The sequence below is a fragment of the Antechinus flavipes genome, chromosome X (assembly GCF_016432865.1).
Source record: "Antechinus flavipes isolate AdamAnt ecotype Samford, QLD, Australia chromosome X, AdamAnt_v2, whole genome shotgun sequence".
Lineage (NCBI taxonomy): Eukaryota > Metazoa > Chordata > Mammalia > Dasyuromorphia > Dasyuridae > Antechinus > Antechinus flavipes.
Window position 1 is genome coordinate 16,153,102 of NC_067404.1, and position 144,179 is coordinate 16,297,280.

Consider the following 144,179-nt stretch of genomic DNA (forward strand, 5'->3'; position numbering starts at 1 on the left):
ATCAGACAGAGATCTCCAATTGAATAAAATCACTTAACTGGGAGTTTGAAGCCTTTTCCCAGAGTCTGGGAACTCCCTGAAGGGGATCTGGGCCATTTCCAAAAGATCTCAGTTTCAATGGAGGTTGATTTGACCAAGGTCTCCAATTGAATGAAATCATTTAACTTGGGAATGGCTTGTCTGGGAAAGGTATGCTTTTTCCAGGGTTTGGGAGTCTCCCCAAAGGGGATACAGTTTACATCCACACCCCCTCCAGAGGTTACATCATTTTTTCCCAAAAAGATCTCAGTTTACATCAGCCTGCTTGGGGGAGGTAGAAGAGATGAAAAGGGAATAAAAGAATAAAGTAAAAAGTACATAATAGAGAACAAAGAAATAACTTACAAGGAAGCAAAGATGGACAATTTTAAATACAATGTGTTCTATTATTATATATGCTTTCTTGAAATGGAAATTTACTATTACATATTTTGAATCCTCTCTGATATTCTGCTGGGCACATGACAATGTTTTGTTTTATTTATTTTCCTGTTCTGTCATTCTTTTTTTATTTTGTTTTTTCTTTTCTTGGATAAAAAATTATTTAAAAAAAGGATATGGAAACTGAGAGCTGGAAAGGTTAAGTGACTTCTCTTTCATCATACAATTAGTAAATCTCAGAACTTCTGGGCCAGGAAGACCTCAAAGGGAACCTTTACTCACTTAGTTTACACACTCAGCAAGTGGTCATCCTGCTTCTGCTTGAAGATCTCCAATGAGGAGGCTCCGCCCACCCACCAATGGAGGCAGTAAATTGTCCCAACAGCTTTCACTTCTGGCAGTCGAGTGACCAGTGGAAATGACGCAGGTGAACTGTGTAAAAATTGTGTAAAATAATTTTGATCTGCAAAAGAAGAGAGATTGGGGTCTCCCAGACTCCAAAGAGTCTAGGAGTCAACTTTCCAGGCTGGGCTTTTATTAAGACAAATATTCTTCCCCTCCACCCCCTGCCATTGATCTTATTGGGAAATCAGATCCCGCATTCAGGCTGAAAAATCCTTCAAAGTGATTTTCATTCAGTTGGGAGATCTAGACCTGATATTAAGTATCTAGGCCTGGGGGCACTGCCTTTCTTTTCAACTGGAAACTTCGTCTCAGATTTCCTATTAAAGGGCAATTTTAAACTCGTTTCTTTTCAGAATGTCCAAAGCAGGACTATGCCTTGTCAAGGAACCTCTCTGGCAGGACTCTTGCCCGCTGTGGAGACATTCTCTTCTCAGTGTTAACACCTCTGTTTACTTCTCTTCCAGGACTTTGCCACTGAGGAAGTCAGTCTCCTAGCAAAGCTAACTTCTGCAGTGCCAATAAAACTTCATTTTTGCCATTCAAACTTTTCAGGTTTGATTCACGTTGAACCTGTGCTGACCAGAAGGAAATTCTCACACCTCAACTCGCTACACTGCCACTAAAATAGCATCAGAAAGACCAGTACATTTAAAGTCAGAGGGCCTAGGGTTTAATCTTGGCTCTGCTGCTTACTGGACAAGTCACTTCCCTTCTCTGAGTCTCAGTTTCCTTCTCTGTAAAATGAGGGAGTTGGATTCCATGGCCATTGGAATTCCATCCAACTCTAGATCTAAGGTATTAAATAGTAATACCTTAAGTAATAGTAATACTATAAGTAATACATAGGTATTGCTGAATCAAAATGTAAGCACAGTTTTAGAGCTCTTTGGGCCTAGTTCCAAATTATTCTCCAAAATGGTTGGACCAGTTCATTATTCCATCAAAAATTCATTAATATACTTATTTTCCTTTCATCCCCTTCAGGCTTTGTCATTTCCAGTAAGCATGATATGGTACCTCAAAGTTGTTTTAATTTACATTTCTTTACTCAATAGTGATTTAGAGCATTTTTTCCTATGGCTATAGATAGCTTAGATTTCTTCTTCTGAAAACTGCCTGTTCATATCCTTTGATCACTTATCAATTGGAGAATAATTTTGACTCAGTTCTAGACTCAATAAATATCCAAGAAATAAAGCTTTTATCAGAAAATGTCTGAGAAACAAAGCCTTTATCAGAGGAACTTACTATAAAACTTTTTTACATTACTTCATTGTTTATGGCACCTTTTAGCAAAATGTAGTTTCTCTAATTATCTTTTAATTAGGTCTGTTTTTGCTTTTGGGCAGCTAGGTGGTACAGTGAATGGCGTGCCAGGCCTAGAGTCAGGAAGACTCATCTTCCTGAGTTCAAATTCAGCTTTGAACATTTACTAGCTATGTGACTCTGGGCAAGACCCTTCACCCTCTTTTTCTCGGTTTCCTCGTTTGTAAAAGGAACTAGAAAAAGAAATAGCAAACCACTCCAGTGTCTTTGCCAAGAAAACTTCAAATGGGGTCACAAAGAGTCAGACATGACTGAACATTTTTGCTTTCTCTTTGTCTGAGATCATGGTTGCTATCCAAGCCTTTTTTTACTTCAGGTGAAGCATATTAGATTCTGATCCAGTCTTTTAAAAAAAACTGCGTGTGTGTCTTTTTATTTCAAGTGTGTTTCTTTTAAACAACATGTAGTTGGATTCTGGTTACTAATCCATTCTGTTATCTGCTTCCATTTTATGGGTGAATTCATCCTATTCACAATTACAATTTATGATCAGTAACTGCATTTCCCTCTATCCCATTATCTTCTCTCTGTCTCTTGTCTCTCTGTTGTGTATGTCTCTCTGTCTGTCTCTCTCCCCCTCTTCCTTCCTTTCTTTCTATCTTCTCCCTTTTATGATTCCCTTTCCCTTTCTCTTATTGTCCTTTACCTCCTCAATCCTTACTGGGTAAATGTCATTTCTATTCATGACTTTGTTTATGTGTGTGGGTGTATGAAACCTTCCTTCTTTGAACCAATTCCAATGAGAGTGAGGTTCAAGCATTGTCTGCCACCCCCTCCAATTTCCTTTCCATTGAAAAAGTTCTTTCCCACCTCTTTTATGTGATCAAATTTAGTCCATTCTAGCTCTCCCTTCCCTTTTTTCCCAGTGCCTCCCTCTTTTTCATTCAATCTTTTTTGGGAGATCATTCCTCACAGCTCACAGCCATGACTTACATACATCATCTTCTCATGTAGGAATGTAAGTCTAATTGTATTGAGACTTTATCATCACTCTTTCTTGTTCACTTTTTTTATGCTTCTCTTGAGTCTTGTGTGGGAATGTCCAGTTTTTTATTCAACTCTGGGCTTTTCATGAGCAATGCTTGAAAGTTCTCGATTTCATTATTGGAGAAGCTCTCTTTAATTGTAATCCTAGCTCCTTTGTCCTACAGAATCTTACATTCCAAGCCCTTCAGTCCTCTAAGGTCTATTGACCTTGGGCTGGGGAGGTACTGTGCCAAGCTTCAGGCTTTTTCATGCTACTGTTTCAGAGGTAGTTCTAAGGGTCTGCAAGTTTTGGGTGGTTTCCAAAGTGGTGGGATCTGAAAAAAGGCTTGTTCACTGATCTTTACCAAGGAAAAATCCCTGGTCTCTCGCAGCACTGACATTCTTCTTGTAGCATCCCTTCTCTTGTAGCATCTCTTAATGCTACTCTAAACTAGTAGCATCCCCTTAGAGCTACTCTAATTGCCCACCCGTCGATGCCCCAGCTCTTCTTCAGTTCCTTTCTTTTCCCAAATGTAACTTAATTTAAAAAGAACACAGACCATCCCCTTTTTTGTCCTGCGCTTCCTTCAGCTAAATCCACCCATTCTGAGCTTTAGTACTTTTGATCCTGTTTTTACAGGACCACTGCATGTTCTTATATTGATCTTCTGTTACCTGGCCTTGCTTCTAGCTTCTGTACTTCTCTTTCAAATATAAGTTGTCTGGGAAGTTCCCTGCACATCCACATCAACCTCTGCAAGTAACTCCTATTTTTCTTCCTTGTTGGAAATGATTCCTTTTGAGTCTTCAGAATGCTTTGAAATTTGTTTTCCCCAAATCTAGGGTACACATGCCCAACTTTCCTCTTCTTTATCAAAAATTCAAGGAGGAAGTACTCATTTTTCCTCTCTACCCTCCAATATTCCCATCATTTCATGCCAGCAACCAGTTTCTCCATATTAGTAAGAATCAGACTCAGGATAGAATTTCCTTATGTGTAGCAAAGTATGTGCCTGATACATAGGAAATTATTAACTAGTGCTGTTGATTTAATTTGTCTTTTCACTTTTAAAGGATGAAATTAGCAGGAAGGCAAATCAAGACGTTATTAGGTGGCATTCTTTTAACAGAAGCAGTGATCTTTAGCAGATGTCAATTATAATTCATTCATGTATATGTGCATACATGCATTAGAGTATCATATATACACAAATTCATTTAGGCATGTATTTAAGTATCCATATAAGCATTGATACATCCATACACCCTGGCATGTAGCCCCAGGTCCCACCTGAGTTGCCTAAAAAGTCATATTTGGTGCCCAGGGAGGCCCTCTGTCCCTTCTCCCTTTCCAGAGCCCACCTTGACCTTCCTGCAAATGTTTCCTTCCCTGTTTCCTCTCTTGGCAAAACAGTGAGCCTTTATCCAGAGAGAACCCATAATTCCTTTCCCATTCTCACCTCACCCTTCAGCTCTCTCCCCAGCTTCCCAGTGATAGTGAGTCCTTTCCTAGAGACAGTCACTCTCAGGTCTTGCCTTTTGCCCAGTAGCTTAACTCTATATCCCAAGCACTTAGGACGATGCCTAATACATAGTAATAAGTGTTTTTTTCCCATTCATTCATCATTCCAGTATTTATGTTTTCAGGTAAACAAGCAGGCAAGCAAATAATCAAGAATGCACCCATGAATGATACCAAGCATTCTTGGATTCAACCATTTATCTATGCATGCAATCAACTGTGCAGTACTACCAGTTCCAATATACATTCATTCAAGCATTTGTGTTTTCGTTCAGTAATTCATTTGGGTTTTCTTGTATTAACTCATCTATTCATACATGAATAGCCAATTCCTATCTTGGCATAAAAGGATTTCAAATTGGAAGAGGTTTCAGGGGTAGTCTAGTCCAAGATGAATCCCTCAGTAGGAAGCTATTCCCAGCATATACAGAGAAGTAGTAGTCTAGCCTTTGTGTAAATGCTTTCAATAAAAGGAATACCTCTCTCCCCCAAATCAACCCATTCCACCCTTGGATAGGTTCTATTATCTGATATTCCTGCCAAGTCAAAGAAATTCAGTCGACTAAATTTGCCTTTTTGAAGCTTGAATCAAATGCTTCTTATTCTGGCCTCTAGTTCCAAGCTATCATTTCACCTCTGAGTTTCAGTTTTTTCCTTTGTTAAATGAAGAGTTGGACTAAATAACTCTAAGGTTCCTTTAAGTTCCAAATATACGCTCCTTAATTTTAATCTCTCTCATGGGACAGCCCTTCAAATGCTCGAAGACAGATGTCATGTTCCTCCATCCACCCCACTCCCAACTGAGTTGTGTCTTCTTCACATAAAATATCTGTTTTTCAACTGATTCTCATATATCAAGGCTCAAAGCCCTTTGACTTCCTTGCTTTCTCTTTACACATTCTCTTTTCCCCTTTATTCCTAGATGCCATGCTTCTTTTCATGCAGTCCAAGATTGCTATGAGTTTTTTGACTTGCACAAGAAGTCTTGCCATAGTAAAATTGTAGTTCACCAAAATCCTCAGATTCCTCTCCCCAACCTCAATAAACTGCAACTAGGCTTTCACCATTTTAATTTTTTGAACCCAAGTCTAAAACTTTGCATTTATTCCTATTACATTTCAATTTATGAAATCTGACCCAAAATTCTAGCCTGACTCTGTCATCTAACCTGTTGTTCATTTTACCCAAGTTAGTACCCTTTGGAAATTTGGTAATCATGCCAACTATGCCTTTTTCCAAATCATCAGGAAAAATGTCAATCAGTTCCAGGACAAGCCAACAATCTGTTGGAGAGCTCCTTTCAATTTGATATTGAACCATTAGAACTATTAATGATGACAACTCTTTGGGTTGTCCATTCAGTCCATTTTCACAATTTTTTCCACAATTATACTAAGGGAGTCTTTATGAAAAGCTTTCCTAAGAGGATTGGGAAGATGGTGAAGTATGTTGGTAAATTTCAAGCTCTCCCAATTTCCCCCCACAAACAGAATAAATTTGTGCCTAAGGGCAAACAAAGATTCATGAAAATCCACCAATCATTATTCCAAAGTGATCCTTTGTGGAAAACACATAGGAACATTATTGCCAAATTTTGAAACTCCCAGGTCAAAGAGAACATTTTGCAAGAAACAAGAAACAACCGATTTAAATACACTGGAGCTACAATTAAAACTGTACAGAACTTATCAGCAGCCACAATAAAAGACCCCAAGTCCTGGAATCATATCTACCAACAATCAAAGAACTAAGTTTGTAGCCAAAAATATCATATCCAGCAATATTATCTATAATATTGAATAAGAAGAATGGATATTCAATGAACTTGCAGATCTTCAGGACTTTCTATCAACCAAACCTGAACTTAATAGAAAATGTAACACGTAAGAGCCAATATTAGAGATCAATTTCAAGGAACTCAACATGGATAAGTTGTGTTTTTTTAACATGGGAAATTTATAGTATATTTTTAAGATTGACATTAACAGTCTGAGAGCTCAAAAGAAAGACTGAGGCAGAGTTAAGGTAAAAATAGTAATTATGTCATACAAATGAAGTGCAGGATAAGAATAGACAGAGGGGCATTAGAGTGGGGAGGAGGGCTCATAGTTCTGAAAACCTATTCATATCGGGAATGGATCAAATAAGCAACACTACATATATATTATTAAGTATATAGAACCCTCCAAAATCTATAAAGAAATAAGGGGGGAGGAATGGGTGGAAAGGGAAACAAAGGGTGAGGGAAGAAGACAAGGGAAGGCTCCATTGGTGGGAGGAGATTAAGTAATAGCGAGGCAAGTTAGGAGCAGAATTAAAACAAAGAGTAAACAGGGATAGGAAAGATAGGTATGTGTGTATGTGGTGTGTGTATGTGTATATATCTTTTTTTTTAATTTAATTTTCTTTAATAATAACTTTATATTGACAGAATCCATGCCAGGGTAATTTTTTACAACATTATCCCTTGCACTCGCTTCTGTTTCGATTTTTCCCCTCCCTCCCTCCACCCCCTCCCCTAGATGGCAAGCAGTCCTATATATGTTAGATATGTTGCAGTATATCCTAGATACAATATATGTTTGCAGAACCAAACAGTTCTCTTGTTGCACAGGGAGAATTGGATTCAGAAGGTAAAAATAACTCGGGAAGAAAATCAAAAATGCAAATAGTTCATATTCGTTTCCCAGTGTTCTTTCTTTGGGTGTAGCTGCTTCTGTCCATCATTAATCCATTGAAATTCAGGTCTCTTTGTCAAAGAAATCCACTTCCATCAGAATACATCCTCATACAATATCGTTGTCGAAGTGTATAATGATCTCCTGGTTCTGCTCATCTCACTTAGCATCAGTTCATGTAGGTCTCTGCAGTCCTCTCTGTATTCATCCTGCTGGTCATTCCTTACAGAGCAATAATATTCCATAACATTCATATACCACAATTTACCCAGCCATTCTCCAATGGATGGGCATCCATTCATTTTCCAGTTTCTAGCCACTACAAACAGGGCTGCCGTATGTGTATATATTTACATGTATATATAAATATGTTTTTTAAACTATAGCCAGCTAGAGGGGATGAAAAGGGGAAAAAATAAAGTAAAAAAGGTGTGCAGCAGAGAATAAAAGAACAATTTACAAGGAAATAAAGAAAAGATGGACACTCATGAATATAATTTTTTTACTAATTGTATACATATTCTTACACTGGTATTTGTTGTCCCTGATCTTCTACTGGACACATGACAATGTTCTTTTTTGTTTTGTTTCATTTTGTTTTGTATTCTTTTTCTGTTTTTCTTTTTTCTTATTGTGTTTCTTTAAATAAAATAAATTTGAAAAAGAAAAGAAAGTTTTGCTAAAATCCAGATAAACTTGATCTACAGTATACCCTCCTCTACTAACTTAAACCTGTCCAAAAAGGAAATAAGATTAGTCTGAGACAACCTGTTCATGATAAAGCCAGGGCTGACTTTCTGTGATCACCATTTCCTTTTTGTTAGCCATGTCTTTAGTAATGTGCTCTAGAATTAGAATTTGGAACTGAAGTCAAACTCATTAACCTAGAGTCTGTGGCTGCTATCTTCCCTTCTTTGAAAGTCAGCATAACTTTTGCCCTTCTTTGCTTTCATTCTCCACGTTCTTTCAAATGTCACTGACAGCTGCTCCTCCGCCTTCCAAATTGGAAGCCATATCTAAAGGCCATATCCAGAAAGATTTAAGCTATTCAGCTTGGAAGTCCCTGAAACTATGCATCCTCATCTTCAACAGAACTATTGGTTCTCCTCTCCTCACTCTACCTTTCTACCTCTTACTCTGAAGATCAAATTCAAATGATCACTTAGAAGGGAGTGCCCAACAAGTGTATGTTACTGGACTGTCCCGTCCCCCTGGATCCCTTTGATTTCTTAGACCAAAATACCCTTCTCTGGACACCACATCCCTACATGTGCTGTCTTCTTCCCCTCATCTCCTTATTAAAATGGAAGCTCCTTGAGAAAAACACTGTCCCTCTTGTGTCCTTTTTCATTTGTGTTTCCCACCATTTTACGCAAAGTACTTTAAATACTTTTTCATTCAACTGTATCTGCACATTTTATCAATATGTGATGATGCAGTCTACCTGGACCTGTTAACTTGAATGCCTAGAGCAGGTAAGAACTCTCCTTATTTATTTATTTTTAAATTCCATATTAGTTTCTGTGGTGATTTTCTTCTTTTAAATAATATAATATAATAACATGATAATAGTTCTCTCTGGGAGCAGGCAGGTTTCTCAGGGAGCTTTTCTGGAGGCAGCCTTAGTTTCAGTTAAGAGTAATAATCACCCAAAACGCAGCCAGGTGATAAAAATTCAGATCTTTTATTGCCTCAAATATAGCCCAGTTAGCTTAGAGGTCTCTCTCTCTCTCCTTGGTTCTAAGAGCTCTTGCAGCTTTGTCCTTTGCTTCTGCCTCTGCCTCCAGCCGGCACCAAGGTAAAAGTTGTAATGAATCTTTCTTGCCTCCCAGAGAGGGATTCTGGCTCTCCCAGAGTGCTCTGTGTCTGGCTCAGAGTGCTCCTCTCCAATCTAATTCAGCTCAACTCTTTTGACTGGGCTCACTGAAGCTCTATTTATGCTCCTTCAAAAAAGAGGGATTGTGGGATATGAGAGAGAGGGATTATGGGTTTCTTTCCAGAGTGCTCTCTGGCCCTAAGAGCTTCAAGGGAGGTGTGAATTCACAAAGTTACACAATTAACTTTGTGAATCTCCCATATTTGTGAACTCCAATGTGCACTTAAATACTTCTTGCTTATATGAGCTCTCTAAAGGTGTGAACACAAGCATTATTGTCTATCAGTTCTACTTAGTACCTTGTTTCTTCTGGCCCATAACATCTCCTTATAGGATCAGATCAATCATACTGAACCATGCTAAATTAGATAATTACTGTCTCTATCAACTCTAATGATTTAACAGTTTATAAAGATTCCAACAAGTTTCTTCTATTTCGTCCTCTCCATTTCAACAGTCATTCTCCTTGGCAAGAAAATAGATACAAAATACTAATAGGGCAGCTCAGTCTTTTCACCATTAGCAATTAGCAGCATCCTATTGACCCTAAGCATCAGCCTCATCCTTCTTTTGTTCCCAATCACTTTAAACAACAACAACAATCCCACAACCCATGTTCTTACCTTTTATCCCAGTCAGTCATTAAGCTTTAGCACTGCTGATGTTGTACTTCCAGGACCATAATATGTTTTTATATTTATCCTATTGCCTGCCCTTGCTTTCTTTTAAAAATCCTTGGTAAGCTCTTTCCTTATTATCTTGACATCAAAATTGTTTCCCAGTCAAGCAATAAGTGCTTATTTTGCATCTGCTATAAAAAAAATGAAACAGATCCTTCCCTCAAAGAGCTTTCATTCTACAAGGTAGATGCAATACGGTCACAGACAAATACAAAATCCCTGCAAATGATCATGAATGTGAGGAAAAGAGAGTACTAACTAATGTAGTAATCAGGAAGAAGATAGCATTTCAGATGAGATTTGAAGGTAGTTATGGATTATAAAAGATGGTGATAAGGAGGGAAAGTATTCCAGGCATGGGAGAAAGCCTGGAAAATGGCCCATAAAAATCCAACTCGGATTCTACCAGACACCATGTAAGGGGAGGGGGATATTGGATGGGGACCTGAGCCACAGACATCTTATCTGGGACTCGAAGGAAGTTCAGGGAAATGAGGAGGGAAAGCATTTCAGGTTTGGAGGACAGATAGTTAAAGAAAATGCTCAAAGCTGGGAATTGAATACCCTGTGTGAGGAACAGGAAAGAGGCCCAAGTCACTGGATAATAGAATATGGTCTGGTGGGGCAGGGGGTCATAGGGTAAGTTATAAAAAGACTTGAAGGAAGGCAGACCATGAAGGCCTTTGAATGACGAACAGAAGGTTTTCTATTTGATTTTGGAAGTTAATAGGAAGTCATTGGAGTTCATTAAATAGGAAGGTGACATAGTCAGTCTTCTACTTTAGAAAGATCCCTTTGGTAGCTGAGGAAGAAGGACGTACCGGCAGTTATTAAAAGACTGAGGAGAGCCTTGTGGCAGGCAGGCCTACCAGCAGCTATTGCAATAGTTCAGGTGACGAGGACCTGCATCAGAGTAGGGGCAAGGTCTCCTTTGACTTTGGGAGCATATACCAGAGATGTTATAAAGGTAAAACCGACAATTCTTAACAACAGATTGGATGGGGCAAGAGGTAGTATAAGAATGAAAAATAGAGAATGAAAACTACAAACATGGGTGACTGAAAGGATGAGTGTGCCCTCACTGGTAATAGGGAAGTAAATCCTGAGTCCTTTTGTCACCTTTCCCCACCACCATGAGGGTAAAAGAGGGTTGTCCTAAATCCATGTCAGAAGGGATTGGCCACTGAACCAGGAAGACTCATCGAATCACTAGACTTTGAAAACTCTAGTCCAACTTCAGGCTCTTTTCTTCCTTCCTCTCTCTCTTTTGGACATGTGGCAGGTAACTTTCTGGGATGGCCATTGCCCACACATGGCAACTAGAACAGGAACTGGGTAGGTGAACTTAAGCCTCTGCCTTTGGCTACCTCTTCTGTTGTGTCTCTTTCTCTGATCATAGGTAACTGAACATTGATCATGAGATGGATGTTGCCAGCCTTAGAGGCAACCTTGGAAGTTCCTGGGCTCCTCATTCAGTGTCAGAAGCCCCCTATCTATACTATAATGCAGGGTATATAGAGCCCAAGAGTAAAAGAAAAAAGCTTGACCCTTCTCTCTAGAGGGCTGGTCATCCCACCCATCCTGTCAGAAAAGGTGAACCCCCAAGCTGAGGAAGCTCCTCGGTGAGAGAGGGAGAGTGCTTCAACCTCCTGGGCCCCAGAAGAGGTCCATTCTGATGTTCTATTTATTTAGTCTCCAACCTCCAAGGGCAGCCTCTGTTTCAAGTTGAGTTCCAGGGTTGTGTCTGTCTTTGTGTTTCCAATTTCATTCTTGAGACTCAGGGAGTGAGTAACCAATGATTAGACTAGTGATTCATAAAGAGGAAGGATATACTCATCGAAGGTTGGAGCTAGAAAGATCTTTAAAACATAAATTAAAACATAGATTGTCAAAGTAGAACCTTCAGGTGGTAGCACTGAATATTTTTTATGAATGGAGAAAACATAGGTTGAGAGGTAGATAGACAACAAGCATTTATTAAGCACTTACTATGTACCAGACATTATGTTAAGTGCCAAAGATACAAAAAGAAGGGAAAAGAAAGCACTTGTCCACAAGAAACTTACATTGTAATGGGAAAGACAATATATAAAAGGGGGAAAGGGGGAAACAAGAATTACCTGGGTACCCCAGGGTCATGTTTGGGCATGTTGGCAAAGACTTTAGAATCATAAACATAGCTTGGAGTGGGGTGAAGCATGATTTGTTTGATCCATTCCCCAAATGAAGGCCCCCAAAAGGACAAAGGGAGAAGTGATATAGCACGATGGAAAGATGTGAGAAAGTTGAAAAGGCTCTAGTTTCAGGGTGAAAGGGTAGTTGAGCCATAGTGGTAAAATTCTTAGAATTCACATATATGGTAAGGAAGGGAATGTTGGGAGTCTTCTCCCAAAATGGAGAAAAAGACTGACATGAAGGAAGGATATTGCAAGGTGTGAAGGTCTCAGATGCTGAGAGAAGTCTCAAGGAGAACAAAAAGGGTTCATGGGATCATAACGTTTATAACTAAAAAGACCTCAGAAAATATTTAATGGAATAAGTAGGCAGCAAACATCTTTAAGCACCTACATGGGAGGGATACTAGGGAAGGGAAAGAGAAAATATAACATGTTCATAGCTAAATAAATTTAAGATATATAGGAATTGAAGACAAAGTTATTTCAGTTAGTAATTGGGGGAATTGGGGCAGGCTTCTTTTTTGTTTGTTGGCTTTAATTTAGTAATTTACTTTTCTCAGTTCCATGTAAAAACAATTTTAAACATTTGTTTTTAAAACTTTGAGTTTCAGATTCTCTCCCTTCCCCCCTCCTGTCCCCCCACCCCCTACTGGCCATTAAGAAGGCAAGTGGTTTAATACAAGTTATACATGTGCCATCATGCAAAACATTTCCAAAAAAGTCATGTTGTTAAAAATATACGCCCCCCCCCCAAAAAGCTCAAGAAAAAATAAAGAAAATTTTTTAAAATATGCTTCAATCTGCATCCAGACACTATCACTTGTCTGGGGATGGACAGGCTTCTTGAAGGGAGTGATATTTGACTTGTACTTACTATGTACTTCTAAGTAAGTACAAGACTTGAAAGGAGCTGGGGAACTAGGAGGCAGAGATAAGGAGGGAGAGCATTCCAGGCCTGGGGATGGAGGTTCTTGTTTGAAGAACTGTCTCAGATGCTGATGAGGAAGGGTAGCGACACACAATTAGCCTGGAAAGGTAGACTGGAGACACTGTGTGAAGACCAAATTGAGTTGAGGTATTTTACCTCAGAGACAAGAGGGAATCATTGGAATTTCTTTTGTTTTGTTTCGAATCATCAGAACTTTTTGGTTTGTTTTCTTTTTAATCATTGGAACTTCTTTTGTTTATTGTTTGTTGTTTATTTTAATCAAAGGAACTTTTTTTAACCAATGAGAATTCTTGACAAGGGGAGCAACCCAGTGGGCTACATCCTTTGGCAATATCACAGGTGTGGGGCTGTCACCAGTCATCTTGACCTATTGTAATGGGCTGAGGCTTGAGTTGATGCACTGAGGTCCCAAGCACATGAGGCTAAATAGTAATTGGACCATACTCTATTAATATATAAGCTTGGAGAAAGAATGGCCCCCCACCCACTCTTTGTGCAAGTCCTGATGTGTTGTATAGGAAATGACGATTTTGGTGGGTGGAGGCAGGGGAGTGGAAAAGGAAGGGGAAGGAGAGACTTTTTGGGATTGCCATTGCGACCACCTTTCTGTTTGTTTCTCTTCTTCTTTTTGCTTTTGCTAAGGCAGTTGGGGTTAAGTGACTTGCCCGTGGTCACACAACCAGGAATTGTTAAGTGTCTGAGGCTGGATTTGAACTCAGGTCCTCCTGACTTCAGGGCTGGTGCTCTACCCACTGAGCCATCTCCTCCCCTTCCTTCTCCTTCCCCCTTTTAAAGATGGGGAGGAGTAGGCAGAGAGATAGGAGGGAACTCAGGAGAAAGTGGGATTATAAAAACCCAGAGAGGAGAGAATCTAGGTGGCAAGGTAGGCCACAGTGACAATACTAAACATCCCAGAGGAATTAAGAAGGATGAGGACTAAGAGAAAACTTTTGGGTTGAGCACTAAAGAGATGAGAGTGACAGTGCCTTAGGGACAGCATGTAGAGGGCTGAAACTCTGCAAAGGTGTACTTGAATCAGACAGCAGAGCACTTAAGGCTAATTACCTATTGGATGTGAGATAATAGTTCTATGTATTGTCACATTTCAGGCTCCGGACTCCAGAGTCCAGAATTGAGCTTTGGCAGCTTGCCTGCCTCCTTCACTGAAGACCAAGGACTTTGATTGATCCTGACTCTGATCCTGAGGCCCTCCAGAGAGCCAATCCGGACATTATAACAGCAGTTTCTACTGAGTGAGCTCCTTGAGGACACGGACTTGGCTTTTGCCTCTTTATATTCCCAGGGCTTAGGACATTGCCTAGTGCATAGTAGGTGCTTGCTCAATAAATGTTTATTGATTACTGATTGAGTGTTTTCCTGCAAGTCTTGCTGCAGGGACTTGAAAGGCTCTGGTTCCACTTCTGGTGGGCAGGTGGGCAGATGGAGGGGCTGAAGGCTAGATGGCAATATGCAGCCTTGGTCATTTACAGAAGAGGAAATAGTTTTAGTGTGGAAAAGTAACAGAATCAGTGAATCTTACAGTGGGAAGGTACTTCAGAAGGTCTTTAGTCCAACCCATAGGTGAACAAGAACCCTCTCGATAATATTCTACAAGTGGCCGTCCAGGCTCTTCTTGAATATCCCCAGTGGCAGGGAGCTCACTAGTAGAGCTTGATTGATCACTCTTAAAGAATTCTAAGCAGTGAAGGATTTCTTCATTTCTCTCAGGTAATACTCATGTAGCATAATGCTATTTGTTCTTGGTGGGTCCAGAGCACAATACCTCCTATCCACTGGAAGAAGCCGTTATTTCTCCAAGATGGAACACTTCCCATGTGCAAGTGCCATCGAGTCTGATTTATCTCATTCTGCGGATGAGGAAATTGAGACCCAGAGCTTGTCGTCTGCCCAGGGTCGGGGCAGCTGCTCTTACTGATTCCCGGGCAGCAGCACTCTGAGCTGCTCGCTTCCCCTCCCCCTGCCTCTGCCCTACATCTAGTAAATGTTAGCTGTCTCAAAGGTTCCCAGGCTCATCAGAAGCTGGGCTGTCTTCTTTTTCATCCTCTCCAGTGTGGCAGTCCCAGCATGCTAGAATGTGGACAAAGGCCTCTTGGGACCCGCCAAACTCCTCTTGGGCTGCCCTTGTGAACAGGGTTGTGGGGGGAGGGGTAATAGCAAGAGAGGCCACTCGGTGCAGGCCGGCCCAGCCCAGTTCCGGCTGTGCTGGCTCTGAGTTAGAATTCCAGGCCAGGTCTCCAGAAGTTGGACGTTGTTCTCTCTACTTTTACAATCGGTAGTGAACTTTCGCGCCCAACTCTTAGCGACGCACGGAGTCCCCGGGAGGCTGTGTTAAGTGTGGGTTGTTGTGGTGGCAGCTGTCGTTGCTCTGCCACTGCGAACTTAGCTTTGGGGAGTCCCCTTGCCTTTCCAGACCTCAGTTTCCTTTTCTGGAAAAGGAAAGGAATTGGACCAGAGGCCGGGTCAGGTTCTTATCCTTCCCTCGAGGAAGATTCTCGGGGTCCTAAGGATAGAGAGCAGATGTCCTGGGGTTGAGCTCCCCCTTCTCCCCCCCGCAGGGAGGCATGAGGGTGCGCATCTAAAGCTAGTCCCCAGGACGCGCCTTCGGGGGATCCCGGCTGGAGGCCGGCAGCCCGTAGCCACCGTGTAGGGAAGGCAGCGGGGCAGGCCAGGGAAGGGCGGCAGCAAAGAAAAAGGAAAAGGACGGACTGAAGGACGGACTGAAGGAGACAGCGGGCGCCGGCTCCAGGACGCGGCACACGCTGGGGAAGTGTTGAGGACCAGAGCAGACAGAGGGCGGGCCGGGAGGGAGGCGCCCGACGGGCCCCGAGGGGCAGGGCTGGGGAGGGATAGGAGGGGACAGGGGGAGGGGCCGGGGAGGGACGGGAGGGGAGGGAGGGAGGGGCCGGGACTGGGCGGGGCGGGCGACTCTGGGGCGGGCCGGGAGGAGGCCAGCTGCCCAGACACCTGGCTCCCTCCGCTAGACTTCCTCTGCAGACGTCAGTTCCTACTCCGTTGCTCCAAACTTGGGGAGCCAGGAGGCGAGGCTGCGGAGCACACAGAGGAAGTCCTTCTGTCCGAGCGTGGCGGGACCCAGGTGAGAGAAAGTCCGGAGCTTCCCCCTCTGTGTCCTGCGCTCCCTTCCCGGCGCCCACTGCTACCTGGGGGTCCCAAGGTGGGCACTGCGGGAGAGAGCCAGAGCCTCGGAGAGGTGCGCAGAGACTGAGAGACACTGAGAGAGGAGAGATGCGCACGTACTGCGCGCCCGCTCGGGGCCACTGAGCGTCTGTGGCTCCGGGACGGCGGGTGGGTCCGTTACTCCCTAGCTCAAGTTGCCGGGCGCGTGGCGCAGGCATCCTCCTACTCCACTTCCCTTCCTCCTCGTCCCAGTCTCCCTCGGCCCCGCCAGCCGCTCGGGTCTGCTCTCTCCTCCTTCCCCTCTGCTCCCCTCCATTCCCTTCACCTCCGCTCCTCTCCTCCTCGGGCAGTCCAGCTTCGAAGGCCTCTTTCAGTCCGAATTGTTTCCAAAGTGCCTCCCAGGCAGTCCCACGGCAGCTGAGGGTCCCGCTCAAGCCCCCACGCTCCCGACGTGACCCTTCCAGCTCCGGGGCGGCCTTCGCTCCCGGCATGCGCTCACTTCTGCCAGAATCCCTGCCGGCCTTCCACGCTCAGCTCAAATGCCACCTCCCCCCGAAAGCCTTCCTGGTCCCTCCGAGCTGCTCCCCTCCCTCCTTCCCTCCTATCACCTTCTTTATTTCTTTGAAAACAGGTCGCAATGTCTTTGCTTTTGAGAAATCCAGGTAAGAAGTCTATCTTGGCCAAGTTCTCTTGGAGAGAACGGCCCGGGGCCCTGAGAAGTGTTTCCGGTCCAGCTAAGCCAGTTTGGGCCAGAATCGGCCCACGGTTCGGAGTTTTTGATCCCCTGGCCCCCTTTGCCGCTCCTCACCTCGTGGCTACTTCGCGATTGTTCGCGTGGGTTTTCACAAGCTCTTTGAGCGCAGGAACCATTTCATTTTTTGTCTTGACTTCTAGCACCCACCTGGTAGAGATTCGCCATAAATGCTCGTTTCCTTGATTTCTTGATTATATCTAAGCTCCTTCCTCATTCTTGCATTCCACACTTGTGTATTCTAGACCTCCCCTAGTTCTGACATTCGGTGATTTAACATCCTCTCCAGTTCTAATGTTCTCTTGGTACTCCATGTTCTAAGCTCTTTTCCATTTCTGACATGACATGACCTTGTAGCTCAGACGTTCTGTGTTCTAATCTTCCCCCCAGCTCTCTAAGACCTTCCCCAGATCTAAAACAGTTTTAAAAATCCCTTTTCCATTTTGTCCCCTGTGTTCTAAGGTCCCCTCTAGTTCCTGCATTCATTTCTTCCCTCCTCTAAGAGCCAGCATGGTTTAGTGGAGAAAGAGCCTGCTTTCAAATCCACTTACCCTGGGTTCAAACACAGTGTGACCCCGGACAAGTTTTAACCTTACATAGTCCCATGCAACTCTCTGAGACTAGAAAACAGTTGCTCTGCTGAATCAGACTGGGGACTTCTTCCACCAGGTTAAATACAAAATGTTCTAAGCTCCCCTCTGCTCAAATGTTCTGCCTCTGGAGGTTCCTTCCAGCTCGGCCATTCTCTCTTCTAAGCTCCTGCTCTTCCCCATCTCGAAATTCCTATTGCCAGAGGATTGTAAATTTACAGCTGGAAGGAACCTTTGAGATGACTTAATCCAAGTCCCTCATTTTTCTGATGAATAAACTGAGTCTCAAAGAGGAAATGTAACTATTTCAAAATCAGATTAATAGCAAAAATGGAGATTAATAACAGAACTGGGCTTTCCAAATCCTGTACTTCCTGGTCGAATGCCCCTTCTAGCTTCTTTAGTCCATGTTTTTATGTTGACTCTATTTCCCCATGGCTTCCTTTTTTCTCCTCCTTCCTTTCTTCTCTCCTCCTCATTTCCTTCCATTCTCCTTCTCCACTCTTCTTTCTTCTCTCTGCAGCTTCCTTTTCTACACATCCATCCTCCTTCCCCCTCCCTTCTTCCCTCTCCTTCCATCCTCCATTTCCTTCCTTCCAACCCCACTCCATCCTGTCTCCTCACTTTAATCGTCCTTCCTTCCATTCGCTTGCTCCTCCTCCCCCCTCATCTTTTCTTCTTTCCCCTCTCTCTCCGAGACATCCCTCCCTCTTTGCCCCACCCCCCAAACCATTTCCCAGCCCCAATGCTATGTCCCTCCCAATTTGGTGATTTCTCTTCCCTATGACCCCTCTGGACTCTTTGTTCCTCACACTTCTTCATATACACATGAAAGAGTTCTTTCCCTCCTTTAGTTGGCCTCTTCCTTTACCCTCAGGATGTTATTCCCAAGCGTCTTCTGGTGGGGAGGGGATAGAAACTTTTGTGCCCACGTTTTCTGCCTTTTACTGAGGTACACTTAATTAACAATTTGACCTTTGGCCTTGAGGTCCCTGGAGTCACCCAACCGGAACTCGGATCCGTCCTTGAACTGAAAAGGCTTCAGATCACCTTGTTCCTGACCCTTTACCTATGGGAAAGCTGAAGCTTTAGAGAGCCCCCAGACAGGCTACCAAGTGGTAAAATTAGACCTAGAGCTCAAGCTTGCACACTAACTCGTACTGATTCCACCAGGATTTCTTGCTTATGGGAAGGATCACTGGTGTGGTTATCCTGCCAGCAGTCCCTTTGGCGTTTCGGGACTGGGAAGAGCAGGGTGTTGGGGGAGGGTACTGGGCCCCTTGGCTCTCCTTTGTGAAGCTTTGGTTAAAACTGCCTCCAATTTTGTGCTCCCTTAAACTTGCAGGGAAATAGCTCTTGTTTTCCACAACATCTGGCAAAAATTTTCAGGCTATCTTGAGCATCAGAAGGAAGGGGGACCATCTTAGGTTCTGCCATGGACCAGTTGCGTGATCCACCTCCAGTCACTGCCCCGTTGGCTTCAGTTTCCCCTCCCAGATTAGCTCTGAATGCCATGATACCATTATCTCTGAGCCTTTCCTCTAGAATGGAGGCTCCTGGGAAAATAGAGATCTAGAGCTCTGGACTTTCTCTTTCTCTTCCTGTTGAAAATGACAGGTAAATGTTAGACCCTTTCTTGGGGCTTTGCCTGTGGTTGATGAGTTTATTCTATCTCTCTGAAATGGGGTCTGGCAGCCAGTGGGAATGATGTCCAGCAAACCTGGGAAAAGGCCAAGAAAAGACCTTAGAAATTCACTAGACTAGAGGAGTCTTGTTCACTTTTTTGTGGGATCTGAATCCCTTTGGCAGTCTCCTGAAATTTATGGACCGCTTCTTAGAATCCTGTTTCTGAAGGCATAAAGTGAAATCCTGAGGATTACTAAGGAAATTAATTATATTGAAATTGTTATGAAGATCTCTTTACAAAATGTTCCTAGATTTCAGGTTTAGAACATCTGATTTAGTCCAAGCTCCTTATTTAAAGAGGGGGAAATTGAGAACAGAGAGAAGACATTGGCTCAGAGTCAAAAAGCAGAGACAGAGAGAAAAGCCACGCCAGGATCTGGTGCTGGGATTATGGAGCAGGGCATATAAAGTCAGGAGAAAAGGGGAAGGGAGAGATTTGTTGTTATTGCTGCTGCTCAGTCGGTTCAGTTGCGTCTAATTCTCTGTGATCTCGTTTGGGGTTTTCTTGGCAAAGCTACTGGAGTGATTTGTCATTTCCTTCTCTAGCTCATCGAACAGATGAGAAAATTGAAGCAGAGTAAAGTGACTTGTCCAGTGTCACATAACTACGGAAGTGTCCGAGGCTGGATTTGAACTCAGGAAGATGAAGCCCAGTGCTTTATCCACTGTGCCACCCAGCTGCCCCTTGAGGAGAGATAGGAAAGGCTTTCAGAGGAAAATGGCATGAGGGGCACCTTACTGCCAACTGGAGGATCAGAGATAGCTTCAGAAGAAGGTGGCTGGCACTTCGGGGCTGGCCTTTGAAGAAAGAGGGTTTTAATAGGTGTATCTAAAGAAGGAGCACGTTTTCAGGTTTAAGGGCCTTGGGGCAAACACAAGGAGGAGGAAAGGGGAACAGTCTCTAACCCAAGGTGGCTGGAGTGAGTGTCCAGTGCCAAAAGGAGCCATGTGATGGCAGACCAGAATGGTTGGGGGAGCCAGATCAAATGCCAGCCTCAAATACCATCCCGAGTTGGCACTTAATGGACAATGACGAGTCACTGATCATCTTGAGTGAATGGCACGGTCGGACCTGCTCTTCGGGAACTGTTATGCCAGCTGTATGAAGGTTGGTCTAGAGAGGCCAGAGGCAAGAGGCAGGAAGCCCAGTTAGCAAAATCAGTAAAAGGCCTGGGGGGCAAGATGGTACCCAAGTTGGGTCTTAAAGGCTATCATAAAGTTGTTTGGAGAGGCTGCTCTAGGCATGAGGGATGGCCTGGGCCAATGCATGGAGGTAGGAGAGGGCAGATGATGTTGTGGAAAACGTTAGCAGAATAGTATAGGTGAAATAGACAGGGAATGATGTAAAAGGAGTCTGGGAAGCTTGACTGGGCCAGGTTGTAAAAGACTGCCGTGCTCCATGGCTTACGTTTTGTTCTGTGGGTAATAGGAATCTCTTAAGAGATTTATAAGCAGAAGAGGGACTCGGAGGATGGGCTGAGCTGTAGTAGTGGAGATTGGAGTCAGGAAGACCAGTTAGGAAGTCGTGACAGTGATCCAGGTTATGGCCTTGGGAGAACAGGGAAGTGGGGGAGGGAAGGAGAATCCAGAACTGTTCTGGAAGAGAGGGAGACGGTTAAGTCTTTGGGGTCAGCGGCCTGGGTTTCACTGCTGGTTCTGCTTCTGGCACCTTTGGTGAAACATCCAAACCAGCCCTCGTTCTAAATCCTACCCCAACTGGTTCTTCTTCCCCATTTCTCTGTTTGTTTCTCTGACACCACCATCCATCCTTTTAGTTATCTGGCAGTTTGGACCTTGAGTTTATCCTTGATGCTTTCCTTTCCCCCAACCCCCATCCCCCCACCCCTTCCAGCCAATCCATTACTCAGCTTGTCAGCTCAGCATCCGTGACATCTGTTGTGTCCATCCCATTTCCTCCGAAAGCAGAGTTCAGCCCCCTATCACCTTTTAAATAAACTATCGCAGGAGTTCCCTTATTGGGCTCTTTGCTTCTAGTCCCCCTTCCTTCCAATCCATACTGCACACAGTTGTCAGCTTCTTATTCTGAAGATGCAAGACTGATTGCGTCATCCCTCTACTCAAAAATGGTCATTGAAATGAATTGAATTACTGTAGTCTTCATTTCCTCTTCTGTATAGTGAAAGGGCTCTGGATAAATGGTCTCCAAGATCCCCGTCAGCTCTGGGAATCCTACGATAGGCCCAAGAGTAGCTGAAAGGCCCCCTTCAATGCAGAAGTGCACAGAACATCTCTGAACCATAGAAATGAAGCTTACTGGGAGCCTAAATGTCTGTAGGGAATAAAGGGAAGCATATGGTCACTGGTTCCTTTCCCGCGGCAGCCGGACCAAAGGGATTTCTTTCTGATGGCCTTAACGACCATTAAAGTGGGCAGGAAGCAAGAAGGTTGGTGTCCATCTTTTTGACAATTAGCATAGAATTTTCAGAGGAGGCACATGTTTTTTGGGAGCACTGACTCAATGGACTATTTCGTCCTTTGTTCATCCCACCCACTTTCCTTATCCTTTCCTTTGTATCTGTTTCTAGGCTTTTGGTCTCACAAGTGCAGACCAGAGTCTCAGAGGGAGATGCTTGCAACCACTCATTAACCGTTGCCCCAGAGTCACTTGCTTGGAGAGTGGCGTGACTAGGATAGTAGATCGGGGTGGATCACGGACTCTCAGAATCAAAAACCAACGTTAGACCTAGGAGAGATCTAAAACATGGAAGCTAGACAGAGCTGGAAAGCAATCTGAGAGAGTGCTGGGAGCTACATGCAAACTTGGAGATCATATAATCATCATGGGATCGTATATCTTGGGCCAGAAAGAGAACTCTGAGGCAGGCAATTCACTTAGGGGTCTGCTCGAGTAGTGCTAGTAGTAAAATGCAGCTGGTGTGGCTGTGTGAGAGGAGATAAAGGGTACAAGAATGAGAGCTGTTGGGAGGGGCTGGGGAGAGGAGCCAAGGAGAAACCTGGGATGCCTTTTGGAGAAATGTGCCAAAAAGAATACAACTCATCCATGGTTAGCCCTGGAAAGAAGGGTCAGGAAAAGGCTCTTTCTCAATAGCCACTGGTCCAAAGCCAGTGCTGAGGGGCTTTCTGCAACAACTGGTCTTGGGGCAGCTAGGTAGTGCAGTGGATAGAGCACCAGCCCTGAAGTCAGGAGGACCTGAACTCAAATCTGGCCTCAGACACTTAATACTTCCTGGCTGTGTGATCTTGGGCAAGTCACTTAACCCCAATTGCCTCAGCAAAAAAAAAAAAAAAAAAAAAAAACAACCTGATCTCAAGGAATGGGAGTAGGGACATTGGTGGGGTGGGAGGGCAGAGAATTTTATTAGATTAGGTAATAAGTTCCTTGAGTGGACAAGGCTTAGATAGGCCAGTTTGGGAAGAGGGAGTGCTAAATGCAGATGGGTAAAGGATGTGGATTAGTTGTATTGGCAACAATTTGTAGCCTTCAATTTGTTCAGTTCAACACCCTTACTCTACAGAGAAAAAACTAAGGCCCAAAGTGGGATTTGAACCCATGTGCTGAGACTGTAAAAGCCGTGCTCTGTCCACCTGACTACATTTTCTGGAAACTAGCTAAGTCCAGGACTGTTTCTGCCACAGCAGTCACCCTCCCTCTCTGCTGGTGGCCAAGGCCGATGAACACCTCCCAAGTAAGGCTGGCTTTGGGATCCTGGGGGAGGAACACAGGGATCCTGGAGGTTAGTGACATTACTCCAAGTTGTCTAAAAGTCCCAGGCCTAGATAATTTATGTCTCCAACTTCCCATTATCTTTTAGATGCCTTTCTTGGGCATCCAATAGGAGGATATAGTCACAGCAGCTTAGCAAGCCAGCTGCCTCCCACTGAAACCTCCCTCCAGAGGCTGCCTTTCCCCAAGTCCCTTCTCCCACAGAAGCTCCCCTGACAGGGGTGAATGCCAGACTTTTGCCCCAGATCCCTCATGTAAACACCACAGGGGCCACGTAGAGCTGGGAGAGAGGAGCTTAAAGTCACATTCTGACTTTAAGCAAGTCAAGTTCCCATGGGCACTTGAGTTTCCCATGAAGACTAATCCTTTCTTCTTCATGCTTGAGTAAGAAAGCATTTTCCTTCCTTCCTTCCTTCCTTCCTTCCTTCCTTCCTTCCTTCCTTCCTTCCTTCCTTCCTTCCTTCCTTCCTTCCTTCCCTCCCTCCTTCTATCCTTGCTTCCTTCCTTCCCTCCCTCCATCCCTCCTTCCTTGATTCCTTCCCTCCATCCTTGCTTCCTTCCTTCCTTCCCTCCCTCCCTCCATCCTTGCTTCCTTCCTTCCCTCCCTCCATCCTTGCTTCCTTCCTTCCTTCCCTCCTTCCCTCCCTCCTTCCTTTCCTCCTTCCTTGATTCCTTCCCTCCCTTCTTTCCTCCCTCCCTTCCTCCCTTCCTTCCTTCCTTCCTTCCTTCCTTTTTCCTTCTTTCCTTCCTTCCTTCCCCCCCTCCCTCCCTTCCTTCTTTTTTCTTCCTTCCTTCCTTTCCTTCCTTCCTCCCAACTTTTAAAATAGATTTTTATTGATATTTTTTTATTTTCATATCATTTAGATTCCCCCCTCTATTCCTTCCTTTCCTGGTGCCTGAAAGCCATCCCATTTAATAGAGAATGATTTTTTTAGAAGAGAATTTTTTTTAGAAACCAATTAATATTAATAGTAACTAATTAATCTGTTAGGTAAAGATTGCATGTACTATGGCCCCCAGTAATCTTCTGTGCAAAGGAGTGAGGCAAGATATCAAAAAAGCATTTTCATAGTATTATAGATGTCAGTCCAGAAGAGACCTTCAACCTCTTCATTTTATAGAGGAGGCAACTGGACTCCAGGGAGAGGAAGGGACTTGACCAAGGTCACACAGAAGATCCTAGCTCTAGAGCTGGCAGGGCTCCCAGAAAGGAGCTAGAAATGATAAGTGTAGCTTAGAAAACCTCTATGATTCATTATTTAACAAAACTGGGTAAGTCACTATGGGAATGGAGAAAGTACTGGACAGAAGTTGAGGGAAGACCCAGTCCTTGACCTCACTGAGCTCTTGTGGGAGGGTGATATACAAACATAATAATGACCTTGTTAGTTGTGTTGAGGGATCAAAGCAAGGCATACATGTTGTATCCCCTCAATATAAAGTAAGCTGTTTGAGGGCAGAGACTATTTCATTTTCTCCTTTCATCACCAGGGCCTAGCATAAAGCCGGCCCCATGGTGGCCTTTAACAACTGGGGAATTCAGTTTAACTGTGATTGCCTCCTCTATAAAATGAAGAGGTTGAAGGTCTCTTCTAGACTGCCATCTGTAATACCATGAAAATGCTTTTTTGATGCCTCCCCTCACTCACAGAAGATTACTGGGGCCATAGTGCATATAGTAAAGGCTTAAACTTTATGCAATTACCTACTCTGCCACCTTAACAACCTTGTTCTTGAGGGAGGTAGAGATCGAATTAGGATATTGAGATGGTTTCATATGTTGGTTCTAGGGCTTATCAGGGATGTTGGCCCTATTTCTCTTGTCCTTTCGTACTGGGAGAAATAAACTTACAGTTAGAAACCTTTACCCAACAGATTAATTGGTTAGTATTAATATTAATTGGTTTATGGAATTTCTTCTCTTCTTCTTTTTTCTTCTAAAAAAAATTCTCTATTAAATGGGATGGATTTCAGGCACTAGGAAAGGAAGGAATAGGAGGGGGGAATCTAAGTGATGTGAAAATAAAAAATACCAATAAAAATCTATTTTAAATGTTGGGAAGAAGGAAGGAAAAAAGAAAAGAAGGAAGGAAGGAGAAAGAAGGAAGAAAGAGGAAGAAAGGAAGGAAGGAAAGTGTTTTCTTACTTAAGCATGAAGAAGAAAAGATTAGTCTTCATGGGAAACCTTCACTGTACATTGAAATTATTTTATATTCCCATGGGAATATTTCCCATATGAGACAAATAATTATTTTATATTTATGAAATAAATTTATATTTTATGTCCCATAGTCCCCTCAGAAGGCAAAGAGTATCATCAATGAATTGACCCCTCAGGAAGCCTACAAATTGGCTCCTTGAGGAGTTCACTAAGTCCCCAAGGAGGCTGGTTTGTCACGTTTTAATCTTTCTTATGTCTCAACATCCCGTCACCCAGGTTCTTCGGGGAATTTGTTAAGCTAGACTCCTTAATACTAGGGCAGCCCCCTGAACAGAGAACTGAGCTTAGAATCATGAAACAAGCCAGAAGGGACTTAAAATATGAAATGTCACCACTTTGGGGGGCATTAGAACAAAGACAGGCAGACCTGAGAGGAGTCTTAGAACACTGAATGTCAAAACTAAGAGTAGTCTTAGAACCAAGAATGTCAAATCTGAATGAAACCTTTGAAGGTGGAATGTTAGAACTGGACCAAGGATTTGGGAACTAGAAGAGAGTTTTGAACACAGCTCAAAACTGAGAGGGATCTTCAAACATGGAATGTCAGAGCCGGGAGGGACCTGAGACCCGAGAATATCACGGCTAGAAGGATCGTAGAACATAGGAGAGCAAATCTAGACGGGACCTTAGAATGGGAAATGTTAGGGCTGGGCGGGATCTTGGACGAGAGAACATCAGAGTTGTGGGGAAGGGGGGAGACTACAGAACATGGATCATAAGAGTTGGGAGAGACGTCCAGATATAAGATATTGAAGCTTAAAGGGACTCAAGAGCAGATATTGTGAACATTTGTAAGGTCCCTTTTTGCCACATGGGGGAACTGTGATTCAGAAAGTTGCAGTGACTTTGCTAAGGTCACAGCACTCATTAGCAAGTAAAGGCAAAATTGGAACCGAAGCCCTGGCCCCCAAACCCTGATCCTCAGACCCTGGTATTCCTTTTGTGGGATCATATTCCTTTGAAGCAGTGGGAAGAAGGTAGTGTGACCTCATTGGAGGATTCCTGACACTATTGACCTGGTAGAATGAAACCCTGAGTCCCAAATGGAGGAAGGTTCCCTTTGCAAGTGGCCCCAATCCCCTCATCCCCTGGACAAGTTCTTCCCCACAATATCATTCAGCCTTATGGGTGCCGAAAAGCTCCAGTGATCAATGCTTGGGACACATCAGTCCTCAGCCTCATTGCATTCGTTTATTCATTCAACAAACATTTATTTGTTTTGAGGGATAGCCAGCTTGGTGTCTTAAGATTGTTTTGGTGGCTTTGTCCACACTGACTTTCAGAGAGATCAAACTGATCTCCTCCTCTGGTTGGTCATTGTTTTCTCCAAGTTCTCAGTCTTTCAGAGGAATCTTTCCAGTATCATTGTTAAAAAGTAAAACTTTTTTACGCTTCTTTGGAAAACGTGGAGTTTCAGGTTCTCTCCCTTCCTCCTCATCCCACATTGAGAAGGCACATGCAAAGTTATGAAAACCATTTCTCCAAAAGCCATGTTGCAAAAGACGATATAGCTCCTCCCAAATATGAAAAAACCCTTAAGAAAAACCAAGTGAAAAAAAGCATTTTTCAGTCTGTATTCAGACACAACCAGTTCTTTCTCTGGGCATGGAGAGCACTTTTTTTCGGAAGTTCTTCAGAGTGTTCGTGGATCATTGTATTGCTGAGCATAGTCAAGTGATTCCCGGCTGAACATCCCACAATTTTGCTATTACTTTATACCTGATCCATATCACTTTGCGTGAGCTCAGTGAGGACTTTGCAGGTTTTTCTGAGAGTGTCCCATTCAACATTTCTTAGAGCGCAATCGGATTCCATTATAAACGCGTACCGCAATTTATTCGGCCATTCCCCAATTGACGGGCACTCCCTCGATTTCCAATTCTTTGCCCTGAGAAAAAGAACTGCTCTAAATATTTTCGTGCAGACGTCCTCCCCCTACCCCGATCGTGGAGTTCTTAGGTTTCTGTTGACTTCCCGATGAAGCCCCAAATTACAGCCCAGTTCACTTAGATCATTTAGACTTTAGGTTTTACTATAATCGGAATATGAGGGCAGTACCATCAGGGACGTTAGCATTTCATACCCGGGGAAATTTGGTTGTTTCCTCTCTTGACACAAACCCAGAATTCTGGGCCCGAATCTATGGATCTTACCCATGACATGGAGTTTCAGCCCCAATCACTGTCTTCCTTTTGATGCTTTTGAGAACTGGAAAAGGCAGAAATAGAACATTTCATGCAGCCATTGCATTATAACACATAGAAGCTATGAACAGTGGTCAGGCTCACACTCCTTGAACATATCTGTATGGCAGGGACATGTCATATAGTCTTGGGTTCAGTTAAAACTGGGTGAAGTCCGAAAACCCAAGTGTGTTGTCCAATGGATGCCTGCTACTTAGATTTGCTTTCGGTGGTTGAAAAGTTTGTGGATGGGTCATTACATCTCAAGTGTTGAGTGAGTCACAGAACTGTATGATTTTTTTGGCAAGATAATTGAAGTTAAGTGACTTGCGCAGGGTCACACAGCTAGTATGTGTTAAGCATCCGAGGTCACATTTGAACTCGGGTCCTCCCGACTCCAGGGCCGGTGCTCTGTCCACTGCAGCGCCACCTAGCTGCCCCAGCCCAGTAGGATTGACAGAACACGGATGGCCTGGGCCAGACAGGATCTTAGAACAGAGGAAGTCAGGGGTTGGGAGGATCTTCGATCTAGACCCTCTCCTAACACTGAGTCAGTGGCTTTTGCCTATCTTTTGTAGTGATTTCTAGATACGTTGGGCTGGTCACCTATTGGGACCATAGAGTGGCCCCTTGGCTAAAGTTGGACCTTGAGTCAGGAAGGCTCGAGTTCAAATCCTTCCTCAGATTTTTACTAGCCGGGCCACCTTGAGTGACTCTTCAACTCCTTCTACCTCAGTTTTCTCATCTTTAGTAAGGGATGAAACTAACAGTGACTACGTGGGTTTGTTGTGAAGATCAGATGAGATAACCTATGTGAAGTGCTTTGCAAAACTCAAAGCTGTAAGGAAGCATTACCTACCACAATTACTATTATCCTTAAAAAGAAAAAAAGTGCTTTGTCCATGCTTCTTTAACATTGCCGTCATTGGCTAATTTTCATCCCCAGTGGAACCCTCCCCTGGAACAGGGAAGCAAAAAAAGGCAACCTGTAGCCACATCTGATATCTAATATCTAATAATACTAATAGCTAACATTCATTAATGCCATTCATTAATTAATGCCATTAATTAATTCATTAATGTGCTAAGCCCTGAACAATAATTATCTCATTTGATCCTTACAATAACCTTGGGAGAGAGTTACTTGTACAGACCCAGTAATAGTACTATTATTATCCTCCCCATTTTACAGATGAGGAAACTGAAGCAGTAGAGGTTAAGTGACTTGTCCAAGGTCATACAACATTCAATAGGTGCCTGAAGTGAGACTTGAATTCAAGTCTTCCTGACTCCAAGCCAGCATTCTATATATCATACCAAAGCTTCTTAAATTGTGAATTACATAACTGAATATGGGAGTCCTGAAATTATGATGTATTAGCAGTAAATATTTGATTTGTATACCTATTTTATAGTCCTTTTTTCCCTTTTCTTATGTTTCTTCTTTTTTTTGGTGAGGCAATTAAGGTTAAGTGACTTGCCCGGGGTCATACAGCTAGTAAGGGTTAAGTGTCTGAGCCTGGATTTGAACATAGGTCCTCCTGCCCTCAGGGCTGGCGCTCTATCCACTGCAGCGCCACATAGCGGCCCCACTATTTTATATTCCTGTATATGTGGGGTGATGTAAAAAATTTCTCAGGTGAAAAGGGGTCTTGAGTGGAAAAAACTTAAAGAAGCTCTGCATTATACCACCTAGCTGTACAATGAGCTGGAGGAGGTAATGGCAAACCATTGAGTACCTTTGCCAAGAAAATCCCCAAAGGGTCACGACAAGTCAGCCAGGACTGAAGTGAGTGAACGACAACAACATGGGCCAGGCACTCTGCTAAGTGCTTTACAAATATTATCTTGTTTGATCCTCACAACAACCTTGAGAGATAGGTGCTCTTCTCCCAATTTTGCAGATGAGGAAACTGAGGTTAAGTGACTCGTTCAGGTTCACAAAACTAGGAAAATATCTAAGACTAGATTTGAACTCAGGCTCTTCCTTCTGTCTTCAGGCCCAGCATTCTAGGCACTGTCAGTGCCCCCCCCCACACACACACACATTTGAGGGGGGAAGACTTTTCACCGTCAGTTCTCTGGCATCCGTCTGGGTCATTGATATCGCACCAAACTTGTGTCTTTTGGGGTTTTCCTCTCCATTTCTGCATTCCCTGCAGAGTCTGATTTGGCATCCTCGCCAAGTTACCCCGAATCCCCCATAATCCTTCTTTTTGGAATGGTTGTATTTCATATACCATGAGCAATTGGGCACTTCCTGCTTTGTTTTCAGTTTTCTGCTCCTAACATGCTCCTATAATAATTTGGCACTGACTGGGCCATCCCAGGAGCTTCCAAGTGCCCTAAGACCATTGGGTCATTCCCTCTGGCTCCGATCTTCTTGGGCTCCACTCCTCACTCTCATTACGTATGACGAGCCCATCTCTTTGTCCGTTGTCCTTTGTGTCACCTGCTACCGTGGCTCTTCTGTTGATATCCATGGCGTTCCAATGATGTTCCGAGGCCATCGGCCATATACCAAGAATAGCTGACACTTATCGAGGCCTCTTAAGATTTGCAATCCCCTTCACACATGTTGTCTTGTTCAATGCTCGCACCAGTTCTGCTAGGTAGTACAGTGGTTAGAGCACCAGGCCTGGAGTCTTCCTGAGTTCATGTATGGCCTCAGACACTTACTAGCTAGCTGTGTATCTCTGAGCACCTATTCACCCTATTTGCCTCAGCTTCCTCAACTATAAAATGGGGATAATAATAGCTTGAAACCCCCCTTGTTGTCGTGAGGATCAAATGAGATGATTATAGAGCACTTAACACTGCTAGGCTCTTAATTGATCAAAGATGGACAGAAGCAGCTACACCCAGAGAAAGTACACTGAGATATGAATATAAACTGCTTGCATTTTTGTTTTTCTTCCCGGATTATTTCTACCTTCTGAATTCGATTCTCCCTGTGCAACAAGAAAACTGTTCGGTTCTGCACACGTATAGTATATCTAGGATATACTGTAACCTATTCAACATGTAAAGGACTCTTGCCATCTGGGGGAAGGGGTGGAGGGAGGGAGGGGAAAAATCGGAACAGAAGTGAATGCAAGAGATAATGCTGTAAAAAATTACTCTGGCAGCGTTCTATCAATAAAAAGCTATTAAAAAATTAAAAATTAAATTAAATTAAATTAAAAAATTAAAAAAAAAAACACTGCTAGGCTCAATGTAAATGGTATATAAATGTTAGCTATTGTTGGTGCTATTGTTTAATGTAATAGATAGAGAACTCACCACAAAGTGAACAAGACTTTCATTCAAAGTGTGTTCAAACACACTTAGGCAAGCCACTTATCTTCTTGGATTCAGGCAATTCTCCAAGTCAGCAAGCATTTAATAAGCACCTACTATATACCAGGTACTGCGTTAAGCACTGAGAGTACAAAGACAGACCCTGTCCTCCAGAAGTTCATGGTCTAGAGTCTCTAAGACTCTTTTACAAAGAAGGCACCAACCTTTTTGGCACAGAGGCAGGTGCTCTCTTCTTCCTTAGAAGAATTATCTGTATTTGACAAAGGAGGAAACTGAGTCACAGAGCGGTCACACAACTGCTAAGCCCTAGAGACAGTATTCAAAGCCAGGCTCTTCCCGCCTCCAAGCTTAAAGCTTACCATTCCAGCATCGCTGGGAGACTGCTGCCATTCAGAATGGCTCACTGTGCTGGCCTAAAGAAGGAAGAGAAAATGACACGAGATGAATCTCATGTCTGTGCCCAGTTTAGGAGAAAGCTGGCATTCTCGGGGTAGTCAGAAAGAAACTTGCCACAGTCACGCTAACAATTCCCCTGGACAAACGGGCTATTGTGCTTCTGGGAGAAGCAATGTCCCCAAGCCCCACGTGGGCTGAGGTTGACATTTCTACCGTTCCATTGAGATAGCTGTTCAAGGGCCCAGCTCTTTAGAATGCCTAAGTCTCTTCAAATTACTGACCTTCCTGAGGCCTCAGTTTCTTTCTTTGTAAAATGAGAGGAACAGAGTAGGGGACTAACCTCTAAAGGTCCCTTAAGAGCTCTGAATGGAGCTTTTTGCATGAGACATGGAAACAGAATCAAGGCCTGCTCCCTGGCATCAGGCGGAAAACAAGCATTCAAGGAATGCTTCTATATGCCTAGGCCTGGACTGACTGCGGGGAGAGGGGGAGGGAAGGGGAGGCAAAAGAACTTTGAGTAAGCTCTTTTGTGGCTCCCTTCTGATGTCTTGTTCATCACGATGCACCCCAAACTTTAAGAGAGCCCCGCCAGCCCTTCCAGGTAATTAGAGTTAAGTTACAAATGAGATAACTCACACAGAGAAAACCAAAATGGGGCTAATGTCAAGCAGTGAAAAGAGCAGGGTACTAAGAGCCGAGAAATCTGGGTTCAAATCATAGGAAGCTGCTATCGAACTGTGTAAATGTGGACAAGCCATTTATCTCTATGGGATCTTAGTTCTCTCCTTTACGGACTATAAGAGTTGGAATAAATGAATGAAAAATAAAAATAACATTAAAATCAAGAGTCAATCAACCAGCATTTATTAAGTACCTACTATGTGCTAGGCACTGTGCTAAGTGCAGGGATAGAAAAAAGGGGGCAAAAAAAGTTAAGTTCCTATTCTCTAGCAATGTACCGTCTAAAGGGAAGAGATAACATACAGAGGAGATCTGCACAGTGGGATCATGTCTGGAGGTGCGTACTAAGACTGAAGAGGGCTGGGAAAGGATTCTTCCAGAGGATGGGATTTTAGTTGAGACAGAAGGAAAGCCAAAAGCCAAAAGGATTAGGAGGGAGGGAATTTCTGGCATGAGGAATAGCCAGTGCAAATTTCCAGGCTGGACATGAGTGCTTAAAGAGCACCACTGAGGTCTGTGGCACAGAATTGCAGAGTACATGAAGAGGAGTAGAAAGGTAGAAAGGGAGGAGGGGGCCAGCTAGGTTAGAAAGAGATTTAAAAAGCTGCAAGCAGGGGATTGGGTCCAGGAAGCAAGAGGGAGCTACTAAATAGGGAGATGATATGATTGGACCTGTGCTTTAGGAAGATCCATTTGATAGTTGCATGTAGGATGGACTCCGGTGGGGAGAGACTTCTGACAGAAAGCCCCACTAGTAATCTCTCGAGTAAAACTTCTTAAACTGTGGGTCCCAACTCCATATGGGGTCTTGGTAACTTGCATGTGGGGGATGTGAAATTATGATTTATTATCAGTAAATGTATCATTTGTGCAGCTGTTTTATATATCTATATACTTGGGATCATGGAAAAATTTCTCAGGAGAAAAGGGATCTCGAGTGGAAAAAGTTTTAAGAAGCCGGAGGCTAGAGCGACAGTCTTGGAGGGAGGTGCTGAGAACTGAAGAGAAGGGGGCAGATATCAAGAGATGTTATTAAGGTAGAATCGCCAGACTTTGACAACAGATTAAATATATTGGGAGACAGTGATGAGGTGAGGATGAGAACTAGCTTGTGAACCTGGGTGAATGAGACAATGGTGATTACTTAGATAGCGATAGGAAGTTTGAAAGACAAGAGGGTGTCGGACAGAGAGGGGACGAGCGGGAGATGGAAAAATAGCAAGGTCACTTTTAGATGTGTTGAATTTAAAATGTCTATGGGTTATCCAGTTTGAGCTGGTCAATGAGCAATTGGAAATAAGACTAGAGATGAGCAGAAACAATAAGGCTGTATAAGTAGATCTGAGAATCTTCAGCAGAAAGATAATATGGGAATCCAGGGGTGCTAATGAGGTCACCAAGAGAAGCAGTTTAGAAAGAGAAGAGAAGAGAGTCTAGAATAGGCTCTCGTTGTATGAATTTAGGGTTAGCAAACATGACTGGTATGAAGATCCAACAAAGACTAAGAAGGAGCAGTCAGACAAAAGAACCAGGAAAGAGCAATGTCACAAAAAATCTAGAAAAGAAGAAAGTGTCAAGGAGGAGAAAGTGATGGATATTGTCAGGAACTACAGAGAGGTCAAGGGGAATGAGGATCAAGAAAAGGAGATTTGGCAATTCAGAAGTCATTGGAAAGAACCATTTAGGTGAAATGAAGCTTAGATTTAGAGAATTAAGAAGGTGAGAGGAAAGGGAGTAGAGGTACCTGTTATATGACCTATGACCTTTTCTTTCATATTATTATTATTATAGCATTTTATTTACAAGATATATGCATAGGTAATTTTTCAGCATTGACGCTTGCAAAACCTTCTGTTCCAACTTTTCCCCTCCTTTCCCCCACCCCCCCCCCTAGATAGCAGGTAGACACATACATGTTAATATGTTAAAGTATATGTTAAATACAATATATGTATACATATCCATAGTTATTTTGCTGCACAAGAAAAATCAGACTAAGACATAAGATAAAAATAACCTGAGAAGGAAATCAAAAATGCAAGTGGAAATGCTATGTTGTGGTTCATACTCATTTCCCATAGTTCTTTCTCTGAGTATAACTGATTCTCTTCATTATTGAACAAATGGAACTCATTTGGTTCATCTCATTGTTGAAGAGAGCCACGTCCGTCAGAATTGATCATCATATAGTATTGTTGTTGAAGTATAGAATGACCTCCTGGTTCTGCTCATTTTACTCAGCATCAGTTCATGAAAGTCTCTCCAGGCCTCTCTGAAATCATCCTGCTGGTCATTTCTTACAGAACAATAATATTCCATAACATTCATATACCACAACTTATAAAGCCATTCTTTAATTGATGGGCATCCATTCAATTTCTAGTTTCTGGCCACTACAAAGAGGGCTGCCACCAACATTTTGGCACATACAGGTCCCTTTCCCTTCTTTAATATCTCTTTAGGATATACACCCAGTAGTAACACTGCTGGATCAAAGGATATGTACAGTTTGATAACTTTTTGGGCATAATTCCAGATTGCTCTCCAGAATGGTTGGATTCATTCACAATTGCACCAACAATGCATCAGTGTCCCAGTTTTCCCACATCCCCTCCAACATTCAGTATTATCTTTTCCTGTCATCCTACCCAATCTGACAGGTGTGTGGTATCTCAGAGTTGTCTTAATTTGCATTTCTCTGATTAATAATGACTTGGAGCATCTTTTCATATGGCTAGAAATAGTTTCAATTTCTTCATCAGAAAACTGTCTGTTCATATACTTTGATCAATTGGAGAATGGCTTGATTTCTTATAAATGAGAGTCAATTCTCTATGTATTTTGGAAATGAGGCCTTTATCAGAACCTTTGATTGTAAAAAAATATTTTCACAGTTTTTTAATTCCCTTCTAATCTTGTCTGCATTCGATTTGTTTGAACAAAAGCTTTTTAATTTGATATAATCAAAGTTTTCTATTTTGTGATCAGTAATGATCTCTAGTTCTTCTTTGGTCACAAATTCCTTCCTCCTCCACAGGTCTGAGAGGTAAACTATCCTGTGTTCTTCTAATTTATTTATAATCTTATTCTTTATGCCTAGATCATGAAACCATTTTGACCTTATCTTGGTGTATGGTGTTAAGTGTGGGTCAATGGCTAGTTTCTGCCATACTAATTTCCAATTTTTCCAGCAGTTTTTGTCAAACAGTGAATTCTTATCCCCAAAATTGGGGTCTTTCGATTTATCAAACACTAGATTATTAAAGTTATTGACTATTTTGTCCTGTGAACCTAACCTATTCTACTGATCAACTAGTCTATTTCTTAACTAACATCAAATGGTTTTGGTGACCACTGCTTTATAATATAGTTTTAGACCAGAGACAGCTAGGCTACCTTCATTTGATTTTTTTTTCATTAGTTCTCTTAAAGGCTTGACCTTTTGTTCTTCCAGATGAACTTTGTTGTTATTTTTTCTAGGTCAGTAAAATAGTTTTTTGGGAGTCTGATTGGTATAGCACTAAATAAATAAATTAGTTTAGGTAGTATTGTCATCCTTATTATATTCGCTCGACTTATCCAAGAGCACTTAATATTTTTCCAGTTGTTTAGATCTGACTTTATTTGTGTGGAAAGTGTTTTGTAGTTTTGCTCATATAATTCCTGACTTTCCCTTGGCAGATGGATTCCCAAATATTTTATACTATTGGCAGTTACTTTAAAAAGAAATACTTTGTATCTCTTGCTGTTAGATTTTGTTTGATGTATAAAAATGCTGAGGATTTATGTGGATTTATTTTGTATCCTGCAACTTTGTTTAAAGGTGTGGATTATTTCTTATGGCTTTTTAGTAGAATCTCTGGAATAGCATAATATCATCTGCAAAGAATGATAATTTGGTTTCCTCATTACTTACTCTAATTCCTTTAACCTCTTTTTTATCTCTTATTGCCAAAGCATTTCTAATGCAATATTGAATAGTAATGGTGATAATGGGCAACCTTGTTTTACTCCTGACCTTATAGGGAATGGTTCCAGTTTATTCCCATTACATATGATGCTTACTGATAGTTTTAAATAGCTGCTACTGACTATTTTAAGGAAAAGGCCATTTATTCCTATACTCTCAAGTGTTTTTAATAGGAATGGATGTTGGATTTTATCAAATGCTTTTATTGCATCTATTGAGATGATCACATGGTTTTTGTTAATTTGGTTATTGATATAGTCAATTATACTAATAGTTTTCCTAATATTGAACCAGCCCTACATTCCTGGTATCAATTCTACTTAGTCATGGTGTATTATCCTGGGAATGATTTTCTGTAGTCTTTTTGCTAATATTTTATTTAAGATTTTTGCATCAATATTCATTAGGGAGATTGGTCTATAATTTTCTTTAACTGTTTTTGTCCTACCTGGTTTAGGTATCAGTACCATGTCTGTCATAAAAGGAATTTGGTAGGAGTCCTTCATTCCCTATTTTTTCAAATAGTTTATATAGCATTGGAGTTCATTGTTCTTTAAATGTTTGGTAGAATTCACATGTAAATCCATCTGGTCCTGGGGATTTTTAGTTAGGGAGTTGATTAATAGCTTGTTCTATTTCTTTTTCTGAAATGGGACTATTTAAGCAATTTACTTCCTCCTCTGTTAATCTGGGCAGCCTATAATTTTGAAGGTAGTCATCCATTTCACTTAGGTTATCAAATTTATTGGCATAAAGTTGGGCAAAGTAACTCGTAATTATTGGTCTAATTTCCTCTTCATTGGTGGAAAGTTCTCCCTTTCCATGTTTAAGACTAACAATTTGATTTTCCTCTTTCCTTTTTCTAATCAAATTTACCAAAGGTTTATCTATTTTGTTGGTTTTTTCATAAAACCAAATCTTAGTTTTATTTATTAATTCAGTAGTTTTTTTACTTTCGATTTTATTAATTTTAATTTTAGGATTTCAAGTTTAGTATTTGATGGGGGGGGGGTTAATTTGCTCTTTGTCTAGCTTTTTAAGTTGCAAGCCTAATTCATTGACCTCTTTGTCTATTTTATTCAAGTAAGCCTCTAGAGATATAAAATTTCCCCTTATTATCACTTGGCTGCATCCCACAAATTTTGGCATGTTGTCTCATTGTTGTCATTCTCTTGGGTGAAATTATTAATTGTGTCTGTCTATGATTTGCTGTTTCACCCATTCATTCGTTAGGATGAAATTATTTAGTTTCCAATTACTTTTTGGTCTATTTACCACTAGCTTTTTTAAATGCAGTTTTTATTGCATTGTGATCTGAAAAGAATGCATGTACTATTTTTGCCTTTCTGCATTTAATTTTGAGGTCTTTATATCCTAATATATGGTCAATTTTTGTAAAGGTTCCATGAACTGCTGAAAAGAAAGTATATTCCTTTCTGTCTTCATTTAGTTTTCTCCAAAGATCTATCATACCTAATTTTTCTAATATTCTATTTACTTCTTTAACTTCTTTCTTATTTGTTTTGTGGTTTGATTTATCTAATTCTGAGAGTACAAGGATCTCCCACTATTATAGTTTTGCTGTCTATTTTTTCTTACAACTCTCTTAACCTCTCCTATAGGAAGTTAGATGCTATACCACTAGATGCATATATGTTTAATATTGATATTGTTTCATTGTCTATGCTACCCTTTAGCAAGATATAGTTTCCTTCCTTATCTCTTTTAATCAGATCAATTTTGGCTTTTGCTTGATCTGAGATCAGGATGGCTACCACTGCTTTTTTGACTTCACCTGAAGCATAATAGATTCTGTTCCAGCCTTTTACCTTCACTCTGTATGTATCTCCCTGCTTTAAATGTGTTTCCTGTAAACAACATATTGTAGGGTTTTGACTTTTGATCCAGTCTGCTATCCACCTCCATTTTATAGGAGAGTTCATCCCATCACATTTATAGTTAAAACTACTAATTCTGTGTTTTCTGCCATCTTATTATCTCCAGATTATACTTTTCTTTTTCTTTCCTCCCTTACCTGCCTCCCCAGTCTTAAACTTATGGGCATCACTTGTCTCACGCAGCTCTCTCTCTTTAGAATCCCTCCCATCCCCTTTGAATCCCTTCCCCTTTCTTGTACCTTTCCCTTATTATTCTTTTCCTTTTCCCTTTTCCTCTCCCACTTTTTAATGAGGTGAGATAAGTTTCTCTGTAAACCAAGTATGTTTCTCTTTGAGCCAAATCTGATGAGAGTTAGATTCACACAATGTTCCTCCCCCTCCCTTAATTCCCTCAGATACGATATATTTCCTTTGCCTTTTCATGGGATGTAATTTCCCTCTTTTTATGTCCCCTTTTTCACTTTTTCCAGATATGATAACCTTTCCACTTCTACTTCCCTTTTTAAAATATTATAACAGTAAAACCAAATTATACATGCACTCTTTGTGTATGTCTGTAACAGAAATATAATTCTCAAGGGTTCTATTTATCTTTTATGCTTCTCTTGAATCCTATATTTGGAGGTCAAATTTTTTGTTTAGCTCTGGTTTTTTCATTAGGAATAAATGGAATTCACCTGTCTCACTGAATGTCCATCTTCTTCCCTGGAAGCACATGCTCGGCTTCACTAGGTAGTTTATTTTTGGCTGCATTCCAAGTTCTTTTGCCTTTCAGATTATCAGATTCCAGGCCCTTTGATGTGGAAGCAGCTAGATCCTTATTTTGGCTCCTCGGTATTTAAATTGTTTTTTTCTGGCTGCTTGTAATATTTTTCTTTGGTTTGATAGTTCTGAAATTTAGCTACAATATTTCTTGAAGTTTTTATTTTGGGATCTCTTTCAGAAGGTGTTCTATGAATTCTTTCAATGCCTATTTTACCTTCTGATTCTATTACATCTGGGCAGTTCTCTTTGATGATTTCTTGTAAAATAGTGTCTAGGCTCTTTTTTTCATCATAATTTTCAGGAAGTCCAATAATCCTCAGATTATCTCTCCTAGATCTGTTTTCCAGGTCTATTGTTTTTCCAAATAGATATTTAACATTTTTTTCTATTTTTTCATTTTTTTTGGTTTTGCTTGACTGATTCTTGATCTCTCAATGAATCGTTCATTTCTATTTGTTTAGTTCTTCATTAGCTTTTTTTTTTACTTTTTGTATATATCCAATTGAGTTTTTAAATGAGTTGTTTTGCTCTATGGAATTTTTTTCCATTTCACTAATTTTTTTACTGAGTTGTTTTCTTTTTCTAATTCACAAATTCTACTTTCTTGAAAGTTCTTTATCTTTTCCAATTCACAAATTCTTTTTCCCTGAAAGTTCTTTACCTTTTCCATTTCACATTTCAGGAAGTTGTTTTCTTTTTTCATTTTATCAAATTTTTCTTTTAGTGAGTTATGTGCCTTTTCCTTACTCTCTTGAAGAGCTTCTCTTTCCTTTCCCCATTTTTTTTCTAGGTCTCTTTTAAGATCTTTCCTAATTTCTTCTAGGAGAGCTTTGTGTGATGGGGACCAGGTTACAGCCCACTTTTGGAGTGTTGTCTCGAGACTGTCTGCTATTAGTCTCCTCAGGGTTGGAAATGTGCTCTCTTTCTGTATAGAAACTGTCAATAGTTAGAATTTTGGCTTTTTTACTTATTTTTTAAAAAACCCTTAGGGTCTGCCTTCAGGGCAACGAAGTTCTCAGCTTCCTCTATAGAGGAGGGATATATGGAGATTAGCTGTCCTGCGAACAGGCTGCAAAGAGTTGCCACACTGCTGCGGAAGTGTCACTGTCCTGGGCAGAACCCTCACTTTATGGAACAGTGGCTGCCCTGGGACAAGTGGCTGAGCAGGGGAAGTGTCTCTGCCCTAGCTAGAGCTCTGTGCTGCCATCTGCGGCTACACAACTGCACTGTGGTCCGTGCTGAGTCACTTCCGGTGCTGGGTGGGTGTGGCCAGCCCTTGTTAAGGTCTGGAGTTTTGGGGTACACTCTACCTTTGGCATTTGTGTAACTTCTCTGCTGATATGCTGCTTTGCAATGAAAGCCGAGCAGCCAACCCGTGATAGAGTCATCCCTGCAAATTCTCCACCTGCAGAGACCACACCCCACCTTGGTCCACTCAGCATGGGCTAGCCTCCGTGTTCTGCTTCCCTGCCTGTGCTGGCCTGCTCCCACCTAATCAGGGCAAACCTTTTCTGGCAATCTTCCAAATTACCTTCGGTTGGTAATTTGTTGTACTCCCAATATTCGTGGATTTTACCAGTCAAACACTATTTCTGAGGCTGAATTAGATAATTAGTAAGTGAGGGTAGAAGGGAGCTCAGAATGCAGCTTGGCTCTGCCTTTGTATGACCTATGACCTTTTCAACGAAGTTAGCCTTAAGATGCAAGAGAGGTAGAAGATGGTAGCTAGCAGAGATCTATGGATCAAGTTGGGGCTTTTTGAGGATTGAGATATGGGAATATTTGTAGGTAATAGGAAAGTAGCCAGTAGAAAGGGAACATTTGAAGATAAATGAGAGAATGGGATTAGAGGGGCAGAGCTACAGAAGATAGAATGGAATGGGATCATTGGTTCATGGAGAGAGGACTGTGTCTTGGCAAGGAAAAGAGCAGCCTCATTTTGAGACAAGATAAAGGAGGATATAGTAACAGAAGGCAACTGGGAGGTGTGAGATAGGAGTGAAGAAGGGAAGAAGAAGCAGCTCTTGAAGGACAGACTCAATTTCTTCAGCAAAATATGAAGCAAAGTTGGGGCAGTTATATGGCACAGCGGAGTACTAGCCCTGGAGTCAGGAGGACTTGAGTTCAGATCTGGCTTCAGACATTTAACCCTTACTAAGCTGTGTAAGTCACTTAACCCCAATTGCTTTGAAAAAAGAAAAAGAAAAAACATACATGACACAAAGTTCCCAGCTAAGAGAGTGGGGGGACAGGGAAGCTATGGAAGATCTGAGGATGGATGCAAAGGTTTGGAATAGCCACTGTGGTGAGTGGGAGACTGAGTTGATTAGGGAGATGTAGAAGGATTGTGTAGCAGCACTGAGGGTCCAGTTGAGATTATGTAAATAACTCTATAGTGCATTCATTCAATGTGAATTTATTATTTTTCTCTAGCTCTATACAGCAGCCTATGTGTGGGAGCAGCTAATAGTGAGGAGAGATCCAAAGCTGAGACTTGGCAGAGCAATATCAGTGATGTAATAGGTCAAGGACCTCAGGAGATGACCATTTCCCAGGAGTCAAGATGGGAAAGAGAGGAGAATATAGACAGTACAAAGATGATAACCTGGGAAACAAGTGAGAGGCTAAGGGATCGGAAATCACCATGAAGATGAAGAATGGGGTTTGATATAGCTGGAGAGAAAGAGAGAGAAATAGAGACAGAGACAGACAGATATAAAGACAGATACAAAGAGAGAGAGGAGAAAAGGAGGAAGGGAGGGAGGGAGAGAGAGAGAGAGATGAAATGACAATAAATTGTGATCAGAGAAGAAAATTTCAGAGCTCATGAACATGGAGATGTACATTTGTGGGTGATTACAAGATGGAGTCTTTTCTTGCAGGATAAGATAGATTTCTATACCCCTATTGAGTATGTATGTTTCCTCTTTGAGGAAATAATACTCTAATGAGAGTAAAGTTCACTCACTCACCCTCTCCTTTCCTTCTTCCCCTTCACTTTAAAAGGTTTTTCTTGCCTCTTTTTTATGGCAGATAATTTGCACCATTGCACTTCTCTTTTGATTATAAGCTTCTATTTCATTTCCATTTCCAAATAATTAGCTTCCATTTGCTCATTTCTATTTTTAAGGAATTACTTTCCTCAGTGAACTTTTGTACCTCCTTACCCAATTGGCCAATTTTGCTTTTTTAAAAGACATTCTTCTCATTAGCTTTTTGCATTTCCTCTTGTTACCCCTCTTAATTCTTTCCCTAATTTTTCTTCTCTCTTACTTGATTTTCAAAATCCCTCTTCAATATCTTCCATGATCTAAGCCCAGTTCTCATTTTTCTTGGAGGCTTTAGATGTAGGATCTCTGACTTTGTTGTTATCTTTTGAGTGTGTATGTTTTGATGTTCCTTGTCACCAAAATAACTTTCAGTGGTCAGAAACTTTTTTGTTGTCTGCTCATTTTCCAAGCCTATTACTTGGCTTTTAATTTTTTGTTAAAGTGGTGGTTCTGTGTTGGAGCTGTTAGGAGTGTCTCCACCCCTTGTTGTGGTAAGATCTAGCGTGCTAAATCAACAGAGTTCTGCTTTGCTAACAATCAAGGTTGGGACCAAGGCTGCTCTGGCCCTGTACTGGGACTGCACATTGAATTCCCACCCCCTTACTACAGGGCCTCTCCACTGACCTTCCAAGCCGTCCCTGATTTTCCCAGGGCCAAGAGGTCCAGAAGCTTCCAGCACTGCTGCTGATTCAAAAGTACTGCCTAACTGACATTGGAACTGCGGCTGGGGCTAGGTAGGGCTGCACTGGTGCAGCCTGTACTGGGATTATGCACTGGGCTCCATAGACTTTTCTGTTGACCTTCCATGTCCTCGTTAGTGTCTCTGGGCTGAGAAGTCTGGAAGCCTCCAGCACTGCCCGGAGTCAGAGGTCTGGCTAAGGCCGGATCTGGTCCAGGGCTGGGCCTGGAACTGGGGCTATGCTGGTGTGACTTGCACAGGATTTCATGCTGGACTCCCACTCGGTGTCACAGACCTTTTCTGCTGAGCTTTTAAGTTGCCTTCGGCTAGAAAAAGGTTTTACTCTGTCTTTTGGGGTGTTCTGTTGCTCTAAAATTTGTTTAGAGTCATTATTTAAAGGAATTTGGAGTGCTTTGGGGGAAGAGGTTTGGGTGAGTTCCTGCTTTTACTCTACAGCCTTGACTCTACCTCCAGGTATTTATTTATAGGTGTTAGATTTTGTCAAAAGAGTTTTTGCATCTATTGAGATAATCATTTGTGTTGTTTTTTATTGACATGGTCAATTATGCTGGTAGTTTTCCCAATAATGAACCAGCGCTGAATTCCTGATATGTCAGACACAATCATAGCATATGATCTTTGTAATACATTGCAGTCATCTTTTTGATAATAGTTTATTTACAATTGTGCATCAATATTCATTAGTGCAATTAGTCTTTAGTTTTCATTCTCTGTTTTTGCTCTCCATAGTTTAGATCACAAAACTATATTTGTTTCATAGAAGGGATTTAGTAGCATTCCTTCTTGGCCTATTTTTTCAAACAGTTTATCTAGTGGAACGGTTAATTGTTCTTTAAATGTGTGGTAGAATTCCCTTGTAAATCCATCTGGTCCTGGGATTTTTTTCCTGGTTTTTTTTTTGGGGGGGGGGTATTCTCTTTCCTTTTCTAATGATCTTATCTATTTGCAAACATAAGTTTCTTTTAGGTTGTCAGTTTTGTTGGAGCACAGTAAGACACAAAACTCCTGATAATTGTTTTTATTTAATCTTCATTGGTTGTGAATTGGCCCGTTTTCTTTTTGATACTATTAATTTAGTTTTGTCTTTCTTTTTAAAAAATCAAATTAACCAATAGTTTGCCTATTATTGTTTGTTTAATCAAACAGCTCCTGGTTTTATTTGTTAGTTCAATTTTTTAAACTTTAAATTTTATTTTATTTTTAGAATTTTTATTTTGGTATTTAATTGGAGATTTTAATTTATTGTTTATCTAGAGGTTGTTTTAGTTGCACACCCATTTCACTGACTTGATCTTTTTTTTTCTTTTATTTATATGTGTTTAGAGATATAAAAATTTCCCTAAATATTGCTTTGGCTTCACCCCATAAGTTATGGTGTATTATCCCATTGTTGTTATTTTTAATAACAGTATTGATTGTTTCTAGGATTGTTCTTTGGATCACTCATTCTTTAGGATTAAGTTATTTAGTTTCCAATTTTTTTTCTGATTCTAAGTCTAGAATGCTTTCTTTTTATAGCTTTTTATTTTCAAAATATGTACAAAATATTTTTCAACATTTACCCTTGCAAAACCTTGTGTTCTAAAATTTTCCTCCTACTTCCCCCTCCCTCCTCCCCTCAACAGCAAGTAATCCAATATAGGTTAAACATGTGCAATCTTCTAAACATATTTCCACCTTTATCATGCTGCACAAGAAAAATCAGATCAAAAAAGGAAAAAATGAAAAAGGGAAAAACAAGCAAAGAACAACAAAAAAGGTGAAAATACTATGCGGTGATCCAGTCAGTCTCCACAGTTCTCTTTCTGGACACAGATGGCTCTATCACAAATCTATTGGAATTGGCCTAAATCACCTCTTTGTTGAAAAGAGCCAAGTCCATCGGTGGATCATCACATAATTTTGTTGCTGTGTGCAATGTTCTCTTGGTTCTATAAATTTCACTTAGCATCATTTCATGGAAATCTCTCCTGGCCTCTCTGAAATCATCCTGCTGATCGTTTCTTATAGAACAATAATATTCTATAACATTCGTATACCATAAGTTATTCAGCCATTCCCCAACCAATGGGCATCCACTCCGTTTCCAGTTTCTTGCCACTATAAAAAGGGCTGTTACAAACATTTTTGCACACATGAGTCCTTTTTATCAATTGGAGAATGGCTTGTGTTCTAATAAATTTGAGTCAGTTCTTTATTTTAGAAATGTCCTTTATCAGAAACCTTGGATGTAAAAATTTTTCCCAGTTTTCTGCTTCCCTTCTAATCTTGTCTGCATTGGTTTGTTTGTACAAAACCTTTTTGATTTAATATAATCAAAATTATCCATTTTGCATTTCATAATGTTTTCTAACTGTTTTTGGCTATAAATTCCTTTCTTCTCCACAGATCTTAGAAGTAGACTATCCCTTGTTCTCCTAATTTGATTATAGCATTATCATTTATATCTAAATCATGAACCCATTTCGACCTTATCTTGGTATAGGCTGTTAGGTGTTGGTCGGTACCTAATTTCTGCCATATTATTTTCTAATTTTCCCAGCAATTTTTGTCACATAGTGAAGTCAATGACTGTTGTATCTTGTGAATCCAACCTGAATCAACTACTCTATTTCTTGGCCAGTACCAAATGGTTTTGATGACCGCTGCTTTATAATATTGTTTTAGGTCTGATAGAGCTAGACCACCTTTGTTTGCATTTTTTCTCATCAATTCCCTTGAAATTCTCTTTTGTCCTTCCAGATAAACTTTGATATTATTTTTCCAGCTCTGAAAAGTAATTTCTTGGCAGTTTGATTTGTATAGTACTGAATAAATAGATGAATTTAGGTAGAATTGTCATTTTTCTTATATTAACTTGCCCTACCTATGAACACTTGATATTCTTCCAATTGTTTAGGTCTAACTTTATTTGTGTGCAAAGTGTTTTGTAATTGTGTCCATATAGTTCCTGATTTTGTCTTGGTAGATAGACTTCCAAATCCAATTTATATTTAATCTTAACTTCATAGGCCTTTATTGAATGTAATTTTTATTGCATTGTAGTCAGAGATAGACGAATTGAATATTTCTGTGCTTTTGCATTTCTGAGGTTTTTAATGCCCTAATATATGGTCAGTTTTGTGAAGGCTCCATGCATCTAACCATAAGCTGTCATTGGACTACTTTCATTCTCATTTAAAGTTCTACAGAAGTTTTGTAGAGGGCCAAGTGTACTTGAAAGGAGTGATCTTACAACAAGGTGTTAACTCAGTGGAATTAAGATAAGGATTCTCTTAGTAGTTAGTATAGTTCTACAAGTTGACACCTATTCTACAAAATTGACACCTACAATGATGTACTTGGAATGTACTTGTAAGTATATAAGAGCTAAGAGATCTGGGAAGGAAGACAGACTCAGAGATAGAGAAGATAGAGGACTGGAGGCTGGAGCTCAGACTCAAAGACAAAGACCCTCCTAGTGGCTGTCTTGTCACCTTCACTTCTCCACTAAGACCAAGGCCCATCTGGAGGTCCCTAGAAAGCTAGCCCAGTCCCAGGTGAAGGAGACAGACTGTGAAGGAGACAATAAAGACTCTGGACTTTATTCCTGACTATTCTTGCGATTATTCTGCTGACACTAAGGCCCATTCAGAGGACCTCCAGAGAGCTAACTGGAACATTACCTTTTGAAAGCAGGTCACTGGACTCTACTATTAGAGTACATGTCTCCTTGGTTCTCTAAGGAAGAAAAATTAGAGCTAGATACATGGGAACTAGTGGCAGAGCAATTAATTGAACATTACGAAGCTATGGGTCCTGATTCAATTCCTGAAGAAACACCCCTTATGAAGAATATAATACAATTGGCTTTAAAGAATACCACAAGTTCTAACAAAGCAGCCGAAAAGCATGGAGAATTGGACAAGAACAGCGGTGATGAACTTCAGGGGGGCGGTGCTTCTCACTTTCACAGCTCTGTTACGCTGGAGCAGGAGCCTTTAGGGCATTCCGCAGCTCTGGACTGGCCTCCTTCAATTTGGCCCTCCTAGGTGGAGGTGATGCTGTTTGAGTGCTCTAGATTAGTGGCTATACGAGAGTTGTCAAGAATCCCCTTTAAATCTTCCACAGGTTTTGGGGGTGAAAGAATTCCTCATTCCCGAATATTAGTTACAAATGAAAGTTTATTGTTGGATAGAAATCAGTTTACCCAGAGATTGACTTCTAGAGCGGCAGATCTATGGGAAATGGAGTTTTGCACTGAGAATGCAGTTCTCAAGGGACAGAAGGTACCGGCAGCAAAGGGAGCTATCAAGGGCCATCTGCAAAAGACCTTAGTAGATAGAAGGTGTTATATTGGGTATCTCAGTGGGGTCTGGGACAGCCCGAGCAGGTCAGACACAGTGGGGGGGGCTGGCGCAAACGCAGTAGGGGGGCTGGAGCAGACGCAGTGGGAGGGCTTGGGCAGATGCAGTGGGGGGCTGGGCAGACGCAGTGGGGGGGCTGGCGTAGACACAGTGGGGCGGCTGGAGCAGACGCAGTGGGGGGGCTGGGGCAGACGCAGTGGGGGGCTGGGCAGATGCAGTGGGGGGCTGGGTAGACGCAGTGGGGGGGCTGGCGTAGACGCAGTGGGGCGGCTGGAGCAGACGCAGTGGGGGGGCTGGGGCAGACGCAGTGGGGGGCTGGGCAGACACAGTGGGGGGGCTGGGCAGACGCAGTGGGGGGCTGGAGTAGACTCAGTAGGGGGCTGGGCAGATGCAGTGGGGGGCTAGAGTAGACGCAGTGGGGGGGCTGGGGCAGACGCAATGGGGGGCTGGGGCAGACGCAATGGGGGGCATGGCAGATCCGGTGGGGGCTGGAATAATCCGGATCTCCTATTGGAATTAACCCCTTTGAGGGTGCGCTTTTTTCCACTTTTGATCATTTTTTTTATTATTATTATAACTTTTTATTGACAGAACCCATGCCTGGGTAATTTTTTACATTATCCCTTGCATTCACTTTTGTTCCGACTTTTCCCTTCCCTGCCTCCACCCCCTCCCCTAGATGGCAGGCAGTCTTAAACATGTTAAACATAAAGTATATCTTAAATACAATATATGTGTACAGATCTATACAGTTCTCTTGTTGCACAAGAAAAAATTGGATTCAGAAGATAACAATAACCTAGGAAGAAAAACAAAAATGCAAGTAGTCCACATTCATTTCCCAGTGTTCCTTCTCTGGGTGTAGCTGATTCTGTCATCATTGATCAATTGAAACTGAATTAGATCTTCTCTTTGTTGAAGAAATCCACTTCCATCAGAATACATCCTCAAACAGTATCCTAGTTGAGGTATATAATGACCTCCTGGTTCTGCTCATTTCACTCAGCATCAGTTCATGTAAGTCTCGCCAGTCCTCTCTGTATTCATCCTGCTGGTCATTCCTTACAGAACAATAATATTCCATAACATTCATATACCACAATTTACCCAGCCATTCTCCAATTGATGGGCATCCATTCATTTTCCAGCTTCTAGCCACTACAAATAGGGCTGCTACAAACATTTTGGCACATACGGGTCCCTTTCCCTTCTTTAGTATCTCTTTGGGGTATAAGCCCAGTCGTAGCACTGCCTGATCAAAGGACATGCACAATTAGATAATTTTTAAGCATAATTCCAGATTGCTCTCCAGAATGATAGGATTCATTCGCAATTCCACCAACAATGTATCAGTGTCCCAGTTTTCCCACGTCCCCTCCAACATTCACCATTATTTTTTCCTGTCATCTTAGCCTATCTGACAGGTGTGTAGTGGTATCTCAGCATTGTCTTAATTTGCATTTCTCTTATCAGTAATGATTTGGAACACCCTTTCATATGAGTGGAAATAGTTTCAATTTTGTCGTCTGAAAATTGTCTGTTCATATCCTTTGCCCATTTATCAATTGGAGAATGGCTTGATTTCTTATAAATTAGAGTCAATTCTCTATATATTTTGGAAATGAGGCCTTTATCAGAACCTTTGACTATAAAAATGTTTTCCCAGTTTATTGTTTCCCTTCTAATATTGTTTGCATTAGTTTTGTTTGTACAAAGGCTTTTTAATTTGATATAATCAAAATTTTCTATTTTGTGATCAATAATGATCTCTAGTTCTTCTTTGGTCACAAATTCCTTCCTCCTCCACAAGTCTGAGAGGTAAACTATCCTATGTTCCTCTGATTTATTTATAATCTCGTTCTTTATGCCTTAATCATGGACCCATTTTGATCTTATCTTGTTGTGCGGCCTTAAGTTTCTGCCTACTTAAGTTCATGCCTAGTTTCTGCCATACTAATTTCCAATTTTCCCAGCAGTTTTTGTCAAATAGTGAATTCTTATCCAAAAAGTTGGGATCTTTTGGTTTGTCAAATACAAGATTATTAAAGTTATTGACTATTTTGTCTTGTGAACCTAACCCATTCCACTGATCACCTAGTCTATTTCTTAGCCAAATGGTTTTGATGACCGCTGCTTTATAATATAGTTTTAAATCAGGTACAGCTAGGCCGCCTTCATTTGATTTTTTTTTCATTAATTCAAAGGGGTGCTTTTTGACCAGGATTTCTAATTGAATCAAAGGCTCTGGCATCCTGGAAAGATAAGTTATCTAGGGAGGATATGCCTTCTCCGGGAATGGTCGAGAATCTGAAAGGGATCACAGATCAATAGGAAATATAGTTTCTTAAAGGGATCATAATCCGCTTTCGGTGGGGGGGGAGGGCAGTGACACCATCAATACCACCCATGCAGCAGCTTTGTCCATCACCTATGACATGATTACAAAGGGCACTAATTGAAGCTAAAAATGAAGGACAGGATATATTTGATTTAAAAATAGAAGCATACCCTGTGATTGAAGAGTTTGACTCTTCAGTCAAAAAAAAAAAAAAAAAAGAAAATATACTCCATTTAATCTAGAAATTATCAAAGATCTGAAAAAGGCTTGCACTCTTTATGGGTCTACATCGTCTTATGTTAAGATGGTATTAGAGAATTTAGTTTATGAAATTTTAACCCTAATGATTGGAAATCTATAGCAAAGACATGTTTAGAACCTGGACAAAACTTATTGTGGCTTGCTGAGTATAATGAATTTTGTAGAACACAAAACCAATGAAATAGGCAAACTGGAGCTAATATACCAGTCACCTCTGATCAATTAGCAGGTATAGGTCCTTATGCAGACACTTTAGCACAGATTAGTTACTCCATAGCAGCATATGAGCAAATTGCTACTGGGGCTATCAAAGCATGGGGCACCCTCCCAGGAAGACCAAATAGAGGGGAAGCCTTCACAAAAATTGTGCAAGATCCAAATGAACCCTAAAATTGACCATGTATTAGAGCAAAGCTTATTTAACTGTAGGGTCCTGTCCTACATATGGTTGCATAACTGAATGTGGGGATTGTAAAATTATGATTTATTTTAAGTAAAAGTTTGATTTGTATACCTATATAACCCATGGTTACATAAAATTTTCTCTGGCAAAAAGATGTCATGAGTGAGAAAAGTTTAAGAAGCACTATATTAGAGCATAAAACCTCAAAAATAAATTGTAAAACCAGAAGTATTAAATGTCATTTACTGATTATAAGGCAAAAAGTTACAGTGAGATAACATATCAGAATTGTAGGATGCATGCAAAGCATTTCTTAGGTAAAATGTAAGTCTCTAAACTTTTCCATCAACAAAAGAGAAAAAATGAGATTAATGGATTGTTCATGCAACTAAAAAAAAACACTGAAAGACTAACAAATTTAAAATCCAATTAAATCCTAAATAGAATCAAAATAGAAATCCTGAAAATCAAAGAAGAGATTAATAAAATTGAAAGCAAAAGCAAAATGATAGATAAAACTAGAAGTTGTTTAAAAAACAATAAAGCAAAGAAGTCATCAGTTAATTTGATTTTTAAAAAGAAAACCAAATTACCAATATCAAAAATAAAAAAGAGAATTCCTCACATTGATATGGCCTTTAGGTGACTGGGCTAGTTTTCTAAGCTTCTATGGAAGAGTCCATACCAATCTGCATTGACCAATCATTAGGGAGTACTGTATTGTACCTCAATGAAATCACAGGTCAGGATTTTTTCTTTAATGGGAGCTTTTAGTTTTTATTATCATTTGTAACAAGTAGATGATAGTAATAACCGAGAATGATGAAGGTTATATTGAATTGTTAATGCCAGAGTTTGACTCGGAGAATGACAGAGGGGGAAGTGAAAATTAGTGGCAGAATAGGAAATAATCCTAATTCTGCTTCTATGTGAACTTGAACAAGTCATTTCCCTTCTCTGAGTCTCAGTTTTCATCTGTGAAATGAGAGAGTTGAACTAAGTAACCTTGAAGGTCCACTTGGCTCTACCATTCTATGAGCTATGATTCAATCTCAGGTCTTCCAGCTCCAGTGTTCTTTCAGCTCCCTATCCCAAAGTCACAGCCAGAGGAAGGCCTGGTGGAGATGACTCTTCTTTGGGCAGGGTAAGATGCCTCTCTGATGGTGAGACATCAGGGTGAAGTGATGACCAGCCTACTCAGAGCATGGAGGGATCCTCCCCCAGTAGGAACTCACTTCTGGGAAAGTGCCCAGCCCATTCCATTCCATTCCCTTAAGCTGCTGGAAGCCTTGCCTTGATGGCTAGGCAGTGGACTTTGGTAGTTTGGCAGACTCACTTCTGACTCAGAGGTAGACACCCAGTAGGTAGAGGCTGCCTGGTTCCCCAGCCTATTATTGATCTACACTGCTAAGGCAACCAGAGGAGAAGCTTATATGGTTCCTCCTCCTAGCTCAAGATCTAGAAATTCAAGTCATAATACCTTTGGCTAGGGTCAGGGATTTTTCCTAGCAGCTTATTCCTAAACTAAGGAGGCAGCTTCTTGACCTCAATGAAATGCCTAACAAGTCAGATGTACTTTATAAGCAATTGTTTGGTGGATTGATTAATTAAAGCCTTCTCTGGCTTCAGAAGTGTCCAATGCCTTCAAACTAGATTAAATTGTCATTGGTAAATGTTTAATAAAAGAAATAAAAATATAACACTGATAACGTTAATCTGTGGTTTTCAAAGTCAACATGCTGCCCCATTTCTGTTGGAGTTGCTTAGAAGGAGAAGGAATTCTTGTTCTTTTCTAACTTTTCTCCAATTCTTCCAGCAATTGATCCTACCATTTTATATTAAGGTCCCTCTGAGCTGCTCTGGGACCCCGTCCAGATCTTTGTACCCTAAGCTACTCTGGGCTTAGTTATGTGCTCTGCTGTTGTCTTCTTAGAGCTCTCAAGCGTTGCCATCCATTCTGCAGCCAAACTCTGCCATATGTATATGTTGGCTGCTCCATCTAGAGGGAGAGCTCATCAAAAGCACAGTCTGTCTCACTGTTCTATTTGTAGTGAAGTCCCAATTAGGGAGGCAAATGAATCCCCTAGGTAGTTGCATTATTTCAATTTGCATTAAATATTTCCATTGAGATGGAACCTGTTGTGATATTTTTCATAATTATAACTTTAAATAGTATAAATTTGCATATATATAAAACCACTTCTGGAGATTAATTGTTCACACTAATTGGGATCTGGCTGTATATGAACATTTAGTTCAAGTGTTTGATATTTAGTAAGTGATTAATCAATATTTTTGCATTTGTTCATTTATTCACCTAGCCAAGGGCTTCCTAAGCTTCTTCCACTCCTTTTTGCCCAAGAAAATTTTACATGACCCGAGTATATAGGTTTATAAAATAGATATACAAATCAAACATTTATTGATAACAAATCATAATTTTGCAACCCCCATATTCAGTTATTGTAATGCTGGAGAAACTGAGGCAAGCCAGAGATTGGTTTTTAATCATTTTAATGTGGAGAATTTAGACTAGCCTAAACTATCTGGCTGCATGGGACTCTTGTCTCAGAGCATTCAGCAGTGTGTAACAATGCAGGAGACTTTTATAGGGCTCCAGCTATAGGGGAAATAAAGGCAGGGGGGCAAGGATAGTGGGTGAGTGGACAAATCATAGTTCCAGGAAAGGATCATAACTTAGTCCTGACAGGATGGGGGTCAAGATAAGAGGGTTGAGGGCAGAAGATAGTGAGGTGAGGGGCAATACTCAAAAGGAGGGGAAATCCCAGCAAGCATTTGAGAGATAAGGCACTTGGAATTTTATGGCTCAATGGTATTTCAGGGCTTCCAGTCTTAATGGCAAGGAACAAAGGATGAGACTATATTAACTTTATTCAGGGCATAATAATTCAAGGAAACTGAGGCATTACATTATGACACCCGATATGGGATTGAAAACAGCAGTTTAAGAAGCTGGGGTCTAAATAATGTTAGAACGTTAAGAACCAACCACAGAATTTGGGGGAGGGAGGACATCATTCAGTTCAACATCTTTGTTTTTTGGAAGAAAAAACTAAGTCCCACTGGAAATGATTTATCATAGTCACACAACTAGTGTCTGGCTGAGCTGAGACTCAATCTCTAGGCTTCCTGATTTTGAGTCCACGGATTTTTAGTGTTCTTTTTCTGACTATGAGCACAGAAGGAGCATATAAAAAGAGGATTATTTATAAAACCGTGAATCTCCATTTCCTACTTTTTAAAAAAGACATAATTCCACAAGTGCCTTTCAAAATTGTTCTTATTTGTGCTTATTTTGTTTATCCTGTTTATCGCATCCTTCATATTTTATACCCTTCTATGCATTTTTCAATAGCCCTTTTTAAAGCCTCATTATTAGTGTCCTCCTTTTTTCCCCAGATTCCTCCCCCAATTAAAAATCAAGAGAAAGGAGAAAAAACATAACACAGAAACAAAGGGAAGCTAAAGAGCCCCCCTGCCAGGGACAGGATGGATATAAGGTACAAAAAAGACAGACATTTAGTAATATGACCATTGGAGACATGGCTGCTCCTTGCCTTGGTTAGAGTTCTGAAGTCTTTCAAAAGTGTTTTTCTTTGCAATGTTATTGTACTTATATAAATTATTTTCCTGATTCTAATCACTGCACTCTGCACCAGCTCATATCACCTTAAATTTTCTAAAGTCATCACTTTCATCAATTTATTCTTGTTGTTGTTGTTGAGTTATTTAAGCTTTGTAACTCCATTTTGAGGTTTTCTTGGTAAAGCTACTATAGTGGTTTGCCCTTTCCTTCTGCAGTTCATTTCACAGATGAAGAAACTGAGGCAAACAGGGTTAAGTGAGTTGTTCAAGCTCACATAGTAAGAATGTGAAGCAGGATTTGAATTTATAAAGATAGGTCTTTCTAGTTCCAAACCCAGTGCTCCAACCACTATACCACTTAGCTGCTTTCATCATTGTACAGCATAATAATATTGCATTTGGGCAGTTAGGTTACATAGTAGGTCTGGAGTCAGGAAGACCTGAGTTCAAATCAAGCCTCAGACATTTAGTAGCTATGTGAGCCCCGGGCAAGTCATTTTAGCCTCTTTGCTTCAGTTTCCTCATCTATAAAATGAGCATGAAAAGGAAATGTAAAACTACTCTGATATCTTTGCCAAGAAAACTTCAAAAGGGCTCACAAAAAATTTGACTTGCGTGAAAATGACTTAACAGCAACAATTCTCCATTACATTTGCATGTCATTATTTGTTCAATCAGTCCCCAACTGATGGACATAGGTTCTAGTTCTTTGCTTTTCTTTTTTTTCCCTCTTAATCCTCCATTTAAGGATTAGGCAATTCATTTTGTTGGCTATTTCTTCCACAGTATTATCCTCCCCACCACCAACCCTATTTGTTTCTCTGTTGGGTTCGACATAATTTAACCCCAGATTGTGTGTGTATTCAGCCTTCCTTTGTTCACTTCAGAAAAGGGTGAGAAGTTCATCTGATGCCCTCCTTCTCCATGGGCTGTATATGATGCAGTGTTAATATTCTAATAGAAAAATGCAAGTAATGTTTCAAGATTTTATGCTTTCAAAGGGATAAAAAGTTCTATTATGAAAATTTTGGGAGAAAACAAATACATATTAATGTAGAAGAGTGGAAGATGGGGTAGAATTTGCTATTTGTCACAGCTTCTATGCATGAGAAGAAAAGTATACAAACACTACCTAGTATCAAATTATTGTAGACATAAAGATTACAAATTAGAAGGAGCAAATAACTCAATAACAATTGTGCATCATCACAGGCAAAAAAAAATGGATTTTTCACAAGCCTACATGAATGCTTAGAAGAACTGAAACAAGATAGAAAATGAAATAAAAGTTTTAGAACAAAGAAGTATGAGAATAAATTGTTTAGAGTTTTTTTTTAATGAAGCAATTGGAGTTAAGTGACATGCCCAAAGTGACACAGCTAGTTACGTTCTAGGTATGTGAATCCAGATTTGAACTTAGGTCCTCTTAACTCCAGGGTTGGTGCTCTATCTACTGCACCATCTAATTGTCCCTAGAATGAATTGTTTAGAAGAAAAACTCCTAAATCTCACCCAATTAAGAAATATACCCTAAACATTGGAATAGACCAAGCAGAATTCAATTACTCCATAAAAAGTGCTAGAACATTTTTTTAAAATTGGAAAAAAAATTGTAAGGTGGCTAGTATTTAAAAAAAAAAACTAACTTGGGGAGACATTCAAGGAGAAAGAATTTAAGAATCATTGGATTTCTTGAAAACCATGATTTTTAAAAACCTTGTACCATGTATTTCAAATAATCTTAACTAAAAACTGGCAGCTTCTACTAGAAATGAGGGATCTTTAAATATGATATTCCAAAAGACAAAAGATATCAAAAAATGATAACTTACCCTATAAAGCAGAGCATAGTCATAAGGAGGGAAATTGATTTTTAATAAAATAGAGGATATACAAGCATTCCCAATGAAAAGACCAGAGGTGAGTAGGAACTTTAAAGTGCAAAATTAAGAGTCAAGAGAAACCTAGAAAGGTAAATGGAGTTGAGCAACTGGAGCACAGAATAAGTGTCTTTTTTTGTCTTTTTTTTAAAATTAAAGCTTTTTATTTACAAAACATATAAGTGGGTAATTTTTCAACATTGATCTTTGTAAAACTTTCTGTTCCAAATTTTCCCTCCTTCCTCCCACCCTCTCCCCTAGATGGCAGCTAGTCCAATAAATGTTAAATATGTTAAAATATATGTTAAATCAATAGATGTATACATACTTATACAGTTATTTTGCTGCACAAGAAAAATCAGATCTAGAAAGAAAAAAAAACTGAGAAGAAAAACAAAATGCAAGCAAACATCAACAGAGAGTGTGAAAATGCTATGTTGTGGTCTATACTCAGTTCCCACAGGCCTTTCTCTGGGTATATATGGTTTTCTTCATTACTGAATAATTGGAACTGGTTTGAATCATCTCATTGCTGAAGATAGCCACGTCCATCAGAATTGGTCCTCATATAGTATTGTTGTTGCTATGTATAATGATCTCCTGATTCTGCTCATTTCACTTAGCATCAGTTCCTGTCAGTCTCTCCTGGCCTTTCTGAAATCTTCCTGCTGCTCATTTCTTACAGAACAACAATATTTTATAACATTCATATACCATAATTTATTCAGCCATTCTCCAATTGAGGGGCATCCACTCAGTTTCCAATTTCTAGCCACTACAAAAAGGGCTGCCACAAACATTTTTGTATATGTGGGTCCCTTCTCTTTGAGATATAAGCCCAGTAGAAACACTTCTGGGTCAAAGGGTATGCACAGTTTGATAACTTTTTAAACATACTTCCAAATTGCTCTCCAGAATGGTTGGATCTGTTCACGGCTCCACCAACAATGTATCAGTGTCCACATTTTCCCATATCCTCTCCAACATTCATCATCATCTTTTCCTTTCATCTTAGCCAATCTGACAGGCGTGTAGTGGTATCTCAGAATTGTCTTAATTTACATTTCTCTAATCAATACTGATTTGGAGCGCTTTTTCATATATTTAGAAATAGTTTCAATTTCTTCATCTGGAAATTGTCTGTTCATATCCTTTGACCATTTATCAATTGGAGAATGGCTTGATTTCTTATAAATTATAGTCAATTCTCTATATATTTTGGAAATGGGGCTCGATGGTTTACAATTTGTCTTTTACAAAAGGCAAATCTGCCAGACCACCTGCTTGCAACTAAGACAGAGTGGCCTAAGGGACTCACAGAAGATTCCCATGTGCATGGAAGCTACAATGCTCTGATTCCCTGCTCCAGCTCCTTGCCCTGTCTCCCTGTGTTGTGGTTTTGGCTCGGCAGACTGGTTCCCTGCCCCGTTTGAAACAGATCTGTTCTGAAATTCTTCCAAGGTATCTTCTTCTAAAAATGTATTGTACTCCAAATATTTGTAGATTCTTTAACTTCAAAACCAGTTTAGACGCTTAATCTGCTATTGGTTTGAACGGTTAGAGGAGGTTACAGAGAATCATGTCTGCTCTCTGCCATCTTGGTTCTGCCCCTGGAAGTCATAGGTGTCTCTTCAGAACCTTAATATCCTAAGAGGAAATGAGTTCAAGAAGAACAGGATCCTGGTGACAGATTTTAGGCCCTCATCCTGTTATCCTCCCTTGCTCCGCCTCCCATGTCTTTGATATTTGATGGTCACAATGCTGGTTCTTTGGGGCCTTCTATGGAGTTTTTGGATCAGTATACACAGTGTACAGCGGATCCAGTGTAACAACCCTGGACCTAGTTGTTAATGGTTCTTTCTGGTCCAAGCTGTTTCCAAGCCTCTGACATCCCTGAGACTTGGGGAAAGAGAAGGGGTGGTACCATAAGAAAGCGAAACTTCATTCCTATTGCCTCTCCATGCTGAGCTTTTCAAAGCAAAGGATAGCATTTCTGACCAATCCTGAAGTTGAACATGGAGATTTGGGAAGGTTTTTTTTTTTTTTTTTTTTTTTTTTTTTGCCTGTACTACTGCTGAAGTTTCTGGTGGCCAGTACTTTTTCCTATTATCTATGGACTTTCAGAGACTTTTTATGCAATTCAAGGAGTTAGAATTCACTTACAGTAGTTTCTCTATGGATTTTTAAATGATTTCTTATTAGGTCTAGTGCAAATACTGGGTTTTTTCCTGGAGCAAGGGAAGTAGGGGACCTGGGCAGTCTGTCTCCTTTTCGGGCATCCACCTTGGCTGGAAGTCTGTCCACTGCTTTTCCCCCCATGCCAACTTCTTTCTCCCTTCCAGACTAAGCTCTATTTGGGCTGGGACTCATGTTCTCCATTTTTATTCTTCTCTACACTCCCCTGCAGCCTGGCCTGATCAACCTCTATTCATTTGTGTGCCTTCAGGGGATGAACCTGCACCTTGGATGCCAAGGAAATGGAGTCTGTACAAACAAGCCTTAACCTCATTACTAATTGAACAGTCACTCGCCACCAACAGCCATAATTATTTTTAATCCGTGTCCCAAAGGAATGAAATGAGTATGCCACATGTAGGCATTGGGCACCGCACCCAGATCAAAGGCTGTGCTAGCATGTCAGTGAACTTTTTTATAAGTGGCGTGTGCCAATAAAGGGAAACAAAGTAGAACTCGGTTGGTTTCTTTAAATAAGTCCCAGGCCCTGCTGCTATGGTATCATTATTTCATAAAAATGTTGAGCTGGAAGGAACTTTTGAGGGCATCTAGTCCAGTTCCCTGATTTTACAGAGGGAGAAACTAAGGAACACAGAGTTTGGAAAGGAGGCTGCCCAATAAAACTAATTAATGGCAAAGTCAATATTTGAATCTCCCTTTCTGGCACCACATCCAATTCTTTTTTTCTGCTGTGCAGTGCTACCTTTAAAAATCTGTAGCAGATGTCTTTAAGAAGATTTCCAGGGCTAAGCATTATTCATTAGGTATCTAAAGAATAGAGGAAAAGTCTCGGGACTTCCTAGTTGAGACTTACTCTTGCAGACATTATTAGAGACTTAACTGTAGGCCTGTCCCAAAATGTAGTTGATCTTGACCCTTAATCTGTGCTTGGTAGAAATGCCTTTAATCTGCCTTATTCCCTCTCATTTAGGGGGCCAAAATCTGAGGGACATGGTTATATCTTATAAAAATTGTACAGAACTCTGGAATTAATTGGGTTAAACTGGTTTAATAAACAAGAAAGTGAATATGAGCAGCAAGAGGTCTAGGTTTGAACCCTCAATTTGACCCTTGTTAGCTATTGTGAATATGGGCAAGTCTTAATTGGATGTCACTTTTCTTAGTTGTGAAATTGAGGAGGTAGTACTGGATCATCGAATCTAAAACAGGGAAGAGCTTCAGAGGTCATCCAGTTCAACCCTCTCATTATTTTACAGAGGAGAAAACTGAGTCCTAGAAAGGAGAAGGGACTTGGTCAAAGTCAAAACTTCTCAGTGTCCGAGATTGGGCTTGAAGCTCATTATTTGACTGAAAATGCTCTCTCCAAAATCAGTGTTCCCCTTCATGTCCAAACTTAATGATCTTTTCTCTGTCTTCATTCTTCTCGACCTTGCTGCATGCAGCCTTTGACACTGTTGATCACCTTCTCCTTGATATCCTCTTCTCTCTAGGTTTTTGGGACACTGCTCTCTCTTGGTTCTTTTACTACAATATATTAATTTTTCTTGGTCTTTGCTGCATCCTCCTCCAGTTCATGCCCTTGAACTATAAGTATCCCCCAGAGCTCTCCCCTATGTCCTCTTCTCTTCTCCCTCTATTCTACTTCACTCAGTGATCTTATCAATTTCCATCTGTATGATGATGATTCTCACATTTACTTATCCTGCCTTAACCTTCTGCTGATCTCCAATCTTGTATCTCCATCAGCCTTTCAGACACCTAGAATTAGTGGTCCAGTAGACATCTTAAATTCAGTGTGTCTAAAAGAGGACCCATTATTTTTTCCCCAAAACATTTTCTTCTTCTCATGTTTTCTATTACCATTGGAGACATCACCATCCTCCCAGTTACTTAGGCTCACAAACTCAGTGTTTTCTTCTTCTCCTCACTTACACTTATTCTGCATATTCAACTTGTTGTTGTGTCCTGTCATTCTCTGCTCTGACACTTCCATCACTTTGGTGCCATCCCCTCATCTTCTAACTTCTAGACTATTGCTATAGCCAACTGATTGGTTTGTCTGCCTTATTTCTCTCCCTACTCTAATCTATCCTCTTGTCAAAGTACTCTTCTTCAAGTGCAGGACTGATATGTCATCAATACCAACACCACATTCAGTTAACTGCTGTGACTCCCTATCACCTTCAGAATAAAATATAAATTCCTCTGTGTGATATTCAAATCTCTTCACAACATGCCCTCTCAATCACCTTTCTTTGTTTCCTTTTTGTTTTTCTTTTAACATAATGTAGTTACTTTGCTTATTTCTTTTCATTAAATCTATTTTAGCTTTAACTTTACCTGAAATCGTGATTGCTACCTTCATTTTTATTCATATCAGCTGACGCATAGTACATAGTATTCCAGTCCTTTATTTTTAGTGTTTCCATGTCTCTCATTTTAAAATGTTTCTCGGAAACAACACATTAAGTTCTGTTTTTGATCCATTCTGTTATCTGTTTGTATTTCATGGGTGAATTCATCTCATTCACATTCAAATTTATAATTATTAGTTATTTATTTCCTTCTATCCTATTTTTCTTTACTACTTCTCTCTCTTTTTGCCCTATCCCTCCTCAGAAATGTAATTTACTTCTGACCATTGCCTACTTAATCCACACAATTTTCTAAAAGTCTTTCCCTTATCCTATCCCTTTGCCCTCCTATATCTCTGTAAATTAAGAAGACTTTCATAGCCACCTAAATGTATATGTTTAAGCCTCTTTAACTCAGTTACAAAGAGAATAAGATACCAACAGTACCCACCTCCCATCTCCTCCTGCTCTTCACTATAACAGTTCTTCCATTTATACCTTGTTTATATGAGATAATTTGCTTTCTTTTATTTCTCCCTACCCAGTTTTACTTTTTAGGATCATTCCATCATATTCAATTCAACCCCAAGCCTTCTATTTATGTATGATCTTTCAAACTACCTTAGTAATGTTAACATTCTTAAGAATAACACGTGTCATTTTCCCATATTAAAAATAGTTTATCCTTATTAAATCCCTTATAGTTAGCCTTTTATCTTTATCTTATGTTTTTCTTGATTCTTGTAAGTTAAAATTTCAATTAAGTTCTAGTACTTTTCTCAAAAATTATTTAATATTTTAGAATACCCCAATATCTTTAGTTCATTAAACATCAACTTTTCCCTTTCAGGATTATACTCAGCTTTGCTGTGTAGGTGATTCTTGGTTGCAAACCCAGTTCTTTTACTCTTTGAAATATTATATTCTATGCCCTTCAGTCTTTTAATGTAGAAGTTACAAAATCTTAAGTTTAGGGTAAATTTCCTTGATAATTTCTTGAAATATAGAATCTAGACTTTTTTTCATTGTAACTTTTAAGTAATTCAACAATTCTTATATTGTCTCTTCTTGATCTGTTTTCCAGGTTGTTTTCCTAATGAAATATTACATATTCTCTCTTTTTTCATTCTTTTGGTTTTGATTTGTTATTTGCTGGTGCTTACCCAATTCTTTCTTTCTTTTTTTTTTGCTGAGGCAATTGGGGTTAAGTGACTTACCCAGGGTCACACAGCTAGGAAGTATTAAGTGTTGGAGCCAGATTTGAACTCAGATACTCCTGACTTCAGGGCTGGTGCTCTATCCACTGCACCATCCAACTGACCCCCCAATTCTAATTTTTAAGGAGTTATTTTCTTTTAGACATTTTTGAATCTCTTTTTCCAATTAATTGATTTTCTTTTCATGATTTTTTTAGATTACTCTCATTTCTTTCCCAAATTTTTCCTCAACCTCTCTTACTTGATTTTTAAAGTTTTTTTAAAATTCTTCCAAGAAATTTTTTGGGGTTTGTGATCATTATATATTTTTTGAAGCTTTACAAGAAGGTGTTTTATTTTCTGAGGTTGAAACCTGATCTCCTTTATCACCACAATAGCTCTGTATGATCTGTTGTTTATTCATTTTATTGTTGTTTTTAATGTTCTATTTCTTGACTGTTAACCTTAGGTCAGGACTGGACTCTGCTCCTGGTATGTGGGAGATGATGTCTCAGGCTTCAAGTTTTTCATGCTGTTGTTTTTTGAACTCTATCTGGGGACCTTTGACCTCTAGGCTCTTCCAGTGTTCTATAATACAAGGCCAGGTGTGGTCCTTGCTCCTCCATCTCAGGTCTTGATCTATAAATGCCCTCCAGTATTCTTCTCTTCCCTGAGTCCTGACCAGGGCCCCCATTGCCACCACAAAATGGATGCTTGGGTAGCTGCAAGCATCAGCTCATCCTCTATTCTGGATCCCAAACCAGGGATTCTGCTCTCCTTTGAGTTACCACAGCCAGTAGGGCCCTGTCCCTCTGTGACTCTGCATACTTAATGAATATGTAAAGAATAATTACTCTTCCTTGCCCACAACTAGGACTGTATCTGGTCAGCAAGACTGGACTCTGTGACCATTGCCAGCAGAGGAGGGCTCCCTTTAGCTTCCCCTGATCAGGTATCCAACTGTACTGCCTGTAGAGTGAAAGCTCCTGAAGTGAAGGCTGATGCCCAAGTTCTTTGCTTGTTGTTTGGGGGAGAGATGTGCATTTCAATCAGATGGACCACCACCCTGGGGCATCAGCTCTTTCCTAATGTCCTCCTAAGTCATCTTAGGTGGACACCTATTTTACCCCAACTTTTAATTATTTCTGCTGCTTGAAAGTTAACTTTGAGGCATTATTTTCAATTTTGCGGGGGAATTTGGGAGAGCCGGGTAATTTCCTGCCTTATTCCGGCACCTTCCCACAATTCCCTCCACCTTTCTAATCATCTTTCATTTTACTCTTTTGCATTTATAAAAGGAAAGAATGAGCACAGTGTAAAGACTATAGAGAGACCACCAGCTTAAAAGAGTCCTAAAAAATATTTTCCCCAGAATTTTTTGCTATTCTTTACTTCTGGATCATTTTAGGTACAGGAAGGTGATTTGGCTGACCTCTGGAAATTATAGTATGTGGAGAGGACTGGATATTCTATCATCTAAGGCTCACTTAAGGAAACTGGACATGTTTAGTTTGGAATAGAAAAAGCTCTAGAAAATCCCTAGATCTAGAACTGGAGGCCACTTCTAATTATTATTGTTGTTATTGATGATAATGATGAACATTATTATTATAATTATAGCTAGCATTTCTTTAGCCTAGAATCAAGACTCACCTCCCCAAATCCAACCTCAGATACTTACCTGTGATCCTGAATAAGCTACTTAATCCTATTTGTCTCAGTTTCCTAATCTGTAAAACAGGTGGGAGAAGGTAATTGTAAAACAAAAAAAAAGTCTTTTGACTCTTTGTATCCCTAAAGTTTTATAGAGTGCCTGGCACATAGTAGGTGCTTAATAAATGTTTATTGATTTATGGATGTTTAAATTGTTTTACTAGGGAGGCTTTAATAACTGCCTTTTGAAGAGATACATTTAAGAGGAATTAGACTTGTTCTGCTTGGTCTCAGAAGCCTAAGTGCCAAAGGAAGAAGTAGGAAGTCAGATTTGCATTTAATGTCAGAAAAAATACTGCTAAACCATTAGCAGTTTAGGTGTCACTGCAATGGATGAGAGTACCAGGTCTGGAGTCAGGAAGACTGAGTTCAAATTCAACCTCACACACTTCCTATCTGTGTGAACCTGGGCAAGCCACTTCACCCTCTTTTTCTCAGTTTATTCATCTGTAAAATGAAATAGCAAACCACTTCAGTCTCTCTGCCAAAAAAAAAAAAAAAACCCACCACCAAATGGGGTCACAAAGAGTTGTAAACCAATGAACAACACCAACAACAAACCATTAACACTCTTCCACAGTGAAATGGAGACAGTGGTAGAGTCCCTCTTACTAGAGTTTTTCAAATAGTTCCTGGATGACCACTTGCCCAGGATGCCCAGAGATTCCTGTTCAGGTATGAACTGCATGGTTCTAGGTTCTTTGTAAATGTGAGTATGAAAATAATGCTGGGAAATAGGCAAGCCCATGCTTTTGAAACCAACTTAAAAATACTCCTGGTTGGTGGTGGCCAGTGGAAAGAGCTAGAAGGCCAGGTTTGGAGCTAAATCTGCTACTGGCCACCCAAGTGACCTTGGCCAAGGTCAGACAAAATTCTTGGGAATGGCCCCTCTTATTCTAGAATCCAGTATTGAGGACAACAGACTGCTCTGCTCCTGGGTTGCTGATTCCTTGTTGTGGGCATTTAATCCAAGCAAATCCTCTCTGGTGAAAGCTGAAAGTCACAGACTACTGGGACCACTCACCTAACCATCCATTGTTCTTTGACCAACTTTGTGGGGCTGAGCTTTGTCTCCTCCCCTGGCCCCCTACTCTAGATTTAGCCTCAGTCTTCCTTAGGCTCTCCAAAGAACCAGCAGGGCATCCAAGGTAGGGTGGGTGCATATGGAAAAAAGTTGCTGAATTGAAGACCTCATAGGAACTGTTGTGACTTCAGCCTCTCTTTCCTGCCTGCCTTTGATTTTGTTTCGTGAGATGCTGCTTCTTTTTATTGCCAGTAAATACGCTTGCAATTGAACAGTCCATTTCCTCATAATGGAGCCTATCCCAGCCCAAATGAGGGATAATAAAAGACCCTTGATGTTTGGCTTTGATGTTTGCATTTGATTATGACTGTGTTCTTCTGGAAGTCTGTCCTAACCCAAGTTTCTTATTATTCTCTGAGTTTACCTTGAGGACAGTCGTGAAAGAGAAAAACACTCTTTTGGTAGTCAGGAGGCCCAGCTCAACCAACTTCAGACAAATTTCTTTCCCTCCCTGGGCCTCACCTTCTTTCTCTGTGAAACCAGAGGGGTGATCTCTAAGGATTCTGACAACTCTAACTTATAACACTACAGCTATATAACACTATATAACACTATAGCTTAAGAGTGGCCTGAGCACTCCCCTCCCCAACCCTTATGTTTCCATGGACAAGACCCTTCCCTGTTAAGGTTCTTCCCAACTCTAACACTCTGTGTTCCAAAGGCCTAATCAGCTCTGGCACTCTAAGGGGTCCTCATAGAAAATCTTTCAAGCTTACTTACTTACACTTACTGTTCCCAGATGTTTTGTGGTTCTTACATTCTCAGTTCTAAGGCATGTTCCAGCTCTAACATTCTATGTTCTAAAATTCCCTCCCACATCTAACATTATATATATTGGAATTCCTCCTTTTCTAATATTGTATTCCCCAAGAGCCCTTCCAGGTCTGCCATTTTATGTTCTAAACTTCTTTCCAGCTCAGAAATTCTCCATTCTAATTCTTTCTTTTTTATGTGCAATTCTTTTAAACATATTTCCATATTTGTCATGTTGTACAAGAAAAATCAGACCAGAAGGGAAAAAACCATGAGAGGAAAGAAACAAAGTTCTTTCTCTGGATGTTGATGGCATTTTCTATGCCACATCTAAGGTTTTTTCTAACTCTGAAAATTTTTAAGTTCTTCCAACTGATCTTTAAAAAAATTAATTTAAGAAACAAAACTTCTGGGACACCTTTTTAGCCTTCTTCCTCCTAGTGAATACATAGTTACCATGCAAGTCAAGAATACTTTGCTCATGGACACATTAGTAACAAACTTTTCCATAAAAGAAGAATGCAAGAGAATAACTCTCCACTAAGAGCTCAACAAGACATAAACTCTCCAACACATGATAGTTTTTTTACAAGTTAACTTATGGCTTACTTAAAATTTTTTATTATTTTAATAATATTTTATTGTTCCAAATACATGTAAAGATAGCTTTCAATATTCACCTTTGCAAAACCTTGTGTTCCAAATTTTCTCTCTCAAGTCCAACATAGCAAGCAATCTGATATACATTTCTTCTATATGCAATTCTTCTAAACATATTTCCCTATTTGTTATGCTGTGGAAGAAAAATCAGATCAAAAAAAACACGAGAAAGAAAAAATAAGCAAACAACCAAAAGGTGAAAATAACTATGCTTTGACCCACATTCAGTCTCCATAGTTCTCTCTCTGGAGGTGGATGGCATTTTCCATAACAAGTCTATTGGAATTGCCTTGAATCACCTCATTATTGAAAAGAGTCAAGTTATGGCTTACTTTTGATGATATCAAAGAAAGAGAACAGGGATAGCCACAGAACTCTTTGACCCCTCAGACCACCTCCCACACCACCACCTAGAAATCAGTGACATAGAAATAATCAATATGCTAATATTCTTGACCAACTTTTGAGTAGACTAAGTATGGCCCCTGCAATCTTAGTTACACTAAAAATTTGTTTTTCTCCTTTAAGATATAAAATTATCTAATTATCTAAATTATCTAATAATTAAAATATTATTGTCACTGTTTCAATTGATCCGTAATCTCCCAGGCACTGGCTCCTCTTTTCAACAATGAGATCTCAAGGCATCCCTGTCCCTGTACTCCTATAAATTACCCATGCTGAATCCACCTTCCACACTGGAGACCTTCTTGGGAATCTTTTTAATATTTCCTAGGTACCAGGGCATTATTATTCTGAATCAGTTTGTTCATCAAAGCATCCAGAATGCCATTCTCCTCATTTCCCTAGAAATGATGGCATAAAAGCTTGATAGCAGACCTGAAGCCTCTCTGTTTATCAGTAAAATGAAGGAACTGAATTAGATAACCCTGAGATTCTTACCTCTCTAAACCCTATGTAAAAGACTCCTCTGTTTTAGAGCCTGAAAAATATTGGAGCCAGCAAAACCTCTTTGGAAACCTCTGGTATCTCTCAAGGGAGCCTGATTTGAAGGTTCCAGACCTTGCCCAGAGCCACAAATGTCTGAATTTTGTGAGCCCAGTCACCAATTGTCATATATTAAAAACTGTACCAGTGTCCCCTGTACAGTAATTTGTCTAGATAAGATCATTCGATTGTAACCCATAAAGCATTCCTCTTTCTGTTCAATTTATAGCATTGACTTGGCTAATGTCAGAACGGGAAGGAAGAAAGGGAGGGAGGAAAGAAAGACAGGAAGCAAGGAAGTATGGGAAAGAGGAAGGAAGGATCAAAGGAAGGAGGAAAAGAAAGAAGAAAGGGAGGGAGAATTCATTAAATACCTACTATATGCCAGGCATATGTGATAAGAACATTACAAATGTCTCATTTGATCTTCACAACTACCCTGGAGGTAGATGTTGTTATCACCCTTATTTTACAGTTGAGGGAAGTGAAAAACACAGAGATTTGTGTGTTTTGTTTGACTTGGCCAGGCTCAGACCAGGCCAGTAAGTATCTGAGGTTCCATTTTTGCAAAGAAAAGAGAGCCATTGAAGCACTTTTCTTTGGGTCTTCCTGACTCCAGTGATCTATACATTGTGCCACCTAGCTGCTTTCAAACAGAAAGTCGAAGATACAAATGGCATTCGAAGCCACCAAGTCCAACAAAATCATCTTATACCTGAACAAGTTTGCTACAGTTAGAATAAACTTGACTCTCTTCTCTGTGGTCCATTTTCATTCACTCCTTAACTTTTGTGACTGAGAGATTTCATTCCTTACAGGAGTGTGTGTGTGTGTGTGTGTGTGTGTGTGTGTGTGTGTGTGTGTGTGTGTTTGTGCCTTTATGAAACCAAGAAGTCCCAGGAGGAGAGATTAATAGGATCCTAAATTTAAGAAACCTTATAGTCTAGTCACTCTCTCCTTAGTTTTAAAGTTGAGGAAACTGAGACCAAAAGTTTCTAAAATGTTACTCAATATTACAAATAGCAAGTAATAGGACTAGGAATGAAACAAAGGCTGGATTGGAGCCAAAGTGGCTGAATCATCTCAGAAGGACCTTGATGCAGATAGATTGACCCTTTCATTTTTTTCTATTTAGAACTCAACAAACATCAAATAAAATGAACCTTTCTATATACATAATAAAATAGAAAATAAAAGATGAGAGAAAACTGTGGTCTATTATGCACAGCTTGCTTTTCCTTTTAAAATAATACATTTGAATGTAATCAATTACACATGTACCATACAAGACTGAGCTACTTCTCTGTAGTGCTTTCTAGCCTTTTTTTTTCTATTCTCTTCTGTGCATTTTCTTTTTTAAAAAAGATGGTTCATTGCAATAGATTTGTTATGGAAAGTGCCATCCACATCCAGAGAGAGAACTATGAAGACTGAATATGGATCAAAGCACAGTATTTTCACTTTCTTGGTGTTATTTGTTTTTCTTTTTTTTTTCTCATGTTTTTCCCTCTTGATCAATTTTTTGGGCAGCATGACAAATATGGAAATGTATTTAGAATAATTGCACATGTTTAATTTATATAAGATTGCTTGCTGTCTTGGGGAAGAGGGATGGAGGAGGTGCGGGAGAAAAATTTGGAACACAAAGTTTTGTGAAGGTCACTGTTGAAAACTATCTTTGCATGCATGTATTTGGAAAGATAAAATACCATTGAAAAAATAAAAAGAAAGCTTAAATATCCCTCTTTTTTTCTTTTAAAAATTTGTTTCTTTATACCATTCTCCATTCTACTAACCCCTCCATTAAGGAAATAAAAAAGAAAAAGAGAAAAATAAAGCTCTTGTTGTTGATAAATGTAATCAAGCAAAAGAAATTACTTAATTGGTCATTTTTGAAAATGTATGTCTCCTTCTACATCTTGGGTAACATACTTCTTCAGTGGTCCCCTGGAATCAGGGTTGCTTACTATATTAATCAGGAATCTTCAATTTTTCAAAGTTATTTTGTCTTTTTAATGTTATTATTATTGTATAAATTATTCTTCTGATTCAACTCACTTCACTGTGCATAAAAAAGATTTTCTGGGTTTTTCTGAAAGCATCCATTTCATCACTTCCTATGACTCAATAATAATACTCCATTATATTAATTTGCCACAATTTGTTTAGTCATTCCCCAGCTTATTGATACTTTCTTAGTTTATGCCAATAAACTTTGTGATAACAAAACTATGACTTTTTAAACATGGGAGCCCCTTTTCAGCTCTGACATTCACTGTGTTCCAACAATTGGGTTGATGAGTTTGATTGTTAATAACAGTTATTGTGTCTGCTATGTGATAGGCACTCTCCTATTAAAGGCCATGAAGAGACAAAGATAAGAATGTACTACTAGTCTCTCCCCTCAACGAATTTACATTCTCATCAGGGTACCCATATAAGCATAAACAAAATGCCAGATACTCCAAAAGTCTTAGCTTCTGGACTTCTAAGGCTTCAGCAACTTAAAATCACACCAAGTCTTTGGGGGTATCCTATTTTGTGGGGTATCAAAATAAATATAGAGTAGAATTTGAAGGGGCAGTGTGGGAGAGAAAGGACTAGTAGTTGGACAGGGGATCAGGAATGGCTTCATGTAGGAAAAAGTATGTGAACTGAGCTAATTCTTTTACATTTAATTTTTATTTTATTTTTTCTCAATTATGTGTCAACAAAATTTTTTGATGTTCATTTTTCAAAATTTTGAGTTTCAAATTCTTTCCTTTCCACCCTCCTCTCCCTTCTCCTTGAGAAAGCAAGCAATTTTAGATAGATTTTACACTTATGTAGTCATATAAAGCATATTTCCATATTAGCCATGTTGCAAAAGAAAAAAAAATCAGACTAAAAATGAAAAAATAAGAAAGAATGGAAATCAAAGCAAGTACATTTCAATCTGCATTCAGAATCTATCAGTTTTTTTCTCTGGATGTGGATATCATTTTTCATCCTAAGTCCTTTGGAATGGTCTTGAATCACTGTATTGCTAAGAGTAGCTAAGTCATTTATATTTGGTCATCATACAATGTTGCTGTTACTGTATACAAAAATCTCCTGATTCTGCTCACTTCACTTTGCATCAGTTCATGTAAGTGTTCCCAAGTTTTTCTGAAATCATCCCCTTCATCATTTTTAGCACAATAGTATTCCATCACTATCTCCTACCACAACTTCCACAACTGTTCCTCAACTAATGAGCATTGCCTCAATTTCTGATTCTTTGCCACTATAAAAAATTTCTATAAATGTTTTGTACAAATTGGTCCTTTCCCTTTTCTTTGATCTCTTCGGGGTACAGTCCTAGCAGTGATATTGTTGGATCAAAGGGTATGCACAATTTTATAGTCATTTGGACATAGTTCCAAATTATTCTCCAGAATGTTTGGATAAGTTCACAACTTCGCTAACAGCCCATTAATGTCACAATTTTCCCACAACCCCTCCAACATTAATCATTTCTCTTTTTTTGTCATATTGGGCCATTTGATGGGTATGGGGTGGTATCTCAGAGTAGTTTTAATTTGCATTTCTCTAATTGATAGTGATTTAGAACATTTTTTTTCATATGACTAGAGATAACTTTGATTTCTTTATCTGAAAACTGCCTGGTTGGATCCTTTGCCCATTTATCAATTGGGGAATGATTAGTATTCTTATAAATTTGACATATATATATATGAGAAATGAGGTTTTTATGAAAGATACTTGCTGTAAATTTTTCTTTAGTTTCCTATTCAGTCTTGGCTACATTGGTTTTGTTTGTGCAAATATATTTTTAACTTAGGATGCAAAATGGGTAATTTTCATTTTGTTTTCTCGTGTTTCATCATAGACTTACAGCTATAGTTTTCTATGCTCCCCTAATTTGTTTATGGGATCATCCTTCATGTCTAGATCATGAATCCATTTTGTGTGAGATGTTGGTCTATACTTAGTTTCTGCTTTCCAGATTTCTCAGCAATTTTTGTTGGATCTTTGAATTTGTCAAACACCAAATTACTATAATAATTTCCTCCTGTGTGTATTGTGTACCTAATCTGTTCCACTGATCCATCACTCGATGATTACTGTTTTGTAATACAATTTGAGGTGTGGAACTGCTAAGTTACCTTCCACTGATTTTTTCCATTGAATTTTGTTACTATTTTTTCTAGTTCTTCAAAATAATTTTTGATAGTTTTATTAGTAAGAAACTAAGTAAATAAATAAATTAATTCAGGATCATTTTTATCATATTGTTTTGGCCTACCTACAAGCAATTAATAGCTCTCTACCTGTTTAGATCTTATTTATAGGAAGTGTTTTATAATTGTGTTCATATAGTTCCTGAGTTTTTCTTCGCAGGTAAACTACCAAGTATAGTCTACAATTATTTTATTTTATTATAGTTTTTTTTTTATTTACAAGATATATGCATGGCTAATTTTTCAACATTGACCCTTGCAAAATCTTTTGTTCCAATTTTTCCCCTCCTTCCTCCCACCCCTACCCCAGATGGCAGGTAGACCAATACATGTTAAATATGTTAAAGTATATGTTAAATACAATTTATATATACATGTCCATACAGTTATTTTGCTGCACAAGAAGAATCAGACTTTGAAATAATGTACAATTAACCTGTGAGGGAAATCAAAAATGCAGGTGGACAAAAATAGAGGGATTGGGAATTCTATGTAGTGGTCCACACTCATTCCCAGAGTTCTTTCAATGAGTGTAGCTGATTCTATTCATTACTGCATTATTGGAACTGATTTGGTTCATCTCATTGTTGAAGAGAGCCACTTCCATCAGAATACATCCTCATACAGTATTGTTGTTGAAGTATATAATGATCTCCTGGTCCTCTTCATTTCACTCAGCATCAGTTCATTTAAGTCTCTCCAGGCGTTTCTGAAATCATCCTGTTGGCCATTTCTTACAGAACAATAATATTCCATAACATTAATATACCACAACTTATTCAGCAATTCTCCAACTGATGGGTATCCACTCAGTTTTCAGTTTCTGGCCAACTATAAAAAGGGCTGCCACAAACATTTTTGCACATGTGAGTCCCTTTCCCTCCTTTAAGATCTCTTTGGGATACAAGCCCAGTAGTAACACTGCTAGATCAAAGGGTATGCAGAGTTTGATAACTTTTTGAGCATCTCTCCAGAGCTCTCCAGAATGGCTGGATGTATTCACAATTCTACTAACAATGCATCAGTGTCCCAGTTTTCCCACATCCCCTCCAACATTCCACATTATCTTTCCCTTTCATTCTAGCCAATCTGAGAGGTGTGTAATGGTATCACAGGGTTGTCTTAATTTGCATTTATCTGATTAATAATGACTTGGAGCATCTTTTCATATGGCTAGAAATAGTTTCTATTTCTTCATCTGAGAATTGTCTGTTCATAACTTTGACCATTTATCAATTGAAGAATGGCTTGATTTCTTATAAATTAGAATCAATTCTCTATATATTTTGGAAATGAGGCCTTTATCAGAACCTTTGACGGTAAAAATGTTTTCCCAGATTATTGCTTCCCTTCTAATCTTGTCTGCATTCGTTCTGTTTGTACAAAAACTTTTCAATTTGTTATAATCAAAATTTTCTATTTTGTGATTAATAATGATCTCTAGTTCTTTTTGGTCACAAATTCCTTTCTCCTCCACAGATCTGAGAGGTAAACTATCCTATGTTCTTTGAATTTATTTATAATCTCATTCTTTATGCCTAGATCATGAACCCATTTTGACCTTATCTTGGTGTACGGTATTAAATGTGGGTCAATGCCTACTTTCTGCCATACTTATTTCCAGTTTTCCCAGCAGTTTTTGTCAAACAATGAATTCTTATCCCCAAAGCTGGGGTATTTGGGTTTCTCAAACACCACATTATTAAAGTTATTGACTATTTTGTCCTTTGAATCTAACCTATTCCACTGATCAGCTAGTTTATTTCTTAGCCAAAACCAAATGGTTTTGGTGATCGCTGCTTTATAATATAGTTTCTGGTACAGCTAGGCCACCTTCATTTGATTTTTTTTCATTAGTTCCCTTGAAAGTCTTGACTGTTTGTTCTTCCAGGTGAATCTTATTGTTATTTTTTCTAGGTCATTAAAATAGTTTTTGGGGAGTCTGATTGGTATAGCACTAAATAAATAGATTAGTTTAGGTAGAATTGTCATCTTTATTATATTGCTTGCCCTATCCAAAAGCACTTAATATTTTTCCAATTGGTTAGATCTGACTTTATTTGTGGAAAGTGTTTTGTAGTTTTGCTCATATAGTTCCTGACAGAGAGATTCCCAAATATTTATCGGTAATTACTTTAAATAGAATTTCTTTTTGTATCTCTTGCGTTGGATTTTGTTAGTTATATATAAGAATGCTGATGATTTATGTGGGTTTATTTTGTATCCTGCAACTTTGCTAAAGGTATGGATTATTTGTAATAGCTTTTTAGTTGATTCTCTGGGGTTCTCTAAGTATACCATCATATTATCTGCAAAGAGTGATAATTTGGTTTCCTCATTATCTACTCTCATTCCTTTCATCTTTTTTTTTCTTCTCTTATTGCCAAAGCTTGCATTTCTAATACAATATTGAATAGTAATGGTGATAGCGGGCAACCTTGTTTCACTCCTGATCTTATTGGGAAGGGTTCCAGTTTATTGCCATTACGTATGATGCTTACTGATGGTTTTAAATAGATGCTACTGACTATTTTAAGGAAAAGTCCATTTATTCCTATACTCTCAAGTGTTTTTAATAGGAATGGATGTTGGATTTTATCAAATGCTTTTTCTGCATCTATTGAGATGATCACATGTTTTGTTAATTTGGTTATTGATATAGTCAATTATACTAATAGTTTTCCTAATATTGAACCAGCCCTGCATTCCTGGTGTAAATCCTATTTAGTCATGGTGTATGATCCTGTGGATGATTTTCTGTAGTCTTTTTCTAATATTGTATTTAAGATTTTAGCATCAGAAGTGGATTTCTATGACAAAGAGACCTAACTGAGTTTCAATGGATAAAATGATGGACAGAGATAGCTACACCCAGAGAAGGAACACTGGGAAACGAATGTGAACTATTTGCATTTTTGATTTTCTTCCCGAGTTATTTTTACCTTCTGAATCCAATTCTCCCTGTGCAACAGGAGAACTGTTCGGCTCTGCAAATATGTATTGTATCTAGGATATACTGCAACATATTTAACATATATAGGACTGCTTGCCATCTTGGGGGGGGGAGAGTGGAGGGAGGGAGGGGAAAAAACGAAACATAAGCAAGTGCAAGGGATAATGTTGTAAAAAATTATCCTGGCATGGATTCTGTCAATACAAAGTTATTATTAAATAAAATAAAATTTAAATTAAAAAAAAAAGATTTTAGCATCAATATTCATTAGGGAGATTGGTCTATAATTTTCTTTCTCTGTTTTCAACCTACCTGCTTTAGGTATCAGTACCATGTCTGTGTCATAAAAGGAATTTGGTAGATCTCCTTCATTCCCTATTTTTTCAAATCGTTTATATAGCATTGGAGTTAATTGTTCTTTAAATGTTTGGTAGAATTCACATGTAAATCCATCTGGTCCTGGGGATTTTTACTTACTTAGTTGGTTAATAGCTTGTTCTATTTCTTTTTCTGAAATGTGACTATTTAAGCAACTTACTTCCTCCTCTGTTAATCTGGGAAGCCTATACTTTTGAAGGTAGTCATTTATTTCACTTAGGTTAACAAATTTATTGGCATAAGTTGGACAAAGTAACTCCTAATTATTGCTCTAATTTCCTCTTCATTGGTGGAAAGTTCTCCCTTTCCATTTTTAAGGGCAACAATTTGATTTTCCTCTTTCCTTTTTCTAATCAAATTTACCAAAGGTTTATCTATTTTGTTGGTTTTTTCATAAAACCAAATCTTAGTTTTATTTATTAATTCAATAGGTTTTTTTACTTTCAATATTATTAATTTCTCCTTTGAATTTTAGAATTTCAAGTTTAGTATTTGATGGGGGGGGGGGTTAATTTGGTCCTTTCCTAGCTTTTTAAGTTGCAAGCCCAATTCATTGATAAAGATAAAGATGGAGTTATATTTGGCAAAGAGATTTTTGCCATCTCTTTGTCAGACACCAAAAGAAAGACATAATGAAGATGATATCAAGAAGTTTTGAGAGGTACAGTAAATTAGAAGAGTACATTAGAAGTCATTAGAGTGATAGGAGAAATATGAGAGGTTTGAGGAAAGAAGAGGACATTTATAGAACAATGGGAGAATCAATTAGGGCAGAATAAAAGGATTCCCTTGCTACAGTAAAGACCTAATTTAGATTAGGTGATATACTTAGTTATAGGGTCAATTGGGAAGATAAGAAAGCGAAGCCAGAACAGCAAGTGGCCTGCAAGAGGAGATCAAGAGAGGAAGAGGAATAAGCTTAGGAGAAGTGAGGCATAGGGAGAAGTGGGATGATGGGGCATTATTATAGGATAGAGAAATTTCAGAATGTTTGATCATGAAAACATATGGGAGATGGAAAGATCCACTTGTTATTCTACATGAGATGGTCATCTTTCAGTCTGTTATTTAACTCATTATGATATGCATTGTCATCATCCAGAGTTCCAAGAGTTCTCAAGTGATCCAAGGCAAGTGGTTGGATATTTCTCTGTTGACTACAGAAAGTACAACCTCTTTGTCATTAATAGGTGAGATCTGAGTGCTCACCTTAGCTTAATAAATATGCATTTTTTAAATAAATTAGAGAAAACTTTTAACTCAGGAACTTTGGGTCACGAACAGATGCCTTCTAAAAAGGTAACCATTCTTGTATGGAGGAGTAGAGCTCCCACCTCTGATAGCAATAGGTTCATTTGGTCTAGCCTCCTATTTCCCTTTGTTAGATCTCAGAATCTGCCCTGAGGAAATTAGTTGATCTGTTGAGATATTTCTCCCTTGGAGAAGAACTTACTTTCCATGATCAGCTAAGAACCATTTCTGTACCTTCAATCCCATGTCTCACTGGTGGAAAAATATTCCAGACCTTGTCCCATAGTCAGTGTGGAAACTGGACTCCTTTGGGACTCTGGGAAGGACAGTTATGGGCAAGAGGTCCTGGAGATTGATTTGTCCAAGCATAGAGATGAGCCCCATTCATGTGCCAAAGAGACAAAAACCTTGTGTGAGTCAAAAAGCTTGCATTGACTGGAATTGAACCTCCCCCTATCAAAAACCCCGTCCGGACCAGCCCGAATCCTGATTATGGCTGAGGAGTGAAGAGTGGAACTCGTGAAGATGGTCAAACAGGAGTCCATTTATTCAAAATTTTCTCGGCTTTATATACCTTAATAAACTTTTATAACTGCGTATGTACTAACTATAGTACACTGCTCATGGGGGACCACATAAACAACTTGTTCTTGTTTCCTTGCCACTTTAGTATAACTACTGACTTCTCAAGAAGGCTGAAATACCCCTGAGGGGGATGGGGAGCCAAACCAGACATGTCACAAGAGTTTTTTTTACTGGACTAAAGGGTATTATATCCCACTCAGGGTCCCCCACTATCTGTGACCCTCTACCAAACCCTAGGATAGAATTTATTTCATTTGCCTTTGAATCCCTAATGCCTAGAACAGTGCCTGACCCAGAATCAGTACTGAATCAATTCTTGTTAAATTTGTTCTTGTTGAATTTGTTGACTGTTAAGTGACCTCACATTTAGTGACAAGCACAGCTGACTCACTGCCTGGCCTTGGCAGAAAGTCCAGTTTATCTAAAATCCTAATTTTATTCCACTGTCAATCAGATTGCAATGGAGTTAACACTTATTGGCCATGTGCCTTTGGATAAGTCCCTTCCACTCTCATGACCTCGTTTTCTCCTCCATAAAATGTGTGGGTAAGAAACCGTTGCTTTTCAACTCTTGATATTATAGATATGTCAATCTGCAGTTCTTGGACTGCATGCATACTGTGCTTGACTCTGCTGTAGGAAATACCAGAAGGTTCATTTCTTTTCTAAGACAGCATCTACACATGAGAATCCCTTAAAAAAGTAAATGATTGAGGTAAATTATATATTCTGTGTTTAAAGGCTCTCTAAAGTCAAAGGAGGCATTAATAGGCAAAGACACAGATATAGACAATAAATGTAATTGTCTGTACATTGACCGATGTATACAGTAAGATGGAATAGGTATGGAATTTTCCCAGATAAGAATTGAGTTGGGCCTTGAAGACGTCATATGCCTTTCTTTGGAGAGTGAGTGGGTGGGATCGATTTTTTGTTTTCTTTTTTTATTGATCTGTTTTGTTGGACACATCAACTTGTTTCTTACAGCTACCTGTTCCCATCTCCAAACCAGTACTTGTTCACAAAAAAGTTAAACAGAAATACCTAAGAGAATGACTGTGTCTGACTATATAAACCACTTTATTTTTTGGTACTTTATCAATTTTTTTTTACTTTTTTTCCCCCAACTTTATTTATTTTATCTTTTTATTATTGATTATTTTTTAATTTAATAGAAAATAAAAAGACAGAAAAGAAAAACAAAACAAAGCAGGACATTGTCATGTATTCAGTAGAATATCAGGGAGGATTCAAAATATAACAATGAATTTCCAGTTCAAGAAAGCATATATAATAATAAAAGAAATTATATTTGTAAATGTCCATCTTTTCTTTACTCCCTTGTGGGCTGTTCTTTTGTTCTATGATGTGCACTTTTTTTACTTGTTTTTTTCCCCTTTCATCCCCTTTCCACCTCCCACAAGCAGACTATAGTTAAGCTCAACTATATTTAATAAATGTACACACACACATACATTCATACCCATCTACAGACTTACACACATATGTAGAGCAATATATATACTTTTCTATACATACTCAAACACACATTCATATGCACACATGCATTTATCCATATGTGAACATACATCTAAAATAATATTAGTATGACTGACATATAATGTAAAGTTCTCTCTTAATTGAATCTTCAAGCTTGACTGTTTCTAAGATCAGTGACTACTAGCTATACTTTTTTTTTCTAATAAATTTGACTCCTGATCTATGTTGTTATGTTTATGCACATCTCTTCTTTCCTATGATTCCAGGACCTGCAGTCTTTTATTGTGACTGCTGATATATCCTATACAATTCTAATTGTAGGATTAGCATATTTGAATTTCTTTTTTCTTATTTCTTGCAAAATTTTCTTTTTGATCTGGTGGTTTCAAAATTTGGCGGTAATATCTCTATGCGGTTTCAACAAAGGATCCCTTTGAGGTGGTGATTGGTGGATTTTTTCTCTTTCTACTTTTCCCTCATGATCTATCCCTCCAGGACAATCTGCTTGTATTAGTTCTTTTTTTTTTTAACTGTCATTCTTTATTTTTTCCAAATTTATTTTATTTGAAGAAACAGAATAAGCAAAAAGAAAAACAGAAAAGCAATACAAAACAGAAGAGAACATTATCATGTGCCCAGCAGAACATCAGGGAGGATTCAAAATATATAACAACAAATACCAATTTAATAAAGTATATACATATACACACATATATATTCATATTTGTAGAGTAAATTATGTTCATGAGTGTCTGATTTTCTTTATTTCCTTGTACATTGTTTTGTTCTCTGTTGTGCACCTTATTTACTTTATCTTTTTCACTCCCTTTCGTCACCCCACCACTCCCAAGAAAGCTACAGTTAAGAAAAGATATATTTATGTAGATATATGTATATACATACATGCATTCACACACACACACACACACCCCACATACACACATGTCTTTTCTATCCCTGCAGACTCTTTCCATTAAATTCTACTCCGTAACTTGGCTTACTGTTACTTAATCTCCCCCTACCCAGAGATCCCTCACCCTTTGCTTCTCCATCCACCTATCCCTCCCCCTTTATTTTGGTAGATTTTGGAGGTTCAGTATTCTTCATGATATATCTATGTAGGTACTGCCTATTTAATGCATTCTCAACATAAGATTTTCAGAATTACGAGCCCTCCTTCCTCCTCTAATGCCTCTATTCCTCTGCACCTCATTTGTATAACATGATTACTATTTTTGCATTTACTTTGCCAATCTTTCTTTTGGGCTTACCCTATTGTTGGTGTAAATCTTGAACATAAAGAATGACAATAAATAAATTTCCTGTAAACAATTTGTCCATGTTTAAAAAGTTTGTCCATGTTAAGTTCCTTAAAATTGATCTTTGATATTGGCTGTTATATGTTAAATTTTCTGTTAAGTTTGGGTATGGTTGATAGAAAATCTGCAGATTCATTGAAAGTCCATTTTTTCTCATTCAAAATTATAGATCATTTTTGGCTGCAGGTCTAGTTCTTTTGCGTGTCTGTAGATGTGATTCCAAGACCTTCAGTCTTTTATTGTAGATGCTGATGTCTTATACAATTCTAATTGTGATTCCAGCATATTTGAATTTTTTTCCCTTGATTCTTTCAAAATGTTCACTTTGATCTGAAGATTTCCAAATTTGGCAATAATATTCCTATGTGTTCTCCACAAAGGATTTCTTTGAGATAATGATCTGTGGATTTTTCCTATTTCTACTTTCCCCTCATATTCTATCACTCCAGGACAATTTTCTAGAATTATTTCTTGCATTATTGTGTCAAAATTCTTTTTTTGCTCACAGCCTTTAGGTAGTCATATTATTCTTATATTTTCTCTTCATGATCTGTTCTCCAGATCTATTGTTTTTCTTATAAAATGTTGCACATTCTGCTCAATTTTTTCATTCTTTTTATTGTTTTGTTATTTCTTGGTCTCATACCTTCACTGACTTCCCCTTACCCAATTCTAATTTTCAAAGAGTTATTTTTGTCTTTAAGATTCTGTATCTCCTTTTCTATAACTTTTTCACAATCTTCTTGGGTTTTTTGTTTGTTTGTTTTTCCTCAATGTCTTTCAGTTAATTTTTAAATTCTCTTTTGAGTTATTCTATAAATTGTTTCTGGGCAGGGAGCCATTTACTGTTTCTCTGTAGGGTAGAAGAAGCTCTTCCGTGTTATCCTCTGAAGTTGAACCTGTCTTCCCTATTCCCATAGCACTATTTCTCTGGTGGAATGCTTCTTTCGTGGCTCATTTTTTTTAATGAGAAGTATTAGTGTAAGCACCTCTAATCAGGGGATAGGGGGATGCTTCATTTCAGCTCTCCTCTCTGACCTGAAATCTCAAACCAAAAGCTGCCCCCTCCTACAAGTGCCCACAGCTGCAGCCAGCAGCCTCTCTGCCCCTGCACTCACTAGGTATGCTGGTTCCTTCTCACCCAGGGCTGCGTCTCTGCAACACAGCTGGGCTTAGTATTTCTAATCAGCCGAGGTTCCCTCAGTCTTCAGGACTCAGACCCGGACTCCACAAGCTATCCCAGAGCTGAAAATTTTTGTAAGCCTAATGCTTTGCACAATGGCTGACACAGAGTAGCAGACTGATAAATAATGAATCAAATTGGATTTCAAAATATTTTCCTTCCTTCTGGACCCAGTTCATCACTAATGTCTTCCCTCACCCCCTGGGTCATGTTTTTGCTCTTCTTAAATTTCCTAATATTTGCCTATTTATGTCCTGGGTCAAATCCTCCCAGATAATATATAAGACCCTTGAAGGCAGGAACTTCCTGGTTCTCATCTTTATATCCTCAGTGCTCTACTTAATGGAAGTTTATTGAATTCATTTGGTAAATAACAATAATAATGTCTGACAAACACACAAAGTAGTCTACTGACAACAATCTGAGATTGGGAGTACAAGTTTTGTTTTTCCCATTTTACATATGTGGAAACTGAGGTTCAAAATAGTGAAATATTTTATCTTTGATCATCCAGGAACCACATAGCAAAACTGTTACATGGGAAAGATCTATTGAGAAATGATAATAATGGGGGAAATAGTATCAATATACTTTTTTTTTTTAAAAAAAGAAAAGCACCAGTCAAAGCGGACCTAGGTTTTAGTCTCAAAGTACAAGTATGCAGAAACGACTGCCATATTGATTATGTCCAACAGCGTCTACCTCATTCTGCCTGCCATCTTCTCTATCCAGAAAAGAGAGACTTATGTCATCACTTGTTTTCTGGAGTCAAGACTGGCCAATGACACTCACTGGAGTTCTATATTATATCATGTCGTTTTCCTTTGTATTACTGTCATCCTTGAGGACTTTGCTCTCTTGATCCTGCCTATTTCACTCTACCAGGCCAGTAGGTAGAACCATAGCACTGGGTCTGGAGTTGGGAAGACTTGAATTCATTTACTAGCTGGGTGACAGTAGACAAATCATGTAATTTCTGACTGCCTCAGTTTCCTTAACTTTCTCCCGGGGTTATTATGAAGATCCAGTGAAATCATATTTATGAAGCACTTAGCACAGTGCCTGGCACATTGTTGTTGCCATTGTTGTTTGATCATTGCAGTCATGTCCAACTCTTTTGTGACTCCATTTGGGGCTTTCTTGTCAGAGATACTGGAGTGGTTTGCCATTTTCTTCTCCAGCTCCTTTGACAGATGAGGAAATTGAGGCAGACCTGAAATGACTTGAATTACTCAGCTAGTAAGTGTCTGAGATTAGATTTGAACTGAGATCTTCCTGAGTTCAGGCCTGGTGCTCTATCCACTGCACTACCACCTAGGTGTCCTTGCCTGGCACATAAGGTATGCTATATACATGCTTGCTTATTGGAGCAACTAGATGGCGCTGGAGTCTGGAGGACCTGAGTTGAAATCCAGCTTCAGGCACTTAATACTTCCTATTTGTGTTACCCTGAGCAAGTTACTTAACTCCAATTGCCCCCCACAAATCAATAAAATAAACAAATGCTTGCTTGTTTCCTTCCTTCATACATCACTTAATGTAATCCTTTCTAAACTTTTCAAAATTATTTGTATTTGTCATTTCTTTCCTTTTCTTTTTTTTTCTTGCTGAGTCATTTGGAGTTAAGTGACTTACCCAGGGTCACACAGCCAAGAAGTGTTAAGTGTCTGAGGTCAGATTTGAACTCGGATCCTCCTGACTTCAGGGCTGCTGCTCTATCCACCACACCAACTAGCTGCCCTCTGTTTGTCATTTCTTAATGGGTGGGAAAGAATATTCCATTTTTTAGACTTTCAGATTGGGATCTCCCTGTGGCGAGATCTCTCTAAGCTAATGGCCTACCTTCTGTTTGTAGCCTTTCCCAGTTCTCCTTAATCTCCCCACCTTTCCCTTTCCTGTTACCGCCCCCCCCATTTATCCTGTCTCTAACTGGTTTGGATGGACTCTAGTTGTTTATATATTGTGTCCCCATTAGACTGGGAGCTTCTCGAGGGCAGGGACTGGCTCTGCCCTTCTTCGTGTTCCCAACTCCTCGCACAGTGCCTGTTATGAAGTGAATGCTTTTTGACCCGCCAGCAGATTTACCTAGTGCTCTTTGCTCTTTTCCCAGAGTGAACGTATGTCCCATCCCCGGTAGCCCTCCTTAACCGGGTGCTGAGCATGGCTTTCTCCACGCCGGACAGCGCGCCTCTGCGAGCGGAGAGTGAGCTGTGCACCAGCTGCGGGCAGCTGCATCGAGCCTCGGACAACCATCTCTACAACTTCCGGGATGAGGTGGACGAGGAGCTGGTGTGTAATATCTGCCTGCAGCCGTTGCTGCATCCCGTGGACACTCCTTGTGGCCACACTTACTGCTCCCACTGCCTGGAAAGCTTCTTGCAGGATTCCAGTTTCTGCCCCATGGACCGGGAACCCCTGGCGTTCCCCAGCTGCCGCAAGTCGACCTTGTTGGTGAGAAACCTGTTGGACAAGCTCGTTGTTTTCTGTCCCTTCCCTCCAGATTGTCTGCTCACCATGCAGAGGTGCGAGCTGGAGAATCACCTTCAGAATCGGTAAGGGATGGGTTTGTCAGTGGGATGGGGTGGACAGTCCTTAACCTATGGGATTCTGAATGAGTTATTATTCTTCTCTGGTGGGAAGAAAGAAAACATGCATATATTAAGTACCTACTGTGTACCAGGCATGATCTCTTTTGAGCCTCACAACAACTCTACGAAGGAGATGTTATTATAACTTGAGGAAATTGAGGCACACAGAGATACATCTAGAGAGCATCTGAGGCCAGATTTTTGACTCCAGGCCTAGCACTCAAGCCTGGGGCTCCAGAAACTTTTTCCACTAGCTATCCCTTTTTTGCCCAAGAAATTTTCACATGATCCTGGGTATGTAGATATACAAATCAAACATTTACTGATAATAAATCATAATTATGTGACCCCATATTGTTGTGACCCACAATTCAAGAGACTGGACTCTATCCCACCTGTGCCACCTAGGTACTCTGGTTGGGACCAGGTTAGGTAGGCCTCTTATACCTTAGCTTCCGCTCCCTGGTGGGAAATCCATACCTTAGTAGAATAAACATAGAGGGAGCTAGAAAGAGAACAGAGGCAGAAGGTGTCTGGAGAGGTAACTAGACAAGGGCACCTAAGGCATGATCAGATGAGTTCCTGTAGGGTAATGACTGTCTTCAGAGCCCCAGCATTTAGCACATGCTTAGTACATAGAAGGAACTCACTAAATATTGATTGGTTGACCTACTATGGAGAGGCCAAATAAGAGTACCAGTAATGGCGGGCTGTCTGGGCAGAAAGCCCCCAAAGAAGCAACAAGGTGGGGTGCACAGATCCCAACACCCAAAGGGATAATCATGGTTCTGAGTGTTAATTTTCTACACAACCCCACCACACTTACATGATTGGGGGAATGGAGGGATAGGAGGGGAGGAGGGATATCTAATTGATCCATGCATGAATTTGTTTTTATATTGCTGTTACTTTTCAGTAACCTCCTGTTAAAATTTAACACCTCCCCCTACTATCAAAGAGAATGAGGGAAACCAAGCAAATCTATCCATGCTCTAAAGTGGGCCACACCTATAGTTACTCTTGCCACTCTCTCAAAGCAAAGGGGAATGTTTCATCAGCAGTCCTAAAGAATCAGGATGGGTCATTTGGGCCTAATTATTTGAGGTACATGTAGTGGGAGTGCCAAGCTGACAAGTGGGATGCTTCTGTCTGGGGCTTTGAGAGGCAAAATTTCTCAGGTACTTCTTATTTCTCTCTCAGTTAAAGGCATTGTACAAGTTCTGGCCAATCCCCAGTCTTTATTTACTCTACTTCACTTTTATTTATTTACTTATCTATGGTAAATGTTCTTAAACTTTTCCAAGTATTTTTCCATCTATTATTTCACATAGTCTACCCTACGAGGTAGGTCAGGGTCTTTTGTTGCTTCCCATCTCACAAGGGCAGACCAATATTCACTGTGGATTGTGGTGACCAATGCTGCTAAGTTCCAAATAGTTACTTGGCAATTTTTTTTTTTGGTAGGGGAGGGGGCATTAGAAAATTGTAGGTCAGCAAGGTGGTAGAGCAGATGTCATCTGCAAACTTTTCCCACATTAAAATATCAAACAAATGAATTATATACTAAATATGGAGTAGCCAAAGTTGGCACTATGAACTAAGAAGACAGAAACAACACATAAAGTTTAAAAAAACTAATGAAATAATACCAATTAATGAATAATACGAGTTATTTCTTTTAAAAGTCTCCTTTCTCTTTTGTTGTTTTTTGACATTTCAATAGTATTTTATTTTTCCAATGACGTGTAAAGAGAATTTTCAACCATTTTTTTGGTGAGGCAATTGGAGTTAAGTGACTTGTCCAGAGTCACACAGCTAGGGAGTGGTCAGTGTCTGAGACCGTATTTGAACACAGGTCCTTCTGACTCCAGGGCTGGGGCTTTATCTACTGCAGCAGCACCTAGCGGCCCCTCAACATTCATTTTGTAAGAGTTTGAGTTCCAGATTTTTTTTTCTTCCTTCTCTTCTCTCCCAGCTCCACAAAACAGCAAGGAATCTGAATATCTCTTTTCTCTTTAACCATTCTGGAGTTTCTTGGATCCTCCTAGGGTTTCTGCTTATTCTCCAATCCATTTCACATGATGGGTCCAGGGTCTAGAGCGGGGTTCCTGACCCACTCCTATAGCAGTGCCTCAGCCTTGAACACCCTCTTCACTCCACAAGAGGTGGCAGAGAGTGATTTTGCCCAGCCCCCAGAAGGAAGGGAAAAGTTGTTGAAGTGAGGTTAGAAGACATGGTGAACAGATCCAAAATTGGCTTAAAATAAGGGGAGGCATTGTGATGTGATGTAGGGGACTCTGAATTGGGAGTCAGAAGGTTTGGACTTGAATCATGGATCTTCCACATTCTACCCCTGTGATTTTAGTGGGGGAAACTTGAGATAGAACTTAACTGACATGGCTGAACAGTCATTTTTTTAGTATCTCAGCAAGAGTATGTATGAGTCCTGGGATAATGGAATTTTAAAAAGCTTTTATAGATTACAATAATATTTTATTTTTCTAAATATATGCAAAGATTGTTTTTTTAATTTTATACTAGTCTTTTTATTTTTCAGAATACATGCAACATTCACCTTTGCAAAACCTTGTGTTTCAAATTTTTCCTCTACTTCCCCTTCCCCCCCCCCCCCAGACAGGAAGCAATCCAATATAGGTTAAACATGTGCAATTCTTCTAAACATATTTCAACACTTGTCATTCTGCACAAAAAAAATCAGATCAAAAGGGGAAAAGACCACGAGAAAGAACAAAAAAAAAAAAAAAAAGAGCAAAAAAACAACTACAACCAAAAAGGTGAAAATCCTATGCTTGGACCCACATTCAGTTTCCATAGTTCTCTCACTGGATGCAGATGGCACTTTGCATTGCAAGTCTATTGGAATTGCCTTGAATTGCCCTATTGTTGAAAAGAGCCAAGCCCATCACAGTTGATCATCACATAATCTTGTTGCTGTGTACAATGTTCTCTTGGTTCTGCTCATTTCACTTAGTATCAGTTCATGTAAGTCTTTTCTGAAATCAGCCTGCTGGTCATTTCTTATAGGACGATATTATTCCATTACCTTCCTATACCATAACTTATTCAGCCATTCTCCAACTGATGGGCAGGATGATAGAATTTTTAAAAATGAAAGGGAGGTACCAGACCGGAGGGATTGTGGTGGGGTGTCTTCTAACACAGCAAGGGGAAAGGTAACAGTGCCCTAGGTGTGTATCTGGTAAGAGAATTCATTTTGTCTGGGAGGAATTTGCACTTGAGTGTCTGCCTTTTCTGAGAAAGGATTTTGCCTTTCCAGATTGAAAGGGGTATGCAGGAGTCCCCAAGGATATATCTAGGGAGCAGGTTGGCCCAAAGAGTTAGGTGCTGGGTAACTTTGGAAGCTGTCCCAAGGCCAGGTATCTGCATGACATAAATGATCAATTTGATGCAAACAAAGAGGACATAATAAAAAGGAGAGGGCACTGAATTTGTAAGGAGACAGTCTTCAAACACAATGAAGCAAGATGGGACCTAGTCCGCAAACTCCCTTAGCTTCTGGGATTCTCAGCTCTTGTGGCAGCCAATGCATGGGGAGAATCTCCTGGGCCCATTATTAGGGTCCTTCTCCTTATCACAGCTCTCATCCTGGGAGGCTGGATGCAACAGAGGATGCTTTAAGCAATAGTTAAGACCAAGTCTCTGTAACTTGATACTTTACCTTTTACAACCCTTTTTTGGTTCCTTTCCTGCTGCCTACTTTTTTCCGTTTTACAATCTTGTTTTTCCCCATTCTCACCTCATTAAATTCTTGCCATGCCCACTGCCCTCAGAGAATGTGGCTCAGTATTTACCAGTCATGCCCAAGGTAGCAGGTAGACTCAAGCTTCATGACTCAGGACAACAAAAATTGAAAATCTGCACCACAGGACCCTGCTGCCATTCACCTCCACTTCCTTCCTAAATTAATAGTTCTGAGGCTGAAGCACAGGCACACAAAAAAAAGGCGGGGGAGGACGGAAGGATGAGATCAATGCTGCAAATGCAGTAACATGAACATGAAATGGAGGAGGATTTTCCAATTTAGCACTTAGGAGCTCTGCTGTCATGAGGTAACAGAGAAAATTAAGAGGGAACAAGTGAGGGGACAGAGCCAAATAGACACAGAACTGAGAAATCAGAGAAAATAACACTATGGAGAAAATAAAGAGGTTGCTTGACTATACATATTTGTTACAAGGCCTGGTGGGGACTGTTCAGTAATTAGGGGAGGAGGAAATAGATTTTTAAGTAAAAAACATTTAAAAAATCAAAATAGAAAAAAATATATACATACAAGAGAAGGAAGTAGTTGATGTTAGAAGGATTATGGGAAGATGGATATGCTAACATGGACACTGTTGGTGGAGCTGTGAATTGATCCAAAGGTTTCAGAAAGCCATTTGGAATTTTATTTTTTAAATTAGGTTCAAAATGTCCATCTCTTTAACTCAGAGATCCCATATATTCACATACACTCCAAGGAATAAAGAAGCAACAAATTTGCTTTCATCTCAAATCTTTTCCTTTCCTGCTCTTTCAACCTTCTGGCTCTCCCAATGACACAGCTTCCTTGGCCATTCTTTCTACCACCGTCTGTACTTGTGTTCATACCCTCATTTCATGGTGGGGGATTTGAAATGCTTCCTATGTCTGAATGCCATCTCCAGGCCCCCCCCCCCCATCTCTCAGCAACCTCTTTCCTTTTGATGCTCATTTAACCCAAATTTTCACCCAATCAAGATCCTGGTGTCTGATGTCTACCAACCTCTGGGTCACTCCTTCATCCCTTCTTTTTATCCTATGATATCATTTTCAAGCTTGAGTGTTAGCCAACTACAGACCCATGACTGCAGGACAATATGGTGTTCTCCAACCTGTGGGAACAGTTCTTAAATTATTGTTTAAAATTCTGGGGTTCATTATTTTGTGGGGCAAAGCCCAGAATTTTGTGATGGTTCTGCAGTCTTTGATTTTCTTCATTTATTGTACATGTTGTCAAAAATTGATGGATCATTTCAAGCTGTGTGGTTCTGACTCCCAAGTCAGAATCTGCTGGGAAGATGGTAGCTCTGAAACATCTAAATTATTATTTTATTCGTTAGACATACCATATCAGTTAATATAAATGTCATAATTCCCTTCACACCCTCTATCACAACACAGCTACACAGAGACGATTTTTTCATCTCTCCCAAATTCTCCATCTTCACATTTATGAACGCTAAAGTTCAATATTTTATCATTCCATCTCTCCCTCTGCCTGGCAACCCTCAAACCCATTCCTTATCCTCACTGTCACCTCAGATCCTTCCACCTTTTAGTTATTTTCCAAGCACTGACTCTTCCCACCTTTCTCTCTTAGTAAACTCTATACTGTCCTCTTTTACTAGGTCCCTTCCTCCTTTATCCTTCCAAAAGCCTTGTCCTGCCAAACCTCAGCCTCGGATTGTCCCCAACATCCATTGCCTTAATTAGGAATGAAGCTAAAGAAAATCATAAAACCGTGCTCATTGAATCCACTACAAACTTAAGTTACATCATTTCACTGGGCACTTGTTAGGACAATGCGATCCCTCCCTAATTAATTACTCACTATCCTATTTGCCACAGAGGCTTTTCCAAAATGTTTCATCCCTCCTCAAACCTTCTAAAAATCTCCCACCTTCTCAGCTGAGAAAATCGCCTCATATTTCACTGAAAAACGATTGTTTTCATTTGCAGAGAGCTTTCTCCTCTCCTTTATATCACATCCCTAAAATGCCTTCCTCCACCATCTCCTTTATCCCTATCTCACATAAAGAGATGATTTTCCTCATTCCCAAGGCAAAAGCTTCTTTGTGTACAAGGGGTTCTACCCCATCTTCTCCAGCAAACTGTGCCCTCAAACAGCCTCACTCTCTTACGGCTCTTCAAACTCTCCCTGACTACTGGCTGCTTCCATACTGCCTACAGACATGTCTGTGTTTCTCTCATCCTCCAAAAACCCTCTCTTGATTCATCCCCCCCTGCTAACTCTTCTCTTTATCTCTCCTCCCTTTTGGGACTACACTCCTTGTGAAGACTGTCTATAGTTTGTGCCTTCACTTACCTTTGTATGACTCTCTTCTTAACTCTATACAGTTTGGCTTCTGACCTCATCATTCAGACAAAACAGCTGTTGCCAAAGTTACCGATGATCTCTTCGTGGCCAGATCTAATGGTCTTTTTTCCATTTTCATTCTTGATCTTGCAGGCTTTGACACCATCAGATCACCCTCATCTCTTTGGTACTTTCTTCTCTCCATCTTTATGTGCTGCTTTTTTCTTCCTTTCCTTCTACCTGCCTGACCACTCCTTCTCCTCCTCGGCTGGCTCTTTATCCAAGATCCAAGAATCAGATGATATATATCGTCTGACTTGGTGATCTTAGCAATTCCCATGAATCTCCCATTATCTTTCTATAGATAATTCTCAGACTTCTTTGTCTAGCCCTACTCTCTTTCCTGACCTTCAATCTTGTATCTCCTATGGCCTTCTGAGCATCTCAAACTGAATGTTTCATAGACATCTTAAACTCAACATTTCCAAATAAACTCAGTCTTTCTCCTCAAAGCCTCTCTTCTTCATAACTTCCTTTTTATTGTTGAGGGTATCACCATCCTCCCAGTTCTCTAGGCTCACAACCTAGGGATTATCCTGAATTCTCATTCTCACTCCCCTATATCCAATCAGTTGCCAAATCCTGTCATTTTAACCTTCATAATGTTTCCCGGACACTCTCCCTTCTTTCCTGTGACACTGCCCCCAACCTGGAATAGGCCTTCAATCCTCACACCTTGAGGATTGCAGTAGCTGCTACCTAATTTCCCTGCTCTCTATTCAGTCCTCTATTCAGCTATCAAACTGACCTTCCTCAAGTGTCCTTCTCCTATTCGATAAATTTCGGTGGCTCTCTATCACCTCCAGGATCAAATAGAAAATCCCTCATTTGGCTTGGAAAATCTTCCATTATCTTGGCCTCTTACCTCTCTGTTCTTTTCACACTTTACTCCCTTGCATCTACTGGGTAAATCAGTAACATCCACCTCCTTGCAGCTCTTTAGAAATGACAGCCATCTCTCAGTTTTTGTACCATTTCACTGGCTCTTTGCCATGCCTACAAGTTTCTCCTTACCTAGACCTCCCATTCTTTCTGACTTCCTTCAAGTCCCAGCTAAAATCCCACCCATCATAAATTATGACAATTTATAAGTGATTATTAAATACTGAAATTAACTTCTAAAGGCCCTATGAAGAAATATGCATCCAGAGAAAGAACTGATAAATAGAAGCATGGGTGGAATAATTTTACACATATATAATAAATTATATATAATATATAACATATATATGTGCATATATTTATACATATATATGTATGTATACCTATAGATATAGTTGCATGTAATGGTAGCCACCCCTAGGGTGGGAAGGAAAAAATAAATCTACATAATAATTTTGGATCTTTTTATAGTTTAAATAAAAGATTTATTATTCTCTTCAGAAAAAAAAAAACAGGAAGTTATAAAAACAAACTAGATTTTACATTTGTTGTATATTTAGAAGGAATTAGCAAGTTGTATGTAATGGACTTGCAGTTTCCTGTGCAATCATTAAAAAAAATTATACTGTTATGGAAATTTTTATTGCATAAATTAAAAATAAAATAAATAACTGAAAAGAGGGAAAAGTCACGTATGTAAGAAAGTTTTTCTTGTTTGCGTCAATTTAAGTGCTCTCCCTTGGTTTATTAGCTCAAATTTATGCCATCTCTATTTTGTTGAAAGTACAAAGCGTGTTTTCTCCTCCATTAGATTGTAAGCTTCTCAAGAACAGGGATTGTCTTTTCCCTTTCATTCTTTCCCCAAATTTATGATAGTGCCTGGCATACAGTAGCCAATTATTTCTTGTTGATTCGACTATAATCATCATCATCATCGTCATCATCTGAGCTCCCATTTCTTTAACAATCTAAAATTTTCAAAGGCCTTTCATCACGACAACCCTTTGAAGAAAGTATTATTTTCATTGAAGTTTCAGCTCGAACCCATGTGTTCTAACCCCAGATCCAGGACACTTCTGCTGCACCACGCTGCGTTCAATAACTCCCTTGGCTTATTAGAGCTGAACACTAACTTTGCACTCTCCTCTCCTCCCACCCCACGGTAGACGCTGTATTCTTTGCCACCCCTACCTCTCTTCTTCCTTTAGCTGACGGAAAGACTGAGGTCATTTTGTCCTCAGTAGCTCTGCTCGTCCCGGGGGAATGGTGGGTTTATTTTTCCAGGCACATCTGAAGCATTTGTTATTGTAAGAAGTGACTGGGCTCCCAGCTGCTCAGATTGCCCCCGAGGAACCCGAAATCAGGATGGGCCCCTTGGGAAGCTGGGTAGAGAACTGCTTGTACATTCAGCTCCTGAGCCAGTTTGGGTAGCTATGAACATGACATCAGCAATCCCCTTGACTCATTTAGGGATGAAGCTCAAAGTTAGTCATGAGATAACTTTTCCTATTATCTCTGAAAAGAACTGGACAGGAAAATGGTACTCTCTGACCCCCTTAGGAATACTTGAGGGTGCAGCTACTCAAAGCACAGGCCAGTCCCTAAGAGGCGTATGGTAAGTGTCCATCGCAAACAAATTCACACATGAAAAACACCACCACCAGTGAAAGGCACCATACCCGGCAGTGAAGGAGATCCAGATGCTCTACCCAGCTAAACAGGGAGATAATGCCGTAATAAGACTCTGTAGTCCCCGGATCTTAGTGGGAAGGCCTGGGTCAGGGAACCTTGAATCTCCTGACAATCCCTCCCCACCCTTTTACTTGTCCTTGGGAAACTCCTAAAATCATCCCCACTTTCAATTCATTTGGAGTTCCTGGCCTTCCGAATAATCACCACCCATTATTGACCTGAAAATTACTCCCTCAATTCATCTGGAGAGCATCCCTAGCCTCCTTCCACAGAAAGCTAAATTAAATTGAACTCCATATCCCAAATCTCTGCTCCCTTCTAATCAGGAGCCCACTGAGAACTGCGGAGGGAAAATAAACCCTTTTCACCAAATCTTCCTTGGGGACTGGGACTGAGAATTCTTTTTGCAAAACAAGCCGAGGACCCCCCAGAGTGTCTCACCCCTCAACAATAGCAACACGGGTCACTCTCAGACCAAATAATATGTAGCAGGTACCTGGAAAGGTGGGAGGTGGGAGCAGGGATATACCATGTAGAGTCTGAGGGGAAAAGTTGGCACCAAATCTCCAAACCCAGGAGATATGGGATGATTTCCTCAAGGAGAGGCTGTTTGAATTGTGGTATAGAGATGAGGAAGAATTCGGCAAGTAGGAAAGAAGGAGGGCCTTCCAGAGGAAGTTTTCAGCCTGGTCAGAGACAGAGGTAGCAGACTCCAGTGCATATCTGGGCGGCAGAAGATCATTCGTTTTGGCCAGAGTTCAAAGTGAAGGCATCATGCCATGAATAAAATGATTACGGCCCCTCCCTTTTTCCTTGCCATTAGGAATGGGAGAATTGAGTCAGAAAAGAAGTTTTGAAATACCATTGAGTCATAAAACTCCAGGTGCCTTATCTCCCTCCTTGCTGGGATAATTCTCCCTCCTTTTGAGTATTGTCCCTCGCCTCACTGTCTCCTGCCTTTGACCTTCTTATCTTGACCCTTATCCTTTCAGGACTAAGTTATGGTCCTGTCCTGGAATTATGACTTGTCCATCCCCCCAATGTCTTCACCCCCCTTATCTGCCTTTGTTCCCCTACAAAATTGTATATTCTGTGTAGCTTAAAAAAACCTATAAAAGGTCCCTACTTCAGTCCCCCAGGGCCACAATGATTTTTGGACGTGAGTCCCATCCCAGGCGGCTAGCCTAAACCCACCACAGTTAAAAGATTAAAAACCAATCTCTGCCTTGCCTCACTTTCTCTGGAATCACAAATGGAAGGACATCCCACTTTCTCCAGGAAGCTTTTCTCAATTCCTCTTCACTCTGGAGAATTCCCTTGGTTAATTATTTCCTATTTATCCTGCCACCCAGGATCAGCTTGCTTTGTGTAGATCTGTTGGCACGTTGGCTCTTTGAGGGCAGGGTCTGCCACTGCCTTTCTTTATATTCCAGAGCTTAGCATGAGCAACGTGGCAGGTGCTTAATAAGCGCTTATTTTAACTGACCAGATAAACCAATCACAGAGAACCTGGAGTGCAATGAAAGGATTTGGCAGGTAGTATCTAGCCCAGTAGATACGCGAATTTGGCAGAAGTTTAATAGGTGTTTGTTGAATTGAATGGCATCTATCCGGGTGACCAGGGGAAAAAGTAAGTCCAAGTCCCAGCTACCCTTACTTTCAGGTTGCCAAGAGAAGTTGAACTTCTGAGTCTTTGAAGGGATGAGTCATGGATCAGGAGTGACTAACATCATAGGAAGGTACCTCTCAAAATTATGGTTTCTATTGAATTAGGGCTTGGGAGTGGTTTGAAGTACCTATTTCCCCCAATTCCAGAGAAATAGCAAAACCAGTGCCTTTGATCTTTCGTCTGCCTCTCTCCTCCAGCTCTCTTCCCTTTCTCATCTTGGGCTTTCATAACATGAAAGGATTCTGGCCGTAGACATGGGTTTCTGCTTTCAGCTCTTAATGTTCTTTTGTATCTTCCCCTGAGGCTCAATTTATTACCAAAAGCAAAACTTTTAGAGAACACTGAAAATCCAATTTTGCTCACTCCCACCACGCCAAACCTTCCCAGATGTGCTTTTTCATCCCTTCCTGATATGCGACCTAATAGGTCACCATGGATCATCTTCTGTCCTTATTTCCTCCTACCTCTATGTGACCTGGCCCTCACTTTCTGCCCCAGGTGCCCTGGCTTGAGGAAATACCAAGTCAAAATCATGAAGGAGAAATGTCAGCAGGACCAAAAAACCCAAGAGGTGCCCCCCGAGCCAGAAGCAAGCAGCCCTTGTGGGGAGAACTTCTTTGATATTGACACCGTCTTATCAATGGACTCTGAGTATTCATCTGTCGCTCCCATGGTGCCTTGGACCAGTCCAGAGCCTGGCTTGGTGAACCCAGCCTTTGAAGAGACAGATGAAGATTCCATCCTGAGTCTTTCCACATCGGGTACGGGCTTTGGCAAGGGGGCTGTGGAAAAGCCTAGGGGTCTTAGTGAACCAATTACAAGCTCAATAGGAATCAAAAACATGACCCAGCATTCTTGAAACAAATATGATCTCCCTCTCCATGAAGAGAGGTTTAGCTACCATAACTAGGGAGGGGATAGCTTACCCTAGTCAGATCATATGTTGGATTCTGAGGGCCCTAATTCCATATTGCTGCTCCAAGCCTCAGTTTATCCTTGGCAGCAAGAGTATCTTAGGGAGGCAACAGCCCCGTCTTCTCAAACATGGAGAACCTGAAGGAAGGTTCATCAGTGCTCATCACTATGAAGCTTGGGACCCAGGTACCTAGCCTGAGGAAGCAAACTAGATGCTGCCAGGTCTCCTGAGTGGATACCTACCTTCTCGTGGGGTTTCTGTCCAGCATCCAGACTCCTACCCTTTGTAATCTAGAGGCCTGACTTGGGTACTAGCCCATGAGATCACAGAGTACAAGAAAGGTATTTTGGCCCACTTCCCAAGAGCAGGGGAGAGATAAGGAGGGAAGTAGCACCTATTAAGCACCTACTGTGTGCCAAACACTGCTAAAGGCTTTACTAATTTTATCCCATTTGATCTTCACTATAAACCTGTGAGGCAGGTGATATTAAGATCCCATTTTACACTTGAGGAAGCAGAAGCTAATTAAGTGACTTGCCCAGGATCACACGGCAAATAAATAATCAAGGCAGAATATGAACTTGGGCCGTGATAGCTCCAGGCCCAGTGCTGTATCCAGTAGCCTACCTCTAGAGAGTACACTTTACTTGCCCTGGTAACTGTGGGTCAAACTACTGACCTTTTCCTAATCAACTAATGTCAAGCAACCAGGAATGGGTTGGAGAGAGGAAGAGAGTGAGATGGGAAGTCCCGTTAGGACCATCCTTGAATAGTTTAGGAAAATTATGACGGAGACCTGGGTGAAGACAGTGCTCTGAGTCACCTTTCTCTTGTCCCCACTCTCCCCATCAGACCTGAGTCGCAGCAACAGTCTCGTGGCCGAAACTGTCATCGTGAACATTTCCCGGGATAATCCTGAGAAAGAGCTTGGGATGAGGATTGTAGGGGGCAAGGATACTCCCCTAGGCAACATTATCGTGCAGGAAGTCCACCAGGACACCCCCTTGGGCATGGATGGAAAAGTGACCCCTGGAGATCATGTGCTAGAGGTGGGTGAGCATCCTCCATCTTGGCCCATGCTGGCCTGCTTCATGCTTCCCTCCCCAATCAACAATAATAACAGCAGTAATAATAATCTCCTTTGGAGAGTACGTGCAGCTGTATCACACACACTCCTCCCAGGCCTGGGAACCCAAGAGTAGGAGGGTTATCGGCTCCATTTCACATATGCGTAAACTGAAGCTTAGTTTGGACAAGGTAACCCATCTGAGTTGAAACCAGGTGCTAAAGACACAGTAGAAACTGGACATGATCCCTGCCCTCACATGGCTTACATTCTAATAGGGGCGTGTGGAAATCCCAAAGTGCAAGGAGAGATTTAAGGAGGTGCAGGTTGTTTCACAGTTTTACTGGGTTGGGGGTAAGGATTTGGTGGTGGTTGTTGGTTTTTCTTTTTGGCAAGGCCATTGGGGTTAAGTGACTTGCCTAGGGTCACACAGTTAGGAGGTATTAAGTATCTGAGGCTAGATTTGAACCCAGGTCCTCCTGACTCCAAGGCCAGTGCTCTATCCACTGCACCATTTAGCTGCCCCAGGGGTAAGAATTTGAGAAAGGATTCATGGAAGAAACAATATATAAATTGAACCCTGAAGAAAGGAAAGAAGTTCAACGATGATAAAGGCAGGGTGTAGAGTCCATTCTGGGCAAAGGCACAGAGGTGGGAGAGTGCAGGATGAGAATTCTCATGCAAATGTGAGAAAAGTCTTAAAAGGCACAATGGAGCCAGATAATAGTTGGCCTTGGTTCCCCCCCCCCCCCGTCCCCCATGGGCAATAAGGGCCATTGAGGGTTTTGAACAGAAGTCAGACCTACTTGTGCCTTAGAAAAATTGGAGTGGGGAGGGGAGAGACCGAAGGGAGAAAGGCCCATAAAAATGTGGGAATTTGTTTTACTAGACTGCATATAGAGTATTCCAAGCTTTCTTTTTTCTTCCCCCTCCTTCCCATTAGGGAAAGGAGAAAGGAAGAGAAATGCTTGTTAAAAGAAATAAAGAAAGAGATGAATGAATAAAAACAAATAGGTAAATAAGTAGCTGAATGAATGAATGACTAAACAAATAAATTAAGAAATAAAAGCTTGAGAAAGAATTAAAAATTGTAAAAGCTATTGATGGAATCTGAGGCAGAGCTGATAAAGACGTCCAAAGTGTATTGAAGAGGAAGGGACAGAGGGGAGACAAGCAGTGGAGGAAGAATGGGTGGGATTTGGCATCGTTAAAGCTTCATTCATCTCCTTGTGCTTCTCAATCTACTGGGCTTGCTCTTGCTCTGTCCAGGAAGCAGCGGGCTCTGCCTGGAGAGATGAAAGTCTTACACAAAGTCAGGGAGTCTGATGGGGCGCTCCTGGCAAATTGTCCTTCCTCCTAGGTCAATGGGATCAACGTCAGCAATGTCACCCACTCCCAAGCAATCTCCCTGCTTCGCTACTCAGGGCCGGTGCTGCAGCTGGTGATCTTGCAAGAGAAGGGCTTCGTGAACAGAACTCAGCAAGATGACAACCCGATTCCCAGCAGGGCTGGGGAAATCGTGCACGTCACCTTGACGAAGAGGGACCGGCTGCAGCCCCTGGGTATCAAACTGATCCGGAAGGCTGACGAGGCTGGGATCTTCATTCTCGACCTGCTGGATGGTGGCCTGGCAGCCAAGAATGGCAAGCTGAGCCAAAATGACAAAGTGCTCTCCATCAACGGGCAGGACCTGAGACAGGGGACACCAGAGACAGCAGCCCAGATCATTCAGGTGAGTGGTGGCTTTGACCATTTCCAGGTGGGGCAGGGAAGCCCAGGTTGGTGACCAGGGGGATCGGAGCTCAGAAATTGTTAGATTTGAATCCTACCTTCAATACTTATTAGCTGTATGACTTTGAGTCAGTCATTTAACTCATCATTGTCTCTGTCTGTGAAATTGATAAATAGTATTACATGTGAAATCCCTTCATACATATAAAGTGTCAGCTGTTATTATTTAGAGCAGGCAAAGGATCTTGGCTCAATCCCTTAATTTTACAGATAAGGAAACTGAGGTTGAGAGTAGAGAAGTCGCTTCTTCAAGATCACTCAGAGGAGGGCAAATCTGGGTCTTCTGACCCCAAATACTTCTTTATGATGCCTCGGAGTGAGCAAGGACAGACTCCATTGTGATCCTAGATGCCACCAAACATCATACTTTGCAAAGGATGGGCATTCACAGAATCATATGGGACACGACTATGTACTTGGGAAAATGAAAAGTTTAAATAAGACGTGGCCCCTGTCCTTCACGAAGTTTGTGGTCTAATTAGTAGCAGCAGTAACAGTAGTAGTTTCCTTCCTCATAATTAAGTCTAATCTAATATATTACACGAAACACATTAGGAAGACAGAACAAAACACACTGTGTACGTCTGAGGAGCCCGGCGATGACCAGGGCTGGCAAAGAAGAATTCCTGGAGGAAGTGGCATTGGAGTTAGACTTTTAAGGATGGGTGGGAAATCAGCAGCAAGGCAGGGCAGAAAGGCGTTCCGGTCTCAGAAAAGAGTCTGTCCAAAGACATTGAGTTGGGAGAGCAGCGAGAATCATTGGGAAGCTCAGAATTGTTCAGTCTGGATTTACTATTAATTGAATGAAGAGGAAAATCATGCGACAAGACGATAAAGGCAGGGTGGTGTCTGTTAAGCGTCTTAAGTAATAGGAAGGGAACTTGAAACTTTACTGGGTAGACAAGAACTGTGGAATAAATATAACCATATCTATTCATGAGAAAGATTATTCTGAAAGAGATATCAGGATGGTTTGGAGGGTGGAAAATTAAAGCAAGAAGACTTGTTATAAACTTTTACAACAGGCCAGAAATCAATAAAGATTTCTTCTGGAATAGCAACAGGAGGAGGAGATGGAAGATTGTCCAACATAGCATCCACAGGACTTGCTAACAGGATGGGACAGAAAAGAAAGAGTTCGAGCTAACCTACCGGTTATCAATATGGTCCCCAAAGTGGGGCTGCCACCGGAAGGAATGAAGTCAGATTTAGGGGGGGGGAAGAAAAAATGTTTGCCTGGGGCCATAGCAGGGAGATGCCTTGTTAACCATTGGAGATGAGCTCTCGGGAGAGACTGTCTACAATTAGGTTCTTGATTAGTTTGAGTTACGAATCCCCCTTGGAGTGGTTGCATTATTCAAATTTCAACAGCGTATTTCCCATTGGGCTAGAACTAATGACCGTATTTTACATAATTACTGTAACTCCAAATAGTGCAAATTTGAATGCATTTGAAGTAGTCTCATTGTTTACACTAAAAATAGATCCTAGCTGTATGCAGCTTCAGTAAGCGTCAATGTGGACTTGGGAGTTGAAGAGTAGAGAGTAGTGAGAATGATTAATTGCAAAGGGATAGAGTGTCAGGGGAACACCCAAAGGAGAAGTCTGGCCAGGAGATGAAGAATGGCTATAAATATTTTTGTGGCATCTCAGAGGCTGATGAAGGATGTGGGAAGAGAGTTTGGGCAGCAGCGTCTATGCCAGGGGTCCTCAAACTTTTTAACTAGGGGGCCAGTTCACTGTCCCTCAGACTGCTGGAGGGCCGGACTAGAGTCAAAACAAAAACATTGTTTTGTGGGCCTTTAAATAAAGAAACTTCATAGCCCTGGGGGAGGGGGATAAACGTCCTCAGCTGCTGCATCTGGCTCATAGTTTGAGGACCCCTCTCTAGAGCTTCACACAGACCAAAGAGGAGGGCTGACTAAGGGCCATTGCTTGGGGGGTCGGGAAGGTCATCAGTGACCTTGTGGAGCCTGAATAGAAGTGAGTTAAGGGAGGAGCTCCAGTCTGATGACAAGAGAATGGGGACTGACAAAGTAAAGATTATGACTGGATGTAACTTTTCCAAGGTCAGCGGTGAAAGAGGGAGATAGTGCAGAAAGCAGAGAATGAGACAGAGTGGGAATGGAGCAGACCAGAATATCTTTGTGGACAGAGAGGAAGGAGCCAGGACCAAGTGAGACACTGAAGATTTAGGAAAGAATAATGAATGAGCTAGTGAAGGGTTAACCATTATTAGCAATAAGGAGATCTTACCTTTTGTGAGCATTGCCTGTAGTTTGTGATGCCAGGGTCTATAAAGTCAAGGAGCGAAGCCATCATGGCACATGGCCGCAATCTCTTCAGTGAAGCGGAAGTCTAGGTCATCTATTCTCCATGTGGAGGGAAGAAAGAAGAAACATTTGGAATCAGTAGCAAAGAGATGGGAGATGATGGGAGAGTTAGATTGGATCCCTGCTGTGCCATGGATTCAGAGTGAATGAAATAAAATCAACATCCTCCAACTTTCCCTTGGAATCAAATGATGAAGTGTTCCCAGAGGGTACAGGATCTAGAGTAGAACTTCTGAAACTTTTCCCCACTCACAATGCCTTTTCACTCAAGAAATTTTTAGAAGATCCCACCTCAAATCTGAGCCGAGATGTTTCTGACAGTGTTCGTGCATATGCAGCGTGAAGTGTGCATGTTGTGTGTCCAGTACCAAGGCTGCCATGAAGTTGCATGATGTGACATGGGCAAACCCTGTCAGAAGAAACACCTCAGATGCATTCTGCATTTGATCTGAAATTAATTCTTGCACATTGTGTTCAGAAACCTTTTACTGTCGCCAAATTTTTCAGGAACCCCATGTGAGATCGTGACTCACAGTTTAAGAAGCTTGGAAAGGCTTTTCAGGGCCTTGGGTGGGCTGATCAATAAAGTTGCTAGCCACGGGGAGACCAAGGGTGTTGAAGTTGTCAGAGGGAATATCTACAAGGATCTCAAAATACCCAAGGCTGACTGGGAAACAGAGGCTAGCCCTCACATCCTTGACAAAGCTGGGCTTGGAAGACTTTTGCAGAGTTGCCTTAGTGGAACTAGGGAAAAACCCCACAATGCCTCTAACCAAGTTAATGCAAGGAGCAAAATGAATCTGAATGCAATGGTGGTCCCAGACAAGGGCTAAGAAAATGCAACCCCCCCCTTATTTCTTTGTAGCATTGAAGGACTGTGGTTGTAGAATATTGCAGAACCTGCCGGATACCATTGATACATCAGTTGGTTATGATGAACTGCTTTTTCCCCCTCTCTTTCTTTGCTATATATAAATAGATGGATGAAATGCACAAGTAAAAGTCTTTCCTACAAGATATGTAGTAGCAGGGAACTTGACCTAGTGCACAGAGCTGGCATCCGAGCCAGGAAGATCTGAATTTAAAGCCCCTCCGTTGATGCATCCTGGTTGTATGACCCTAAACAACTCACTTCACCTCTCAGTGTCCCAGGTAACTCTTTGACTGAAAGCTACGAAGAAAGTGTCAATCTGCATTGGTGGCAGGAGACCGTCATCCAGTAGTTCCCTATGGTCCAGAACCTCTCCCTAACTCCCTAACTTGCTGAATATTGGAAGGGAGGGAGCTATATTTGAAATGAAGGTGATGTAAAAATATAAGATGGCCAGTTTTAAAAGAAAAAGCTAGGAGAATGACCTGGAGACCAATAGGTGGTAAAAAAAAAAAAAAATAAGGATGAAGAAAAGGAAATTAAAAAAAGAAGTAAAGATAGCATTGCCCTCAAAATAGGGAAAGTTACTAAAGAATGGTGGTAGAAAAATAGACGGGATGCCCTCCTGGATAGCCAGGAGTGGCCCTGTATGTCAGAGGGAGGCAGAGGTAAGGAGAGAAGGAATAGGTACAAATACCTGCCTAGAGGTGCCTTGGCTGTGCTTTTTTCTAGGGGGAAGTGAAAGGAAGGAGACTGAGAATGAAGAGGAGTTATCACCAATAAAGTGTTTTCATAGGCTTAGTAAAATGGCCCAAGGACTTGATGGACTAGATTGGAGTGGTCCTAGGAAGGAGGATAGACAATTTGTATTGGGGAGGGGGGTTTAGGAGGAGGTTGTCAGTCCAGTGTGTCTCCCTCCACCACATGTACTTCAAGTCTCCCTCAGAACAAAGAAGTAGAGTAAACCTTGGCCTGTCTGACAGTATATGCGTCACTCTTTCCTCCCCACCAGGAAGAAAACAAGGAGTATATGACGTCCTTTCTAGCTTTGACATTCTGAGAGGTCAAGGCTTTCTGAGCCCGCAAAATGATACACCATAATGTTCTTGTGCTCTTTATGGCTTCGCATGTAGCACAAGTTCCCACTCTACCCTTCTCCAAATCCTCACCCTCCTCAAGGGTTTAGTCCAAGCCCCTCCCCTAAGAAGCCTTCCCTGGCCACTCCAGTACCCAATCCACTCTCATTCCTTCATCCCCACAGAATACTTAGAGCTAGGAAATACCTTGGGCGGCATCTTCTGGGCCAGTGTTTCTAGCGTTCTATCCCACTGAGTCATCGCCATGTTGACAGAGAACATTGGCATGAGACTGAAACCCAGTTGGCAGACAGAGGTGAAGATTGAGGTTTGGCCTTAGGGAAGCAGGGCCTGGCCTTTGATCCAGCTGCAAAAGCCTGTGAGCCACCCCAGCAGCCAGGTGACATTGGGACATAAGTGGGACATTTCGTATAATTGTTATGAGCCAGGGAAAAGAGGAATGGTTGTTGGCACATCAAGAAATTGATCTCAAAAATAAATAAATAAATAAATGAATAAATTTTTTTTTAAAAAGTAAAAAAATAAAAATAAAAAAGAAATAAAAAAAAAGAAATTGATCTCTGTGGAACTTTGGGCTTGGAAAAATAGGCATAGGTGCTTATAATAGACAGAAATCCCATAGTTGTACCAGGTTCCCAGCCAGTCACAGGCTTTGGGGGCAGCCCGTTTCATTTCAGGAAAAAAGAAACAGTCACAGCCTAGTTGGTTCAATCCCACCATAATTCTTAGGATTTATATAACCTTTCCCAGGGTACTTTGCCCTCAGTTTCTTCTTTTGTAAAAGGAGGGAGGAAAGGTGATTATATCAGTGCTGCTCAATTATTGAGGACCTTAAAGAGGTTTTGTTTATTTGGGTATATATCTATTCACATTTACTATGATAACAACAAAATTGATCATTTTAAAATACATATCATTCATTAAAATAATAGTAATAAACTTATTTTAACATAAGCTAAATGTTAACATAAGTAACATTTTTATGAAAGATAATTACATTTTCCAAAAAAATTAGTGAGAAATGTGGCATTGTTGTGCTTATTTTTTAACTCTTTTGATGTTCGACTTACAAGAAAACAAGAGGATGCTCCAATCCACTTCTCTTGTGCTATGCTGTTTTGGTTGGAGTATATGAAGAAAATTTAAGCTCACACATCTATGTAGTTGGAAAAGAGAAGAGAATTGAATAGCATCTTGGTATCTTTAATTAACATTAGCCTCATCGTCCCCCTAAAAATTCCCTTTGAAATCTGCTGGGCTTCATGGCCTTGAAGGTCCCTCCCAGCACTAGATTTCAGGTCTTTTGTGTGAATTGAAGTGTCCATTCCCTTCCCTGGGCCTCACTTTCCCACTCTGTACAATGAGGGGTTTGTACAAATTGGTCTCCAAAGTCCTATGAATTGTAGTGAAGATTTTTTTATCTATCATAATTGAAAAGAAGTTAAGAATTCTAGATCATCTTATCATGAACTTGGGGGATATGTGCATATGTAGTTATAAGCACGCAGACATACATGTGTATATACTATATGTACATATATACATGTGTGTATATTCAATAATAATTAGTTTTCTTTGTAATACTATTTATCGTGTGTTTAAATACATAGTTCTAAAGAGGAGAAGCAGTTCACAGACTTCCTCAGACTGCCTGAAGGGTTCAGGACTCAAAAGGAGGTTTAAAATTCCTGCTCATTTTCTCTAAGAAGAGGAAACTCAAGGGCTAAGGTGGCCCAGAGAAAGATATATGCATTTTGAAAATAAGTTCACTATGACCGGCCTTGTCTCCATCTATTTGTATGAGTAAAGCGGTCCCTTTTGCTGACCCAATGATCCTGGGATTGCCTCTGGAAATGGCAAACCCTTTCTTCTTCCTGATCTTCTGTAAGCTTGGTCGTCTGACCAGCAGTGATATTATCATTCAGATAGTAAGTGCCTTATACTTTGTTCAATCTTTTTCAGTCATATCCAACTCTTTGTGACCTCATTTGGGGTTTTCCTGGCAAAGATGCTGGAGTGATTTATCATTTCCTTCTCCAGCTCATTTTATATATGAGGAAACTGAGGCAAAAAGGGTGAAGTGACTTGCCCAGAGTCACACAGCTAGTGAGAATTTGAGGCCAGATTTGAATTCGGGTCCTCCTGACTTCAGGGTGTCCTCCCCACTGTACCGCCCAGCTGCCCAAGATTCTCTAAGTTCTTTGCAAATGGTCATGCCCAGCCTTTCTTAAGATGCTCTGATCAATCCTTCAGAGGGCTCTTGCTACAGCTAGAGAAAGGGGAATTACTTTTAGGAGAGAAATTGTCTTTATTCCCCAAGATTAGCTAACGAGTTGAGGTGATTCCCAAAGTATCTAAGACAGAGTGATTAGGGTCTCCTTTCAATTCATCTGCAAATCCTTACTTGTGGCATGAAGAAGACTCTGGACTAGATAGTTTTGGGCTCATAGGGGAGGGGGTAGTTGGTTTGTGGCCCACCAGGGGTAAATGGTATAGAGGCTACAGTTTGGAGGTCATGGAGAGTATGTGATTTGGGGGCTACCAGGCCATACATGGTTTGAGGGCCAAGAGACAGTAGATGACTTGGAACCCACCTGGGATAAACCATTTGGGATCCATCAGGGATAGATGGCTTGGGGCCATTGTACCCCCCAAAAAACTGTGACTGGGATAATTTGGCCTGTCCAAATCCATTTTACTTTAGATTTAACATCATGATGGTATTGAAAATAATGACATCATCTTGTCATTATGTGAAAGAAAAAGGGTGACTTGGCCACGTCACTTGTCATATGAATGAAATAAGAGGGACCCAAGATCCTCTACTGCAGACTCTCCAAAGTGTAAGATCTATGTTATCTCAGAGGCCCCTTTGAAGTTGGTGAGCCCCCCCCAGGGGGGTGGGGGAGGCATGGAGCCAAGATGGTAGAGAGGACACATGCTTCTTTCTGAGCTCTCCTGCTACCCTTAAACTAATTATGAAATTCCACCTCTGAAATAGTGCTAGACTGTTGGAACCCACGAATATTAGGAATGCAGCACATTACTAGCAGAAGATAATTCAGAAGATTGCCAGAAAAGGTCTGTTTTGATTGAGTGTGGGCATGGGAGGAGGTGGCCAGACGCAGGCAGGGAGCCAAAACATGGAGGCCAGCTCATGCTCAGCAGACAGAGTGGGGTGCTGCCTCTGGGGCAGAGAATCTACAAGGAGGACTCTTATCACAGTGTTGGCTACCCTGCCCTAGTTGCAAGGTAGTAGATCAGCAGAAAAGTTATAAAACATCCAACATAAACATAGAGGATAAAGAGTGTACCCCAAAGTGCCAGAGTCTCATGGGACCAGGCCATGCCCACCCAGCTTTGCGAGTGACTCAGTCCAATCTGAGCACGGCAAGGGCCACTCTGCTGCCACTTCTGGGTATCTGTAGAGGAAGCTTGGAACCTCCTTGCGCAAAAAGCAGATCACAACCTTTAAAAAAATGAGTAAAAAGGCAAAGCAAGCTCTAACTATAGATAGCTTCTATAGTGAAAGAGAACAGATTTCAAACTCTGAGGAAATTAAAAGCAGATTGTCTCCAGATGAAGCCCCCAAGGGGGAGATAATCTAGTCCCCACCATACAAGGCTCTCCCAGAAGAAATTTAAAAGGATCTTTAAAAAGAGCTAGAAGAAAAATGGGGAAAGGAAAGGGAAGTTCTGCAAGAGAGTATGGAAAAAGCATATAACTCATTAAAAGAAAGATTTGAAAGAGAAAAGAACTCCCTGAAATGTGAAATGGAAAAGGTAAAAAACTTCTGGAAAAAGAAAATAACTCCTTAAAAAATAGAATTTGTGAAATGGGAGAAAATCCATAGAACAAAACAACTCATTTAAAAACTCAATTGGACAAATACAAAAAGAAATTTAAAAAGCAAATGAATAAAATAATTCATTAAAAATCAGAACTAAACAAATGGAAGTGAATGACTTGATGAGACATCAAGAATCAGTCAAGCAAAACCAAAAACATGAAAAAATAGAAAAAAAATGTAAAATACCTACTGGGGAAAACAACAGACCTGGAAAATAGATCTAGGAGAGATAGTCTAAGAATTATTGGACTCCCTGGAAATCATGATAAAAAAAGATCCTAGACACTATTTTTCAGGAAATCATCAAAGAGAACTGCCCAGACAGCACAGAATCAGAAAGTAAAATAGCCATTGAAAGAATTCATCAAACACCTTCTGAACGAGACCCCAAAATTAAAATTCCAAGGAATATTATGACTAAATTTCAGAACTATTGTGCCAAAAAAAAAAAATTGCAAGCAGCCAGAAAAAAAAAAAAAAACAATTCAAATATGGAGGAGCCACAATAAGGATTACTCAGGATCTAGCAGCTTCCACATTAAAGGATCGAAGGGCCTGGAATCTGATATTCCATAAGGCAAAGGAATTTAGTATGCAGCCAAGAATAAACTATCCAGCTAAACTTATCATTTTCTTCCAGGGAAGAAGATGACATTCAATGAAACAGGCAAATTCCATTTATTTCTGATGAAAACACCAATGCTAAACAAAAAATTTGACCTCTAATTATAAGACTCAAGAGAAACATAAAAAGGTAAAAAGAACTCTTGAGAACTGCATTTCTGTTTGGGGTATACATAGAGAGTGCTGTATAATTTAATTTTATTATTATGATATAAAAAAGGAACTAGAAGTGGAAAGGGGATTGTACCAGAAAAAGGGGAAAGTGGCGGTAAAATGAGGGAAATAACATCTCACAAAGAGGCAAAGGAAACTTATTGTATCTGAAGGAAAGAAGGGAGGGGGATGAACATTGTGTGAATTTTACTCTCATCAGATTTGGCTAAAGAGAAAATATTAGACATATTTGGTATGCAGAGAAACTTCTCTCGCCTTATTGAAAAGTGGGAGGGGAAAACCAAAAAGAAAAGGAGTAGGTTAAATAGAAGACAACACAGAAACAGTAGGGGGAAAGTATAAGAAAGGGGGAGGGCTACTTGATCCAGCAGACTGGATTAAAAGCCAGAATCCTACAATATATTGTTTACAAGATATAGATTAATAGATACAGAGTAAAGGTAAAAGGCTGGAGCAGAATCTATTATGCTTCAGGTGAAATTTTTAAAAAGCAAGGGTAGCCATCCTCATCTCAGCTCAAACAAAAGCAAAAATTGATCTAATTTAAAAAGATATATATGCACCAAGTGGTATAGCATGAAAATTCCTAAAGGAGAAGTTAAGAGAGCTGCAAGAAGAAATAGACAGCAAAACTATAATAGTGGGAGAGCTCAACCTTGCTCTCTCAGAATTAGATCAGTCAAACCACAAAATAAATAAGAAAGAAGTTAAAGAGGTAAATAGAACACTAGAAAAGTTAGGCACGATAGATCTTTGGAGAAAACTGAATGGATACAGGAAGGAGTACACTTTCTTCTCAGCAGTTCATGGAACCTATACAAAAATTGACCATATATTAAAACATAAGGACTTCAGTACAAAATGCAGAAAAGCAGAAATAGTAAATGCATTCTTTTCAGATCACGATGCAATAAAAACTACATTCAATAAAAAGCCAGGGGAAAATAAACCAAAAAGTAATTGAAAACTAAATAATCTCATCCTAAAGAGTGAATGGGTGAAGCAGCAAATCATAGACACAATCAATAATTTCATCCAAGAGAATGACAATAATGAGACAAAATACCAAAATTGGTGGGATGCAACCAAAGCGGTAATAAAGGGAAATTGTATATCTCTGTAGAGGCTTACTTGCATAAAATAGAGAAAGAGAAGATCTATGAATTGGGCTTGCAACTAAAAAAGCTAGAAAAAGAGCAAATTAAAACCCCCCAACAAATACTACACTTAAAATTCTAAAAATAAAAGGAGAGATTAATAAAATTGAAAGTAAAAAACTATTGAATTAATAAATAAAACTAGAAGTTGGTATTATGAAAAAACCAACAAAATAGATAAATATTTAGCTAATTTGATTGGAAAAAGGAAAGAGAAAAATCAAATTGTTATCCTTAAAAATGAAAAGGGAGAACTTTCCACTAATGAAGAGGAAATTAGAGCAATAATTAGGAGTTATTTTCTCCAACTTTATGACAATAAATTTGATAACCTAAGTGAAATGGAGGAATACCTACAAAAATTTAGGTTGCAGAGATTAACAGAACAGGAAATAAATTACTTAAACAGTCTCATTTTAGAAAAAGAAATAAAACAAGCTATTAATCAACTCCCTTAGAAAAAAATCTCTAGGACCAGATGGATTTACATGTGAATTCTACCAAACATTTAAAGAACAATTAACTCCAATATTATATAAACTATTTGAAAAAATAGGGAATGAAGGAGTCCTACCAAATTCCTTTTTAATGACCCAGACATGGTACTGATATCTAAAGCAGGTAGGACGAAAACAGAAAAAGAAAATTATAGACCAATCTCCCCAATGAATATTGATGCAAAAATCTTAAATAAAATATCAGCAAAGAGATTACAGAAAATCATCCCCAGGATAATACACCATGACCAAGTAGGATTTATACCAGGAATGCAAGGCTGGTTCAATATTAGAAAAAGTATTAGCCTAATTGACAATATCAATAACCAAATTAACAAAAACCATATGATCATCTCAATAGATGCAGAAAAAGCATTTGAAAAAATCCAAAACCCATTCTTATTAAAAACACTAGAGAGTATAGGAATGAATGGACTTTTCCTTAAAATAGTCAGTAACATCTATTTAAAACCATCAGTAAGAATCATATGTAATGGCAATAAACTGGAACCATTCCCAATAAGATCAGAAGTGAAACAAGGTTGCCCACTATCACCATTGCTTTTCAATATTTTATTAGAAATGCTAGCTTTGGCAATAAGAGTTGAAAAAGAGATTAAAGGAATTAGAGTAGGTCATGAAGAAACCAAATTATCACTCTTTGCAGATAATATGATGGTATACTTAGAGAACCCCAAAGATTCTACTAAAAAGGTATTAGAAATAATCCACAACTTTAGCAGAGTTGCAGGATACAAAATAAATCCACAGAAATCATCAGCATTTTTATACATCACTAACAAAATCCAACAGCAAGAGATACAAAGAGATATTCCACTTAAAATAACTGTTGATAGTATAAAATATCTGGGAATCTATCTGCCAAGGGAAAGTCAGGAACTATATCAGCAAAACTACAAAGCACTGTCCACACAAATAAAGTCAGATCTAAACAATTGGAAAAATATTAAGTGCTCTTGGATAGGTCGAGTGAATATAATAAAGATGACAATACTACCTAAACTAATCTATTTATTTAGTGCTATACCAATCAGACTCCCAAGAAAATATTTTAATGATCTAGAAAAAATAACAACAAAATTCATCTGGAAGAACAAAAGGTCAAGAATTTCAAGGGAACTAATGAAAAAAAAATCAAATGAAGGTGGCCTAGCTGTGCAAGACCTAAAACTATATTATAAAGCAGCAGTCACCATTTGGTACTGGCTAAGAAATAGACTAGTTGATCAATGGAATAGATTAGGTTCACAGGACAAAATAGTCAATAACTATAGCAATCTAAAGTGTGACAAGCCCAAAGACCCCAACTTTTGGGATAAGAATTAATTTTGACAAAAACTTCTGGGAAAGTTGGAAACTAGCATAGCAAAAACTAGGCATTGATCCACACTTAACACCAAGATAAGGTTGAAATGGGTTCATGATCTAGACATAAAGAATGAGATTATAAATAAATTAGAAAAACATAGGATAGTTTACCTTTCAGTTCTATGGAGGAGGAAGGAATTTGTGACCAAAGAAGAACTAGAGATCATTATTGACCACAAAATGGAAAATTTTGATTATATAAAGTTAAAAAGATGTTGTACAAACAAAACTAATGCAAATAAGATTAGAAGGGATGCAATAAACTGGGAAAACATTTTTACAGTCAAAGGTTCTGATATAGGTCTCCTTTTCAAAATATGTAGAGAATTGACTCTAATTTATAAGAAATCAAGCCATTCCCCAATTGATAAATGGTCAAAGGATATGAACAGATAATTTTCAGATGAAGAAATCAAAACTATTTCTACTCATGTGAAAAGGTGCTCAAAATGATTATTGATCAGAGAAGTGCAAATTAAGACAAGTCTGAGATACCACTACACACCTCTCAGATTGGCTAGAATGACAGGGAAAGATAATGATGAATGTTGCAGGGGATGTGGGAAAACTGGGACACTAATACATTGTTGGTGGAACTGTGAATGAATCCAACTATTCTGGAGAGTAGTTTGGAACTATGCTCAAAAAGTTATTAAACTGTGCATACCCTTTGGATCAGCAGTGATTCTATTGTGCTTATATTCCAAAGAGAACTTAAAGAAGGGAAAGGAACCCACATATGCAAAAATGTTTATGGCAGCCCTTTTTATAGTGACAGGAAACTGGAAACTGAGTGGATGCCCATCAGTTGGAAAATGGCTGAATAAATTGTGATATATGAATGTCATGGAATATTATTGTTCTGTAAAAACTGATAAGCAAGATGATTTCAGAGAGGGCTGGAGAAACTGACATGAATTGATGCTAAGTGAAACGAGCAGAACCAGGAGATCATTATACACGGCAATAACAAGACTATGCGACTATCAATTCTGATGGACATGGCCCTCTTCAACAATGAGATGATTCAAACCACTTCCAATGATGTTGTGATGATGAGAGCCATCTATATCTAGAGAGAGGACTGTGGGAACTGAGGGGTGGATCACAACATAGCATTTTTTGTTGTTGCTTGCATTTTGTTTTCTTTCTCATTTTTTCTCTTTTTGATCTGATTTTCCTTGTGCAACATGATAATTGTTGAAATATGTATAGAAGAATTGCATGTGTTTGGCCTATATTGGATTGCTTGCTATCTGGGCAAGGGGGTGAGGAGAAGAGAGGGAGAAAAAATTTGGAACATGGAGTTTTGCAGTGGTTAATGTTGAAGTCTATCTATGCATATTTGTGTTTTGAAAATAAAAAGCTTTAAAATAAAAAATATAAAAAAATGAAATGGGTCCACCCAGGCTTTGAGACCCAGGCATAGAAAGTAGTTTAGAGCTGAGAGATCCTCCTGCTGTGTGCTCCCACCCAGAGTTCTCCCAGGCTGCAGCCCTATGTCCCCACCAGGAAATCATTGTTTAGCCAAAGAGAGGCCTTGGTTTTCACAGACTTCTTAGACTAGTGAAGAGATAAAACACAATGTTCTGTGATGTCCATGGTGAAATACCATCACCAATGAGGACAAGATAATGCTGAAGGAAGTGACATCAAAGCTGAACTTCAACAAGATTAATGAGACAGCCCAAATCAAAAACAACCTTTCTTCATGGCTCTGTGTCAGCCCCGCAGAAGGCCTTCAGTGAAGGCCAACGGTGGAGGCCGACGATTGCATCATTTGCAGCTCTGCCCTGTGCTGGGAGGGAGGACTAAGATTCTGGATAGCTGCAGAGCCCTCTATCTATCCAGAAAGGTTCTGACAGTCTGGAGCACTGGGCTAAGTGCTGGAAGATAAAATTTGGCTGGGATCAAGATCTGGATTCCAGAAGTCAATGTCACAAATGCAAGATTGTGAGATACCCCTACATGGCCGTTTGTCTGAAGACGATCTGGGCCTTTAGTGGGCATGTGAACAAACAGTGTTACGTGGTAGACAAAAGAGTTCATTAAATATCAAGCTGCATTAGTAATGGCCCCAGAGGAAGGAGGTGACAAGTATTACTGAGTTCTTAACATCGCAGGGGTCCTCAAACTTTTTAAGTAGGGGGCCAGTTCACTGTCCCTCAGACTGTTGGAGGGCCAGACTATAATAAAAACAAAAACTTTGTTTTGTGGGCCTTTAAATAAAGAAACTTCATAGCCCTGGGTGAGGGGGATCATCGTCCTCAGCTGCCGCATCTGGCCCGCGGCCGTAGTTTGAGGACCCCTGATCTAGAATATTATGTTCAGTTAATAAAGGCTCGCATGCGGGCCGGAGTCTCAAGGATGAAGTCCATGTCTTGTGAAGACTGGTTAAAAGAACTATAGATGGGGGAGGTGGGAGGAAAGGAAAGGAGGAAAAAGAAAACCTACAAGTAAGTAAAGGTGGACAGCTCTGAACTCAAGATATTTCAGACTTTCTTGAAATGGAAATCTGTTACATATTTTGAATCCTCCCTTAGGTTCTGCTGGACACCTAATAATTTTTTCTTTTATGTTTATTATTTTGCATTTAAGTTTTAAATAAATACATTTTTTAAAATTAAAAAATTGTGGAGAATTGGGGGAGAAAAGATTCAGCTGATGTATAGATCAGACTAAACAGAAAACAGTTTCCTTCTCTCAATTTTGGTGACTCTTCAAGCAGTGAAAAGTGAATGGTGGCCAGTGAGGGGGAGAAGGAAACCACTTTTTCAAGAGGTTTAGTTGTGAAGGTGGAAGTTTGTTTAATATGACTGCCCGTTTGTAACCTATATCAGTGAGTGCTTGCTGTCTTACACAGGGAGAAAAATTTGGAACTCAAAATCTTATTGAAAAAAACCCAAATGTTGAAAATTATCTTTACAAGTAAATTGAAAAAAAAAAAATAAGTGTTTACCCAAAAAAAGGGGAAGAAATTTAGTTACGAAAGGGAAGAGAGAACTGGCCTAGGAGATGGATTAAAGCTTTTGGGGAGGGCCTGAAGACTTTTTTTAGACTTAGGGAGACCTGAGATTATTTGAAGGAAGATGGGAAGGTGCTAGCAGCAAGGAAGAGATTAAATGTGCAAGGGAGAGGGGAAAGTTGCTGGAGCAGAACCTTAGAGGAAGGAGGAGAGGAAAGGCATAATATGGGTGAAGGAACAGATATATTTCTTCCTCCATCAGAGGGAAAGAGCAGGCAGAAGCAGGGGCATGCTGGGAAGGTATCAGGAATGTAGGATCATGGGAAGCTACTCTTAATTGTCTCAGGGAAGTAGGAACAGGCTCCTCGCGTATGTGATGTTCTATGTCATAAATGTGAAGTGACGTGTATGAAATTAGCATGTTTAAAAACCTGATTGAATGAGTGCCTGGGCAGCTAGAGCTGGACCAAGTGGCCAGGCCCTGGGGCCAGTGCCCCTACCCATCAGGGCCAAGCGCAGCAGTCCTGCCTGACTCCTGGCCTTCCCTCTTCCCTGTATTCTCACCCCAGACCAGCGAGAGCCGAGTTCACTTCGTGGTCCTGAGACCCCGAGGCAGCCTGATCATGGAGACGGAGACAGATTCGGGCAGCTCGAGGCCCAGCAGAGGTGGAGGCAGGAGCGGCGAGAGCAGTGGCACCAGTGACACCAGCAACCACCTCAGTCTCAGCCATGGGAACGACCTTTCCCCGATGCCAGTTCCCCGATGGAAGCCCGAGCTGGGGCACTACCCAAGGCCCGTGGCTTTCTACCAGGTAAGTCCCATCCTGTGCTTCCATTACCCCCTGAAATACCCCAGGAGAGACCATCAAACACTCTAGAGGGCTTAATCCTGGCTCTACCAGCTCATTCCCCATTCTGGGCCTCGGTTTCTTCCTCTGTAACATGGTAGAGTTAGGCATCAGTTCTCTTCTAGCTCTGTGTCCTATGATGTCATAATCTTCCAATAGTATCAGTCAGCTGGGAGGGGGGACTGGCCCTACTCAGAAGGCCCCCTGGGGCCTAGGTTGGAGGCCTGTGCCTGTAAACCCAGGCCTTCAAATATTATAAGCCTGAGTCAGGCAAGAGGAGGTGGTCCCCCAAGTTTCCTCTGTTCTTTTGAGGACCCCCCTGCTGGCTTCCTGAGCCAGGAGAAGACCCTCACCATAAGGAAAGACGTGAAAGAGTCCCTGGGCATCACGATTGGGGGCGGCCGGGAAGGCAAACACAGTGTACCCATCTATGTGACCAGCGTGCAGCCTGTGGGCTGTCTTTGCCGGGATAGCCGCATTCAGAGAGGTAATAGGGAGAAAGCGAGGGTGCGGGGCAGGGGAGGGGGGTTTGGGGAGGGCACGCAATTCCCAGTGCCATTTCTGTGGCCCTCAGACCATTTCCCCTCTGGTAACTCATCCCGTCTGAAGCCTCTGCTAGAAAGGCAGAGGCCAGTTTTTCGATCAAGAGGCCAGGATGTGAATCCCAGGTCCAGAATTCCCCAGCTGTGTGACTCTGGATGAATGAATTCCCCTCTCCGATCTCAGCTTCCCACATCCGGCAAGTGTGAAGACAGCCAGAGAACCTAAAGTTGGTTCTACCCATTTCTGCTAGCTCAGCGTTCGGGAACAAACAGGAGAGGAGCTTTCCTATTACCCATGCCCCATCCCTCTCCCTCGGTCTAGAACCATCTCTTCTTCAGCCAAAATATCCCCACTTCCTTCAAGTATATGGGGGGGGTATTGGGAGAAGCTAAGACCCCTATGTATATATGGGTGCACAGATTTCAAGTGTTGTCGCAAGCTGGGATGAGTTAGGAAGCAAGAAGAGGCCAGAAGCCTAAGGATTCTGTGGCCATCAGGACACTTAACCAACACCTCAGTAGACTTCTCCCTGCTACATCTTGGGGGCCTGGGGGCACGGACACAGTGCCCCTGCGATCTGGAAAATCCACATCAAATTTTTGGACCTCCCTTTCATCTGAATTATTAGGGTATTAAAAGATAAAATGTGGTAAAATTGGACATTTATAGTATTCTATACAAGTATTTTCTGCAGATCTGGGTTGCCTACGACTTTCGTGTATTGTCTGTGGTTGCTGCAAAACTCTCCCCAAGTTCCCATTTAATTTATGCGAAACCCCAGTGAGAAATCACGGTGCCGAAGGGACCGTACGGGGGCGAACTCACCTTTCCAAAGGGGCTGGTACCCAGGCACCTTTGCGGTCTAAGTCCCCCCCCCACTTCCGCCCACTTCTCCTCTTTGCAGGGAACGTTCTCCTAAGCATCAATGGCATAGACTTGACTTCACTATCCTACCAAGAGGCAGTGGCAGTGCTCAAGTCTCAGGCAGCCTCAGCCATCATCGTCCTGAAAGCCCTGGACATCCTGATGCCGCCTGTGAGCCCGGAGCCTTGGGCGGTCGGCCAAGAACCACCCATGGAAGCCGGTCCCAGCTGGTCTCCCCTCTGGCTGTCATGGCTGGGGCTCCCCAGGTGAGAATGGGGCAGGACATCTGCCATTCTGATTTTGCTTTCCCCCGGTCCCCAAGACAGGCCGGTCTCTGGGCTGGGAGTGCCACACATCTCTGAACGTAGCAGTCATTCATCCAAGTGAGCAGGGATGAATGGACACATTTCCCACCAAGTAGAAGGTGGCCATAGTTTCACTGCTGCCATCCCAAGACAGTCATCCTCAGGCCTCCTCGAGTGATATAGCAATGGAAACCATATATGTTCTCTATTTTTCTCCTCCATCCTGAATCCAGACAGTAGGGCCTAGGATTTCAGAGCTTTAATTAAAACTCTCCTATTTTACAGACAGGAAGATTGAGACTCAGAACAGAGAAAGGGCTTAAAATCATTATTAAATTATATTAATTTTTTTTATTTAACAAAAATCTATTTTATTTTACATTCACCTCTTCCTTTCCAAAAAAAAAAGGGGGGGGGGGAAGAGAAGTTCTGTTCCCTAAGTATATCACTTCTCAGTTGGGAGATAGGCGGCCGGTTTCATCATGAATCGTCTGAAATCCTGGTCAGTCCTTGTGTTTATGAGCGTTCCTCAGTCTTTCATAGGTGTGTGACAATGATTCAACCATATTCTGGGGAGCAATCGGGAACCGTGCCCAAAGGGTTGTCAAACCGTGCGTACCCTTCAATTCAGCAGTGTCTCTACTGGGCCTGTGTCCTCCAGAGATCATATAGGAGGGAAAGGGACAAGTTATCACATATGCAAAAATGGCTGAATAAATTAACAGTATATGAGTATTACAGAAAATTATTATTATATAACAAATGATGACAGAAAAGCTTGGGAAGACTTACATGAACTAATGCTGAGTGAAGTGAAGCAGAACCAGGAGGTCATTATACGCAGTAACAGCAAGATCATGCGATGGTCAACTATGGTAGACTCAGGTCTTCTTAGCAATATGGTGATCCAAGATGATTCCAGTAAAGTTGGGATCAAAAACACCACCTAGAGAGAGTGAACTATGGAGACCAAATGCAGATAGAAGCATTATATTTTCATCTTTTTGTTGGCTTGCTTTTCCTTTCTCATGTTTTTCCCCTTTGGGCCTGATTTTTCTTGCACAACAATACAAATATGGAAATATTCTAAATATGTTTAAAAGGATTGCATGTATTTAATCTAGATCAGATCGCTTGCCGTCTTGGGGAGAAGGGAGGGAGCAAGAAAAGTTTGGAAAGTTTGGAAAAGCCTTACAAAAATGAATATGTTTACATGTATTTGGAAAAATAAAATACTATTGAGGAAAAAAGAAACAAAGACAGGAACAGATAAAGAAAGGAGAGGAAAAGAGGGGGGAGGAAGGAGGTGAGAGGGGGGCGGGAGGCAGGGAGAGAGGGAAGAATAATAATAATAATAATAGAAATTTGAATCCAAGTCTTTCTGATTCCACATGGCCATGCCACTTTATTAGCCTACAGGGGGCTATATTTTACTTAACTGTCAAATGATGAGATTGGACAAGATAAGTTCTTGATGACCCTTCCAGGTCTAAAGCCTCCATGAAGTTCTTTGCAGGGCTGTGTTGAATGCTCATCACCTAAATAGAGCCTAACCCTGTGCTTCTGGCTAGGGTTGGGACCTTTTGGCGAATAAGCAAGAACAATGCCATCTCAGTATCTTAATCTCTCCCTCTTCAGTGCCCTCCATTTGTGTCAAGATGTTGTCCTACATAAGAACACTGACGAGAGCTGGGGCTTCAGCATCGTTGGGGGCTTTGAGGCCTCCAAAGGCAATCAGCCCTTCTTTATCAAGACCATCGTGCCTGGCACCCCAGTCTTCCGGGATCGAAGACTAAAGTAATTATGCGGGACCCTCCCCTGACCTCTTTACAACTTCTCTGTCTCCCCTCCTCTCTGCTCATGATGCTGTAAGCTGGAAGTCAGGGACTTGCTGCCTGTTGTCTAACCTATCCCGAGGTTCTCTTCATCGGTTGCCCCATCTCAAGTCTGACACTGCTACTTCACTGTTCCAGAATTTCCAGAAAATCCCTCTTACCCCTAGGATACAATGCAAAACTCTTCCATTTGGCATTTTAAATCCTTCATAGCAGGGTTCCGATCTTTTTTTTCTTTTCCATTTTTATTCTGAATTTAAACAACAAAACACCAAAAAAGAGCATTTCCAAAAATGTAGCAGAACACAAAAAGAGGAATTTCATACAACTTGTTTTTTTGTTTGTTTGTTTGTTTTAGAAAAGTAGAGAATGAATTCCACATTACTTTTTTAATTGCTTTGCTTGTCTGTTTCCTCCCCTGAACTTCCCCCTGTTCCCTTCTGTATATTTGGAAAATGTTTTATGCCCCCTTTCTGGTGAGCACCATTATTGCTAATGCCCCCCATACACACACAATTCAAAAACAAAGAGGGGAAAAACAACTAATAATAGGATAGAAAAATAAGGAAAGTACTTAGTGACCATGCCCCCAGAGGGATGCCCCCTGCTGTGCTCTTAAATCTACCAAATTTCTGCCAGGAGGCAGGGAGGAAGCTTTATCATAAGGCTTCTGGAGACATGGTTGACCAGGTGCTGAAACAAGTTGTGTGAAATTCCTCTTTTTGTGTTCTCCCTGTTCTGCCTCAGTTTTTCCCACCCAGAATTCTCTGAAATTGCTTCTTTTATTACCTCACATGTTGAAGTCATAGTTCATTCCATTCCCATTCTCCAACCATTCACCTAAGGATGAGCAGCTCCTAGTTTAGTTCTCTTCTTTTCTTTTTTTCCCCTTTCCATCCCCGTTTTGATTTTTGGTTTTCTTTGTGACCATTCCCTCCCCAGTGTTAGCCTCTATTTTGGCCACTTCTATTTCCCCGTTTGTTTCCCTGAACTAAGGATGCTGTATTTCTTCACCAAACTGTGTGTGTTCCACTTTCCTTTGTCTACTTCAGATCAGAGTAAGGATCATCTGACTCATACTTTTAACCCCCTTCTTCCCTGTTCATATACTCTTCTTCTCAATCAACCTAATTGTGAGAGATTAGTTCCATTCCCTTCCTCTTCCTTTCTATATTGTATTCCTGTTACCACCTTTCTCTTTCCTCTGGTCAGAATCTCAGAACAGGATTAAGCTATATCCTTAGGATATCTAATTTTTCTTATTTTAGAAAAGTTCTGAAAGGATTTTTGTTTTTTCCTCATCAGAAAGAGAGGAGGTTGAAGCTCTAGAGCTTCGGGCCTATAGTCCCACAAGGGGGCTAGGAACTGCCTTAAGTTTAAACTCCAGTCATGGGATGTGATCCTGGGCTTATCAATTTAAGGCTGGAAGAGGGTCTTGTCATCGCTAGTTCAACCCTCTCATTTAACACAAGAGGAAACTGAGGTCCAGAGAGAGGCCGTGACTTACTTAGGGACCCACAGCTAAGAAGTGCCGAGCCAAGCTTCAATCTCAGCTTCGCTAATGTTAATCCATCATTAACATCGATGGATTGCCCAAGAAGGCAAACTGAGACCCAGCTGTCATCTTCAACCAATGGTCTGGAGATGCAGGGAATCAGTATTATTCCAGGATTGAATTGAATACGTGAAGGAGAAAGTAATCGGCAAGAGAAAATGCAATGTTATAGGATTGTAAGGTGTCAGAATGAGAAACAAGACTCATAGAAGTGATTTGTTTACAGTTGGGGAAACTGAGACCCCTTGTGGAGGGGGAGATTAGAAGGTATAAATTGGATCCATTCTCTTTCTAGTTGGGATCTTTGAGGACTCTGGTATTGGAAGGCCTCTATGCAAATTGTAAATATGTAAATTGCTTTACCCAATAATCGTTGCCTTGGCAACACTTGAGTTTATCCCTCAGGACTTTCTCACCAGAGTTCATTCTCCCAAGAGCTTTGGGCAGTAAGCACTGAGTCCCTCAGTGTTTGTATGTGTTTGTGTGTGTGTGTTTGTTTCCCCCCTTAGATGTGGTGATGAGATTGTAGCTGTCAATGGCACACCAGCTGCTGGCCTCAGCAATGGCCAGCTTGTCCCCATGCTGAAAGAGCTACGGAACCGAGTTGCCTTGACTGTGGTGTCTTGGCCGGGCAGCCCGGTTTAGACCCTCCATCCAAGACCCTTCGAGCTACTGCACCCAGGACCAGCCGACACCAGAGGCCCCCCCTTCCTTCCGGTAGCCTCCTCACTTGATCCGTGGATCCCACTGTTTTTAATGTCACAAGAACTCTAAAAAGGACAATGTCAGTGCCCCTGCCCCTGCCCCTGCCCCTGCCCTACCCATCAGGGCCCTGAGTTCTAGGGCTCCCCAGAGGCAGGGAACCAAGCAAAGCTCTCCCCATCACTTTCTGAGAAGACTAAGCCTCCTCCAGTTACCTTTTACCAGTTTTTTCCCATTCTTAGAGACCTTTTGATAATTATTTGCTCTCTCCCAGCTCCCCTTCCCAAGCACCTCTAATCCCAGCGCCTGCCAGATCCTCTGAGGGACACGCGGACCTCCAGCTGACAAGAGTTTGGGAGAAGGACTCAGACCCTCCTCTCAAGACGGGACCAGCTTGTCTTCTGAATGTGACTTGATTTGGGGCTTGAAAGAAAACTCTTTGTGTCAGAATTGACGAGATCGCCCAGAAGAGAGTCACGGTGCAGGCAGAAATCTCTTCCTCCCTCCCTCCCTCCTTCCCTCCCTGTGTCCCTCCCTCCGACCCTCCCTCTTTCCCTTCCTCTGTCCCTCCCTCCTTCCCTTCCTCTGTCCCTCCCTCCTTCCCTTCTTCCTTCCCTCCTTCCTTCCTTCCCTCCTTCCCTCCCACTTTCCTTCCCTCCTTCCCTCCCACCCTGTCTCCCTCCTTCCCCCCGACCCTGTCTCCTACCATTTCTTCCCTTGGTCCCTCCCTCCCTCCCGCTTTCCCACCCACCTTCCTTCCCATTGCTTCTGCTCTTCCTATTTTCCCCCCTTTGTATTGTTCCTCCATTCCCTTCCCCTTCCCTCAACCCTATCCATCCTCCTTTCCCACTCCACTGACTCCTTCGTTCCCTTCCCCCATCCCCCCTGCCCTCATTCCCACACTACCTCATTCACTTGTTTCTTCCCAGAGGTCTTCTATCCCTCCCTCTCTGGTTCCCCCCGTCACTCCCTCTTTCCAGCCTTGCTTCCCTCCCACTCTCATACCAGCCTTGCCTCTTTCTCTCCCTCCTCTCCTCATCTCCCCCCTCCCTCTGGCTTACTTCACCTCCTTCCCTCCCACCCTCATTGCCATTCCCCCATACCCCTACGCTTGGATCGTCTTATTCCCTCAAATCATTGTGGCCAACCCGTGCTGTCCTACCCTCTTCCCCGTGTCTTTTGAGGAGCCTGAGTAACAGTTTCTCTCCCCTCCCAGACCTACAGGGCCGCCCCTCTCATAGGTCTTTACCACCGACAGGGCCCCAGGTCACACATTGTTCCCTATCTGGCAATTTCTCCCCCCTCTCCAGGCAGCTCCCGGGGCTTGACCCCGGCAGCAGCTGCAGTTTTGAATCTTGAAAAGCCCATCTAGGGCGTATCTCCTCACTAGGGCGGATTGGTAAAAAGTTCCCTTCAGCCTTTGTTAGCTCCTGGGGCCGGCCAGCCCAGGACTATAACTCTAAACTCTGGCCAAAGCACAGAGCAGTCGTGCCAGCAGAGGACCGGGCAGTTAGCTTCGCTCGGTCTCCCATAGGCCTCAGAGCCTTTCGAGCTAACATCTTCTAGCAGTCGGACTGAGTTGTTGCTGGTTATCCTGACGAGGTATCGAGTTCTCTTCCTGCCGCTCAAAGTTGACCCTTCCAACGTGCCGAGATCCAACCAACTCAGAGTGGCAACTGGGTAAAGACTGTGGAAATCTCCCTGGGGTGGGCAGGGACCAGGCATCCAACCCAGGAGCGCAAGATATTAGTGAATAGTGACTGTCTACAACTACTCCCACACCTTTCTAAGGTGGACATTTGGAAGAAACTACCAGGCCAAATCCAGGTCGGGGGTGGGCAGCGTCCTTGGTCCAGTGAGGGCCGAGAGGGCATCTGAAAGAGCAGTGGGGACCGAGGGCCCAGTTTACTACATTAGAAAGTATCCACTGCAACTCCCACCAAATACACCGGCCCTTCGGAGGGACTTGACCCACCGCGGCCTGGGCCAAGACACCAAGGAAGAGAGGGAGAGCGCGAGAGCTGCCCTCCTGCCACCACCGGAGCCCTCAGCATCGCGACACGGTAAAATTAACCTCATCGAGCCTAAGAAGCCGCAGACCTGGCGAGGAGATCCAGCCTGCCTGGGTCTTCTCTTTGCCCAGGAGAAAATGGCCCCCAAAAGCAGATCCCCCTTCTTCTGGAGCCACCGGACCTGCCAGCCAGCCCCGAGGCCCCATCCACCGGCCTAGTTTGCTCAGTTTCTGCCTTGGCACAGAACCCCATCGAAACACCCCGGCTGCCTCTTGGCTGCTTTAATAAACCATGACCAAAATGAGTGTCCTGGTGGTTCTTCCCTGACATCTGCTGGCAGGACCAAGGTAGAACAGGTGACTGGGAACTCCCCTGTCCCAGGATTTTAACTGGGAATTGGGCCCAATATCACAGGCCTTAGCACCCTTAGGGAACTTAGGTGTCACGCCAAAACAATAGATCTCAAGTCAAACTCAGCTTTGCAGAGGGGGAACTGGGGGGCAGGGCGGAAAGGACTTGCCTAAGCTTATCCGTGGGAGCCTGGGGGTGGATGGGTGTGAAGGGACCCAGGAGCCACCATTTTGCAGGGAGGTTAACCCAGGGTCACCATGGAGGGTGGGATTGAAGCCATTGTCCTTGCCTTGCACAACACCGCCACGCCGGGGGGCTGTATGGGCAGGCAGCCATTTTAGGCGAGACCTCAGATGGTGGACAGTGGAGTCCTGGGTGCTTAGGGTTCCACTTCCAGTATGTTCTAAACGGCCTAGCAACTGGCGAAACGGGGAGTTCTAGAACCATGACCAGGGCAGAGGCAGTTTAATCTCCATTGTAGCGCCATCTTGGGAATCAACTAGGACCAGGTGGGGAACTTAGCTTCATTAACTTAAAGTGAAAGGGGAACCCCGACACCCAGGACCCCAGAAGCACCAATGGGCAGGGAGCGGTGGGCCCGGAATTGGGAAAACCCAACTTCCAATCTAGCCTCAGACACTAGGTGAAGGACCCTGGGCGTGGCACTTCACCCCATCTGCCCCGATTTCCCCAATTGTAAACTTGGATGATAATGGCAGTTACCTTACAGGGCCATTGTGAGGGCCAAATGAGAGAATAATACAACTGCAGACACTTGTTACCTAGGTGACCATAGCAAGTCACTTAGCCAGTATCTGCCTCACCCTCCTAAACTGTAAAATGGGGATTGTGAGAACAAATGACATAACAGTTGTCCAATGCTGGGCATGCAGTAGGTGCTGTATAGACACTAGCTATTAGAATTCTGGGGTCTAGGGATACATTAGGTGATGTATAGATGCTAGCTTTTAGAATTCTGGGGTCTGGGCATACAGTAGGTGCTGTATAGGTGTTAACTATTAGAATTCTGGGGTCTGGGCATATGGTAGGTGCTGTATATATGATATATATTGCTATTTTTTGCTCTGGACATACAGTAGGCACTGTATAGATGCAACCTATTAGAATTCTGAGGTCTGGGCATACAGTAGGTGCCATATAGATGCAACCTATTGGAATTCTGGGGTCTGGGCATATGGTAGGCGCAGGATACATGATAGCTGTTAGAAGTCTGGGGTCTGGGCATACGGTAAGTGCTGTATAGATGCTTGCTATTAGTTCTGGGGTCTGGGCATATAATAGGTATTATATAGATGCAACCTATAAGAATTCTGAGGTAGGGGCATAGATCAGGTGCTGTATAGATGCTATTAGAATTCTGGGGTCTGGGCATACAGTAGGTACTATATAGGTATTAACTATTAGAATTCTGGGGACTAGGCACACGGTAGGTGCTGTATAGATGTTAATTATTAGACTTCTGGGCTCCGGGCATACGGGACATACTGTATACATGCTAGGTATTACAATTCTGGGTCTGGGCATACATTAAGTGCTATATAGATGCTTGCTATTGGAATTCTAGGGTCTGGGCACACAGTAGTTGCTGTATAGATGTTAATTATTAGACTTCTGGGCTCCGGGCATACGGGACATACTGTATACATGCTAGGTATTACAATTCTGGGTCTGGGCATACATTAAGTGCTGTATAGATGCTTCCTATTGGAATTCTAGGGTCTGGGCACACAGTAGTTGCTGGATAGATGTTAATTATTAGACTTCTGGGGTCTAAGCAAATGGTACGTGCTGGATAGGTGCTAGCTATTAAAATTCTGGGATCTGGGAATATATTAGGTGCTGTATATATGCTAGCTATTCGAATTCTGAGGTCTGGGCATACAGTAGGTGCTGGATAAATGCTAGCTATTGAATTCTGGGGTCTGAGCATATACAGTAGGTGCTGGATAAATGCTAGCTGTTGAATACTGGGGTCTGAGCATACAGTAGGTGCTATATAGGTGCTGGCTATTAGAATTCTGTGGTCTGGCCATACATGAGGTGCTGTATAGCTGCTAGCTATTAGAAATCTATAATCTGGGCATACAGTAGGTGCTGGAAAGATGTTGGTATTAGTATTCTGGGGTCTGGGCAGAGAGTAGGTCCTCTATAGATGTTAACTATTCACATTCTGGGGTCTAGGCAAACGGTATGTGCTGGATAAGTGCAAGCAATTAGAATTCTGGGGTCTGGGCATACAGTAGGTGCTGTATAGATGCTATTAAAATTCTGGGGTCTGCGCATATGGTAGGTGCTGTATAGATGTTAGCTATTAGAATTCTGGGATCTGGACATATAGTAGGTGCTGTATTGATGTTACTTTTTAGAATTGTGGGGTCTGGGCATACAGTAGGTACTGTATAGATGGTATATATTGGTATTTTTTGCTCTGGGCATACAATAGGTACAGTAAAGATGAAACCTATTAGAATTCTGAGGTCTGGACATACAGTAGGTGCCATATAGATGGTACCTATTAGAATTCTGGGATCAGGGCATACAGTAGTTGCTGGATACATGCTAGCTGTTAGAATTCTGGGGTCTGGGCATATGGTATGTGCTAGATAGGTGCTAGCTATTAAAATTCTATGGTCTGGTCAGATATTGGGTGCTGTTAGAATTCTGGGGTCTGGGCATATAATAGGTATTGTACAGAGGCAACCTATAAGAATTCTGAGGTATGGGCATAGATCAGGTGCTGTATAGATGCTAACTATTAGAATTCTGTGGTCTGGGCATACAGTAGGTGCTATATAGGTGCTGGCTATTAGAATTCTGTGGTCTGGTCATGCATCTGGTGCTTTATAGCTGCTAGCTATTAGAATTCTATAATCTGGGCATACAGTAGGTGCGGTCGAGATGTTAGCTATTAGAATTCTGAGGTCTGGGTATACATTAGGTGCTGTATAGATGCTAGCTATTAGAATTCTGCGTTTTGGGCGTACAGTAGGTGCCGTATAAATGCTATCAATTAGAATTCTGGCGTCTGGGCATATGGTAGGTGCTGTATAGATGTTAGTTTTTAGAATTCTGGGGACTGGACATACAGTAGGTGCTATATACATGTTAATTATTAGAATTCTGGGCTGTGGGCATATGGTAGGTGCTGTATAGATGCTTGCTATTAGAATTCTGGGCTGTGGGCATATGGTAGGTGCTGTATAGATGCTTGCTATTAGAATTCTGGGGTCTGGGCATATGGTAGGTGCTGTATAGATGATGGCTATTACAGTTCTGTGGTCTGGGCATACAGTAGGTGCTATATAGGTGCTGGCTATTAGAATTCTGTGGTCTGGTCATGCATCTGGTGCTGTATAGCTGCTAGCTATTAGAATTCTATAATCTGGGCCTACAGTAGGTGCGGTCAAGATGTTAGCTATTAGAATTCTGCGGTCTGGGTATACATTAGGTGCTGTATAGATGCTAGCTATTAAAATTCTGCTTCTGGGCGTACAGTATATGCTGTATAGGTGTTACCTATTAGAATTCTGGGGACTGGGCCTACAGTAGGTGCTGTATAGATGTTAATTATTAGAATTCTGGAGTCTGGGCATATGGTAGGTGCGGTAGAGATGCTACCTATTAGAATTCTGGGGTCTGAGCATACAGTAGTTGCCGTTTAGATGCTAGCTTTTAGAATACTGGGTTCTGGGCATACAGTAGGTGCTGTATATATGCTAGCTATTAGAATTCTGGGGTCTGGGCATACAGTAGGTGCTTTATAGATGCTACCTATTCGAATTCTGAAGTCTGGTCATACACTAAGCGCCGTATAGATGGTAGCTTTTAGAATTCTGCTTCTGGGCATACAGTATGTGCTGTACAGGGGTTAACTATTAGAATTCTGGGGAATGGGCATACAGTAGGTGCTAAATAGATGTTAATTATTAGAATTCTGGGGTCTGGGCATACAGTAGGTGCTGGATAGATGCTACCTATTAAAATTCTGGGGACTGGGCATACAGTAGGTGCTATATAGGTGCTGGCTATTAGCATTCTGTGGTCTGGTCAAAAATTAGGTACTATATAGCTGTTTGCTATTATAATTCTGGGGACTGGGCATACAGTAGGTGCTGTATAGATGTTAATTATTAGAATTCTGGTGTCTGGGCAAACGGTACATGCTGGATAGACGCTTGCTATTAGAATTCTGGGGTCTGGGGATACAGTAGGTGCTGTATCGATGTTAGCTATTAGTATTCTGGGGTCTGGGCATACATTAGGTGCTATATAGATTCTAGCTATTAGAATTCTGTGGTTTGGGCATACAGTAGGTACTATATAGGTGCTATTAGAATTCTGAGGTCTGGGCATACATTAGGTGCTGTATAACTGCTAGTTATTAGAATTCTATAATCTGGGCATATGGTAGGTACTGGATAGATGCTTGCTATTGGAATTCTAGGGTCTGGGCAGACAGTAAGTGCTGTATAGGTGCTGGCTATTAGCATTCTGTGGTCTGGTCATAAATGAAGTGCTGTATAGATGTTATATATTAGAATTCTGGGGTCTGGGCATACAGTAGGTGCTGTATAGATGCTAGCTTTTAGAATTCTGGGTTCTTGGCATACAGTAGGTGCTGTATAGGTGTTAACTATTAGAATTCTGGGGACTGGACATACAGTAGGTGCTGTATAGATGTTAATTATTAGAATTCTGGGGTCTGGGCATATGGTGGGTACATTATAGTTGCTACCTATTAGAATGCTGAGGTCTGGACATACACTAGGTGCCATATAGATGCTAGCTTTTAGAATTCTGGGTCTGGGCATATGGTAGTTGCTGTATAGATGTTACTTTTTAGAATTCGGGGGTCTGGGCATACAGTAGGTGCTATATACATGTTAATTATTAGAATTCTGGGGTCTGGGCAAATGGTACGTGCTGTATGGATGATACCTATTAGAATTCTGGGCTGTGGGCATATGGGAGGTGCTGTATAAATGCTGGCTATTAGAATTCTGGGGTCTGGACATATGGTAGGTGCTGTATAGATGCTAGCTGTTAGAATTTTGGGGTCTGGGCATACAGTAGGTACTGTATAGATGGTATATATTGGTATTTTTTGCTCTGGGCATACAATAGGTACAGTAAAGATGAAACCTATTAGAATTCTGAGGTCTGGACATACAGTAGGTGCCATATAGATGGTACCTATTAGAATTGTGGGATCTGGGCATACGGGATTTGCTGGATACATGCTAGCTGTTAGAATTGTGTGGTCTGAACACACGGTAGGTACTGTATAGGTGCTGGCTATTAGAATTCTGGGGTCTGGTCATGCATCAGGTGCTTTATGGCTGCTAGCTATTAGAATTCTATAATCTGGGCCTACAGTAGGTGCGGTCGAGATGCTAGCTATTAGAATTCTGGGGTCGGGGCATACAATAGGTACTGTATGGATGCAACCTAGTAGAAGTCTGATGTCTGGGCATACAGTAGGTGCCGGATAAATCCTACCAATTAGAATTCTCTGGTCTGGGCATACGGTAGGTGCTGTATAGATGGTAGTTTTTAGAATTCTGGGGACTGGACATACAGTAGGTGCTATATACATGTTAATTATTAGAATTCTGGGGTCTGGGCAAATGGTACGTGCTGTATGGCTGCTACCTATTAGAATTCTGGGCTGTGAGCATATGGTAGGTGCTGTATAGATGCTTGCTGTTAGAATTCTGGGGTCTGGGCATATGGTAGGTGCTGTATAGATGATGGCTATTACAGTTCTGTGGTCTGGGCATACAGTAGGTGCTATATAGGTGCTAGCTATTAAAATTCTATGGTCTGGTCAGATATTGGGTGCTGTATAGATGTTGCTGTTAGAATTCTGGGGTCTGGGCATATAATAGGTATTGTACAGAGGCAACCTATAAGAATTCTGAGGTATGGGCATAGATTAGGTGCTGTATAGATGCTAACTATTAGAATTCTGGGGTCTGGTCATGCATCTGGTGCTGTATAGCTGCTAGCTATTAGAATTCTATAATCTGGGCATACAGTAGGTGCGGTCGAGATGTTAGCTATTAGAATTCTGCGGTCTGGGTATACATTAGGTGCTGTATAGATGCTAGCTATTAGAATTCTGCGTTTTGGGCGTACAGTAGGTGCCGTATAAATGCTACCAATTAGAATTCTGGGGTCTGGGCATATGGTAGGTGCTGTATAGATGGTAGTTTTTAGAATTCTGGGGACTGGACATACAGTAGGTGCTATATACATGTTAATTATTAGAATTCTGGGCTGTGGGCATATGGTAGGTGCTGTATAGATGCTTGCTATTAGAATTCTGGGGTCTGGGCATATGGTAGGTGCTGTATAGATGCTAGCTGTTAGAATTCTGGGGTCTGGGCATACAGTAGGTGCTTTATAGATGCTAGTTATTAAATTTCTGTGGTCTGGGCATACGGTAGGTGCGGTATAGTTGCTCCGTATTAGAATGCTGAGGTCTGGGCATACAGTAGGTGCTGGAAAGTTGCTACCTATTAGAATGCTGGGGTCTGGGCATACAGTAGGTGCTGTATAGGTGCAACTTATTAGAATTTTGAGGTATGGGTATAGAGTAGGTGCTGTATAGATGCTACGTATTAGAATTCTATAATCTGGACATACGGTAGGTACTGGAAAGATGCTAGGTATTAGAATTCTGGGGTCTGGGCATACGATAGGTGCTGTATGGATCCTAGCTGTTAGGATTCTGGTGTCTGGGCACACAATAGGTATTGTATAGATGCAACCTACTAGAATTCTGAGATCTGGGCATACAATAGGTGCCTTATAAGTGCTACCAATTAGAATTCTGTAGTCTGGGTATACGATAGGTGCTGTATAGATGCAATTAGAATTCTGGGGTTTGGGCATACGGTAGGTGCTGTATAGATGCTAGCTGTTAGAATTTTGGGGTCTGGGCATACAGTAGGTGCTTTATAGATGCTAGTTATTAAATTTCTGTGGTCTGGGCATACGGTAGGTGCGGTATAGTTGCTCCGTATTAGAATGCTGAGGTCTGGGCATACAGTAGGTGCTGGAAAGTTGCTACCTATTAGAATGCTGGGGTCTGGGCATACATTAGGTGCTGTATAGGTGCAACTTATTAGAATTTTGAGGTATGGGTATAGAGTAGGTGCTGTATAGATGCTAGCTATTAGAATTCTATAATCTGGACATACGGTAGGTACTGGAAAGATGCTAGGTATTAGAATTCTGGGGTCTGGGCATACGATAGGTGCTGTATGGATCCTAGCTGTTAGGATTCTGGTGTCTGGGCACACAATAGGTATTGTATAGATGCAACCTACTAGAATTCTGAGATCTGGGCATACAATAGGTGCCTTATAAGTGCTACCAATTAGAATTCTGTAGTCTGGGTATACGATAGGTGCTGTATAGATGCAATTAGAATTCTGGGGTTTGGGCATACGGTAGGTGCTGTATAGATGCTAGCTGTTAGAATTTTGGGGTCTGGGCATACAGTAGGTACTATATAGGTGCTGGCTATTAGAATTCTGTGGTCTTGTCATACATTAGGTGCTGTATAGCAGCTAGCTATTAGAATGCTGGTGTCTGGGCATACAATAGGTGCTGGAAAGATGCTAACTATTAGAATTCTGGGGACTGAGCATACATTAGGTGCTGTATAGATGCAACCTCTTAGTATTCTGAGGTATGGGCTGAGATTAGGTGTTGTATTGATGCTAGCTACTAGAATTCTGTGCTCTGGGCATACAGTAGGTACTGGATAAATGCTAGCTGTTAGAATTCTGTGCTCTGGGCATACAGTAGGTACTGGATATATGCTAGCTGTTAGAATTCTGTTGTCTGGGCATACAGTGGGTGCTATATAGGTGCTGGCTATTAGAATTCTATGGTCTGGTCCTACATCAGGTGCTTTATAGCTGCTAGCTATTATAATTCTATAATCTGGACATATGGTAGGTACTGTATAGATGCTAGCTATTAAAATTCTGCTTCTGGGCGTACAGTATGTGCTGTATAGGTCTTACCTATTAGAATTCTGGGGACTGGGCCTACAGTAGGTGCTGTATAGATGTTAATTATTAGAATTCTGGTGTCTGGGCAAACGGTACATGCTGGATAGACGCTTGCTATTAGAATTCTGGGGTCTGGGGATACAGTAGGTGCTGTATCGATGTTAGCTATTAGTATTCTGGGGTCTGGGCATACTTTAGGTGCTATATAGATTCTAGCTATTAGAATTCTGTGGTTTGGGCATACATTAGGTGCTGTATAATTGCAAGTTATTAGAATTCTATAATCTGGGCATACAGTAGGTACTGGATAGATGCTTGCTATTGGAATTCTAGGGTCTGGGCAGACAGTAAGTGCTGTATAGGTGCTGGCTATTAGCATTCTGTGGTCTGGTCATAAATGAAGTGCTGTATAGATGTTATATATTAGAATTCTGGGGTCTGGGCATACAGTAGGTGCTGTATAGGTGTTAACTATTAGAATTCTGGGGACTGGACATACAGTAGGTGCTGTATAGATGTTAATTATTAGAATTCTGGGGTCTGGGCCTACGGGACGTACTGTATACATGCTAGGTATTAGAATTCTGGGTCTAGGCATACATTAGGTGCTGTATACATGCTAGCTATTAGAATTCTGAGGTCTGGGCAAAAAGTAGGTGCTTTACAGATACTATGAGAATTCTGTGGTCTGGATATATGGTAGGTGCTGTATAGTTGCTACCTATTAGAATTCTGATGTATGGGCATAGATTAGGTGCTGTATAGATGCTAGCTATTAGAATTCTGGGGTCTGGGCAAACATTAGGTACTGTATAGATGCTACCCTTAGAATTCTGTGGTTTGGGCATACACTAGGTGCTATATAGTTGCTATTAGAATTCTGTCATCTAGGCATACAGTGGGTGCTTTATACATGCTAACTTTTAGAATTCTGGGGTGTGGGCATTCGGTAGGTGCTGGATAGATGCTACCTATTAGAATTCTGGGGTGTGGGCATACAGTAGGTGCTGTGTAGATGCTACCAAATACAATTCTGGGTCTCAGCTTCCACTAGTTGCTGGATACATGCTAACTATTAGAATTCTGGGATGTGGGCATATGGTAGGTGCTGTATAGATGCTAGCTCTTAGTATTTTGTGTTCTGAGCATACATTAGGGGCTGTATAGCTGCTAGCTCTTAGAATTCTGTGTTCTGGGCATACGGTAAGTGCTGGAAAGATGCTAGCTATTAGAATTCTGGGATCTGGGCAGACAGTAGGTGCTGGATAAATGCTAGCTGTTAGAATTTTTTGTTCTGCAACTGAGGGCGGGCACCAGCCAGGTGCCCGGGGTGTGGCCAGGCCACCCAAAGGGATACGCAGAGAGGGGCCGCACAGACTGCAGGGGGGGCTACGGCCTGCGCCTGTATCGTGGTGTGTGTCTGAGCTAATAAAGTGGTGTCTGATGAGGCAGAATGGCTTGGGGCTGCCTGGGCCCCCCCCTTTCCGGGATGATGCCAGGCGCCCCTCCCCCCAGGGGCATAGAGATATATTATATAAAAAGTCATAAAAATTGGTCTGGGGGTGGGCTACCACCGCCTACCCCTGGGTTTTTTTTTTTTTAATTTAAAGAAAATCACTTTTGGGACAGCCATCCTCGCTGCTGGGGGCGTTCCGCCCCACCCCCCACATCTCCTCTGCTACTGCCTGGGCAGGGGAAAGGGGGGACACGGTGCCTGTAATTATAAAACATGAATTCAATTTAAAAAAAAAAGAATTTTGTGGTCTGGGCATACAGTAGGTGCTGTATAGTTGTTACCTATTAAAATTCTGGGGTCTGGGCATACAGTAGGTGCCATATAGATGCTATTCCTATTAGAATTCTGGGGTCTGGGCATTTCGTGGGTGCTTTATAGATGCTACCTATTAGAATTCTGGGGACTGGGCATTCAGTAGGTGCTATATAGATGTTAATTATTAGAATTCTAGAGTCTGGGCATACACTAGGTGCCATATAGATGCTAGCTTATAAGGATTCTGGGGCTGGGCATATGGTAGGTGTTGTATAGTTGCTACCTCTTAGAATTCTGGGGTCTGGGCATACAGTAGGTGCCGTATACATGCTGTGGTCTTGTCATACATTAGGTGCTTTATAGCAGCTAGCTATTAGATTTCAGTGGTCTGGGCATACAGTAGGTGCTGTATAGTTGCTACCTATTAGAATTCTGGGGTCTGGGCATACAGTAGGTGCTGTATAAGTGTTAACTATTAGAATTCTGGGGACTGGGAATACAGTAGGTACTGTATAGATGTTAATTATTACCTTTTAGAATTCTGGGGTCTGGACATACAGTAGGTGCTGTATAAGTGTTAACTATTAGAATTCTGGGGACTGGGAATACAGTAGGTACTGTATAGATGTTGATTATTAGAATTCTGGGGTCTGGGCATATGGTAAGTGCTGTATAAATGTTAGCTATTAGAATTCTGTGGTCTGGGCATACAGTAGGTGGTGGATAAATGCTAGCTGTTAGAATTGTGTGGTCTGGGCATACAGTAGGTGATATATAGGTGCTGGCTATTAGAATTCTGTGGTCTTGTCATACATTAGGTGCTTTATAGCAGCTAGCTATTAGATTTCAGTGGTCTGGGCATACAGTAGGTGCTGTATAGTTGCTACCTATTAGAACTCTGGGGTCTGGGCATACAGTAGGTGCTGTATAGGTGCAACTTATTAGAATTTTGAGGTATGGGCATAGAGTAGGTGCTGTATAGATGCTAGGTATTAGAATTCTATAATCTGGACATACGGTAGGTACTGGAAAGATGCTAGGTATTAGAATTCTGGGGTCTGGGCCTACAGTAGGTGCTGTATAGCTGCTAGCTATTAGAATTCTGGGGTCTGGGCACACAATAGGTATTGTATAGATGCAACCTACTAGAATTCTGTGGTCTGGGCATATGGTAGTTGCTGTATAGATGCTATTAGAATTCTGGGGTCTGGGCATATGGTAGTTGCTGTATAGATGCTATTAGAATTCTGGGGTCTGGGCATACGGTAGGTGCTATATACATGTTAATTATTAGAATTCTGGGGTCTGGGCAAATGGTACGTGCTGTATGGCTGCTACCTATTAGAATTCTGGGGTCTGGGCATATGGTAGGTGCTGTATAGATGCTAGCTGTTAGAATTCTGGGGTCTGGGCATACAGTAGGTGCTTTATAGATGCTAGCTATTAAATTTCTGTGGTCTGGGCATACGGTAGGTGCTGGAAAGTTGCTAGCTAGTAGAATTCTGGGGTCTGGGCATACAGTAGGTACTATATTTAATAGCTAGCTATTAAATTTCTGTGTTCTGGGCATAAGGTAGGCGCTATATAGTTGCTTGCTATTAGAATGCTGGGGTCTGGGCATACTGTATGTGCTGTATAGGTGTTAACTATTAGAATTCTGGTGTCTGGGCATACAATTGGTGCTTTATAGATGCTAGCTATTAGAATTCTGTGGTCTGGGCATACAGTAGGTGCTATATAGGTGTTGGCTATTAGAATTCTATGCTCTGGTCATACATTAGGTGCTGCATAGCTATTAGAATTCTGTGGTTTGTGCATACAGTAGGTATTGTACAGATGCAACCTATTAGAATTCTGAGGTATGGGCATAGATTAGGTGCTGTATAGATGCTAGGTATTGGAATTCTGTATTCTGGGCATACAGAAGGTGCTGTATAGATGCTAGCTATTAGAATTCTGTGGTCTGGGCATACAGTAGGTGCTATATAGGTGCTGGCTATTAGAATTCTGTGGTCTGGTCATGCATCAGGTGCTTTATGGCTGCTAGCTATTAGAATTCTATAATCTGTGCATACAGTAGGTGCGGTGGAGATGCTAGCTATTAGAATTCTGGGGTCAGGGCATACAATATGTACTGTATAGATGCAACCTACTAGAATTCTGAGGTCTGTGCATACAGTAAGTGCTGTATAAATGCTCCCAATTAGAATTCTGTGGTCTGGGCATATGATAGATATTGTATAGATGCTAGCTATTAGAATTCTGGGGTCTGGACATACAATAGGTACTGTATAGATAAAACCTACTAGAATTCTGAGCTCTGGGCATACACTAGGTGCTGTATAGGTGTTAATTGTTAGAATTCTGGGGCCTGGGCAAATGGAACATGCTGGATAGATGCTACCTGTTAGAATTCTGGCTTCTGGGCATATGGTAGGTGCTATTTGGATGTTACCTATTAGAATTCTGAGGTCTGAGCATACAGTAGGTGCCGTATAGATGCTAGCTTTTAGAATTCTGGATCATGGGCATACAGTAGGTGCTGTATAGGTGTTAACTATTAGAATTCTGGGGCCTGGGCATACAGTAGGTGCTGTATAGGTGTTAACTATTAGAATTCTGGGGAATGGGCAAACGGACCATGCTAGATAGATGCTTCCTGTTAGAATTCTTGCGTCTGGGCATACATTATATGCTCTATAGATGTTACCTATTAGAAGTCTGGATTCTGGGCATATGGTACATGCTGGATAGATGCTTCCTATTAGAATTCTGGGGTCTGGGCATACAGTAGGTGCTGTATAGGTGTTAACTATTAGAATTCTGGGGAATGGGCAAACGGACCATGCTAGATAGATGCTTCCTGTTAGAATTCTTGCGTCTGGGCATACATTATATGCTCTATAGATGTTACCTATTAGAAGTCTGGATTCTGGGCATATGGTACATGCTGGATAGATGCTTCCTATTAGAATTCTGGGGTCTGGGCATACAGTAGGTGCGGTCGAGATGTTAGCTATTAGAATTCTGGGTTCTGGGCATACAATAGGTGCTGTATACATGCTAGCAATTAGAATTCTCTGGTCTGGGCATACAGTAGGTGCTATATACATGTAAATTATTAGAATTCTGGGGTCTGGGCATACGGTAGGAGCTGTATAGATGCTAGCTATTAGAATTCTGGGGTCTGGGCATACGGTAGGAGCTGTATAGATGCTAGCTATTAGAATTTTGGGATCTGGGCATATATTAGGTGCTGTATAGATGCAACCTAAGAGAATTCTGAAGTCTGAGCTTATAATAGGTATTGTATAAATGCAACTTATTAGAATTCTGAGGTAAGGGCATAGATTAGGTGCTGTATAGATGCTAGCTATTAGAATTTTGTGGTCTGGGCATACAGTAGGTGCTGGTTATTAGAATTCTGTGGTCTGGTCATACATCAGGTGCTTTATAGTTGCTAGCTATTAGAATTCTATAATCTGGGCATATAGTAGGTGCTATATACATGTTAATTATTAGAGTTCTGGGGTCTAGGCAAACGGTACGTGCTGGATAGGTGCTAGCTATTAGAATTCTGGAGTCTGGGCATACAGTAGGTGCTATATAGGTGCTGGCTATTAGAATTCTGTAGTCTGGTCATGCATCAGGGGCTTTATAGCTGCTAGCTATTAGAATTCTATAATCTGTGCATACAGTAGGTGCGGTGGAGATGCTAGCTATTAGAATTCTGGGGTCTGGGCATAGAATAGGTACTGTATAGATGGTATATATTGGTATTTTTTGCTCTGGGCATACAATAGGTACAGTAAAGATGAAACCTATTAGAATTTTGAGGTCTGGACATACAGTAGGTGCCATATAGATGGTACCTATTAGAATTCTGGGATCAGGGCATACGGTAGTTGCTGGATACATGCTAGCTGTTAGAATTCTGGGGTCTGGGCAAATGGTATGTGCTAGATAGGTGCTAGCTATTAAAATTCTATGGTCTGGTCATATATTGGGTGCTGTATAGATGCTAGCTGTTAGAATTCTGGGGTCTGGGCATATAATAGGTATTGTACAGAGGCAACCTATAAGAATTCTGAGGTATGGGCATAGATCAGGTGCTGTACAGATGCTAACTATTAGAATTCTGTGGTCTGGTCATGCATCTGGTGCTTTGTAGCTGCTAGCTATTAGAATTCTATAATCTGGGCATACAGTAGGTGCGGTCGAGATGCTAGCTATTAGAATTCTGGGGTCGGGGCATACAATATGTACTGTATAGATGCAACCTACTAGAATTCTGAGGTCTGGGCATACAGTTGGTGCTGTATAAATGCTACCAATTAGAATTCTGTGGTCTGGGCATATGGTAGGTGCTGGATACATGCTACCTGTTAGAATTGTGTGGTCTGAACACACGGTAGGTGCTGTATAGATGCTTGCTATTAGAATTCTGGGGTCTGGGCATATGGTAGGTGCTGGATAGTTGCTACCAATTAGAATTCTGGGGTCTGGGCATACAGTAGGGGCTGTATAGATGCTGGCTGTTAGAATTCTGGGGTCTGGGCATACAATAAGTGCTATATAGATGCTGGCTATTAGAATTCTGTGGTCTGGTCATACATTAGGGGCTGTATACCTGCTAAGAATTAGAATTCTGGGCTGTGGGCAAATGGTACGTGCTGTATGGATGCTTGGTAGTAGAATTCTGGGGTCTGGGCATACGGTAGGAGCTGTATAGATGCTACCTGTTAGAATTCTAGGGTCTGGGCATACATTAGGTGCTATTTAGATGCTAGCTAATAGATTTCTGTGGTCTGGGTATATGGTAGGTGCTGTATAGTTGCTACCTATTATAATTCTGGGGTCTGGGCATATAGTAGGTGCGGTGGAGATGTTAGCTATTAGAATTCTATCATCTGGGCATACAGTAGGTGCTGGATAGATGCTTTCTATTGGAATTCTAGGGTCTGGACACACAGTAGTTGCTGTATAGATGTTAACTATTAGACTTCTGGGCTCCGGGCATACGGGATATACTGTATACATGCTAGGTATTACAATTCTGGGTCTGGGCATACATTAAGTGCTGTATAGATGCTTGCTATTGGAATTCTAGGGTCTGGGCACACAGTAGTTGCTGGATAGATGTTAATTATTAGACTTCTGGGGTCTAAGCAAATGGTACGTGCTGGATAGGTGCTAGCTATTAAAATTCTGGGGTCTGGGAATACATTAGGTGCTGTATATATGCTAGCTATTAGAATTCTGAGGTCTGGGCATACAGTAGGTGCTGGATAAATGCTAGCTGATGAATTCTGGGGTCTGAGCATACAGTAGGTGCTATATAGGTGCTAGCTATTAAAATTCTATGGTCTGGTCAGATATTAGGTGCTGTATGGATGCTTGCTGTTAGAATTCTGGGGTCTGGGCATATAATAAGTATTGTACAGAGGCAACCTATAAGAATTCTGAAGTATGGGCATAGATCAGGTGCTGTATAGATGCTAACTATTAGAATTCTGTGGTCTGGGCATACAGTAGGTACTATATAGGTGCTGGCTATTAGAATTCTGTGGTCTAGTCATACATCAGGAGCTGTATAGATGTTAGTTTTTAGAATTCTGGGGACTGGACATACAGTAGGTGCTATATACATGTTAATTATTAGAATTCTGGGGTCTGGGCAAACGGTACGTGCTGTATGGCTGCTACCTATTAGAATTCTGGGGTCTGGGCATACGGTAGGTGCTGTATAGATGCTAGCTGTTAGAATTCTGGGGTCAGGGCATACAGTAGGTGCTTTATAGATGCTAGCTATTAAATTTCTGTGGTCTGGGCATACGGTAGGTGCGGTATAGTTGCTCCCTATTAGAATGCTGAGGTCTGGGCATACAGTAGGTGCTGGAAAGTTGATAGCTATTAGAATTCTGGGGTCTGGGCATACAGTAGGTGCTGTATAGGTGCAACTTATTAGAATTTTGAGGTATGGGTATAGAGTAGGTGCTGTATAGATGCTACCTATTAGAATTCTATAATCTGGACATACGGTAGGTACAGGAAAGATGCTAGGTATTAGAATTTTGGAGTCTGGGCATACGATAGGTGCTGTATGGATGCTAGCTATTAGAATTCTGGGGTCTGGGCATACAGTAGGTGCTGGATAAAAGCTAGCTGTTGAATTCTGGGGCCTGGGCATACGGTAGGTGCTTTATAGATGCTACCTATTCGAATTCTGGGGTCTGGTCATACACTAAGCGCCGTATAGATGCTAGCTTTTAGAATTCTGCTTCTGGGCATAGAGTATGTGCTGTATAGGAGTTAACTATTAGAATTCTGGGGTCTGGGCCTACAGTAGATGCTGTATAGCTGCTAGCTAGTAGAATTCTGGGGTCTGGGCATACGGTAGGTGCTGTATAGATGCTAGCTATTAGAGTTCTGTGGTCTGGGCATACAGTAGGTGCTATATAGGTGCTGGCTATTAGAATTCTGTGGTCTGGTCATGCATCTGGTGCTTTATAGCTAGCTATTAGAATTCTATAATCTGGGCATACAGTAGGTGTGGTCGAGATGCTAGGTATTAGAATTCTGGGGTCGGGGCATACAATATGTACTGTATAGATGCAACCTAGTAGAAGTCTGATGTCTGGGCATACAGTAGGTGCCATATAAATGCTACCAATTAGAATTCTGTGGTCTGGGCATACAGTAGGTGCTGGATAAATGCTAGCTGTTAGAATTGTGTGGTCTGGGCATACAGTAGGTACTATATAGGTGCTGGCTATTAGAATTCTGTGGTCTTGTCATACATTAGGTGCTGTATAGCAGCTAGCTATTAGATTTCTGTGGTCTGGGCATATGGTAGGTGCTGTATAGTTGTTACCTATTAGAATTCTGGGGTCTGGGCATACAGTAGATGCTGTATAGATGCTAGCTTTTAGAATTCTGGAGTCTGGGCATACAGTAGGTGCTGTATAATTGTTAACTATTAGAATTCTGGGGTCTGGGCATACGGTAGGTGCTGTATAGATGCTAACTGTTAGAATTCTGGGGTCTGGGCATACAGTAGGTGCTGGATAAATGCTAGCTGTTAGAATTGTGTGGTCTGGGCATACAGTAGGTGATATATAGGTGCTGGCTATTAGAATTCTGTGGTCTTGTCATACATTAGGTGCTGTATAGCAGCTAGCTATTAGATTTCAGTGGTCTGGGCATACAGTAGGTGCTGTATAGTTGCTACCTATTAGAATTCTGAGGTCTGGGCATACAGTAGGTGCTGTATAGGTGCAACTTATTAGAATTTTGAGGTATGGGCATAGAGTAGGTGCTGTATAGATGCTAGGTATTAGAATTCTATAATCTGGACATACAGTAGGTGCTGTATAGATGCTAGCTATTAGAGTTCTGTGGTCTGGGCATACAGTAGGTTCTATATAGGTGCTGGCTATTAGAATTCTGTGGTCTGGTCATGCATCTGGTGCTTTATAGCTGCTAGCTATTAGAATTCTATAATCAGGGCATACAGTAGATGCTATATAGCTGCTAGCTATTAGAATTCTGGGGTCTGGGCACACAATAGGTATTGTATAGATGCAACCTACTAGAATTCTGTGGTCTGCGCATACGGTAGGTGCTGTATAGATGCTAGCTATTAGAGTTCTGTGGTCTGGGCATACAGTAGGTGCTATATAGGTGCTGGCTATTAGAATTCTGTGGTCTGGTCATGCATCTGGTGCTTTATAGCTAGCTATTAGAATTCTATAATCTGGGCCTACAGTAGGTGCGATCAAGATGCTACCTATTAGAATTCTGAGGTCGGGGCATACAATATGTACTGTATAGATGCAACCTAGTAGAAGTCTGATGTCTGGGCATACAGTAGGCGCCATATAAATGCTACCAATTAGAATTCTGTGGTCTGGGCATACAGTAGGTGCTGGATAAATGCTAGCTGTTAGAATTGTGTGGTCTGGGCATACAGTAGGTACTATATAGGTACTGGCTATTAGAATTCTGGGGTCTTGTCATACATTAGGTGCTGTATAGATGCTAGCTATTAGATTTCTGTGGTCTGGGCATATGGTAGGTGCTGTATAGTTGTTACCTATTAGAATTCTGGGGTCTGGGCATACAGTAGATGCTGTATAGATGCTAGCTTTTAGAATTCTGGAGTCTGGGCATACAGTAGGGGCTGTATAATTGTTACCTATTAGAATTCTGGGGTCTGGGCATACGGTAGGTGCTGTATAGATGCTACCTGTTAGAATTCTGGGGTCTGGGGATACATTAGGTGATGTATAGATGCTAGCTTTTAGAATTCTGGGGTCTGGGCATACAGTATGTGCTGTATAGGTGTTAACTATTAGAATTCTGGGGTCTAGACATATGGTAGGTGCTGCTGTATAGATGTTAGTTTTTAGAATTCTAGGGTCTGGGCATACAATAGATGCTGTATATATGATATATTTTACTATTTTTTGCTCTGGGCATACAGTAGGTACTGTATAGATGCAACGTATTAGAATTCTGAGGTCTGGGCATACAGTAGGTGCTGGATAAATGCTAGCTGTTGAATTCTGGGGTCTGAGCATACAGTAGGTGCTATATAGGTGCTGGCTATTAGAATTCTGTGGTCTGGCCATACATGAGGTGCTGTATAGCTGCTAGCTATTAGAAATCTATAATCTGGGCATACAGTAGGTGCTGGAAAGATGTTGGTATTAGTATTCTGGGGTCTGGGCAGAGAGTAGGTCCTCTATAGATGTTAACTATTCACATTCTGGGGTCTAGGCAAACGGTATGTGCTGGATAAGTGCAAGCAATTAGAATTCTGGGGTCTGGGCATACAGTAGGTGCTGTATAGATGCTATTAAAATTCTGGGGTCTGGGCATATGGTAGGTGCTGTATAGATGTTAGCTATTAGAATTCTGGGATCTGGACATACAGTAGGTACTGTATAGATGCTATTAAAATTCTGGGGTCTGGGAATATGGTAAGTGCTGTATTGATGTTACTTTTTAGAATTGTGGGGTCTGGGCATGCAGTAGGTACTGTATAGATGGTATATATTGGTATTTTTTGCTCTGGGCATACAATAGGTACAGTAAAGATGAAACCTATTAGAATTCTGAGGTCTGGACATACAGTAGGTGCTGTATAGATGCTATTAAAATTCTGGGGTCTGGGCATATGGTAAGTGCTGTATTGATGTTACTTTTTAGAATTGTGGGGTCTGGGCATACAGTAGGTACTGTATAGATGGTACATATTGGTATTTTTTGCTCTGGGCATACAATAGGTACAGTAAAGATGAAACCTATTAGAATTCTGAGGTCTGGACATACAGTAGGTGCCATATAGATGGTACCTATTAGAATTCTGGGATCAGGGCATACGGTAGTTGCTGGATACATGCTAGCTGTTAGAATTCTGGGGTCTGGGCATACAGTAGGTGCTATATAGGTGCTGGCTATTAGAATTCTGTGGTCTGGTCATGCATCTGGTGCTTTATAGCTGCTAGCTATTAGAATTATTTAATCTGGGCATACAGTAGGTGCGGTCGAGATGTTAGCTATTAGAATTCTGAGGTCTGGGTATACATTAGGTGCTGTATAGATGCTAGCTATTAGAATTCTGCGTTTTGGGCGTACAGTAGGTGCCGTATAAATGCTACCAATTAGAATTCTGGGGTCTGGGCATATGGTATATATACAGCACCTACTGTATAGATGTTAGTTTTTAGAATTCTGGGGACTGGACATACAGTAGGTGCTATATACATGTTAATTATTAGAATTCTGGGCTGTGGGCATATGGTAGGTGCTGTATAGATGCTAGCTATTAAATTTCCGTGGTCTGGGCATAGGTGCGGTATAGTTGCTTCCTATTAGAATGCTGAGGTCTGGGCATACAGTAGGTGCTGGAAAGTTGTTACCTATTATAATTCTGGGGTCTGGGCATATAGTAGGTGCGGTGGAGATGTTAGCTATTAGAATTCTGTCATCTGGGCATAGAGTAGGTGCTGTATAGATGCTTGCTATTGGAATTCTAGGGTCTGGGCACACAGTAGTTGCTGGATAGATGTTAATTATTAGACTTCTGGGGTCTAAGCAAATGGTACGTGCTGGATAGGTGCTAGCTATTAAAATTCTGGGGTCTGGGAATACATTAGGTGCTGTATATATGCTAGCTATTAGAATTCTGAGGTCTGGGCATACAGTAGGTGCGGGATAAATGCTAGCTGATGAATTCTGGAGTCTGAGCATACAGTAGGTGCCATATAGGTGCTGGCTATTAGAATTCTAGGGTCTGGGCAGACAATAATTGCTGTATATATGATAATTATTAGAATTCTGGGCTGTGGGCAAATGGTAACTGCTGTATGGCTGCTACCTATTAGAATTCTGGGGTCTGGGCAAATGGTACGTGCTGGATAGGTGCTAGCTATTAAAATTCTGGGGTCTGGGAATACATTAGGTGCTGTATATATGCTAGCTATTAGAATTCTGAGGTCTGGGCATACAGTAGGTGCTGGATAAATGCTAGCTGATGAATTCTGGAGTCTGAGCATACAGTAGGTGCCATATAGGTGCTGGCTATTAGAATTCTAGGGTCTGGGCAGACAATAATTGCTGTATATATGATAATTATTAGAATTCTGGGCTGTGGGCAAATGGTAACTGCTGTATGGCTGCTACCTATTAGAATTCTGGGGTCTGGGCATATGGTAGGTGCTGTATAGATGCTAGCTGTTAGAATTCTGGGGTCTGGGCATACAGTAGGTGCTTTATAGATGCTAGCTATTAAATTTCTGTGGTCTGCGCATACGGTAGGTGCTGGAAAGTTGCTAGCTAGTAGAATTCTCGGGTCTGGGCATACAGTAGGTGCTATATAGGTGCTGGCTATTAGAATTCTGGGGTCTGGTCATGCATCAGGTGCTTTATGGCTGCTAGCTATTAGAATTCTATAATCTGGGCCTACAGTAGGTGCGGTCGAGATGCTAGCTATTAGAATTCTGGGGTCGGGGCATACAATATGTACTGTATAGATGCAACCTACTAGAATTCTGTGGTCTGGGCATACAGTAGATGCTATATACATGTTAATTATTAGAATTCTGGGCTGTGGGCAAATGGTACGTGCTGTATGGCTGCTACCTATTAGAATTCTAGGCTGTGGGAATATGGTAGGTGCTGTATAGATGCTGGCTATTAGAATTCTGTGGTCTGGGCATATGGTAGGTACTTTATAGATGCAACCTACTAGAATTCTGAGGTCTGGGCATACACTAGGTGCTGTATAGGTGTTAACTATTAGAATTCTGTGGTCTGGGCATACGGTAGGTGCTGTATAGGTGTTAACTATTAGAATTCTGTGGTCTGGGCATACGGTAGGTGCTGTATAGATGCTAGCTATTAGAATTCTGTGGTCTGGGCATACAGTAGGTGCTGGATAAATGCTAGCTGTTAGAATTGTGTGGTCTGGGCATACAGTAGGTACTATATATGTGCTGGCTATTAGAATTCTGTGGTCTTGTCATACATTAGGTGCTGTATAGCAGCTAGCTATTAGATTTCTGTGGTCTGGGCATACAGTAGGTGTTATATAGGTGCTGGCTATTAGAATTCTGTGCTCTGGTCATACATTAGGTGCTGTATACCTGCTAACTATTAGAATTCTGTGGTTTGTGCATACAATAGGTATTGTATAGATGCAACCTATTTGAATTCTGATGTATGGGCATAGATTAGGTGCTGTATAGATGCTAGCTATGAGAATTCTGTGGTCCTGGGTATATGGTGGGTGCTGTATAGTTGCTACCTATTAGAATTCTGAGGTATGGGCATACAGTAGCTGCTGGATAAATGCTAGCTGTTAGAATCCTGGGGTCTCGGCAAAAAGTCGATGCCCTATAGATGCTACCTATTAGAGTTCTGGGATCTGGGCATACAGTAGGTGCCATAGAGATGCTAGCTTTTTGAATTCTGGGGTCTGGGCGTACCGTAGGTGCTGTATTGCTAATAGCTATTAGAATTCTGTAATCTGGGCATACGGTAGGTGCTGGATACATGTTAGGTATTAGAATTCTGGGGTCTGGGTATACAGTATGTGTTGTATAGATGTTACCTTTTAGACTTCTGGGCTCTGGGCATACAGTAGGTGATTTATAGATAGTAGCTATTAGTATTCTGTGGTCGGGGCATATGGTATGTATTGTATAGATGCTAGCTATTAGAATTTGGGGGTCTGGGAATACAGTAGGTGCGGTAGAGATGTTAGCTATTAGAATTCTGTATTCTGGGCATACAGTAGGTGCTGGATAAATGCTAGCTGTTAGAATTCTGTGGTCTGGGGATACAAGAGGTACTTTATAGGTGCTGGCTATTAGAATTCTGTGGTCTGGTCATACATTAGGTGCTGTATAGCAGCTAGCTATTATATTTCTGTGGCCTGGGCATACGGTAGGTGCTATATAGTTGCTACCTCTTAGAATTTTGGGGTCAGGGCCTAGATTAGGTGCTGTATAAGTGTTAACTATTAGAATTCTGGGGTTGGGCATACAGTAGGTGCTATATACATGTTAATTATTAGAATTCTGGGGTCTGGGCATACGGTAGATAAATGCTAGTTGTTAGAATTTTTTGTTCTGCAACTGCGGGCGGGCACCAGCCAGGTGCCCGGGGTGTGGCCAGGCCACCCAAAGGGACACGCAGAGAGGGGCCGCACAGACTGCAGGGGGGGCTACGGCCTGCGCCTGTATCGTGGTGTGTGTCTGAGCTAATAAAGTGGTGTCTGATGAGGCAGAATGGCTTGGGGCTGCCTGGGTCCCCCCTTTCCAGGACGATGCCAGGCGCCCCTCCCCCCAGGGGCATAGAGATATATTATATAAAAAGTCATAAAAATTGGTCTGGGGGTGGGCTACCACTGCCTACCCCTGGTTTTTTTTTTAATTTAAAGAAAATCACTTTTGGGACAGCCGTCCTCACTGCTGGGGGTGTTCCGCCCCACCCCCCACATCTCCTCTGCTACTGCCTGGGCAGGGGAAAGGGGGGACACGGTGCCTGTAATTATAAAACATGAATTCAATTTTTAAAAAAAAAGAATTTTGTGGTCTGGGCATACAGTAGGTGCTGTATAGTTGTTACCTATTAGAATTCTGGGGTCTGGGCATACAGTAGGTGCCATATAGATGCTAGATTTTAGAATTCTGGTGTCTGGACATACAGTAGGTGCTGTATAAGTGTTAACTATTAGAATTCTGGGGACTGGGAATACAGTAGGTACTGTATAGATGTTAATTATTAGAATTCTGGGGTCTGGGCATATGGTAAGTGCTGTATAAATGTTAGCTATTAGAATTCTGTGGTCTGGGCATACAGTAGGTGCTGGATAAATGCTAGCTGTTAGAATTGTGTGGTCTGGGCATACAGTAGGTGATATATAGGTGCTGGCTATTAGAATTCTGTGGTCTTGTCATACATTAGGTGCTTTATAGCAGCTAGCTATTAGATTTCTGTGGTCTGGGCATACGGTAGGTGCTGTATAGTTGTTACCTATTAGAATTCTGGGGTCTGGGCATACAGTAGGTGCCATATAGATGCTAGATTTTAGAATTCTGGTGTCTGGACATACAGTAGGTGCTGTATAAGTGTTAACTATTAGAATTCTGGGGACTGGGAATACAGTAGGTACTGTATAGATGTTAATTATTAGAATTCTGGGGTCTGGGCATATGGTAAGTGCTGTAAAAATGTTAGCTATTAGAATTCTGTGGTCTGGGCATACAGTAGGTGCTGGATAAATGCTAGCTGTTAGAATTGTGTGGTCTGGGCATACAGTAGGTGATATATAGGTGCTGGCTATTAGAATTCTGTGGTCTTGTCATACATTAGGTGCTTTATAGCAGCTAGCTATTAGATTTCTGTGGTCTGGGCATACGGTAGGTGCTGTATAGTTGCTACCTATTAGAATTCTGGGGTCTGGGCATACAGTAGATGCCGTATAGACGCTAGCTTTTAGAATTCTGGGGTCTGGGCATACAGTAGGGGCTGTATAATTGTTAACTATTAGAATTCTTGGGTCTGGGCATTCGGTAGGTGCTGTATAGATGCTAGCTGTTAGAATTCTGGGGTCTGGGCATACATTAGGTGCTATATAAGTGTTAGTTATTTGAATTCTGGGGTCTGGGCATACAGTAGGTGCTGTATAGATGCTATTAGAACTCTGTGGTCTGGGCCTACGGTGGGTGCTTTATAGATACTACCTATTCGAATTCTGCAGTCTGGGCATACACTAGGTGCCATATAGATGCTAGCTTTTAGAATTCTGGGTTCTGGGCATAGAGTAGGTGCTATATAGGTGTTAGTTATTTGAATTCTGGGGTCTGGGCATATGGTAAGTGCTGTAAAAATGTTAGCTATTAGAATTCTGTGGTCTGGGCCTACGGTGGG

General features: G+C 41.1%; 1 protein-coding gene across 3 annotated transcripts; it reads left to right on the forward strand.

Moving 5' to 3' along the window:
* Positions 1 to 15,915: 15,915 nt before the first annotated feature.
* Positions 15,916 to 119,871, forward strand: LOC127543085 (ligand of Numb protein X 2-like). 3 transcript variants are annotated; one of them, XR_007949125.1, is made up of 11 exons: positions 15,916 to 16,114; positions 81,293 to 81,734; positions 92,672 to 92,934; positions 93,942 to 94,138; positions 95,516 to 95,887; positions 111,473 to 111,715; positions 112,064 to 112,238; positions 113,199 to 113,424; positions 115,102 to 115,260; positions 117,363 to 117,570; positions 117,830 to 117,924. XR_007949125.1 is itself a non-coding variant. In XM_051969103.1 (10 exons), exons 2-10 carry the CDS (start codon positions 81,343 to 81,345, stop codon positions 117,496 to 117,498), a joined length of 2,163 nt encoding a protein of 720 aa, XP_051825063.1. In that variant the 5' UTR covers positions 15,916 to 16,114; positions 81,293 to 81,342; the 3' UTR covers positions 117,499 to 117,917. The 3 variants fall into 3 exon arrangements, 2 of the variants coding, with proteins under 2 accessions (XP_051825063.1, XP_051825062.1); XM_051969103.1 differs by having other exon boundaries at positions 117,363 to 117,917; XM_051969102.1 differs by lacking the exon at positions 117,363 to 117,570 and having other exon boundaries at positions 15,919 to 16,114; positions 117,830 to 119,871.
* The last annotated feature ends 24,308 nt before the right edge of the window (positions 119,872 to 144,179 follow it).

Coding starts and splice junctions, on each gene's coding strand:
- LOC127543085 (XM_051969102.1), top strand. CDS start 81,343: ATGGCTTTCTCCACGCCGGACAGCGCGCCTCTGCGAGCGGAGAGTGAG. Junction 81,735..92,671: donor GAGAATCACCTTCAGAATCG/GTAAGGGATGGG, acceptor TTTCTGCCCCAG/GTGCCCTGGCTTGAGGAAAT. Junction 113,425..115,101: donor TCATGGCTGGGGCTCCCCAG/GTGAGAATGGGG, acceptor CTCCCTCTTCAG/TGCCCTCCATTTGTGTCAAG.